Raw genomic sequence first — 137679 nt, forward strand, 5'->3', positions numbered from 1 at the left:
ACATTAGGGGTGAGTTAATTAAATGTTTGACCAAATATAGCAGGCTAATTTTTAAGTTGATAATTGTGTATGGCCCGCGAATGATGTTATAAATATCCAAATGGCCCTTGGCATAAAAAAGGTTCCCCACCCCTGTTCTACAGGAACACCTCTTCCGGCTTGAAACATTGCGGCTGGCCTACATACGATCCATCTGGTGTTTAACCATGCATGAACCTTTTATTTCCATCATCACAGTATGAAAACATATGTGACCAGTACATCTCTTCAGATTGATGGAGCATCTTGTAGCCAAGGGTGGGCGAGGCGTGAAGCGACACGCACACGTTGCAAACAAAGCAATGGCACGTATATATATACATACAAACACACATATTTAAGCATCTTCCACTCATGGGGGTGCGGTATACATTTTATATACGATACCAAAGACATGTATACAGTGTCAAGGACAGCAAGGAGGCGGCCTATGTAGTGCGAATTAACTTCAAGCCGCAGTGACACGTATAAACAGTGCACACCGCCCCTTCACGATGACCGTTCTCCGGCTGTAACGGATTTAATCAAAGATTTAAATAAGCGTCGAACTGGCGGGCACATTCGAGTGTGGCTCGAAGATGGGTCCATGTTAAAGGAGCTCTCTGTCTGAACGAGAGCATGTCTGTGCGGGTTCCACCAGAATATCTGGATGTCTTTCCCATCATGGAGCTCTTCCGGCAGGTCACAGGGTGCGTTGTTGGCTGGGTCACGTAGCGCCCGCATGCCCCAGCCAAGTAGCTACCGTTTGCCTGGGGGGGCTAAACGGGCGCGGCCCGGGCGAGAGAAAAGATGGGCTGATGTGGTAACAGGATGATGATGTGGAGCTGAGCAGACTTGCCGATGACTGGAACTAGCGGCGTCAAGATTGACCTCTTTGGGGGATGTTCGTGAAGGTCCGCCACGGGACATATGGAGGCAAGTTACCCTCCAGCAACAACGGAGGGCGGTAAAGTGACGCTCATAACGATCACGGCGCCGGGCGGATAAATAGGGGCTTGCCAGCCAGCTCAGTCACTTAATTCCTAACACCTGGGTCTGGCCCGTAATCCCCTGTCAGTAAGCCTTCATTATCTCGCGTGCACCTAGCCTGGCACAAGCTCATAGTGATACAACCTCCACTTTTGGTGGTGAATGGCGGTTGTTGTTGTTTTGTTGTGTGTGTGTGAGTGCACTTGCATTGTCGGAGCGTTTGTGTATGTGTTTTCGTGGGTGTGTAAGAGGTATATGTGCTCGCGTGCGTGTGAGTGGTACGGTGCATTTGTGTGTTGTGAGAGTGTGCGATTCCCGCACGCGGTCACCACCAGTGACGATTATCTGAATCGGTCCTGGGCCTCCCCTAGGTCGACTCAGCCTCAAATGAGTACCTGGTGCGGTCAGGATTTGAGTAGAGACGTGGATCATTAGAGCGGTGGTGTCGTGTTTAGCGCTACGGCTAACCCAGGTTCGATCCCCATTCACGGCCACCATCGGTGACGATTATCTGAATCGGTCCTGGGCTTCCCCTAGGTCGACTCAGCCTCAAATGAGCACCTGGTGCGGTGTGTAGTAAACATCGCCACTGGGGAGACAAAGGCGGCCGGGCGTGGTGTTGGCCACCCACCCCCTCGTGTGCCGTTCCGGCCTTCATGGGTGCTCGCTAACAGCACTTGCCCCAACAGTCTGCTCAAGCTATACGGGGGACCTTTGCATTTGTCTATATATATAAGTTTGTGTACACTGCCGTGAGTGAGAGTGTGGGCGTGAATAAATGTGACGCTTGTTTATGCGGCTCCGCATGCTCAAGCATTCGGCCAAATCCAGAGATTCCACATCCACACGCGCGCACGACGGACGGGGTGTCTGTGACGAGAACCACGCCCGGACGTCTTTGTCTCCCCAATGCTGATGTTTACACACCGCGACAGGTGCTCATTCATTATCAAGGGCCGAGTCGGCCTCCGTGAGGTCCAGGACCGGTTCAGAGATATTCGTTACTCAAGTGCGGTTCAGATATAAGTGAGCGGGAATCGAACTCAGGTGGACCGTTCCCCACGTAACAAAACCAACACACGCCGATACATCCACACACACACAACCACACGCTCCTAGGCATTGCTGTTGACCCAGGAACGCCTCACGCACACGGATTTACATCCAAAACACATGTGCACACGCGCCAGCATAAAACCACAAAAAACGCCAAGATCCACCGTATAGCCTTGAAACAGAACGTTGGGGGCAAGTGCTGTTAGCGAGTAGCAGAGGTGGGACAAAGTCATTGTTATGCAAGTCACAAGTAAGTCTCAAGTCTTTGCTCTCGAGTCCCGAGTCAAGTCGAGTCAAAGATGAGGCAAGTCCAAGTCGAGTCTGAAGTCATCAAAATCATGACTCGAGTCTGACTCGAGTCCAAGTCGCATGACTCGAGTCCACACCTCTGCCGAGTAGCACCTATGAAGGCAGAGTGGGTGGCCAGAACCACGCCCAGCCGCCTTTGTCTCCCCAGTGACGATGTTTACACACCGCACCAGATACTCATTTTGAGGCTGAGTCGACCTAGGGGAGGCCCAAGACCGGTTCAGGTAATCAATCAGAAGCAATCAAAACCAGTCTCGATTACCTGAACCCGTCCTGGGCATCCCTTAGGTCGACTCGGCCTCAAAATAAGTACCTGGTGCGGTATGTAAACATCGCCCCTGGGGAGACAAAGGCGGCCGGGCGTGGTTCTGGCCACACACCGCTTCTGTGTGCCGTGCCAGCCTTCATAGGTGCTACTCGCTAACAGCACTTGCCCCAACAGTCTGTTAAGGCTACACGGGGGGGGGTCTTTGTCCATTTGTGCGTCTTCGTGATTTTGTATTCAGGTTGTTATGAAACAACCAAAACAAACGGAAACCGTTTTCAGCACAGATTGCCGATTGCGACAGTCACGAAACCGGTAACCGTTTTAGTGAACGGGTAAAGTTGCGAGCCCTGCCACTGCTTGCTCGCTTTCTCACGACGCGACTTATATTTGGTCTACTTTTCCACACTCGCCAGACATCGCGAAAGAGACGGGCATTTCAACCCACGCTTTACCCCACCACACGCCACACCTGCCGATCAACCAACTGACCGTGGTGGTTACCCTTTAATATTCTCTCCTGTTTGGTGAACAAAGACGCAGGGGGAGGGGAGGGGGGGCACGGGTGGATGCATATGAAACTAACCCCTTTGTTTCAAATGCCGCGCCGGGAGATATTGAAATCGAACCGGCGATTGGATCTCTCCGTTGGATCGCAATCGTCGCTGTGCTCCAGCATGTCACCCAAGCTCATAGGGGCTCGTTAACGAGGCTTTCACCCCGCCAACAGCCTGAAAAAAGGGCTATCGGGGGGACCTTTGTCTTTGTGCGCGTTCAGCTCGTTACCATTTTACCATTACGCATTTTTGTCACGGCCATACGACCTCGAGGGGTGTTTGATTTTGACGCCTCGAAGTAAACCCAGATTTGTGATGCACGGTACACACACACACACACGTGCAAACGTGCACACACATGCACTTATGTGCACACACGCACGTGTACAAACATGCAAAGACGTGCACACACACGTGCGCGCATGTGCACACAAAATACAAAGATCCCCCCGTATAGCCTTAACAGACTGGAGGGGCAAGTGCTGTTAGCGAGCACCTATGAAGGCCGGCACGGCACACGAGGGGGTGGGTGGCCAACAACCACGCCCGGCGGCCTTTGTCTCCCCAGTGGCGATGTTTACACACCGCACCAGGTACCCATTTAAGGCTGAGTCGACCTAGGGGAGGCCCAGGACCGGTTCAGATAATCGTCACTGGTGTTGGCCGTGAGCGGGAATCGAACCCGGGTGCCAGGTTCGTAGCGCAGCGCGCTAACTATGCACTCGCATTCATGCACAAGGTACAAATACACACAACACGAATAACATGTTGTGTGTGCACTGTGATGTATACACATGTAGCATACCTGTTTAAATAGGTGTAGAGATATACATTCACGCGAACACACATCGCACATTCTATACAGCCACCCACGCAGACACACACACATTCCACACAAAATCACGTGTACATGCGTATGCATTCACAAATACCAAAACAAATATGCACACAATACATCCCGCAATACAATTACACAAACGCGCACACACCATTCTGCAGCGATACGTGCAAACACTCAATCTCTAAACATTCACGCACGTGCAAAGGCAAAGATGCCCCATCGTATAGCCTTCGCAGGCTGTTGGGGCAAGTGCTGTTTTCGCGAGCACCTGTGAAGGGCGGCACCGTGGCACACACGAGGAGGTGGGGGGCCAGCACCACCCCGGGCCGCGAGTTCTGACGTTTATAAAGCACCAGATGCTCGTTTTGAGGCTGAGTCGACCTAGGGCTGGCTCCGGACAGATTCAGATCATTCGTCACACATGTCAACAGTGATCGAGATTTGAACCCGGATAGCCGGCTGCTAACGCACACACATACGCGTGCGTACGTGCGATAACCACCGGACCACCGCTCCACGGACGGACACACGCACGCACATACACACACGCACATACACACACGCACATACACACACGCATACACGTGCCGAGCTGTCTCGTTAGTAATGAGTTGTATTTGTTGAAGCCGCGGAGGAATACCAACCCGCTCTGGCGCGCATACATAAGCGCGCGTGTGCGTTAGTGTGCTTGCCTGCGTGCAGAGTACACGTGTGTGTGTATGTGTTGCAATGTGTGTGTACGTGTGTGTTGCAATGTGTGTGTGTATACGTGGGGAGCGGTAGTGTAACGGTTAGCGCGCTGCGCTACGAACCTGGCGACCCGAGTTCGATTCCCGCTCACGGCCAACACCCGGTGACGATTGTCTTTACCGGTACCTTGGCCTCCCCTAGGACGACTCAGCCTCAAATGAGCACCCGGTGCGTTGCGTAAACATCAGCATTGGAGAGACAAATGTGGTCTGGCGTGGTGCTGGCTACCCACCACTTCGTGTGCCGTGCCGACCATCATAGGTACTCGCTAAGTCTATCCGGGGTCTATCCGGGGTGTGTACGGGCGTGTGTACCTGCTGCGTCTTTGCCAAAAGCAATATCCACGTCCAGATGTCGATTCCGTGGCGCGCTCGTTGTGAGCAACAGTGTCGTTGCGGAAAAGTCTGAAGCTACTTGACTAATTAACTCACTAATGCTATGCTCGCATCTATCACAGTGGCAAACGGGGGCTTTTGGCTTAGTGAAAGGGGCTTTTTGTTAATGCGTGTGGATTGCTCTCCAACATTGTTCAACAATTTTGCACGTTCTGTCCACGTGGCAACTTTATTAGTGAATTGGCTGTGTCGGGTGGAGGAGGGTTTACAAGACATTTCATCTCGGCGACCTGAACAAACAAACCAAAAACCATGTAAGAACCAGTGCAAGGGGCTGGTGAATCCGCCCCACTTCAAATTACCAAGGGATCGCCGATAATTCATCAAAAATAAGCATGTTGCCTGAGGCCCGCCGAGAAGACAGGCATCAATGGGCACCCTCGCCAAACCCCATCTGGGGGAACCAGCGGAGTGATACCCCCCCCCCACTTCCCCCGAGGAAGCCATCAGAAACTCCACGACAAATACTCCATCTGGTCACGTCGATGATTCTGACTGCCCGCTGCGGATGAAGACGGATCTATCTCTGTGAGGAGCTAGACGGTACCACCTGGACCGCTGTGGATTGCACAGGAGTTCCGAACAGTCCTCCTCGACAGGACCGTGGCGCTTCTTCTGAATAGAATGATGAACGGCGTGGCGATGATGAGGTTGTGGGTGTGTGTGTGTGTACCAGGGGAGCGGTGGTGTCGCGGTTAGCGCGCTGCGCTACGAACCTTGCGACCCGGGTTCGATTCCCTCTCACGGCTAACACCTGCAGTGACGATTATCTGAACCGGTCCTGGGCCTCCCCTAGGTCGACTCAGCCTCAAATGCGTACTTTGTGTGATGTGTGAGCATCGCCACTAGGGAGACAAATGTGGCCGGGCGTGGTATTGGCCACCCCCCCCCCCCGTGTGTCGTGCCGGCCTTCATAGGTGCTCGCTAACAGCACTTGCCCCTGCAGTCTGTTAAGGCTATACAGGGGATCTTTGTGTGTTTTTATTATGCATTCTGTATGTATCCGTGTATGTGTGTGTTGTGTAGGTAGTGTGTGTTGAGTGTCTGTTATGCATTTGGTGTGTATCTGTGTGATTATAATGTATTGTGTGTTACGTGTGTTGGGTGTGTGATGTGTGTATTGTCTGTGTGTTATGTGTGTTGGCCGTGTGTGTCGTGTGTGTTGGGTGCGTACTGTGTGTGTCATGTGTTGTGTGTGAGTGTTATATGTGTTGTGTGTGGTGGGTGTTAAGTATGTTGGGTGTGTGTTATGTATATGTTAAGTGTGTAGGGTGTGTGTGTTGAGTGTGTGTTGGGTGTGTATGTTGTGTGTGTTGTGTGTGGGGTGTCTGTGTGTGTGTTATGTGTGTGTTGTGTGTGTGTTGGGAGTGTGTGTTGTGTGTGTTATGTGTGTGGGGTGTCTGTGTGTGTATATGTTGTGTGTGTAGGGTTTGTATGTTATGTGTGTGTTATGTGTGTAGGGTGTCTGTGTGTGTGTTATGCGTGTGTTTAGTGTGTATGTTATGTGTGTGTTATGTGTGTAGGGTGTCTGTGTGTGTGTGTTGTGTGTGTATGTTGTGTATGTAGGGTGTGTATGTTATGTGTGTGTTATGCGTGTAGGGTGTACGTTGTGTGTGTAGGGTGTGTATGTTGTGTGTGTGTGCGGGGTGTCTGTGTGTGTGTATATGTTGTGTGTGTAGGGTTTGTATGTTATGTGTGTGTTATATGTGTAGGGTGTATGTGTGTGTTGGGTGTGTATGTTGTGTGTATGTTGTGTGTGTGTTATGTGTGTGTCTGGTGTATATGTTGTGTGTGTTATGTGTGTAGGGTGTCTGTGTGTGTGTTATGTGTGTGTTGGTGTGTATGTTATGTGTGTGTTATGCGTGTAGGGTGTACGTTGTGTGTGTAGGGTGTGTATGTTGTGTGTGTGTGTAGGGTGTGTATGTTGTGTGTGTGTGTGTGGGGTGTCTGTGTGTGTGTGTGTGTTGGTCCCAGGAGTGGATGTGGCACGACGCTTTGTTTGGACTCTTCCCACTTCTCTATTCCTAAGCGTTTCCATGGAGACGAGTGAACGGGGATGTGGAAACCAGGCGAGCACGAGACACGTGGCCACAGACGATCTGAGATACACGAGCACTCAGCGTGCAACAAAGACAAAGATCCCCCGTGTAGCCTCAACAGGCTGCTAGGGGCAAGTGCTGTTAGCGAGTAGGGATGTTTAACGCACCGTACCAGGTACTCGTTTGAGGCTGAGTCGACCTAGGGGGATCGAACCCGGGTGGCTGGATTCGTACGCTGCACGAAGCACACCGCACATACACAAATATGAAAACACCTACGTCAATAACACGGCCTTAACATAATTTAGTTTATATATAATGTGACGTTTCGGACAAATGCGTCACCTCCTAGATATATTTCCTTTTAAGGCCACGGTTGTATTGGCGAATGTGTTACAATTTTATTTTATTTTAGCTTGTGCACCAATGCTATCGCAGCAACAGCATCATTGTTTAATAAGAAAATGTGCATCCACGCACACAGCAGAAACACAACAGGGAACACACACACACAGATCATGCATACATACAATACAGACACACATGAACAATATACCAACACACACACACATGTGCATGGAAACACACAAACACAAAAATACACACAAAGATCATGCATACATACAATACAGACACACATGCACAATATTCCGACACACACACACATGTGCATGGACGCACAAACACAAAAACACACACACAGATCATGCATACATACAATACACACACATGCACAATATACCAACACACACACATGTGCATGGAAACACACAAACACACACACACATGTGCATGGAAACACACAAACGCACAAAAACACACACCGTAACACACGCACAGAAGAAGAAAAACACACGCACACAATGTAGAAACATACATACATGCAGACACCACATGTACACACACACCCCAAACATTGATAACATGCATGTGTTCCGGTCCTATATCGACTTGGATAAGTACCTGATGATTATTTGAACCATTCCTGGGTCTCCCGTAGGTCGACTCAGCTTCAAATGAGTATCTGGTGCGCTGTGTAAAGATCGTTATTGGGGAGACAAAGGCGGTCGGGCGTGGTGCTGGCCAGCCACCCGTTCATGTGCCGTCCCTGCATTCATAGGTGCTCGCTAACAGCACTTGCCCCAAGAGTCTGTCAAGGCTATACGGGGGATCTCTGTCTTTTTTTGTGCACGTGTATGTTAGCGCGTGTGGATGTGTGTGCATAGTGTGCAAGGTGTGTATGAGATGAAATCGTTATGCGAGGGAGAGGAGGAGGAGGGAGGGAAGAGACATGTGCTCTTGAGAGACAGATTGAGGGGAGAGCGAGTCAGGGTGGGGAATAGATAGAGATTTATGGGGAGATACATTGAGAGCGGGAGGGAGAGTTGTGTTTAAATATGGAGAGAGGTGTGTTTTTGTGTGCAGGGAGAAAAGGGAGAGTTCGAAGATAGGGATGAGATGAAGATCGATGGATAGAGAAAGGCATGGAGAGAGAGAGAGTCGTGTCCGAGAGAGGGTGGGGTGAGGGTGAGGGGGGAGAGATGTAATGAGAAAAGGGGAGGGAGAGAGAGAGAGAGGGTGCATTGGGAAATTGAAAGGAGAAAGATTCATAGAGGGGAGAGGGGAGATAAAGAGGGGAAGGGAGAATTAAGAGAAACCCCGATAGAGACGGGGAGAGAGAGAAGCGTGAGAGGAGAGACAAGAAGGCGACGGAGGATGAGGGGGGTGGGAGGTGCATGACAAGAACAGATACAAGCGGATGGAGAGAGATGGGGGGGGGATAAGATTGAGATTATACTCGTACAGCCCTTTAGTCAACCCATTGCTGGATGAGGAGCACGCCGTTCGGGTCGTGGTGGGGGGGTTTATTGACCATAAGAGTATCCGTCACCGCGCTGGTGAGGGCGGCGAGTGTGGATGTGGGGGGCATAGAGGCACAGTACAACAATGGGGTTTGCGGCAATGCACTCCGCTGACCACGTAGTACCGCAGCAGCAGCAGCCGTTAAAGCCCTGCGGCATGCGTGGTGGTCTCCAATCCGAACAATATCCAGGCTCAGCCTTGCTTAGATGTATCTATGTAAAACTTCTTTCGCACCATACATAGCCCACCATGCTAATCAGAAGTGCGGGCGAAGGACAACAAACTAAACCCAAAATCAGTTCTACAGAAATGAGTTTTTAATCTGGATGATTTAAAAGTGCACAACTCCCCAGTGGCTTAATATGGGAAGGAAGAGCGTTCCAGACGGCCGCAGAAGCGCATCTGGAAGCTGGCCAAAAGCCGCTGCTGGGAGTGTGACCGGAGTTCACCTTATGATGCATGCTCCTTGACGTTGCTATCGAGTGTGCAGGCGGTGCAATTGCACCGGAGCTCACTGGCCTGAGAGGCCGAGATGCAGGCCGACAGAGAGGAGGGGGGGGGATCAAACCAGGGGGTGGCCCCATTGCATTCCTTTGCACCACGACCCATGCATGTCAACAAAGCTACATCCCTCCTGGGCGATATAGAGGATATATATAAGGGAATATATTCACTGAGATGACACGCTTACTCTTTGGTCTTTTCGGTAAAGTCACGTAGGTAAAAATATTACAGTAAATTTGGCTGCAACGGTTCCACCTGAAGACGGAAGCTTGTGTTGCCTCCGAAGCGTCGTGATTTAATTTAGTAGCTTTATTTATTTATTTTCCCCTACGTGACTTTACCGAAAAAAACCAAAGAGTATGAATCCTTGCAGTCACGAAAACTTCAAATCTAGAATTAATGACACGCATATTCGTGAACAAGCAGACAGAGAGAGATAAAGAGACGGCAAGACGTGTAATGAGAGAGTCGTGAGATAGCGTAAATGGTTTGTAAGAGATGTACAGAGAGAATGACGGAGAGAGTGATGTGTTGAAAGGATAGAGACGGGTAACGAGATAAGGAGATAGGGAGATATATAAGAGTTTTAGAGATGTTTATAGAACTAGAGAGGTGCATGAATGTCATGATACTCAGAGATGTCATCATCATCAGCTTTTATCTATCCACTTCTGGATGAAGACCTCTCCAGAATCAGAATATTTATATTATCCTGGAGAAATCCGATGAGCTATGAAGTTCTATCTCACAGATGTCCAGTCCCTGTCTCGCACGGCCCCGCAATACCAGAGTCCGTCTCGCTGCTGGCCATGAGCCGATCTCATCGCGACATTTACGCAGCGGTGATCCTTTTGGGTGTTTTTCTGCGTTGACTGCCATTCCGCTACCAGTCTTGTCCGTTGGCCACCATCCCCTCTAGCCACGAGGGGTGTCTTGCCAAAGACCTGCACTGACCTTGCTTTATAATCCAAACGATGTCTCGGATATCCCTTCTTAATTCCACCCGTTGCCCTCCGCGTGTCTCATTGTAATTCTCGGCGTGCACCACTCCGCATGCTGCTGCTCCTCTCACTTTTCAGCGTTGGTTCAATTTCCTCCAGCAGCACACATGCTCCCAATCCGCACGGCTGAAAACTTTCTTCATTAGGCACATTGCAAGAACGTTTTTAGTCAGTGTATATTGCACATTACCTGCTATGAGTTATGGAGTGAAAAACATGGGACCGCACAGGATTGTGTTTGCGATATACTCGATATGCATTCAGGGAGTGATTAGCAAAATGCGATCCTGTCTGCAGAGGCATATAGTGGTGTGAGCGTTCGCTCCTCGTCTGTCCTTGGCTTTCTCAGGGAACACATCCAAGAGGACGTCCCCTACAGAGATGGAGCCGTGAAACCGGTTCGTGTACACGAGGTCGACCAGGGTACGGCAACCAAAATCAAAATCAAAGCCATATTTATTTTTTCAAATTCGTTAAAATAAAAAAAAACACCCCTCGATATTTCAAGAGCCGCCGATGTCCGTGAACACGAGGTGGTGGTGGTCTCCTTAGTAAGTAAACGTCACGAAGCAGTCCCCAAAGAGCCGCACGCGGCTGCGAAGCGGCAGGTTGCCGATCACTGAGCTCGACGCATTACTGCATTGCAAGACTGTGCGAGATGGCGACGGCTTTGGGAGACCTTCATCCAGCAGTGGAGAGATCGCCGATGAAAATGATGATTATTACGAGTTCAGTTTCCTCCTACACTTTGAAAGAAATGTGGACAAACACCCCAGTTTAGCATAACCCCCCCCACCCCACCTGAAAAAAATTAGTCTTAAGACTTACTCAGTTGTGTCTTCCCCTGGGTGAGAGACCTACCTTGTGTTGGGAGATGTGCAGAGATGTATGTGGGAAGACGCACAGGTCTGCGTGGATCACACGGCCCCGGGGCTCCCGGTCGTGTTTAATTAGAGAAGCGGCAATCAATGCCTTAATTGATAGGCAGTTTACGAGGGTCGTTACTACTCCCATTACACACACATACACCGCGAACACACGCCACGCTAAGATACACTACACGTCGTGCACTGTATACATTTTACATACGCATACACTCATATTCTGAAACAACATCTATATTCGTAATACATTCACACATTCAACGTACACTACACACATATACACTGTATGTACGTCTTGGAAAAAGAGCTTCATAGCTCATCGCATTTCTCCAGACAACGATGCCCATATATACAGTGAGGGAAAAAAGTATTTGATCCCTTGCTGATTTTGTACGTTTGCCCACTGACAAAGAAATTATCAGTCTATAATGTTAATGGTAGGTTTATTTGAACAGTGAGAGACAGAATAACAACAACAAAAATCCAGAAAAACGCATGTCAAAAATGTTATAAATTGAGTTGCATTTTAATGAGGGAAATAAGTATTTGACCCCTCTGCAAAACATGACTTAGTACTTGGTGGCAAAACCCATGTTGGCAATCACAGAGGTCAGACGTTTCTTGTAGTTGGCCATCAGGTTTGCACACATCTCAGGAGGGATTTTGTCCCACTCCTCTTTGCAGATCTTCTCCAAGTCATCAAGGTTACGAGGCTGACGTTTGGCAACTCGAACCTTCAGCTCCCTCCACAGATTTTCTATGGGATTAAGGTCTGGAGACTGGCTAGGCCACTCCAGGACCTTAATGTGCTTCTTCTTGAGCGACTCCTTTGTTGCCTTGGCCGTGTGTTTTGGGTCATTGTCATGCTGAAATACCCATCCACGACCCATTTTCAATGCCCTGGCTGAGGGAAGGAGGTTCTCACCCAAGATTTGACGATACATGGCCCCGTCCATCGTCCTTTTGATGCGGTGAAGTTGTCCTGTCCCCTTAGCAGAAAAACACCCCCAAAGCATAATGTTTCCACTTCCATGTTTGACGGTGGGGATGGTGTTCTTGGGGTCATAGGCAGCATTCCTCCTCCTCCAAACACGGCGAGTTGAGTTGATGCCAAAGAGCTCCATTTTGGTCTCATCTGACCACAACACTTTCACCCAGTTGTCCTTTGAATCATTCAGATGTTCATTTGCAAACTTCAGACGGGCATGTATATGCACTTTCTTGAGCAGGGGGATCTTGCGGGCGCTGTAGGATTTCAGTCCTTCACGGCGTAGTGTGTTTACCAACTGTTTTCTTGGTGACTATGGTCCCAGCTGCCTTGAGATCATTGACAAGATCCTAGGGAGATTGACAGTTTTTGTGTGCTTCTTCCATTTGCGAATAATCGCACCAACTGTTGTCACCTTCTCACCAAGCTGCTTGGAGCCCATTCCAGCCTTGTGTAGGTCTACAATCTTGTCCCTGACATCCTTGGAGAGCTCTTTGGTCTTGGCCATGGTGGAGAGTTTGGAATCTGATTGATTTATTGCTTCTGTGAACAGGTGTCTTTTATACAGGTAACAAGCTGAGGTAGGAGCACTCCCTTTAGGAGTGTGCTCCTAATCTCAGCTCGTTACCTGTATAAAAGATACCTGGGAGCCAGAAATCTTTCTGATTGAGAGGGGGTCAAATGCTTATTTCCCTCATTAAAATGCAAATCAATTTATAACATTTTTGACATGCGTTTTAATGGGTTTTTTTCTGTTGTTATTCTGTTACTCACTGTTCAAATAAACCTACCATTAAAATTATAGACTGATCATTTCTTTGTCAGTGGGCAAAACGTTCAAAATCAGCAGGGGATCAAATACTTTTTTCCCTCACTGTATATCCTTTACCAAACCTTTTCGGAAAGTAGTGTTAGCAAATGAAGGCCGAGGCAAGGGAGTTGGTGTGACCTTTACCATTTCCAGTCGCTTTTGTCTCCCCAGTGCTGAGATGCTTACGCCCCACACAAGGTAATCATTTCAGGCTCAGTCGACCTAGAGAAGCCCTGACCGGTTCAGATATTCAACACCGATGTTGGCCGTGGCCAGATAATCGAACACAAGATTTGCAACCACCACCATTCCTTGCCTCGTGTTTGATGGTGAGCCCACAACTGCCTGGGACTCATACCTCGATCATTTCATTCAGAATAAATGTCACTCCACATCGTTTGACGTTATCCCACCCAGAGTAGAAGGCTTGTCAATCTCTCGTTTTGGCAGGAGCCGGTACTAGTCCACTTGATCTCCTGTATAGGCCAAATTGCCACCAGAAGAATGGTAGCCTCTCTTCCCCCAAAAAGCATACATTATAGACATTTCACATGGCCAGCCATGGACATTGCCTGCTATTTCTGGAATTATCTCCAATAGTTGAGTTTGAGTCCCTCGACTCCGCCGAAAGGGGATAGCCCAGGCTACATCGTCTCCAGTCACGACGGGAACTGGTACATGACAACTTAGATTTCTTCATATGGTTCCTCGGTATGTGAATTTAAGGTGGATGGTTTACCAGATCACGGGTTCTGGCTAACAGCACATCACACTGTCAAAGATCCTCCGAATCTCGTTGAAAAGATTTTTGGAGAAAAATGCCGTTGGCGATCACCCATGAAGGGCCAGAATGGCACACGCTGGGGTGGGTGGACAGGACCACACCCGGTCGCATTCGTCTCCCCAGTGGTGATATTCACACACTGCATCAAGTGCGTGTACTCATGTAAGGCTGAGTCAACCTAGGGGAGGCTCAGGTCCGGTTCAAATATTCGCCGCTGATGTCCATGAGTGGGAACTGAACTCAGGTTCGTAGCTAACCAATGCACTCCCCACTCAGGCACACACAAAGACAATGATCCCCCGTATAGCCTGCAACAGACTGTTGGGGCAAGTGCTGTTAGCGAGCACCTATCAAGGCCGGAACGACACACGAGGGTGTGGGTGGCCAACGCCACGCCCGGCCGCCTTCATCTCCCTCGTGACGATGTTTACTACACACCGCACCAGGTACTCATTTGAGGCTGAGTCGACCTAGGGGAGGCCCATGACCGGTTCAGATAATCTGTAATTGGTGTTGGCCGTGAGCGGGAATCAACCTCGTAGCGCAGCGCGCTAACCACTACACCACCGCTCCCCACACACTTATGCACACACACGCACAGTGCACCCACTAAAGCACACAGCGTACACACACTAATGCACACACACACTGCACACACGAGATGTACTGAGATTTGTGATGTGTCTCACAAGCCCCGCCGCTTCTTCATTACACAGGAAAGCAGATTCACCTTCACCCCTACCACTCACTCTCACTCTCTCACCCCCTCATTTTCACTCTCCCTGTCTCCAACCATCTCCATCGCTCTTCATCTCTCACCATACCTCTCTCCCTTCCCTCCCTCCCTCTCTCTGTCTCACCCGAGACGTGGCGGTGTTGTTAAGAATACTTGTGTGATTGATTACGTGGCTGAGATGGTGATTATCGCTGTATGATTGTAGCTAAATAGAATTAAATCAGAAACAAACAACGATTAAGACAAATCAGTTAAAATTAGCCTTCTGCGGTGAAGGGAGAGGTGTGCTTATGAAACTACACCTGACCCATCTGTTAAGAAAATGACACGTGGCTTGAAGGTATGATAGCCGGTGGTCAAACTAACATCGGAGTGGCAGCAAAAGGCAGTAGCGGGCAAAGAGGCCGTTCTCTGTAGAAATGGAGCGGCTACATCAGTACAGAGGACAGTTCCTAGGCGGATCACTTCATCCCAGGACCATGAAAGATGGCAACACTTGTGGGAGGTCTTCATCCAACAATTAATTTGATCACGGCTGACAATTATGTTAGTTGTGATTGAAGTAATCATCAATATGCATACATGCCAGTGCATGTTGGGTTGTGATTGGTGTCATTATTTTCAGTGAAATTATTCCGCAATTGTAAAATTGGTGGTTGTAGTTTTTAATGCGGTTATGATTGTCATGCACGGATGCTTGATTGTGGCATTTGTGTTTGTTGTGTGCTTGCGATATAGCTTAGTTGTGATTGTGATGCGGTTGTGATGTGATTGTGAACATTTGCAACGCAATTATTTTCAGATTTTTAAAGGTCTGCAGTGGAGTAGGTGGTTAGTGAACTGAAAAATATTAACCTGGCAGGCTGTGATACATTCCTGGCCACGGCTAATATCAGCAACGAATGATCTCTAAACCGGTCTCCCACCCCACGCTTCACCCATCCATACTCATCAGCGTGGGAAAAGGATGGCCAAACAATACCCATGGAAAACGTGGCTTCAGGAGGCCTTCATCAAGCAGTGCATTGTATAACAGGCCTGTCAAAGAATAACATTACCCTACGAATGTTAGCATCACCTTGACAACAATACGACTGATATAAATTTTAAATTTATTTAAATTGACTTTTATGTTTTGTACATAAAAAAGAGTCCGTGTTTATTTCTCCCCATAGGGTACAATTTTGTGACAACTCATCCTTGAAAACGATATTTATTTTTGGTTTTAACGGACTGAGATCATCTCGAGGCCAAATAAAATCGGCATTGTTTTGTGAGAAATTAACAGCACCGGTCACATTTATCATTCTGACCCCCACTCCATCCGCCATGGGAATGTGGAGATTTCAACATATTTTTTTTGGCCACTTTGACTTTACATCTCAAATATAAGTGAAATACTCTTCAGGACACGAAAACAAACTATGAGAAGAGTCCCGCCAATACAAGCGTAGTGAATTCCACGTTCCCATGGCGGGACAAAGTATATCTATAAGGCCCAGCCGCTGGGACTCTTGTCGACTCGTGGCTGCCAAATGGGCGCGTTTAAGGGGGTCAGGGCGTGCAAATAACGCAGGTGATCATTATAATCAATTATGTGTAATTATAATAATTGGGTCGGAGATGAAATGGGGGGTGTGGGGGGGGACGGTGTGACGTTTTCACGCGCGATAACGTCACAGAGCGCGATGACGTCACAACGTGCGGTGACGTCACTCCGCAGGATTACATCACGCACATTTTAAACAGTCGCCTTATGCCCCCGCGCGCATGCGTAGTGGGGCGCCTGTGGCGAGGGGGGAGTGGGCGGGTGAGCGCCGCTGCTGAAATCTGTAGCGCGGATAGGTGTCGCGCAGCCTCGCGATTGGTTGACAGCCCTAAGGGGCGTGGCGCTGAGGTAGGGAGGGCGGAGCTTCTAATGGTGAATGGGGGGGCGTGGTCTGGTACAATGTGATTGACGTGTAACGGTCGGTCGGCATGGTGGTGTCGAGGGGCTCCAGAAGTTTTTAGTTTGTTTTGTTTAACTATTTGTAAAAGTGTCACGTGAGACACGCGAGTTATCGAACATCGACGGGCTGTAATATGGATTTAGTGGCCGTCCATAAATGACGTCACGCACCTGGGTGGGGGGGATCAGACATTTGTGACGAAGGGGGGGGGGGTTGAGAAATGTGACGTCACATCAAAATGCGCAACTTTAAATAAATATAGACAACACGTTCTACAATAGTTTAAAGCGATTTGAAGCATGTTTTATTTTTGGGGGGGGGGGGCAGAGTTTTGTGACGTCATATTTGAGGGGGGGAGGGTCTGATTTTTTGTGACGCCGTGTGACTAGGGGGGGGGGGGAGGTCAAAAATCGTCCAAAATCGCGTGACGTCATTTATGGACGGCCCCTTAGGCTCTCAATACATTGCCCATTTGCAACTCTTCTGTCAGTTCACTGCTGGATGATGGCCTCCCCATGCCATGTTTCTCATGGGGGTTGCTTCACCATTCCTATCCACACTGATCAGTACCGGTTGACGAGCACACATGGTGGAGCACAACAAAGGATTTGCTACACTGCCCACAACGTAACCCTGCAGCTGAAACAGCTGTGTGGTGGTCGCCCATCCAAGCACGATCCAAGCTCAACCCTGCTTCGTTTCTGAGATATATATAAAAAATTATATGTAAAAAAACCGCATTTTTTCTGACGATAACCCAAAAGCGCACGTGGAACAAGGAAGTTTAAAATGCATCTGACGTCACAACCACAATCAGATTGACGTATTGGTTGTATAAAACAACCGGAGTGACGTCACAACAATAAACAACACCGCTATGACTGGCATGCTGGCATGCTGGGATTAACGTCGCTCTCTCATAGGCTATGAAATAATAGTAATGACGTCACAAATAGAAATGTCCATTACACTGGAATGACTTCATAATCGCGTCGGTCCAAGTCACCGAAGACAATCACATTTCAGAGGCTAGTGCCGTCACAGCAGGGGTCGGCAACCAACCAACAAGAAGATACATGTTTTTCATGTGAATAACGTCACAAAGCACTCCTTAAAGAGCCGCATGTGGCCCCTGAGCAGCAGGTTGCCGACCCCTGAACTACACCACGTACCTTATTTAATAAAACAAATCCCAAATACTCGAATTCTATTGATGGAAATATAATTACTGCTATGGCATCCCAATCAGTGACATTTTTGTTATGCATACACTGCTTTGTTTTTACTAATTAGCACGTGTAAAGTTACAAACGGCACGGCGGCCTAAGTCACCGCATGGTATATTTGCCCTCGTTTCTAATTTAAATTGTAAGGGTACAGTCCTGCATTGCTTGCTCATGCTGCTGCTGACAGAACAGCCTCTACTAGAAAGAGCTCTAGAGAGTAGCTGGTCTACTCTCCCACTCTTGCCAGACGCTTTAGAAAAGATAATCGTACCCACAGGGTAGCCCACCACACGCGACGTTGCATGATACGCTGATGGATGTAAAAAACTTGCCCAATGATTGCAACTGCCACGCCTGGAAATCAAAACGAACCAGTAGCTTCTGTATTGCAAGTTCAGTGTGCTAACAATTACCTCACTGCAGCTCCCTTCATGTCTGAGTTAAAAATGTAAACATTAAATGTTGATTGCTAAAAAGAAAATACTGGGTTGTAACCCTTTTTGTCGTGATGTATCGGTAATACAAAAACCCCGATTTTTAAGAACCCTAGCCACTAACTTGATAAACTAGATGATTAGGTAATGTCAATTTCATATAACTGTATTTATACGTAAACATATTAAAGTATTTATTTTACAACCCAACTGCCTTCTGGGAGCACCATTGATTCTGAAAAAGCAAACTCTGAACCGGTTTCTGATAAGAATTACATTTAAAACACGTTCAACTCTCACACATAAATTATCTGTATGTGCTATTTAGGGCCAGTGCACGAAGCGTCATGTTATTCCCTTTTACAGCGTCAGTGTTATTGACGAATGCGTCGAGTTGTAAAAAGAGTGGTCTTAGCTCAATGAGCCTCACCAGCTGAATTAAAGTCTTGAGCAATATGTGCATCTCCAGATATACGGGGCGGACGCCTTTCTGAAAACAGTTGTCCGCAAAGCGAAAATCCGTATATCGAACCCGAAGTTCCAAAACAAACGAGATAAGATACGCTTGTGACGTCACCGCCGTAAACCACGCCCCGCTTTGCCCGTGGGGTCCCGCCCCTCCCCGCGCGCGAGCCCCGCTGTCCAATGGGAGCCGAGGACGCGCCGAAGTGAACTGCGATATAAAATGGCGGCGCGCGGCGGCTCCATTTCAGAAGCCGGTCCCCTCCCCTCGCCACAGGCGCGGTGGTGCCGGTGTAGCTGTGGCACGAACACAAAAATATTGTACATGAACATCCCACGACCACAGAGAGACCCAACTTAAGTTAAATATGTGAAACTGCGAGCCGGAGTTTCCATAAAATATGAGACAATTTTAGCAGAAATGCCTCAAAATATTCACGTATTAATGTGGCATCACCACCACACCCCTTATTACCTTATATAAGAGCTCTTTTTACACGGCCGACTCTGAAGTGAATGCCGAACGCGATTGGTTAATGTTTGAGAGAAAATAATGTAAATAACGTCTGCAGAGATTGTGTTTGCCTCCCACGAAAATAAACAATTTGCTGGTTGTCAAGAGAGGAGGGATGGTGAATTCACAGTGAGCATCTTGTTTATATAAAATGCAAAAAAAAAAATGTATACGTAGTAAATTGTTGTGGTTTAACGGTTCATCAGAATTGGTTCAAACAAGCTGAGAGCTGTGCTGATGAAGCCGGTCCAGTGTTTGCCTGCATTAAACCAATGCTGTTTTTTTTTTAAAGATCACTCCCCAGGAGGCCGTATAGCTGAAGAGATGTAAAAAAAACGATGTTCATATTTTATGTGGAGGGACAGATATGGCGATGAGGCTTCATATTTATTTTGTATTAATTTGCTGTAAAACAATTATTCCGTCGAAGCCTGAATAACAACGAACGTAGCAAACATATCGACATTTCAACCTTCATTTATGGACCTACAGCAGATTTTCAAACATACATGGGTCTAAATCTAATCACAATATCATTTTTTTTAAATCTTCAAGTCCACAAATTACAACCCTAATGCTCAAGTCTAAATGTCCGTAAATCGTATTAATCAATAAGATGAGCACATTTGGATTAATTATCGAATGTCAAACGATGGTAAAAGAATATGACTCTTGCATCACACATCAAAAATATTGATGCACAGATTTAAATCTTGAGCAATAATCAGCAAATAAATATATCCGCTAGTCAATAATAAACGCTTGATTAAGTGGCCACAACCCTGCTGATGAGACTTGCAGAAATCTAAACCAGTGCGAGATTTGCTGCTTAAGCAAACAATACCCCATGGGATGATGAAGCTAAAGTCTGTTTATTTTTTAATTTTGAATGTGGAGACGATACTCTTGCCTCTTCATTGATTGTATGTGTTACCCTGCCGACTCCTCTATGGTGGTGCATAATGTTCTTTACACGATTTAAATATCCGTTCGATAAAATAACTATCAATTATCCATTCCAAATCTCCTCTTGAGCTACGTGAATCTCACTTCAGTAATCCATTAGAAATGTTGACAAACTGATTTATACCTCGAGTCTCGAATCTAAATCTCAAATTTCCGGATCACACACTTAAAAAAAACCTCGGCCTACTCAGCTATTGGTATATTTGCTCCACAACACCTCACCAATCAGAACCTGAATTGTTAAATCCGAGTATCACCTCACCAAACTCAATCTCTCCCATCTTAAATCTTAATCTAGCCTCACTAATCGCAATCTTGTTTGACAATTACAATGCACCCCTTTCAACAATATAAAAATCACCTAACCAAATCACCCAAGCCTCAACCTATCTCAACATGACTTCACCTATTGCAAGATGGTCTAAAATCTCAATCTCCTCCTATCAAATTTCTTCTCGCCTCACTAATGTTTAAAATAAAAAATAAATAACCCCCCCCCATATATTTTAAATATGTTAGAATCGTTAAGTCATTTATACGAATGCGTTTCCACTTGGAAGTCAGCAGTCAGCAGTGCACCACCCTGTGTCATCATAGAACAACACTGAAGGCTGACGGCACACAACTACAAAATATTTCATTGAATTATTTTTCCACACTAGGGGAACGACTTTTATCTGCGCTGCTACTAGTTTTTCTTTGCTGTCAATCAAACTAAAACGTGTAAGGCTCCGAGTTGGAATGTATCCATACTAAGGGAAAAAAATAATACAATTCTTTTTCTTTGCAGTCACTGGTGAGCAGTGCAAGCTCAGTGCTCTGGTCCCTTTCACATCCTCACATCTCCAATTAAATTCTAACTCCAACAGTGCCAATCTCGCTTCATAAATTAATCTAAGTATTGCTTCACAAATCATAAACGTGATTTGTTAATCTCAATTTAGTGCAATCCAAGTCTCTCACTCATATAGATCTTCCCTCACACATTCCCAGCTCAAAACACATCAATAATAATTTTAATAAATCTAAAAATGCACTCACAAATCTGTAACTCTCATCACAAATGTCAATCTCACATCAACAATCAATCTTAATTCATGCATCTCAACCTCGTCTCACAATTCTAAATCTGGCTTTAGTAATCAAAACATATAATTTCACTAATCATAAATGTAATCATATAATCTCAATATCATCCCGATAATCATAAACCTAATCAGTAAATCTCAACCTCGCCTTACAAATCTCAATTACGCCTGACAAATCTCAATTTCATCACCAATCTAAAATCTCGTCTCACCAATCATAATCTTAATTATTAAATCTAAATGTCGCCTCACCATTCCAAGTCTCACCTCACCAGTCTCAATGTCACCTCACAATTATGAATATCACATCACCAATGACATTTTCGCCTCAACAACCATGATCTTAATGAGTACAATCTCGCCTCACCAATCTAAATCTCTTTTCACTAATCATACAAAAACATCTCGTCTTACTCCTCATGAACCGATATTTTTCGTCGAATCAATCATAAACCGAATCATAAAATCCCAATATTGCCTTACAAAATCTTCATCTCTCATCACCGAATCTCAATCTCGCCTCACCAATCCTCCCCTTACCACTCCCCCCACCCACCACTCTCATCACCCACCCACCACTCTCACCACTCCCCCACTCTCCCCCCCCCACTCTCACCACTCCGCCCACCTCACCACTCCCCACTCTCCCCCCCACTCTCACCACTCCCTCCCCACTATCCCCCCCACCACTTTCACCACTCCCCCACTTTCCCCTCCGCCCACCACTCTCATCACTCCCCCACTCTCCACCCCGACCACTCTCACCACTCCCCCCTCACCGCTCTCACCACTCCCCCCCCACCACTCTCACCACTCCCCCCACCACTCCCCCACGCTCCCCCACCACTCCCCCACACCCCCCCCCACCACTCCCCCCCCCCGACCACTCCCCCACTGCCCCCCATCACTCGCCCCCCACCACTCCCCCCCCACCACTCTCCCCCCCACCACTCCCCCCCCACCACGCCCCCCCCCCCCACCACTCTCCCCCCCCCACCACTCCCCCCCAACCACTCCCCCCACCACTCTCCCACGCCCCCCCCCCACCACCACTCCCCCCCCACCACTCTCCTCCCCCCCACCACTCTCCCACTGCCCCCCACCACTCGCCCCCCACCCCTCTCACCACCGTCTCTCCTCTCTCGCGAGGAAGCAGCAGCAGCAGCCATGGACCCCTCGCTCCGTGCGCCCGGGCGCGCGAGCTGAAGCGAAGATTCTCCCCCCTCCCCCGCTAAACCCCCTCTCCCGTCTGCGCAAAAATTAAATAATAGACATTTATATAGACCCCTCGTATTCCATCCAACATAAATGTTGCAACGTAAAGCGTCGAGCGAGGCGGTTGGTTAATATTTGGCGGTGTTCCCCCCTCTCGGTGTGGGTTTTTTGTTATTTTCACATTTTTTTGTTGCCTCTCTCTCTCCTCTCTCATTGCTACATTGTCGTTGTGGAGACGGGAGGAGCCGTGATTCAGGAGGAGGAGGAGGTGGTGGTGGTGGGGGACGCCGATGTCTCAGAGTCCATGACAACGACCAAGACGATGGTGATGAGGATGATGATGATGGAAACGATGAGGATGATGATGGGGATGGTGATGAGGAGGAGGGAGGGGGTGATGGCACCGGTGAGGATGGGCACGGGGCTGATGAGGAGGGAGATGACGATGGTGATGGGAAGACGGCCAGCGGTGATGGCGAAGGTGACAACGGCGCTGTGGTTGAAGGTGATGTTGGTGATGATGCTGGTGATGGCCAGAGCAACCGGCAGCGCTTTTCCATCCTATGTCCATATCGGTGAGTTCGTGGTGAAGGATCGAGTCCGGATGCGCGGTTCCTGTGATGGCTTTCAGAATCCGGATTGTGCGTTTTGGTGAATGGGATCGGATCCGAATTAGCCTTTGGAGATTTTCTTGTCCGGGGTTCTGATCCCTGGTTCATGTTGGGGCTTGGGTTCGAGTCCTGGTTGAGCGACCTCTGCCTGGTTTAAGAGCACAGGTTCGGGTCTAGGAAGGGGTTAGGATTTCAGTCAGGGTGAGGGTAAATGTAAGAAGATTCCTGATTCAAGGTTCTGTATGGGGACCGTTGTATGACTCGGGGTTGGGTTGAATTGTGGGAAGATCATAGTTCTCGGTTCGATTGAGTTTAAGGATCTGGAAATGATAATATCATGTAGGGTTAGAATCATCGGTAGGTTTCGGGGTTCGAGTGTGTGTCTGGGTTTGAGTAACTGGCAGGATCTGGGATAAGGTTCTGAGTCGTGGTCTGTTTAGAGTCCGGGTTGCGTTCTTAGTCTGATCTGCGTTGGGTTTAAAGATCTGGGAACCCCTGATCATCACTGTATGATGCGTTATTGGTTAGGGGTTCGGCTCGGGGCCCCCTAGTGGCTTTAAGTTCTAGGCCGGGTCATGGACACGGTTTTGAGTCTGGGTCTGGTTCGGCTTGCGTTCCCGGTCTGGTATGGTCTGTGTTGGGAGTTTAATGATCTGGGGAACCGCAGATTGTAAATAGGTTAAGATCCTCTGAGTCTGGTTCGAGATCGTTTTGCGGTCCTGGGTCTAGTCCAGGCTGGGTTGGGTTTTCGTTCGCGTTCGGGCCCACAGAATATTTGCATGTAACGAGCGTGAATTGTGATTTTTTTTTTTGAGCGTGTGCACGGTTGTATGCATTGCGGGGATGGAGCGGCGTGGAGCGACAGGAAATGAATATAAAGAGGGGCTGCAATAAGAAGGGGATGAATTAAAAATTGATGAAGAGAAAAAAAAACCTCACAATGCGACGAGCGGCACGGAACGTGCGCGGAATGCAGACGAGAAGACGCAGGCGTGCACACACACACAGGAAGAGAGCGACACACAGACCTACACAGATGATGCCCTCTCAGCACCCACCATGCCACCACCCGTATAGCCTTTAACAAGACTGCTGGAGAGCTATTTGCGAGCACATATGAAGGCCGGCATGGCACACGTGGGAGTTGGATGGCTAGCACCACGCCCGGCCGCCTTTGTCTCCCCAGTGCTGATGTTTACTCAACGCACTAGGTAGTCATTTAGGGCTGAGTCGACCTATAGGGGATGCTCAGGACCGGTATAGGTAATCGTCACCGATTGTTAGCCGTGAACAGGAATTTAACTCGGGTTGCCGGGTTCGTAGCGCATTGCGCTAACCACTGCGCCACCGCTCCCCATACACACCCGTACACACGGGCACATTCGTAAACACACGCACACGTAGAAATAGACACACGCAGACATTCACACGCATATACACTCATACACACTTTATATTTATAGAGCGCCTTCACTCAAGGCATGTACACATACATACACATATACTCAAATATATATACAGTACACGCATTTACCCATACAATCATATACATATTCACACAAGGACAAAGATCCTCCCCTAAAGCCTTAACATATTGGTGGGGCAAGTCCTGTGAGCAAGCACCTACCCAACGCTGTGATGGCGCACGAAATGTTGGTGTGGCTAGCTAGCACAACACCTGGCTGCCTTCGTCTCCCCAGTGCTAATGTGTACACATTGCTCCTGATACTAATTTAAGGCTGAGACGACCGACGGGATGTCGAGGGTCCGGTTTAGATTTCACTTGCCCACTTAGGTCAGCCGCGGCTGTGAATTGAACGCAGTACGCCGGTTATCCTCGCTGTTTCCCGAACCACAGTGACACATATACACGATTAAACACACACACATATCTACTCTATATTACTATGCTAGCCAATGCATGCAGTATATAATAAGGTGGTGACATCCATTTTATAATCTTGCTCCTTTGGGCATTTGAATCTGTTATTTAGATTTTGTCTAAAATCTACTCCCTGCTGACCTAGATTTTTGACGTTAACTATCTTGTTTGTTTGCTTGCAATTAGCTTTGCATTCATAGTGAGGGCCAATGATAATATTCAGGGAAGGAGCAGTCTGAAAACCACAATAGACACTCCGTGGAAGAAGGAGAGATATACCAAGAAACTGATAATAGCAGCACCAAACAATGAACACACAGAAGACATTGCAAACAATGGTAGCACGATAAGAGCAAAAAGGAGGTTGATGGTTGGCAATTGACAAAATGAAAGCCATTGGGGAGAAAGATGGAATCATAACACACGATAGCATCTTAAAGTCTATGGAATGATTGTATGCATATCTCTTTATCAAAATTATCGAATGGGAATCGAGCTGTTTTTTCGGATGAAGGGGAGGAAGTTTCAGATGTTATATTTGAAGAAGTGAACTCTGCCCTTCAATAACCAACAGAGGGAAAAAATCCCGGCCTTAAATTATTCAACTGTGGACAACATGGACACCAAAGAAGTACATCATAAATTATCAGACATTTGCTAAATGTTTACACAGTAATGAAATATCTGACTAATGGATGGATAAATTATTCTTATATTAAAAAAGGACGATCAACCCCCACTTATGTTTTTACATTTCCATCGGACTCATATTAACACGTGCAAATATTGCTCACAAAAATCACTGGGGAAATGAAGAAATACAATTTTTGAGACCAAGCTACAACATGAGCAAGACAGGCGTACGAAAGGTTTCTCTATCATGAATAACAATGCATACTATCAATCAGATTCTGTAAGAAAAAATACAAAAAGATGAAAATCAAATACCATAGTGCCTGGCTATTGTAAGACTTTAAAAAGGGCATTTGTCACAGTGGAAATGGTGCAAGTCTTCCAAGCTCTCACAAACCCGAGGAGTAAACGGAATATAATTTAGACATGCAACTTAAAAACATTTACATAAATGGAAGTGCTTCGCGGGGATTGTATGAAGAAATTAAGAAAATACATTTAAAATAAGCAGCAGACAAAGAAGACAAGTTTTCGGCAAGATATTCAGCTTGATAGTAGATTTCTTAGAAACATTGGAAGGGGATAAAACAAGTTATAAATATAGAATGGAAAGTATATTACCCCCCTCCCCATCTCAGATTGGCTGATGTCATGCCAAACGAGCTACAGGAATTTACTCAAAAACCTAGGTGGGAAGAGTGCAACGTTGGGTTCAATATAAACATTCTACGAGCAATTCAATGTCACAGACAATTGAATATATGTATGCACATGTGGTGGACACAATGTTTGTGATGACAAGGATATTGTGTCAAGTAAGCCGAGGGTTCTGCATTAAATAAGATAATATGATACAATGGTGGCGAGATGATAACTACCTCGCCTGGTATGCAGGAGATCGTGGGTTCGATCCCGACCCTGATGCCTGTAAATTTGGAGTTTGCATGTTATCCTCGTGGTTGCGTGGATTTTTCTCATTTATAAATATGCGTTTAGAGTATTTGACTGCTATAAATTTCCACATGATAAGCTACTTCGTTGAGCTATCATTTGTGGCCAGGTCGCTTCTGAAAAAGAGGTGGATGGCTCAGTGGGCCCTACCTGGTGAAATAAAAAAAAGTTTAATAGTATTGGAAGAGACAAGTGTTTTGTATCAGATGATGCAAGGCTTTAATGTAGGATGAGGCAAGGGTTCTTTTTGAGATGGCAAGTACGTGTCAGGGCAGATACATTTGACGAGACAAGGGATCTGTGACGTGCGAGTTGATCCTTGATATCCTCGTCTCATCCCATGTAGTAGATGCCTTGTGTCACATCACACCTCCACATACACATGGACACCTGTGTACGTGAACAGTCGTACACAGTGCTTCACTCCCACGCTGCTGCTGTAGTTAACGCATGTGGAGACATAAGCAGCACTTACAATGCAGTTGGGTCGGGTCTGAGATGGCAATTGATGGTCTGGTTTGTGTTCAGATCTGGCCTCGTTTAATCTCCAGTTCTGGTGTGGTTGGGTCCTCGGTTTGTGCTGGACGGATTCCAGGTCTGAGTTTGGGACTGGTTGAGTCCTGGTCTGGTCTGGGTCTCTGGTTTCCCTGCGTTTGGAACCGGCTGTGTAGTACACATAAACACCGAATTCCATACACCCTAAAGACACCCTGGATATATGTTCAACCTTTGTAGTCTATTCACAGCTGGTTTAAGTATTCACTACTCCGTGCGTGTCGTCTTGGTTATTTCAATACATTTTACCACAATGGTCAGTAATGCTTTGCGAAGGTAGGGAGCAAATAAGTGTGTAAATAGTAGAGTACAACAATGGATACATTTTCAGCCACGGTCTATCCACTGATGGATGACGAACTTCAGACATTGCTGTCATCCCTCACAATCCCGTGATACCACGATCCTTCTTACTCCTGCACATGAGTGGATCTCATCGCTCCATTTTAACAGTGGTTGGCCTCTCTTGGATTCCGACCATTGGCTGTCATTCTGTCACCAGTCTCGTCCATCTGCCCACCGAGCGATGTGTCTTGGCCAATCCCACTGGCTTTTCTTCGCGGTCAATATTCATCAGTGACTGCCAGTCTTGCCCAGTCACACGATGACTGCGCATGCTCGTAACAGTCCAGAATAGATAAGCAGATCATATCTCCTTCATCACATCTGTCCCTATACATAAACAAATAGTTACACAACCCATCGGCACCACAGCCTTCTGGGAGTGAATAATTTCAGCAGCATTGACCGTTTTTGACAAAGTGTCTCATCAGCAGTCAGTTTTATTTGAATCAATGCTGGTGAACTGCCAGATGTTATAGGACAAGGACCGTCTCTTGAATATATGGGTCCTAGAGCGAGCGCTTCAAGGTCGCGTTGCTAGGCAACGGGAGGTTGTTGTACCATCATACTCGACATCATCATCACCATCATCAATTAACAAACCGCATTTGTGAATGACTCAAATTAATGAACAACCCGCATATGTATGACACGTCCCAATATCAATCTTAATTAACTAACAACCCGCATCACCACCGCGGTCACCACCATCATGAACACAACTCTATTACAGTATTTACGATTTATACAAATAATATGCAAACGTAACCTTTATGAGTGCATGCTAATGGGATGAATGTGACAGAACGAGATGGAACAATGAGAGAGAGAACAGTTACAAACCAGTCAGAACCAGTCAGAACAACACGAGACAATCACAAACTAAATGGAGAACATACAAGAGGGACAGCACAACTAAGACAGAACATTTAAGACAATCACATCCAGACAGACAATGCAAACGAACCACAGAACTGGGCAGTGCAATATTAATGATGATGACGGTGGTGGTCATGATAATGAGTGATTAAACAAATTCGAGTTGTTAATTGATGATGATGATGGGGGCGGTGATGGGGACGTGTGGAATACAAATGCGGGTTATTAATTGATTCGAGTAAGCAAACATGTGGATTGTTGATGATGCAGAAGTAGAGTAGTTGAATGATGGTTGTAAATCATACGCTGTCATGTGCACAATCATTTAGAACATACTGGATTTGGCACAGATTTATATTAATTAAAGATGTCGAGTATTATTAACCGAGCGATACGTGCGTCGAATCGCGTGTGTAATAAGGGAATTCGAGACCTAGATGCTGCATGTAATGGGTTCACGTGGCCCCTTCAACCCACTGGAGGCGCCACACCATCGACGCAATGTGAAAAGAAAGTTAATTTATTCTTTTAAATTAATTGCACAGGACTATACATGCCCGGCCGCCTTTGTCTCTCCATTGCTGAACTTGGTAAACACACCATCACTGCACCAGTTGTGCAAATTTCTTTGGGCAGAGCCGACCGAGAGTAAGCCCGAGGCAGGGGCAGACACCACGTGCCCACTGATGGTGAATTGAATCGAAATATCGTCAGGAACCACTACAACACCCACCAGCACAGTGTGAGTGGTGATTGTCTGAAGGGGTGTCAGGTCAGTAGTATCTGATGAGTTGTGAGTGTCTTGTGAGTGTCAGGTGCTTTGTGTGGGTCTCCGGAGTGTTTGGTTAAACGATTAAAGTAAAAAAATAGGCACCACATGTGAGACAGATTGACCACAATCTCGTCACACACGAGCACATAGGGGATAGATCCCCGTGTATCCATATGGGCTATAGTGTCAGGTGCTGTTAAGGCCTGGCGCCACGCACGGAAGTGGTGTGGCCAGGACCATGCCCATCCGCCTGCCTCCCAAATGCTAATGTTTTTACAGACCGCACCAGGTATTCAGTTAAGGCCGAGTTGATCTTGGGAAGCCTTAGAAGCAGCTCAGATATCACTCATTCGGCCTACCTCTCTACCCTCTAATTGCCATTGTACTCTCCTCCATGTGCCCGCTTACCTCTCACTTCGAGTCCCCTCCCCATGTTTTCTTCCATCTCATCTCACGCTATCCCCCTCCCCGTGCTCTCCTACGTCTCATCTCTCATCTCGCTCTACTCCCCTCCCTGTGCTCTCCCACCTTTCCCCTTTCATCTCACTCTACTCCCTGCCACGAACTCTTCCCTCCTGCAACCAAAGCTTTCTGTTGAAGCCCCCCAGTCAATCTTAGCTCGGTGGAATGTCAATCATTCTCCCCTGATGTATCCATCTGCTGCATTCATAGTCTTAACGCCATTCCCCGAGCAATCGGTGCTGTCGACTCCCTGCCCTCGTTCAAGTCCGGGCCCAATACCTTCAATATTTCCTCTGCTTGACTGATTGCCTCTGTCTATAAAATAAACGTAAGTGTTTTCCGTACATCGTCTTGCAATACAGCCATATTTATACCCTACATAATTCCGCATTGTTTATTGCATTAAATATAGAGTAATATTAATCCAGTACGAATATATTTGACAGAAATGGGACAATTAAATTAAGCTGACATTTATTTAACTAACCCTTACCCATTGGTGGGGGAAATGCACTCGTGGATCTTTGTGGGCAAGGGTTGGCAGATCACATAGAGATGAGTAAACCTTCCAAACAAGCTGGGATACGAAGGGGACTATGCAGATTTGCAGAGGAGATGGCAATACTGCAAGAATGTGCATGATCCTGTCCATATAGCGCACCTTTTGAACGTTATGTAACGCGTACGCGAAGTGGGTTTTCTCTGACATGAAACCAAAAATGAATGGAAATGGTCGTGCATCCCCATGTTGCAGGACTCTCTTGTGAAAAAGTATCTTGACTCAGCGAGGCTTTCCTAGATATAATATATAAAATGGAAAATAATTTGCATCTCATTGGCAATCCATTGCGCTTTGAAAGAAAGTCTCCTTCCACCATGATGGCCATGGGAGTTGTTTGATCATAACTCACGCTTTTCAGTGTGAAATCGTGAAGAGTTTGGGGCCCAGTATCGGTTCAAAATGTACCTTATATGTGTGCACATGTAATGTATGCAGATAAAAGTAATTATACATATGCACATAAGTGCACGGCATACATACGTACAACACGCATGCTTAAAAGTCACAACACAAATGTGCATGTGTACATACACGCGTAGTTGTGTTGTGTCTATGTATGTCCGCGTGTGCATACATATGTGTATGAGTATCGGGGATGTCTTCGGAATGTTAAAGTAATCCTGAAAAATCCCAAAATGGGGCCTAGACATCAAATTTCAGGTGATCCGAAAATTTCCTATTTTGGAAATAAAAAATGGAAAGCGAATTCACTTTCATCGTGGCATGTCCACACTGTTCCCACAAAAATGTTTTGACATGGCATGACATCACTTTTGTTAGCACTAATACATTTACAATGCAAGTTATCTGAAATCCACCCCCACCTTCCCCCAAAAATAAGGCTGAGTCGAATTCTCCTTAAAAAGCAGAAAATTCTAAATCTGATTTTATTTTAAAAATTCGTCCCTAGTGTGTATTCAAGTCTGGAGAGTGTTTGCGTAGTGGTAAGTGTCCTGAAATCCAATTATAACGACCTGTTTTATTCCAGGCCCTAATCAACAAGTGGCAATTGATATCTGAACCGGTCCTGGACCACCCCTCGGTCAACTCAGCCTCAAATGAGTAGCTACTAGAGTGTAAACACGGGAGGAAAATGTGGCCAATGGTGATGCTGACCGCACCCACCAATTGTGTGTTGCATTGGTCTTAATAGGTGCTCGCTTACAACATTTCCACCAACACGCTGTATGGCTAAACCAGTGGACATTTGTCTTTTTTCCTGCTCATCGCCAACACTATTGACGATTATCTGAACCAATCTTTGGCCCCTCCTTGGTCGAATGAAGCCTCAAATGTGTACTTGGTGTGATGTGCAAACATTGCCACTAGGGAGACAAAGGCGTCTGGGCGTGGTCCTGGCCACTCACCCTCGTGTGCCATGCCGGCCTTCATAGGTGCTCACTAACGGCACTTGCTTCAACAGCCTTTTAAAGCTTAAACGGGGATATTTGTCTTTGTATGTAAATATGAGCACATGTATACATATCTCTATGTTTGAGCAGATCAGGTCTACGGTAGGTCATGATGTCAAGGACATAAACTCACATTTGCTGTTCCACCCCTTACATATTCCAGCAGATGTTCTCTCTTGGGCCTGGCATACATTAAATGTGTTGTGTGGATGTGCCGATGACAGAACAGCATGTCGGTAATTATAAGTCCATGAGCCGCACTGAAACCTAGTAGCCTCCTGCCGGTATCATTGAGCTTGTTTTACCTATGCTTCCTATTCCCTCCCACCCAGGTGCTAGCTTTATGACCCATTTGGGCATTTACTTTACCTATTAAGATGACTTTGTCTCACGGGGCCACTTTAACCAACACCTGGCGTCTGACTAATGAGCCTTGCCTTCATTCCTCTATGGATGTTCATTTTTTAGTGGGGGCATAGACAGCCACCACCACCATTCCTCATCTCTCGTTGGTGAGGAGGATAGGCTATCAGCCCCTCACACCAGACCAAAGTCAATGTTTTTTCCTATTATATTTTGGATTTTATAAAGCGCCTTTCACTAAGGTGCTTGACAATGCTTACCGACTACGGTACAAAATGGCAAGATTAGGGATGGGGATCGGGTAGTGACTAGGATGGAGGAAGCGAGGTGGAAGCCATGGTGGTGGAGGCATTAGGGGCGTTAGGTGGTGCTGGTGTGGATGTAGATGCCACACAACGATAATCAGCCAATAGCATTTTTCAAAACACACCACAGTTTCACCATTTAGCACCACGATGAGGTGGGGGCTGTTTGGACGAGCTGATCTGTCCGCTGACCATTAGCTTGTCATATTTAAGATGCTTGTGCTGTACAGCACTTCCACTGTGGGGGATAGGTGTCCACCTTGGACTTCATTTAAACCCACAATAGCCTGGTATCAGCTAGCTCTTGGAATTGAGAAGTTAAGGACTGTTTGCAGTAGGGATTGGCATCTTCCTTTCCTTACGATGTTGAGGGGAAATGGATGAGGTTGAGGACTCTGGCTGATGCAATTGATGTGGGTTGCCTTGGATGCCTAATAAGCCCTCCTCATAATAACTGACTGATGTGTTCCAGCTAGCTGAAAGTGGCAGGTGCATTCTCACCATGTACAATATCCCATGTCCAAGAATGAAGATGCTTACGTTCAGAAGTTTAGAGTCTTTTCTCACAAAAAAAACTGGTGGTTGCCGATTCCTGAGGAGATGGAAACTGCCTCAATGGCCCATAACCACAAATCATTCTTTGAAAACTAATTTCTTTAAAACTGCTTTTTGTACTTAGTCTGTTGTCCTTGCCCCACACCTCAGATTAGCATGGTTGGTTACGAACGGTGCAAAAGAAGTTCAACATACATACTCTTTAATATCATCTATAAAGTTATTTTCAACATCACCCCTATTACCATCCTGAAAGGAAACAATAACAATCTGATCAACTCCCAAGATCAGGTATGTAGATTTGCTGAACATTCCTGTGAGTTCTAGAGATATGGATAACTCCTCAAGCCATACAGCACCATGGGACAAATGGGGAGGAAGGAGGACTGATTCTTAGAGAGTTTTTGAGCATCAAATGTTGGAGAAAATAGTTACCCCTGGTGAGTGTCTGGCTTATGTGACATCTGCAATCCGAAGCCTGAGACCAGGTAAAGTGTTGGACAGGGATGACCTCCAAAGTGATCTTCTGAAGCAGGGTGGTGAATGTGTGCAAGATGCCTCACTTAAATCGTTCAATCTAATTGAACCACAGGACAGGTTCCACAGGATTGGAAGGATGCACTGGTTGCCCCCTTTTTTAAGAAAGGGGATCACATTCATTGTAAAAGCCACCAGGGCATTTCCCTCCTTAGTTTGCCAAGAATGGTCCTGGCAAGGCTTATTCATTGTGTTGCCAAGCACGCTGAGAAGCTTGCGAAGGCCCAATTTGATTACAGGTAGGGGTGCCCCAGCAGACGCCATATTCCCTGTCGATCTGTTACAGCAGAGGTGTAGGCAATTGCAATAGGTCCTATAGCTCTGCTTTATTTGACCTGGTCAAGGCTTATGATATCATCAATAAGCCAGTACTGTAGGGGTGTTCTATGTATAAGGTTGCATATAAAAGTAAATTATTTGTTTGTGACTGTGTGTATATATATGAGTGTGGGTATGAATGGAGAGCGATAGTGAGTGGGCAGCCGTAGTGTAGTGGTTAGCGCGCTGCGCTACGAACCTGACCACCCGAGTTAGATTCCCGCTCACGGTGGCCTCCAGTGACGATGATCTGAACCAGTTCTGGGCCTTCCCTAGATCGACTCGGGAAACAAAGGTGGCCAGACATGGTGCCGGCCACCCACCCCCTCATGTGTTGTGCCGGCCTTCATAGGTGCTCACTAACTGTACTTGCTCCTACAGTCTGTTAAAGCTATACGGAGGATTTTTGTCTTTGTTATGTATATGACTGTGTGTGTGTGTATGAGTGTGTGATTATCTAAAGCTGGGTCGATGGTTCAATTAAGCGATGGAGATGCCCCGGGGGCACAACCCCTCCTCTCACCCATTGACAGGGTGGGGGGAGGGGTGCTTCCTGTGGACAACGCATGCATGTCGCCGTGGGTCTGTCTCTGTGTTGTCTTCTTTCGTATGGCTGCTGATGTAGATGCAGAGCAACAACGACAATTTCACATTCAGGTGGTCAAGCCAGATAACCGTGTCAGGAGCAGCGGAGTGTATCGCTGTGATGTCTCCTTCGTATTTGTGGATCAGGCATTGCGTCGTTATATGTTGTACGGTCCGTTCTGGATGACCACAGCTGCACACTGGACAATTAAATATTTTCCGTATGTGCATCAGGTATCCACATCTGCCATGGTTTGTGCTCATGCGGTTTTGGGAGGACCATGAGCTTCGTGGAATATCCTTTTTTCTCCCCGTGTATCAATTTCTCCATGTCTTTATGTGTTTGCAATTTCTTCATGTATCCCGATTCTCCATGTCTCCATGTGTCCTCGTGTCTCTTTGTCTCTGTGTCCCAATGTCTCTGTTTCAATGTGCTCCTGTTATTTTTGGTGTCCCTGTGTTGCCACGTGTCCTTTATATGTCTCTCATGTGCTTCTATGTCTCCATGCGTTTGTGCCCATATCTATATTTGTCTCCGAGTGTCCTAACTAATTGGCTGTATCGGGTGGTGACGGGTTTAACGACACATTTATATTTACGTGATCTAATCCAAATAACCTCTATTATGGATACTATTGGTCGCGAAAGCCTACGTGTTAAACTGTCTACAAGTGTATTTGTGCATGTCTCCATGTCTGCCTTCTCCTCTTAACCACCAGCCATCATGCCTTTGAATTAGTTAGCACCGATTGAGATAAACATTTTAAAAAGCAAGAAATAGATTGCAACAAATGTATGCAATCGGAAAATATACGCATATGCATGGATTATGTAATGCATTCCAGCATGCGTTTGTTTTCGGTTGAATTTAATTAACAGTACTGAAGCCATATTTGCATGAGTCATGATGGATGCCTCACCCTTCCCCCACGTTACAAACAGGGTGAATGGCACTTGAAATACTGCAAAGGAGACCCTTTTATAACGCTTTCAACCTTAGTTGAAAGTGTAATTTTCCATCTGCATGGCATGTCGGAATAGCGCTTGACTTAAAGTCAGAAGGACAGCGGTTAATTCATCCCATCATCCCTCTGGGGTCATTAAAACGAGTACCAGTTTGTGGGGGAAGTCAACAGTGGTTGTCCTTTGGACATACAAGTCCTGGGCATAGAAGCGTGGAATTTACACTAGTGGTTGAGGGCTGTAAACATAAAATGACCACTGGCCTAATCTCAATTGAGGAGGAAACCATTTCGACTTTTCTGACCGTTTATTATAATTTTTTAAAATGTTGTGTACATAAATTTAAAATAATGTGTTTTTAAACGTTCCCATGGCTCCACTCTTTTTTGTTTTGTGGCTTTTATATTTTCACTATTTTGTCCTATTTGTTTTCAACCCCCAGTCTCCATTGAAATTTTTTTTTGCATCAATATGCCATCTCCCGGTTGTAAATTATTATTTTATTTACAACCGGGCAACAGCACATTGCCATTAATCAATCCAATATTGGATGAAGGCCTCTCCATGCTGTGTCGGGCATGGGGGCTGTTTGATTTTGCTTCACCACGCTGGTCAGTGCGGTTTGGCTCAGCAAGGGGCCTAAGACCGGAGAAGATGTCACTCGTCAAGGATCTTAGCCATAGCCAGGAATCCCACCGAGGAGGCTGGGTTTATAGCGCAGTGCGAATACCGCCACATCTTTGCTCCACACTGGTTGGGGAAGGAAAAAAAAGAAATGGTCAGCACTTTGATCAATCTAGTGCTGAATGAAGGCCTTTTTTGCTGATCATACAAAACGTTGGTTCTTTCATATCAGCATTTTCTTTATATGTTGCACCATTAAATATCCAAAATGTGATATCCAATTTGTCACTTAACAATAATATACCTCACTATATGAAATATTTACAGTGGAGGGGACAATGTTTTAGTCTAGGGACTAGAGTTAGGGTTTGAGTGAGAGTTCGGGTAGCTCAGAGGCTCAATGATTATTATTATAAGAGCCCCATTTTCTGTCACGGAGCACACAGCCTCCTCCTCTATTGCCTACTGCTCCAAGAAGGCGGCGTGACTCCTTTAGTTTACAGGAAGGAAGGGTGTGATGCCCATTAGCCTTCTTTATTCCTTTAACCATACTTCACCATGCAGGTTGGTAAAAGATTGTAAAGAAAACATTTAAATTGTGGCGGTGGTTACAAATCACCCACCTCAAAATTCATTGGATTGTCTCCCTCATGTTTCCATGTCCTCACATATCTACGTGTCCCATCATATTCCCTCTCATGTCCCCATGTGTCTGAACAGATATATAAATATAAGATAGACACTCTCACGTCCTCGTGTCTCCTATGTCTCCCTCAAATGTGTATGTCCCTGTGTCCCAGCATGTAATTGTATTTATTGTCTATGTCTTCCATGTCCTCTTGACGTCCTTTTATCCCATAGTGGACCTGTGTTTCTCCTGTCTTCAACTCGTATATTATGTTCTTGTTGCTCAAGTATCTCCCTCTAATCTCTGTCTCACTGTGTGACCCTGTAACTATGCGTGTGAGTCATTGCATTTTTTTGTTTCACCGTGTTCCTCTCGTATGCCCTGCATATCCCTGTCTTTGTGTCCCTAATGGATCTGTCATATGTCCCCTTCATTTCCGAGTCAGTGCATTTGTTATCACTTCGTGTCCCCTTGTCTGTGTTGTCTTTTGTATCGATGTGTGAATCTCAACACTTGTTATCTCCCCATGTGTCTCAATGTATCCTCACAAACCTGTGAGTCTCTCATTATGTATCCGTGTCTCCCGAACCTCACTCAACGATCCTATATTCGTCTCCATGTCCCTACTAATTTCTGTGTTTCCCCTGTCTCTCGATGTGTCCATCTACATCCTCGCATATCTCTAATGATGTCCTCACGTGTTACCCAGATCTCACTATCGGATGTACCTCTGTTCATGTTTCCCTTGTCCCCTTCTTGTCTAAATGTATCCCATGTATCTGTGCGTCCCTGTCTCAGTTTGTCATGTGTCTGGGCATTCCCCCACGTGTCTCTGCGTGTTACCTATCTCAGCGTGTCCTGATGTCCCATTCACCACGCCCCCGTGTGTCCTCGCGTGTCTCCAGGAGCCCTCTTCATCCCGCACATGGAACAGGAGTACGAGGCGTTCCGCTTCGGGATTTATCTGCACAACAGCGACCCCAACATGACCATGGCGCCCTTCCAGCTGCAGTCTCGCGTCGACCACCTGCATTCGGCCAACAGCTTCGACATCACCAATGCATGTAGGCCTCATCATCACTTGCATCACGAACATCAATATCATCAATAACATATCATCGTAAACATCATAAAAAAACATGATACTGACAATACTGTCATAGCATTCCCCAATATTATGTAGGCGACATTACCCACATCAGCATCATCATCAATAAAATAATGATTTAAAAAACATTAATGTGGCAATATCACCAACATCAAGAATAATATAACAGACTCTTAATATCATTAGCATTAGCAAAATACCACTGATATAGCCATCACCAACAGTCTTGGGTGACATTGATAATATCATCACCAATATCATCATTAATAACGTCATAATGAACAACATTGTAAACAATAACATCAATATTATAGCCATTGCCAACCCTGTAGGCCATTATTGTCATCATCAATAGCATCAATATGAATAACATCTACAGAATAGTGCATGACACCACCAATATCACTATAAACACAGCCACCACCACTAACACCATCAAACATTTCTCTAACCATCACTGCCACTGTCACCTCACAACATTGTGTGTGTGTAACCATGTGTACGTGTGTGAACGCATTATGTGTCTGTGTGTGCGTCTATGCTGTGGTCAGGTGCGAGCGGTTGGTAACCTTTCCACCTCTTAAATTTCATTACCGGAGAACCACATGAGAAAATCTAAAATAAGTATACACTTGAGGTCCCCTGGGGGCAGACATCTATTCTAGCATATCCTCTGGCCAAATCACTTTTGGCAATGCCTAGGGATTAAAACCCATAAACTACTACTACTTGGACGTCTGTGGAATACAGGAGGCCCAGTTGACTGGGTTCTGTCTCCAGTCATCGTGAGTGGTGGACATTCATCTCAGGCCAGAGTAACAGCAAACGAAAGGGAGTGTGGTTCTTTCTATTGAACAAAAAAACATTAAGGGTGTGTGGCAGCGTGCCGGTGATGTGTGTGAGGTTATACTCAAGTCTGTTATAGGAGTATCCCTCCATCAACAGAAGGCAAACAATGATGGTGGTGGGGTTGCCTACACTCCCACTGAAGGTGAACATCTGTGGATGGATGCAGGCAAAGCTGTCAAGATGCTTTCTAAAACCTTCTGTCTGAGTTGTTGGCTAAAGTGCCCTCTTGGGGCAGACATCTTTTTTGGGGTGACTTTAATAGTCGAGTGGGTTGTGGACGCCTAGCGCTTGGGTGGAAGTGATTATAAGGCATGATCAGTTCAATAAAAACAGGGGAAGGCTGTGGAATCCACAACAAAAAACATCTTGGGTGCTTGCTGGGTAAATCGTGAATTTCTGTTGGACTATACGGTGGCAGAACAGTTAGAGTAAGTGCATACCGTTGAAACTGATCAGTCCGCTAATCAGTCCACTGATCATTGGCTTGCCATCTGTAAGATGTGCCTACTGTTTTTCCACCATGGGGGGGGCGGGGGGGTCGAGAGCAATCAACTCGGACCCCATTCAACCCAACAGTAGCCTGGTCTCATCCAACTGCATTACATCTCAAGTGAGAATTTGATCAACGATTGCATACTGCCTTATTGATCCCAATCCCCCTAACGCAGAGCAGAAAGGGGTGAGGTTTAGAACTTTGGCTTATGCAGCCGCTATGGCTGCACTGGATACTGAATCCAGACCTCCCCAGAAACGCCGGTTGGTGGAGGAGGTGGCAGGCCTATGTTCACCATATACAACATCTCATACCCAGGGAATGAGGAGACATCACAACCTTCATTCGGAGGTTTAAAGAGTCATTTGGTGCTGTAAGGATGAATGGTGGTCAAGGAATGCTGAGCTGGAATCTGTCTCAGCAGTTCATGATCACAAAGAATTTGTTAATGCCATCTATACATAAGTTCACAGCACTACCCCAATTACCATCCTTAAATGAGAAAATGGTAATTATATATCTGAACCCGACGACCAAGTCTGTAGATTTTCTTAGAATATTTGTGAGGTTTGGGAGGCACGGACTCCCACAGCCCAAGAAAAAATTACTCTGCAAAGGATGTGAAGCCCCAAAGGTTGGAGGAATAAAATGTTTCATGTGAGCGGCTGGCTGGTATCCCTTCTGCTGTGGATGTGCACAGAGCAATCCGTAGCCTGAGACCAGGTAAAGGGTCAAGCAGGGATAACCACTTAAGCGAATTTCCAAGGGAGGGTGCCGATTGTGTGGAGGCTGCCTTATATGACATCGTAAAAACCGTTTAGACCACTGAATGTTTTTTGCAGAATTGTAAGGAAGCCACGGTGTCCCTCTTTGGAAGAAGGGAGATGGGCATTGGTTGTAACAACTACTGGAGCATCTCCCTTAGCTTGAAAAAAAAGGTCCTGGCAAGGATAATTCATTGTTTTGCCAGGCATCCTGACAAGCTTGTGGAGCCGCAATGTGGGTTCAGTTATAGTCGATCCTGCACTGATGCCATACCCTTCGTCCGTCTGCTCCAGCAGAGGGGTAGGGAATTTAAAAAAGGACCTATGTATATGTTTATTAAAATGGTCAAAGCTACGATACAACAACGATAATTTGAATGCTTACAAATTTGAAATACAACATCTCAAGACGCTTTACAAAACGAAAGAGGGAAAAAACCCCCATCAAGATCTCAGAGCTTTGGGTTGCTATTCTTGCTTTTGGGGTCCACCAGCTTCTGCTCAAGATTATTGGCAATGAGCAAAATGTTTTTACCATCTCATTTTCATTAATTGTTTTGTCTCATTTGTACAATTATATTTACTCCCTTAGCCTGTATATAACAGCATAACATTGGCATGTCAATTGCGCAAAGAATAATCAATTATTGCAGGCCATGCGCATTTCCGTGCATGCATCGTGAACTCAGGAATGGATTTTAATTGATGAACCGACTCATCATTATTTTGCCCTATGTGTGTACGGTACTTGTGCAGCCCTTTTGTCAATCCACTGCTTAACGAGCGTTTTCCCATACAGTGCGAGGTGTGGAGGAAATTTGACCATACCTCACGACGTTGGTCAGTGCGGGGCGGTGAGGTCAGTTAGCAAAGACGTGGAAACATAGTACAAGCATGGATTTTGCTGCACTGCCCTCTGCAGTCCATATTGAGGCCCCACAGCCTATAACACCTTGTCTGTGTGGTGATTACCAATCTAAGCACTACCCAGGCTCAATGCTTCATAATCTGGATGATTTGGTCATTGGCTTAGTGTAAATGTATGTATCTATACATCAGGAGTAGGGAAGCTATTGTAGGTTGATCGTATCTGGGCTGTGACTTAATTGCATACGGCCTACCAATATTTATCCATAACATCAAGAATCTTAGCCGGACTATTCTTGCATATGGCAACATGTTCAGGAGCTTAATACCGATGTCGAGGTCTGCTTGCCACGAGAGGGCTTCAGGACAGAGTTTATGTAGATTTACTGTTCCTCTGTTGAAGGAGTGCAGACTACGTTGGTTTACAATATGATCCATAGTTGTAGTTTCACAACAAACCTAGCTGCACTAATAAGGTACTGGATGGGAATGTTTGATGCCTGTACCACTGTTTCTAATTTTAGCTCGCTCCGTCACTTGCCACTGCAAGGGCCTCTTTTATTTGAGCAATGTGTGCTAACATGTGGCCTACCATTGATATTTGAAAGTCTTAATTCTAGATTTGAAGCTTTCGTGACTGCAAGGATTCATATTCTTAGGTTTTTTCGGTAAAGTCACGTAGGTAAAACATTATATTTATTATATTATTTTAATTTATTATATTATTTTATTTTACTTTCATTAATTTTAATGTTTTACCTACGTGACTTTACCGAAAAAACCTAAGAATTTGAAAGTCTTGTTGACCCCTTAGCAAGGAAAATGTGTCCACCACTCCTATTTGTACGTACACATTGCCATGTGTTTCCTGCACGTGTTCACGCATGTTAGAGTTGCCTCTTCTGAGGTACAAACGGATTTTATCATGGGAAGAATATCTCCCAATACTGCATGTAAATCCATGGTGTTGAGGGATATATTATTATTGTTTCACAACTGACAAAAACCGCTACGTTTAATATCCCGGGAAGAGTTACAAACTTCCCAAGATGGCTACTCCAACAAGTGGCTGACCTTGGGAAAACCAGGACAGGTCGAAACCCAAGTGCATATGCACTAGGTTGACTCAGCCTTAAATACATACCTGGCAAGGTGTGTAAACATCCCTGCTTGGGAGACAAAGGCGGACGAACGTGGTGTTAGCACACCATCTCCTCGTGCGTCGTTCCAGCCTTAATAGGTGCTTGCTAACAGCACTTACTCCAGCAGCTGGTATAGGCTACACGGGAGACATTTGTGTACGGTGCCTGCAGTCTGCTCACAGTTCACGCGCGGCGTGTACGCTATCTTCGGCTTCTACGACAAGCACTCGGTGCACACGCTGACGTCATTCTGCGGGGCACTTCACGTCTCCTTGCTGACGCCGTCGCATCCGGCCGATGGCCCCATGCAATTCGTGCTGCAGCTGAGACCACCGGTCAGCGGGGCACTGCTCGGGGTGCTGGGCCGCGCCAACGCCTCCCGCCTCCTCTACTTCTTCGACACGCACAGAGGCGAGGGCCGCTACCGCCGCGATAACCGCATTGTTCATCATTGTCAACGTTGGCCCTGGTCAATCCACTGCTGGATGACGGCCTTCCCGAGCTGTCACTATCTCTCACGTTCTTGCGATGTAATAAAACATTTGGCTCCTGCACACGTGGTCCATCTCAATGGACATATTGATGGTCATGATGATGTTGATAGTGTTGATAGTGCTGATGATGTTGATGGGTGGTGCTGATGGTGGTTATGTGTGTGCAGGTCTCTCTGTCCTACAGACGGTGTTGGAAGCCGCTGCTCATAACGGCTGGCAGGTACGCACACACGTGTATGTACACAAGTCTGCGTGCACATGCACTTGTCCACATGAACGCATGCAAGTGTACGTTTATGTCCATGCATGTACGTATTTACCTGTGTATGTAATTTTTCTCAATAACCTCCTGCATCAGTGTGTCCTGCCACATCTTCCAAGATGTACCTGTCCCTTGCTCCCTTTTCGTAATCTGGATCCTCAGGTCTCTCCCATTTGTCACTGTGTTTCCCCATGTCCCCATGTCCCCGGCTGTCAGCTGAGCATGGTGGAGGCACGTGCACCAATTGTGTCTCTGTGCGTCCCGGATGTCTTTGTGTGTCCCCGTGTCTCTTACGAACATCAAGGAGGCTTGTTGTGTGTGTTTCCCAGTCCCATGCACCCCTGTGTGTCTGGGTGTGTCCCACTGTGTCCACGTGGTCTCGTGTTGTCCCAGGTGACACTGTAAACACGGAGGATCGCGAGTGTGTGCATCTCTGGCCTGTATCCGCGCGGTCCCTTGTTCGTGTCCCAGGTGAGCGCGGTGAACGTGGAGGAGAATGGCGCCGAGGAAGCTCTCCGTACGGCCTTCACGTCGATCGACTCGGCGCACGACCCCCGCTATGTGGTGCTGGATTGCGAGCCAGCCGTCACGCAGAAGACCATCACCCAGATTATCAATATCGGCAAGAATGTCAAGGGATATCACTACATCCTCGCCAATCTGGTGAGTAGCAAGGCCACGGGGCAATACATCTCCCCATTCTGTGTTCCATATGTCATCTCCTCCCATACCCACTACAATTAAGTGTTCTTACATCCCCCTGTCATTCCCTGCTCCGAATGCCTCCCTGTATCCCTGTCTCTCCCCACGTCTCCTCTGTTTCTCTTTGTGTCTATCCCTTTTCCTCACGTCCCCGTGTCATCCTAATGTATCCACGTCCACGTCCACCCCCATGTCCTCATGTCTCCTTGCATCCCTATATCCCCTCGTGTCTCCCGCTATGCCCTGAATGCCGATGTCTCTCTCATCTCCCCACAGGGTTTCTCGGACATGAGTCTCGAGACCCTGCAGCGCGGCGGCGCAAATGTCACCGGCTTCCAGATCGTCGACTACAATGAGCCCATGGTCCAGAAATTCATGCAGCGCTGGAAACAGTTGGATGGGAGAGAGTTCCGAGGATCACATGATGGCCCCTTCAAGGTATCCACGGGATCATGATGGGACACATGGAGATATCACAGGGCCTTTATGGGGGATGGAGGGACAGGAGGGGACATGCAGTGATACGCAAGTTTTTTTGTGTGTCTCCATTTAATCTGTGAGTGTCCCCACGTCCCTTGTCTTTGCATGTCCCCTTATCCCCTTATTCTTGGCCGCCTCATCTCTGTGCATTTCTCCTTGTGTGTGCTGTCTCCTTTATCGCAAGTCCTATATCTCCCAGTTCCGTCCCCTTATCTCTTTATCCCCATGTGTGGCTCCAAATCCTCTTCTCCCTGTGCATGTCCCCCACATGACCACACGTGTTCCTGCACTTGTCCGTGTGTGTCCCTGTGCGCGTGCAGTACACATCTGCTCTGTCATACGACGCAGTGCTGGTGCTGGCCGAAGCGTTCCGTTACCTGCGGACGCAGCGCACGGACATCCTGAGGCGCGGCGTGGCCGGGGACTGCCTCGCCAATCCAGCCGTGCCCTGGAACCAGGGCATCGAGATCGAGCGAGCTCTCAAACATGTGACAGGGGGACACAGGGGCACACATGGGTACACATGGGACGAGGAGATGAGGGGACACATGGACATGTGTGTATATATATGTTAGCAGTAGTTTGCAACCTATGCTAATAACCCGGCAACTGGAGTTCGATACCCGGCCATGGCAAACATCAACGTTTCTCAATATTTGAAGCAGTCCTAGGCCTCCCTCATCCTCTCTCTCATGTGGCCTCAAAAGTACACCGCACTGGCACTATGGGGAGGCCTTCATCTAGCAGTGGATTGACAAGTGGTTGTAAACTATTATATTTTCGTATGTATTTATGAATGCATGCATGTATATGTGCGCGTGTACGCACACACACACCTGTGCAGGTGCGTGTGTCAGGACTCACGCAGAACATTCAGTTTGATGACTTTGGGAGACGGACGAACTACTCCATCCTGGTCATGGAGATGAAGGAGACTGGCCCAAAGCAGGTGAGGTCACGTGTGCTGCATGAGCAACTGTGTGTGTAAGGGAGCATGCACGTGCGAGCACGTGTATTCGTGTGGATGTTTGTGTGTGTGTAACAGCCTGCTCACCGCCATTGCCCTTACAGTCTGGTAAAGGCTACCTACGGTTTATTTGTCTTAGCATGTGGACATGTGTACGAACGTGTGAGCGATGTGGAAGTTTACAGTGGCCATCCTCCAACAATAGAATCAGAGACACAACAATGAGCTGAATGCCGGCCATGGCACAGTGGGAAGCGTAGATGGTGCATTTGCCAGTCATCTCAGTCAGTCAACCCTTAACACCTGAGTTTGTTATATGAACTGCCAGCGAACCTCCAACACTTCACATAACCCAAAGTGAACCTAGGTGATGTCACCGCAATATATTGAGGAGTGGTGGTGTAGTTGACTGTGAGTGCTCTTTTGTTATAATCCCAGAGACCTGCGTTTTTGCATCATCATCATCATCATTGTTACTCGTGGCAAGGTACCCTAGCCTGGCTTGGGCCTTCCCTAGATCAACACAGTCTAAAATAAAATCATAAATATTGCTGCAGTGGTGTGGTATCAGCACTGGAAGACAAAAGCGGCCAGGTGTGAGGCTTTTCCCAATTCACCCTTACTTGGTATTTGCTAACAACACTCGCCCCATCAGCCAATAAGAATAAAGAGGCCATAATTGTCTCATGCACTGATACAGTATATAGAGAGAGACCTACATTTGTCCACATCTCACCGTAATCTCCATGTTTTCTTCCTATCTCCTCCATGTCCCCATGTGTCTCCGTGTATCGCCGTGTTCACCTTTCTGCCCTACATCCTTGTATCACCCCCATCTTTGAGCCTCTCTTGTCCTTCAATTTTATTCACATCCTATGGCTTCCCAATGTCCTTCCATTTGTCTGCATGCGTCTGTTCTTGTCCTTATACATTCCTGCGCGTACCTGATTTTGTCGTATGCTGCATGCTTCTTCACATGTTCTTTGGCATCCCTGCATCCTCTCTCCAAGTATTTGCATTCCCGTGTTTGCACATATTCCCACGTGCTGCCCCGTGTCCTCATCTCGTTCACGTGTTCTCATGAATCCCTATGTCCCCTTGTGTCACCGTGTGCTCGTGTCCCAGACCGGGTTTTACACTGAGTCCATGGGGCTGAAGATGCCAACGGACAACGTCGTGGAGAAGGAGTTGACTGAATCCAACAATCACACGTATGTGGTGTCGACCATCATGGTACGAGGGCGTGCGCACCTGTGTCTGTTCTGTCAGTGCGTCTTGGGGAGGGGGGGGGGAACAGGACATTGATCCAGGACCAAAAACTCTAGAGGCCCACAAAGAATAAACTACATTAAACCCTTGCTATGCGTGAATTTTGGATTTTCGAGTTTCACACATTTGCGAGTTACTAAATGTATACTAATTTCCTATTCGCGACCTGCCGGACAGCAGTGGATTGACCAGTGTACGTCGTGCCAGGCCACCGACACCGGAGAGGCGCGCGCAGAATTTTACATTTGAAACGGTCTGCGAAGATTAGGCATGCCCCCTCGGCTGCCCGCTTAGTCCTCAGTCTCGCAGTAATCCCACTCTGAACTTGCTATTGTGCCCTTTTACGTTGACACATTTGGGTATAAACGAGTTAACTGAGGTCCATTCTAAAGGAAGCGAATGCGGTTAGTGCTCCCCAGAGTGCCAAAAGGATAACAACTGTGCGTTGTTGATCAAACACGTGCATCTCGCGAGGAGTCATCCTCCTGAATCCCTCACCATCAGCCCCACCTCCGTCGTCATCAAATCATCATCAGTAATTAAAAAAACACATTGTTCTGTATTATTTACTATTTATTGAAGTTACTGTTTTCAAAAATGTACCATTTCCCCCCTTAGTTCACTCGTACCAGGAATGTAACCCCATTTTTCTGAAAGACAAAGATCCCCCGTATAGCAGCACCAAGCATGGTGCTGTTTCATTCAGATGCTGTCGCCTCGACATACCTGGTTTTCACCTGAGGACGGCTGCTTGCGTTGTGGCCGAAACGTCGTGAGAATTATTTTATTATGTTTTATTTTTATTATTTTATTACTTCCCTTCTAAGTGACTTTACCGAAAGAACCAAGAAGATGAATCTCTGCAGTCACAAAAGCTTTAAATCGAAATTCAAGTGATGTTAGCGAGCACCTATGAAGGCCGGCACAGCACATGAGGGGGTGGGTGGTCAACACCACGCCCGGCCGTTTTTGTCTAACTTATGGCGAAATTTTACACATTGCACCAGGAACTCATTTGAGGCTGAGTCGACCAAGGGGAGGCCCAGCACCGATTCAGATAATCATCACTGGTGTTGGCCGTGAGCGGGAATCAAACCTGGGTCGCCAGGATCGTAGCACAGTGCACTAACCGCTACACTACCGCTCTCCACACTATCGCTCCCCACACTCAAATACGCACACAAACAAACCCACATTCTCACCCCATCTTGCCCATCAACTCCGGTAGGAGGCGCTGTACGTGATGATGCACAAGAACTCGGACTCGCACCGACTCGCGCTCACTCACGCAGCGATGTCCTCACCCATCTCCCTGAACCTCACCTCTCCCTACCACCCCCCCGGCCCTCTTCCCTCCCCCACCACCGACAGGAGGCCCCGTACGTGATGTTGCGCAAGAACTCGGAATTACTGGAGGGGAACGAGCGCTACGAGGGCTACTGTGTGGACTTGGCATTGGAGATCGCGCGCCACGTGAACATCAAATACCACCTCGCCATCGTGCCCGATTCCAAGTACGGCGAGAAGAACTCCGAGTCAGGCACCTGGAACGGCATCGTGGGGGAACTCATCTATGGGGTGAGATGCAAACCGCCGTCGGTTGCACCGTCCCCAGCGCATGTACGACGCATTGGTCTCTGATCCCTCCCACGCTGCCTCTGTATGATATGAATATCTGTGCGAGCCGCAACTGCCTGGTGTAGTGGAAATCATTGTCGGCCTGCGACTGATAAAAGTCGCGATGTCTTTTTTTTCCGACCGCACCGCTTGATACAGTAAAAAGTGTCTGGTCACGGCACGCCACCTGGTATGGTATAAATGGACTGTTATAAGTGATCGAACTGAGACTATCATCTCACTACACTTGAGAAAACGCGGATTAATCATGGACCGGCTGAACCCCGGATTAAAGCCCTACATTCGGCGCAGTGCTCTGATCCCTGAGCCACCCGGCCATCTTTGAAAACCAAAACCTTAACCCAAACGTGACCCATAACCCTCGTGGTGTTATGTGGTGTGTACAGTCCCTGATGCATGGAATGCAACGGGGTCCCCCTGTCCCATTTCTGCTGCTCTCCGGTGTGCCGCATACCCGATAGCTACACCACTGCCTGACTTGACCCCTGACTCCTGACCCTCCTGTGTTTGTGGCAACGTAGAAAGCCGACCTGGCCGTGGCTCCGCTGACGATCACGCTGGTGCGCGAGGAGGTCATCGACTTCTCCAAGCCATTCATGAGTCTGGGCATCTCCATCATGATCAAAAAGCCGCAGAAGTCCAAACCTGGGGTATTTTCGTTCCTCGACCCGCTCGCCTATGAGATCTGGATGTGCATCGTGTTTGCCTACATCGGCGTGAGCGTCGTGCTCTTCCTTGTCAGCCGCTTCAGCCCCTACGAGTGGCGACCCGACGACAGTGCCGCCACCTTTGACGACGGAGGAGGTGAGAGTCCTGCAGTACTGCCTCCTGTTCATCATCATCATCACCGTCATCATTGTCATCCATGTCCTCCATCACCATATCACCAACACCAATGGGTGGATGCCAGTTTTTCACAAGTTAGGGGGATGATTTACTCTCCATTCCCTCTTCCTCTTTGATCTCCTACTCCACCTCCTCTGTCTCCTCATTCACCTCCTTAGCTGTATATCTGTGTACTCAAGTACTCGTTTACTCATGCAACCATGTATCTAAAAACCTCGATACCCGTACAATCACATCCTCTACCCATGTATCCACATAACATACATCACATACCCATGAACCCACAATACCCACATATTTGTGTACCCATATACCCAAATACCTGTGTACCTGTTTGCCGACAAGCCCACACAACCGGCATACCCGTGTGCCCCCAGGTCTCGGGGGAAGGGACCTGGGCGCCAGCATCGCCAACGGAGGTGGCCTCAGCCTGGTGGGCTCGGTGTACGGTGGGGGCGGCGGTGCCGGTATGGCTGGAACCGCCCTCGTGGGAACCGTCTCCACCGAGCAGCCCAACGAGTTCGGCATTTTCAACAGTCTCTGGTTCTCCCTGGGTGCCTTCATGCGCCAGGGCTGCGACATCTCCCCTAGGTGCGTTGCATGCGCTTTCCTATAGTGCGCCCAGAAATACTGGGAGGTGAGATGAGGGGGTGGGGGGTGCATGGTTATTCCCGAATTCATCATAACCTTGAATCGTGACAATTCATCCAATTGTAGGGGAGTGAGATTAACCATTTTATGCCTCACATATTCCAGCACTTCGACTCCTGTGTTCGTGCGTATGTCTATTTTGTATACGCGCGTTTGTGCGGTACTAGGTCCCTGTCTGGCCGTATCGTTGGCGGGGTCTGGTGGTTCTTCACCCTCATCATCATCTCGTCCTACACGGCCAACCTGGCTGCTTTCCTCACGGTCGAGCGCATGGTGTCGCCCATCGAGAGCGCCGAGGACCTGGCTAAGCAGACAGAGATTGCGTACGGAACCCTTGAAGCTGGCTCCACCAAGGAGTTCTTCCGGGTGAGACCCAGGGGTCGTGGGGGGGGTGGAGACATGGGGAGACGGCGAGATGTAGATTGAAACAGGAAGAAATGGAGAGATGAGAGGACTAACAGGGAAACATGGAGAGACGCAAGAGATGTGGGGGGAAACAGAAAAAACCAGAGAGAAGCGGGGAGGCATGTGGAGATATGGAGAGACATATGGAGTTGTGGGGAGACAAGATAGCATGGGCTTGGTTACTCAAATTGAGGCAGAGGTTTTGGTATTTTGGTGACCCTCTTAGTTCTAGTCCTTGGCCTGGTCATCTGTCTCTATATTTGGGCTCATAATAGTAATACTAGAGCTGCTGATATCCTGTATTAAATCTGGGTTAGAGCAACCCACGATTATCCATTCCATTTTATGTACTCTGTAAAATTAAGGCATTGCTTTAAATGTTATATAAATACACGCTGTATTGTACTGTATTGGGGTGGGGTGATGGCACAGCGGTTCGCACGCTGCGTTATAAACCCAGCCACCAGAGTTTGATTCCTGGCCGCCGTTAACATCGGTGGCGAGTGATGTCTGAACTGGCCCTGGGCCCCACTTCACCAACCCACGCAGACCAGTGTAATGAAGAATTGCCAAACGACCTCGAACCCTGCATGGGGATGATGCCTTCATCCAACAGTAGACTGACATAAGGGCTGTAAGTTGCATTATACTATATTTCAATTTAAACTGTTTCAACAAAATTGGGTAAAAATCACAAGACAAAGGTCAAATGTATGAGTATCTCCCAATGACATGGATAGCAGTGGAAGTGCCACATTCCTATGACAGGAGCCAGTGAACTGAGTAAAGTATAGAACGATAGGATTAGTGTGAACAGTTGTGGTTTATTTCTTGGCCGGGTGTTGTTTTGGCCACGTTCTCAGAAGCTCACAGGTTCAAATATCGTTCAGGGATTGACTTTAGCCCATCATTATCATTCCTCCAGGATCAATTAAATGGGTACCATTTTGTAGGATTTCAAGAGGTGTTGCCCCAATGGTTAACTAGTTCCCACCATAGGAATGTAGAATTTCCACCACTGGGTCATGGCCACAAGCAGAGATGAGTGCAGCCCCATGCTCGTTTGAACAGGGATATACCTAACTTTTTTCATGTCCAACTTTCACTCAATAACAATCTCCTTTCTCTCCCTGTAACCCCTGCGACCTCTTTATAACCATCTTGACCTCTCAAGCGCTCCAAGATTGCGGTGTATGACAAGATGTGGTCGTACATGAAGTCAGCGGAGCCATCTGTGTTCGTTAAGACAACGGCGGAGGGGGTGGCGCGCGTGCGCAAGTCCAAGGGCAAGTACGCGTACCTGCTCGAGTCCACGATGAACGAGTACATCGAGCAGCGCAAGCCATGTGACACCATGAAAGTCGGCGGCAACCTCGACTCCAAGGGCTACGGCATCGCAACACCCAAGGGCTCCAGTTTTAGGTGCGTGGGTCCCCGCGGCTGAGATCACCCCACCACAACCCCAGTTGCATCCCAGAAGCCTCCTGCCGCTAACCCCGCTTCCCGTTTTGAAAGGGGGCCCACTCAGACCCCCACAGGTTGCCACAAGCCTCCGTGAGTCTTCATAGGCCTTGTAAAAAAGAAAGCCTCAAACCTCCGTAGGCTTCATGTGACATTATCTAAAATGTCTTGCCAGTAGCGTGGTGTGGTTGGCATGGATACAGGTTGCAATAAATGAAATGGAGCCCCTTATCCGAATTCCCCCCTCTTCATAGTTGCATTACTTGCATGCTCGATAACTGTTAATTAGTCATAATGGGCACCCGTAGGCTTTCATGAGTCTCTTATGAGCATTATAGTTACAGAGGTTATTTGAACATATCACCATGTCAGTCAATGTGGGTTGGTAAAGGAGGTTCCCAAAGCTTGTTCAGATGTTAGCCATGGCCAACAATCAAACTCAGATGAGCAGGTTGGTGCGATATACCACTGCGTCACTGCTCCACCCCCAGTGTGCTTTCACAAGCCTCCTCAAAACTCTACAAGGCTTCACGACCCCTCGTTAGCCTCAAGAGGCTTTTCGCGTATTTATAATCCTTAAAGACCCCCTGTGGCCCATCTCAATGCACCTTCCTGAGCACCTACATGCATTCAGGAGCCTCAGTGAACTTTCCCAAACCTCTATGCACCTCATTTACTTCCCTGTAGGCTTTGAGGAGCCCCATTAGAGTTCTAAAAAATGTTCAAACCAAAGTGCTTAATCTGTTGTAAAGCAGAGTTCAAAGACCGTTGTGATGAAGCGCACAAACGTAGACTGTTGGGAGCCTCTGGCATAATGCACACATTTTCTAAGTTTAAACGTTCCCTGCAAGTAATTGAAAAGCATGACATCTACTTAACGACAGGCTGTGAGATCTTAAAAGCAAAACAGACAGGGAACTACAGTGGATGCCCATTGTAATTTGTATGCACCTCCCTTTGGCCTTCGCACCTGATTGGCTCACAAGTGACGACATCATATGTATCCCTATATTTAAGGACGAAACAGGAGTATTTCTCCACAAATCTGGCTGTTGCCTGATGGTGCTAGCTGTAATTACTGGCAAAAATGTCATGCGCGAATTGTAAATGTTGTGGAATTACTCTCCAACACACCAGTGTGCAATACTAGTAACGCATTGGCATGTTCTGTTTACGTGACAAACCTTACTAATTGGCTGTCGGGTGGTGGTGGGTTAAACGACGCATTTCTATTTACGCAATCTCACTCAAAAACCTCTGTTATAGGTTTCTCAGGTGGTTAAATAAAAGACACCAAATTGATTACTTGAAATAGTTTAAAAGCCAATTAATTTGTCCGCCAAAACGAATGTTAGGCATACTCTTTGGTTCTTTCGGTAAAGTCACGTAGGTATAAAATAAAATAAATTCAATCACGACGTTTCGGGCGAAACACAAGCGTCCGTCATCAGGTGGGACAAACACAGCACTTCAACAATTATTTCTTGCTGTGGTTGTCCCACCTGATGACGAACGCTTGTGTTGCGCCCGAAACGTCGTGATTTAATTTATTTTATACCCACGTGACTTTACCGAAAGAACCAAAGAGTATGGATCCCTGCAGTCACGAAAACTTCCAATCTAGAATGTTAGGCAGCATTAACGTATGATCATGGCCTTGAGCCGGTAAACAGGGGACAGTCTGTTCACATGGCAACCACTTCTAACTGATTGCAGAATGGGACACTTCATTTGATAACCTAGTTGACCCCTGTACCCACAGTGCCATTCGACCATTTATACATTATGAAATTGGGATGTAATGGAAGCCGGGAGTTTTTCAACACATAGTTTGAACCCGTGTCCATGAAGTGAAAGTGAAATTGAGGCCAATGTGAGTTGAAGATAAATGCAGTGGAGGAGGCTCGAGGGAGGAGGTGGCACCTGTGAGGCTGTGTTGGGCTTGGGGTTTTCGGGCTGGAGGTGTGGGGTTGTGGTGGGGTCTTCGTGTGGCCTTGGGAAGGGCAGGAGGAACGGTCACATTCTAACACTCATGCACATGCACACCAATACAGCCGCACGCAAATACAAATACAAACATGCACACCAACACAAACACCCATGAATGTACACATGCATGCATATACAGAAGAATAAATACATGCACACAAAGGTGCAATATATATTCACACCAATACAAATGCTTCTGCAGATACTTCACATACCAATACATACACACACAAATGCAAATACACAACAATACACCAATACCAAGATCAATATACACTGTGATGCAGCAATATACACATACATACAAACAATGAATTGGAATACACAGCAATACTAATACACAGCAATATATAGACACGCACAAATACAAATAATATATACACGCATACCATTATTCTGCAATATACACTCACACTCCAAGAAAGACAATACACACGCCAATACTCAGCAATATACACCAATGTAAATGGAGACCAATACACCGCAATACCCACACACAAAACCAATAAAGACCAATGCACAATACACACACCAATACATAACAACTGCCATTTTCCACTAAGTGGTGGTGACGTCACCATGGTGCTTGCGCCAGGCTAGATGCACCTTGAGGCCACGTGAAGTTAGGAAGCCTCGCTGAGTGGAGGTAACGGGACAGACCCATGTGTTATGAGTTGGTTGGTTGATTGAATGAGATGCGCCATCTGTGCCCCCCACTGCGAACTTGCTGCATTTTAGCTGCCCAGTGTTCCACACGCTGTTAGCTTACCTGCTTTGTCCTTCATTATTGCTGGAGAGCACCTGTCTGCAACTTCCCAGTAGCATCTTTCATAAGCTTCCTCCACAGAGACCGATCTTTACATAGCTGGTACCAGTCATGAGCAAGTCCAATTAGCTCCAGATCCTTTTGTACCACATAAGTCCGTCTCTCCTCTAGTCCGTGCTGCACCCGTTTAGCCCCCTCTATCTGGCCTAACAGAAGCTGATTAGGCGTGTGGTGGCTGGGCATGTGGGCCACCTGCTGGAGGTCACTGATGGGACTGTGTCCATATCTTTCAAGGATCTGGGAGCTCACACAAATGCAGTTTAGTTATATCCAGGAAGGATCACAGAGACGTCAGCCTGAATGTTTCAATCTGGCACAAATGCTCCTTCAAAGGGGTCTGTATTTCACAAGCATAAAGGGAGGGCACGACTGTGGTCGAGAAGACCCAAAACTTCGTATGGAGTGATAGTTCAGGTAGCTTCCACACAGCGTTACACAGCTGATGATAAGATCCCATTCAACTGATTTGGAGTGAAACCTCTGGTGCGAAACTGGAGCGAGTCCTAAGCATGCTGCCCAGGAGCAGAAACCTTTACACTCACTCCACAACTGCCCGATCACTCGTGGGGAGTTGAGACAGTGGAGTATTTGATGACATAAACTACCCAGGAAATTGTTTTGTTTTTGTAGGGCTAATGCTAAGGTCCCGTCTCTTAGTACCACGTTTCATCAGCAGTTGTCTCCAACTCCTCAGAGTGAGCAGCCATTACCAGATCAGCAGCATAGGTAATATGGTTAACCAATAGTTGGTCATCCCTTGACCACACCCGAGCATCAATCAGCCTCTCATTGAATCTGTACCAAATGGAAATTATTCCAATAGAGTTATGGAAAGCATTTTGCACTTTGTGGTCAAAAAAGATGTGAAATAGTGTAGGCTACCAGAAGACATCCCTGTTGCACCCCAAGGTGAACAGACATATACACAAGACAGGTGTGTTAGCTAACTACTAACTAATGCACGTTAACAAAACGCGCACCAAAACAATCGCAAAAAAAATAAACACGCATGCCCACCAAGAGTCCAATACATACATGTGCACCAACATAGACCAACAACACACTACTAAACATGCACATGTGCACACGCACGCAAAGATACAAACGAACACACATCCTTACACACGCACAAACACACGTACACGAACCCACACACTCGCTCCTCCGTGCCCATCCCGCCTCCGGCCGTGGGGTCTCCCCCACCTTGGACTTGAGTCAATTTAGACAGGTAGCGGGGGGGGCATCTTTAAAGGGGTGGCGTAGGAGTTTGCCAGCAAGTCCCGGTCTCGCCTAGACAAATAAATGACAGTACAGGAGAGTAAAACAAAAAAAGCATCAGTTTATTAATCGCATAATCAGTCTGTAAATAAGTATCCGATTCTCCGGATTGCAAAGACGTTCTGGAAAGTACAAACCAACCCAAAAGTTGTGCCCAGTGTTAACCAAGTTATACAGATCTGGTCTCTCACACACATGCACCTACTGGATTATAAGACATCTTCATAACTTATGCTCTAAAATACAGGGGGAGGAAGTGCCTCTTATAATCCAGAGAACAAATAGCATCAAGCCAACAACTAGCTTCGTCATATGTGGCTACGTGTTGCTCATGAGACTCGGTAAAGTTTGAGATTCCGGTCTTGAACATTAAAACAGGATTATGAGGCAAAACCTTGTTGATGAGTCTTAGTAAAGGTGGCACAACTTTAGGGCCACAGTTTCATAACATGAGGAAAACTCAGTGGCATAACTTATGAGGCACTACCCTTCTAATGAGCCGAAGTGAAACGGAAACTAATCCGTTTGTGGCACAAGTGGATAAATAAACCGCCACTGCGAAATGTTCATCCTGAGGAAAGCCTGAAGGACGATGATTCATTGCGGCTTTCAATCAAGAGATTGAGGCAAACTCCCTTTAACGATGAAAAACACAGGCACATTTTGCAGTTAAAAATGCTTTTCCTGTCACTGAGGGAAAAAGTATTTGCAAATGTTTACTCGCAGCTCCTTTTTTCAATGACTTAAAATGTTTTCTCAAAAGTTGTCGTTATATTGCACGCAAACTATCATAGTCATTACTGTCTTATTCTCATTGGTGATCTTCAATATCTGCATTGACCCATGCCTTTTATATTCTCAATGCATATTTTCTAACCCGAGTAGAGCACTGGTAGATTGCAGAAAACCGTCTAAACGCTTCATTTACATAATGTTGCGTAGATTCATATCCACAATTTATGTGAATTAAGATCTGATTTAAAAAAATGTTGTTTAATAGCTTTGAGGAGGCTTCTTCATGAGCCACTAGGCATGACCGGGCTATCTTTAGAGGCAAAGTCATACGCTACCCTTTTAAACATGGACCCTCGACGAATCCAGGCCCCCCAGACTGTCCCTTCTCAAGGTAAGACCCCCCCCCCCCCTCATCCCCCTTGCCACACCTGTCGACACTGTATCACACGTCCTATGCTTGTGGACTACCAACTGCAATGGGACTCTGCTAATAACCACCCTGATATGTAACGAACGTCGAAATGCCTTAATTTGCACGCTCATCAGAAGTGTGAATCTAATGGCCCTTGCTTGGGGTCGTTAATGCGAACCCTTATTTGGCCTGTGCCTCTGAGCACTGTGAAGTCTACCGTGAGGTGCTTATTCAAACAAGGAGTTCCAATGCAATCGTGGTAAATTTACAATCGAGGCAATCCATTGAGTGAGCATCTCGCCTCACGTACATCCACACGAACGCGCATCTTATAAATGTACACACCGTTTTGCTAAGAGCTAGCAAGGTAACCAGACGGCTTTACAGAGGAACAGCGAACAAAATGTATGGAAAACCAGGCAGTAAAAAAGAACAGGTCATGAGATAACTAACTGATCAGATAACTAATAACAGTCAAGCCAACTGTTCAGATAACATATAAGATACGTAGATAATGAGACAGATAATACATCATATATAGTGGCAAAGCAGGCAGTTAACCAGATATCTAACCATTGGACATGGGATAGCTATACTCGATATGTAGCCAACCACACAAATAATTCACAGATACCCATACAGCAACTAATCAGACAGCCAGATATCTAATCAATCAGATAACTAACCAGATATCCAGATTGCTTACCAGCGAGTTAAATCACTTTAAAACCAGTGGTACATTTAACCAACCAGACAACTTACCAGATATACGATTGAGCAGCCAATCACAGATGAAATAGCCATTTAAGTTTAACACGTAGGCTTTCGCGACCAATATCCAAAATACAGGTTTTTTTGGGTTAGATCGCATAAATATATAAATGTGTCGTTAAAGCTTCCACCACCCGACACAGCCAACTATTAAGGTTTTTCACGTAAACAGAACATGCCAATTCATTACTAGTACAGCACACCGGTGTGTCGGAGAGCAAAGCTACAACATTTACAATCTACGTCGTACTCAGATTGTCAGTAATTACAACTATCTTCATCAGGCGACAGCCAGATTTGTGGAGAAATCCTCCTATTTCGTTCCTCCACATATCTGGCTGTCGCCTGATGAAGCTAGTTGTAATTACTGGTGAAACGTCGTACTCAGATTGTTAATGTTGTGGCTTTGCTCTCCAACATACCAGTGTGCTGTACTAGTGACGAATTGGCATGTTCTGTTTACGTGACAGACCTTACTAAATAGCTGTTGGGTGGTGGCAGGTTTAACAACACATTTAATATTTACGCGATCTAACCCAAAAAAAAATCTATATTATGAAATAACCATTGTCAAATAGATGTCTACAGAGATAAACCATGACAACACGTAGAAATATATGCATCCTTCTAACACGCTAACCCTCCAGATAACAATGACATATCTTGTCAACCATCCACGCATGAAGCCAGATAACTAAATACCATCACCACCTAGGGAAGCATCCTGTGAGCACGGGAGTGTGGGTGAGAGTGAAAAGATGTGAGAGAGGGTGTGAGAGTGAATGTAAGAGAGAATATTGAGAATATGACAGTGAAATCAAAAGAATGTGTATGTAATCATGTGTGTGAGTGTGAAAGTGTGATTTAGTGCAGTGTGACCGTGGGGATGAAAATGTTCGATTCCCGCTAACAAAGAATAATGATGGCAAATGTATGAACCAGTCCAGCTTCTGAACCTTCTGGAGGTCGACTCAGCCCCAGATGAGTACCTGATGCAGTGTGTAAATATCAGCACTGGGGAGACAAAAGTGGCCGGGCATGGTGTGGGCCACCCGCCTCCTCGTGGGCCGTGCCGGCCTTCATGGGTGCTCGCTAATAGCACTTGCCCCCAAATTCGTGAAAGCTATTCGGGGGATCTTTGTGTTTGTGTGAACTAATGCGAGTGAGCGTGGCAGTGAGCGTGCATCACTCTGAAATCAGGGAGAACGTGAGTGAATGCCTTCCCACCGGGAAGTGTGCAGGGCACATCCAGTCACTTACAACCCACACACTGACTTGTCCACCGTAACGCGTCAATTTGACAAATACGGAATTACGATCGGTGATCGATTCAGCCAATCTCCATCATCTTTCCTTTTCGGGTCGTTAAAGTTAATACAAATTTGTGGGAAGTCAAACAGTCGTCATTCTGAGGACGCACAGCTTCCCCCTGCTGTGGAAGTGTGTGGAATTTAGCACCGCTGGCCCAAGGCCGATTCAGATGTCGCTTGTCAAGCTGTGGGGGCCGGGAATCAAACTCCGATCACTGCATTCATCATCAGTGCAATTCGTGAACCACTGCAGCACTTATCCATCCCCTATTCCAATAGAGATTTAAATTGTTTTAACACAACCGATTTGATGCATGTCTCATGAGCATAAGATGAAATTGATATTCATCTGTGTTAACTGGCGCGTTGTTCCACCCCGATCCATAACCAAAATCATCATCGTAGCCGCTATCATTGTGCCACTGCGGTGCTGTGAATGATGCTGGTGTTGTGATGAGGAGCCGAGTGATGTTGCTGTGAGTGATGCTGGTGTGGTGATGGGGTGCGGAGTGATGTTACTGTGAGTGATGCTGATGTGGTGATGGGGAGCGGAGTGATGTTACTGTGAGTGATGCTGGTGTAGTGATGGGGAACAGAGTGATGTTGCTGTGAGTGATGCTGGTGTGGTGATGGGGAGCCGAGTGATGTTACTGTGAGTGATGCTGGTGTGGTGATGGGGAGCGGAGTGATGTTGCTGTGAGTGATGCTGGTGTGGTGATGGGGAGCGGAGTGATGTTGCTGTGAGTGATGCTGGTGTGGTGATGGGGAGCGGAGTGATGTTGCTGTGAGTGATGCTGGTGTGGTGATGGGGAGCGGAGTGATGTTGCTGTGAGTGATGCTGGTGTGGTGATGGGGAGCGGAGTGATGTTACTGTGAGTGATGCTGGTGTGGTGATGGGGAGCGGAGTGATGTTGCTGTGAGTGATGCTGGTGTGGTGATGGGGAGCCGAGTGATGTTGCTGTGAGTGATGCTGGTGTGGTGATGGAGAGCGGAGTGATGTTACTGTGAGTGATGCTGGTGTGGTGATGGGGAGCGGAGTGATGTTGCTGTGAGTGATGCTGGTGTGGTGATGGGGAGCGGAGTGATGTTACTGTGAGTGATGCTGGTGTGGTGATGGGGAGCGGAGTGATGTTGCTGTGAGTGATGCTGGTGTGGTGATGGGGAGCGGAGTGATGTTGCTGTGAGTGATGCTGGTGTGGTGATGGGGAGCGGAGTGATGTTACTGTGAGTGATGCTGGTGTGGTGATGGGGAGCGGAGTGATGTTGCTGTGAGTGATGCTGGTGTGGTGATGAGGAGCCGAGTGATGTTGCTGTGAGTGATGCTGGTGTGGTGATGGGGAGCGGAGTGATGTTGCTGTGAGTGATGCTGGTGTGGTGATGGGGAGCGGAGTGATGTTACTGTGAGTGATGCTGGTGTGGTGATGGGGAGCGGAGTGATGTTGCTGTGAGTGATGCTGGTGTGGTGATGGGGAGCCGAGTGATGTTGCTGTGAGTGATGCTGGTGTGGTGATGGGGAGCGGAGTGATGTTACTGTGAGTGATGCTGGTGTGGTGATGGGGAGCGGAGTGATGTTGCTGTGAGTGATGCTGGTGTGGTGATGGGGAGCCGAGTGACGCCAGTGTGCGGTGATGTCGTCGGCGGTGCTGTGGCGATGGCGAGCCAAATTGCGTTAACCGCGTGTGTGTTGCTGTTGTTGTGCCGCGCCTGCCCTCGCTGTGAAGAAACTCCGTAAACCTGGCCGTTCTTAAGCTCAACGAGCAGGGGCTGTTAGACAAGCTCAAAAATAAGTGGTGGTATGACAAGGGGGAGTGCGGCAGCAACACGGGAGACTCAAAGGTAGTGGCGCCACTACCACTTTCCCTACCCCGAACCATCAACCCTCCCCCATCTTACCCCTAAACCCTAATCAATTACCCCCAGTCCTAACCCCTAACCCTATTTGGCTCCAGCGCATAACCCGTGCAGACACCCACTCTCTCTGTCAGTCTTGGGAAGCTATTTCTGTCTCTCTGTCTTGTGTAGCCACTGATGTTTACATCTGTCTGTCTCTCTCGTTGTCTTCTCTCGGTGTCTGTCTCACATTCTGACTCTCTCTCCAAGTCAGCCTGGCTGTGTTTTTTAGTTTCTGTCTTCGAATATTTGCTGATCTCAGTCCCAAGGTTGGATTGTCTCTCTGTCTGTCTCGCTTTCTGTCTGTCTTTCTCACCTTCTATCTCAATGTCTGTATGTCAGTTATTGTCCACAAATCAGTCCCGTTTGTCTCAAACGCTATCTCTCTGTCCTGTCTACTGCTGGCTTTATCTCCACAGGTGTCTCTCTGCCGTTGACTCTTTGCGTTTCTATCCAAGTCTTTTTTCATGCATCTATCTGTCTCAGAGTGTCGTTGTCTATGTGCCTATCTCTCTCTCGGACTCCGTCAATTTGTTTAGCGCAGTGCTGGATAATTATTTAGTCCATGTATGTTTCACTTGCTCACCACCATCATCACGAATGTCACATTCGTCTGTGGCCCCTGATGGTGCGTGATCCAGACTTGAGTGGGAGCCAATAGTGTGTAGCTGCTCATTGAATTGACAGTGAAACTCACAGCCACTGCGTGAAAAAAACTCGGCAGACATCCAAACGGACTCATGTACACGTTCAGTCACAGAGAGACAGGCTGATAGGTGGACAAGTTGACGAGAGTCAGGTACGCTGACGTACAGACAAAGTGATAAGTGGTGGGACCCACTGATTAACATACAGGCAGGCAGACAGGCAGACAGCCGACCAGATTGACAACTTGACAGACAGAGAGACAGAGAAACAGACAGGCAGACATATTGATAGACAGATACACAAGTAGATTGACAAACAGAAATACGGAGAGACAGAGAGAGCTAAAACAGACAAAGAGGCTGACAAAGAGAATTCTGCACGGGTTCCGCGCTGAGCCCTGTGGCTTCATGCGCCGGGTCACTGCGACCTGGCTTGATGTCCCTCGCGAGAATCGCACACCCAGAGAAGTTACCTAGACAGACAGGGCGAGAGAGTGAAGCGAGTGAAGCGAGTGTGCCCGAGTGTGTTAGTACGTGTGCTGGAGTAGCCGTGCGAGTCTGTGTGCCCCCCCCCCATGTCAGTGCGTATCCGTGTTGTGTGCGAGTGTGCCCGTCTCCGTGAGTGTCCGTCCATCCGCGTGACCGTCCCGTGTGAGTGAGTGGCGTCTGTCTGCCTGTCTGTCCACGTGCGTCTGTGTCCATGTCTGTATGCGTGTATGTCCGTCTGTCCCCGTATGTGTCTGTCAGGGTATGTCTGTCCACGTGAGGGCATGTCTGTCTGTCAGTTTCGTCCGTGTGTCCCAGGTTGGGTCATAGATGACAGATGTTTTAAAAATCGTTTTGTCTCCCCAGTCCCCAGTTCCCCCAACAGTAATCGGCACGACTCTTAAAACCTAATGTATAATGTCACCGCTGATCATAAATTACCATCATCATCATCACTGTTATCAATTTTGACTAACGTTAGGCAACAAATCAGAGAAACGCATTTCTAACAATTCCAAAACACACTTGGTTCAGCCATGTTCGTTTCACAACAACAACAATTTCGACATCTTGAAGGGCGCTTGACGCTGTGCATTTTCATATGTATACGCGATTCTCTTCTAATCCGCTACATTGTGGACGAGAGGAGTTTTGACTTAAGGCAAGTGATAAGATTATATTACTCGGTTTACAACTTGACCCTCTTGCGCGTCTCTCCGCTGCCGATTACTGAAAGCGATACTGCGAACGCAAATAAAGGTAACAAACGGAAGACCGTGGAAAATCAAACATTTACAATTTGTTTGAGGAGGGAAATTTGTTTTTGCAATGTTGCATTTTTTTCCCCTTGAAAAAAAATTGCATTGAAATTTTATTTAAGGCGGCGTGGATATCGCTTTCGTATAAAGTCGTTTTTGAGAAATCATAACATAATATAACCAAGAAATGTGATATTATTTATGAAATTTCTCTGTGTGTGTATTTGTGTGTGCGCGTGTGCGTGTCTATGTGCGTGTGTGTGTACACGTGTGTGCGTGCCTTGTCTCCTCACCCCTATGCAAACGCTGAACACGGAATAATGACGTCACATTGGGTGTTAAGGGTGGCACGTCATCATCACCAACATCAATATCACCACCATCGTCATCACCATTGCAAAATATCACCATCGTCATCGTCACTACATACATTGATAATTTTTTCTTGTTTGATTTCTTTTATATATTACAAAAATATTGACAATTTGTATAACAATGTTTGCAAATTACTCTTAGCACCATCATTCTATAACTACTATGACTCCACATTTCTCACAATCGCTAAATATGGGTTGCTATCAATGCAATGACTACTGTACAATTAATATGCATGTCAATGTTATTTTAATTATTACTAAGATATATCCCAAATCACCACGGACCATTGCTAATTTATTAACTTAAAATTCCTCTCATATAAATTCTCTACCACTATTAATTCACCATCATCACCACCGTGATGACCGTCAACACCACCACCTGCATCTCCACCACTATCACCACCGTTATCATCACCACCACCACCACCTCGTTCACACGCGTGCTGCTTCCGCCAATTGTGGTACCGTCTCCGCCACCCCCCCTACCCCCACCCCCCGGGCCACGGCAACCACTAAACCTCTTGTCTCCATGTACCCATCGTTTCGTGTCTCCGTGGCCACGTGTCCATGTTTCCCATGTGTTTGGTGTGTGTCCATGATGTCTTTCCCAATGTGCTCCCCCCGATCCTTTATTTCTCCATGGGTCCTACATTCCTGGTGCAATCATTTTAATTTACAAAAAGTGTATTGTCTTCTGTTTGTCTTGCGTGTGCTCCTGTGTGTGTGTCCCACCTATCCCCTTCTGTGCTTGCGTCTCGTGTGAGCCCCATGTCTCCCACGTGTATTCCACATTTCGTATGCTTCTGTGCATCTCCAATGTGTCCCATATATATATCGGTATCCTATGTCTGCGCCATGAAATCTTTGTGTCTTGTTGTCCATTTGCTCATGTGTCATTTTGTCCTGTTATCCCTGTGTCTGGTAGTGTTATTGTCTATATATTTTTTTCTCTGGTTGTGCTTTCATGTCGTCTTGCTTTTGTTTGGTTGTCCTTTTGTCCATATGTCATTCTATCTGGTTTTTCATTTGTCCGCTTGACCCTTTGTCTGGTCATCTGATCGTTCGGGTGTCCTTTTGTCCTGTCCGATTGTTCATTTGTCCATTCGTCCCTTTATCCATTCGTCCTTTGGTTGTCCGGTTGTCCGGGTGGCGGAATGGGTGGGTGGGTGGCGGGCGGCCCTGGGGCGAGGGCAGCCCGCAGGTGAACCTGGCCGTGCTAAAGCTCAGCGAGCAGGGCATTCTAGACAAACTCAAAAATAAGTGGTGGTACGACAAGGGGGAGTGTGGCAGCAAGGAGTCGGGCAGCAAGGTCAGTGCGTGCCCCCCTGCGCGTGCTCCTCTGTGCCCCCCGCGTGCCCCCCCCCCCCCACACGCGCACATGCCCAACCACCGACTGGGGTTGCCAACTTTCCCATTTTCAAGGAACGGACAGAGGGGCGTGTTCATGGTTCATTGGTTTGGAGAGAGTAGGGGACAGGAGCAGTTGGAGGAGGGGGCGGCGACCTCTTGATGGAATGTTGGTCTACGATTTGTAGATAACTCATTATGCACCGTTGTATAGGATCATGGGTAGAACTTCATTTTTGGTGCTTAATTTTGATGACCCGGCACAACCACATCCAGGAAACCTCTTGCTGTGGCTCTGGATGTGGCTACTCATAACAACACATTCAGTAAAAAAATAAACCCTGATCATGACTAAAACATCAATAAATGACCAAACATTGGACAGACAAAGTTTCCATTTCTCACCTCAAAAACATTTGAGGTGAGAAATGGAAATGGCCTTCAGGACCAATGTTTAACGGGATTGTTGTATTACCATAGTCAGGCTCTCGACCCAGTGGGTTCCACCAAGCGCGCTCCATGCCATATTGGGGTGGAGGTGAGCTTGTCTTGCACGGCGCACGCCTCCCACGGGCAGACGGACTTCACGTCCGTCGGGTTGGAGGCATGGAACGGCAAGGTCGAGGGGGATAAAAAAATAACTGGACAGTCCGGTCGAAAAGCAGACGGTTGGCAACCCCAGCAGCAGTGCACCCCTATTGTATAGCGACTGCACGTTATTCATATACCGACACAAGACCACGGGCCCAATTCATGCGTTGGCAGAAAAGCAGTTTCCGCCAACATTCAATGAGATGGTGGAGAAATGACGCATTCGCTCACCATTATTTTGTTGGGGTCCCCCCACCCGCTGCTAGAAAATTGGTGAAAAATGCCTTTCAGCCAAGATGTGACTTGGGTCCATAGTGTAGTAGAGTGTGTGTATGTATGTTTGTACACTGTGTGTGCACACTAGTGTTTCTGAAAGGTAGTTTTTTGTCTACACGTATTTGTGCGTGTGTTCGTATTGCTTGTCTATGTGTACTTGTACACTTCGTATCTCTGTGTGTGTACACTATTATATTTTTCCCGAGAAAAACATCTCCTTGGGAAAGCGAGACAAGATAACACAGTATATGTGTGTTAGGAAACTAATTTCTTTAGAGCTGCTTTTTGTGTTTAGTTTGTTGTCCTTCCCTCGCACCTCCGATTAGCACGGTTGGCTACGTACGGTGTGAAAGAAGTTCAACATACAGTACATGCATCGATTGGTACATGAACATAGATTGGGACTCTCCTAGGTTAACTTGGAATGTCACCTGCCGATGCACATGGGTACCGAGACCGATAAAGGTGGCTGGGCGTGGTGCTAGCCGGGGCGTGTCGAACAGATATGCCCCGTCGTCCATAATAGGTGCTCGCAAACAGCCCTTGACCCGACTCGTTAAGTTAATTTGGTTATATTTGCGTTGTATACATTCATCTGCATACAATATATGGGCTTAACTTAAGAAATCTTCCAATTGATGAAAACAATTAGGTAAGCGACTGTCTTAAGAGATTATACGAAATGGTTAGTATCAAGAGAAATATTTGTATTTAATGTAATGTACATCCAGTTTGAATAGTGTTTACAGTAACCTTATATACGATACACTGTAATGTATGTGTACATACTGTATGTCATATGTACTCTAAGATCATTTGTAAATATTAGACCAGTTTATAGTGACCAAAAAGTAGAATTCAATGAAAATGTGGAATCATAATTTATTCTTTTTTTTAACATACAGTAATTTTCATGTCACCAAGTCTCAAGACTCGTTATTACGAGGTCCTGCTATATTAGGATTGTTGAGCCAATGCAGTTTAAGTTTCCCATTATATTGGTGGGTGTCGTGTCTTTTGCTCTTGTTTTTAAATGAACTTCACGCATTTGGCCTAGTAATTATACATCGTCACGGAAGATATTTGGATTTTCCTTGAACGTTTAGTTATTTGTGAGCCATAACTCGGTCATAACTACCTAAGACATGGGGCCACACGATTTGCCCATGGGATGGCAGTGCTGAGGGTTATCCCCTTCTTATGTGTGACGGATTTTCTCCGGATTCTCTGGTTTCTTCCATCATGGATCCAAACATTAATTAACCGTAATTAACCAAACATCCCAATGCAGCACAACCCTCTTGAAAAAGTCTTGAGATTCAATAATAATTAATAACACTTGCATTATTATAATTGCAATTAAAGTCAGAATAATGTTACTAAATAAATTGCAAAGTCTGATGCGTATATTTTATGTTTACACGTGTATTATGCAGATGTTTATTTGTATGCAAAGTATTGTACATGCAATATAGATGTTCTTTATATATGTGTGTATGTATGAGTGTGCGCGTTACACATGCATACGTGCACGTACGTGTGCACGCCTGCGTGTACAATCCCCGTGCTCGCACGCGTGCAAGAGACACATACGTGCGTGCGTGCCCGTACATACATGTACACGCGTGCGCAACGTTCCCGTGTGTGCGCGCGCGTGTACGTGTGCATATGTGCACACGAGGCACCAATGTGTGTGTATGCATGTTCCTGTGTCAGGTTAGTGCTCATTTACGTGTTTAATATATATGCGGCTGTGTGTGTGTGTGTCCATGTCTCAATGTGCTTTACGTGTGCGCGCGTCTACGTGTGCACGAGAATCTATGTGTATGCGTGCGTTGTGTGTGCGCACGTATGTTTGTGTGTGTGTGCGTGCGTGCGTGTATTAGTGTTCTATGTGGATGTATGTGTTTACGTCTTCGTGTACACACGGTGCGTGGGTGGGTGCACCTGGGAATATGTGTGCGCGTGTGAAGGAGCGAGCGACACACGCACTCTCGCAATCACTTGCGCACTCACCTGTCCACGCCACCTGCCGTGCGTCTTCACTGTGCTGGTCCGTCATTGGGAGAACGAGGCGTGGGTCTTTAACATCACCTTTACACTGGCGCGTGGGTCCAGCATTTGTACCTAAAATCAGTGAATGCATCAAATAAATGTAAATGTCAAAAATTACCATTACCAACAAGTGACGCCACCATGACCATCACCGGCAACATCAACACCTTGCTGTAAGCACCGAGGACGATGGTGATGATGTTGGTGGTGATGTGATGATGATGGTGATGATGATGCTATGTAAACCGTGCTTGATCCATGACCCAGTGAAATGTGAGGTTCTGTGCAGGTCATCACTGCAGACAACAACATCAAACAATTCATTTAGGACAACGGTTGTGATCTCGTATCATTGGCGACAGAAAGATCCGAGGCTCTATTATTCAAGAGATGGGGCCCGTCAAAGAACATTAAATTGTCTGCTGTGATGGGGTCACATTGCAGTGGTCTTGATGTCACCTCTGTGTGAAATGTGAAATGATAAATCCTGAGTGCACAGTGGCTCGTTATACCCACCCCGCACAGTGTAGTGAAACGGTCCAAATGAGGCTGGGTTGTTGGCCATTCCCATCAATGTTACCATTACCATATCGTTAACACCACCACCAGCCACCAACTATTGCTGCAATTACCATCATCATTGTCATAACCCCTACAATTACGCCCATCACTAACATCGCCACCATACTCGCCATGACTTATTTATTTACCATCACAAGCACTGCTGCCTTCACTACATTTGGCAACATCGTTACCACTATCGTCAACATTTCCACCGAGACTTGCAACGTTACCATTGGTGACCATTATCACCTCCAGCATTATCACACATTCCCCAATGTTACATAACCAGCAATATCATCATTACTACCACCACCATAAAAATCGTCACCATTACCACCTCAATCATTACCATCAACACCACCACTACTGCTGTCACCATCACCGTAATCTTCACCGCCATCACCACCACCACAGTACCCACCTGATATATTTGGTACAGCCCAAGCTGCACCAATGAAAAGAACGAGGATTACCCAATAAGGATTGGCGATAGTGGGGAGGGGGGGCAGTGAGGAGTGGTGATGGGAAAGGTGACCTCAGCACCAGACCTAAAGTAACAGCGACCGTTTCAGTTACATATTTGGGAATACAGTGCTGTCTGCTGCAACTTGCGTTACTGACAATACACGCATTTGTCATTGGCGGTAGAGCGGTCAGCACTGTAGACAAGCGGGATTTGAACCCAGCAAACTGAACTGAGGGGCGTTGAGTAGAGCCAGGGACCCACGCCAAAGTTCTGTACGCTCGTTTGAGAAAACGAGATAAGATATTTTGAGAGGTTAATTTCGTAACTTGCCATCTCACAATAACTATTCAACGTGTATTGTACAATTATACTTTAAATTGTGTAATAATGCGGATTGACGGTGACATTGTAAAAAGATACAATTTATATCGATACAAGTACGAAATTGACTTCTCATTCAAGTGTTGGGAGAAACTGCTTTTCTACCGATGTTTGGTGGAAAAGCAAGAGCCAAATCGGTAGAAACTGCCTTTCCACCAACAAAATATTTTAACGTTGTTTTAAATGTCAGTAACTGAAATGTTAACGATCACTGCTACCTCTTGGTATAATGAGGTCGATATATTTTTTCAAAATTTTGACAATACATTACTTTAAAAAACACATTAAGCCAAACATATCACCATTTGGTAAAATCAATTTGTGATATCACCATTATAGGATCGTACCATTCTGACATGGAGGGGGCGGATGTTGCTGCGTATTGGATGGAACCCACTGCTTTCCCCCGTCATAGTGTCGCTGTTTGCATGACCTGTCTTCCCTACACTGGATAATTTGATCACCTGTCCCTCCCCCACTCTGCAGCTTCCCATGATCTTAATGTAGTACAGTCTCTCATATCCCACTCCCCTCCGTGCATGAGTGGTACGGTCCGTTCAACGTGTGGTGACCTCTCACCTCGGTAGCAGATGATCTCATACCGCGACTGCCACGCCTTCCTGGGGTCACAAGGTCATAAGGTCATGGCCAAACACCTGTTAACCACGACGCCATTGAGAAAGGCAACATTTTACCCAGCTGCCTGACGACTTAAAAGGTTACACCTTGTTAAGAGGACTGTTAATTGCCAAAGAAGGTTTGGTAGTCGCAGGTTTCTTTTTTATTCATTTAAAACGGATTACCTGTTATGATGTTCCATTGGCAAAACCTCTTCAAGTTCAACACCTGTTATCACAATGCCGGTCATAAGTAAAACAGACTATTTATTACAGAACCTAATATCAAAATAACAAAATGGCCAAACAGGTGCTTTTTGAAGCATGGTTTTAAGAAATTTTAGCAGTCATTCTATCCACATTGGCCCCCACCAAAGAAATGTGGAATTTTTACCTCTGGCTCAGGGCTGTCAACAGTTATCACTTTGCAATGTTAATTTTAAGCATAGAAGCACTGTGACTTTTAACATTTGGTTTGTCTAACTGCTGGTAATCCAATTACCGGGTGATTTTGTGAACAACTTTAAACTTAAATTAAGTTTACACGATCACGGTGAACGAGTGCAACCAGGAACTGAAACCGAATCTGGAGATGCTGATCCAGACTTCCATCCTTTGACCCCTGACCGCATTGTCTCCTATGGGTGTTGGACGCTGGAGGTTTAGCTTCGCCGTGAGTATGGGGACGCACAGAGGGATCTGGTCCAGCCTCAGTCGAGTCCCCCCTAGAATCCCAGTGGGAGTGAGTAGGACTCCAAAAGTGGGCCCCTGTGAGGGGGGTTATGGACCCCTGAAGGATGCTCCCTTGCCAGATTCCCCCGGGTCACCCTGGCTCAGTCAGCACAGCCTCCGCTCCACTCAGTCAATTAAAGAAGAAGAATGCACTGTCGACAAATGCATCGCAGATCTCCTCTTGTCTCATCAACACATTGGCTTGGGTTGCTGACCTCTAGGTGGCCAATGTGGTGCTGTGAGCAGGGCACTTGACTCACAAGCACAAGTTTGTGAGTTTAACTTCAGGTTCATGGTCGGATGAGCCCGTCTTCATCAACTCTGCAGGGCTGATAAAATAGCTACCACTTTGTGGGAAACATTGGTTCTCCTATGGAGAGATTGGCCATTTCATTTAAATGTGGTACTTCCACTGACACTTCGGAATTGCCATAGGAGATGGGCACTGCTGAAACATTTGACTCTATTTGTAGCGTTATTTAATGCTTGTAAACCACCCAATGATGTTCCAATTGTGCTATAGTTATAATATAATGAGGCAAGAAAATGTCCATTCAGAACTCTTCAGCGAGCAGTGGATCACCCTGCGTCAGAAAATTGCCCCATAAGATAATGTCACAGGAACTACTTCGGAAGTCACTGCAGTGATTTTATCCACACTGGGGGCATACTTTTTACACGCCCTGCAAAGAGAATGAATTGCATATCAATGCAATTTGAGTTTCTCCTTACCAACGCTAGAATAAGGAAAATAAAGTTACAGTATTTTTTTACACAATCTTTGGTCACTGGGCCGAGTGCCATCTTGCTATACTTGGAGACCCAGTTAAATCGCGGGCAGCAGAAATCCTGATTCAACTCAGAATCTCTGTTGTGGCTCAGTGTCTCTGACCCCTGAGCCACCGTTGAGATTTTGAGTTGAATCAAGCTTTCACCAGGCCACCTCTCACTTTGACACTTGACCGGGTTTTGGACGTTTGGCTACTTCAACATTGTCAACGTAGTTTAGCGTTGCCGGAGGAAACCAGAGTTCCCAGAGAAAAGCCACGCACGTAAAAGGGAGGACACTCCATTGTACGGACAACATGTGAGGAGCTCACTCGCTGTACTATCTATCCTCTTATCACAGTTAACTTCTGGGTGGGTCAGACGCCGACCATCTTCCACTGCCTCCTACCCACCTGCTTGCTGTACTGAATTCTGTCAGAATTAGCCTTATATTGAGTGAGGAATCTTATTTCTGTACTATCCACCACAGAAAACAAGACAACCTCCAAAGGGGATATTTGTAACAATTAGCAAGACCGAAGAGGGCACGTTTTAAAGTTTTAAATTCTCAGGATGAAATCAGAAACGAAGACACGGCCTGGATGAGATGCAATGGCTTCGAATCAGACAGAATCCGGTGGCTTCTGTTTAACCCCTCATTACAGGCGACAAAAATGCTGCGATCCTATCCCAGGCCGTGAATTACGCCACCACCATCATTACCTGCAAATAAAAAAAACTACAGCTCAGGACAACAACAGCAACAATCCCAAATACAGCACGTATTGATATTGACGCCTGGATGAGTCGCGGTGCCTTGAGACTGAGCCAAGGGAGACCTGGGACACGTCTGGAAAGTGGAGACCCAGACCGCCACCCCCCTCCTCTCCCATAACTCGAGAGAGGTAGACCTGCTATGGGGTTCGCTGGAGGATAAATGGTTCGGCGGTTTGAAAATCATCGTTTAAACAGCGCCGCTGCCTCTTGAGGGGATGGCGACAGCCAAAGGTTCCTGTGACAACGTTCGCAAAAGTGGTCGTGTGCCCAAATTCGACTCGGGTTATGAAGGAAACGTACATAGTGCTGCTTGGCCGCTTGGTGCTTTGGGCCTGGGTTCAACAACAACACATGTTCATATTTAAACAGCCTTTAAAACAAATCTATCCACTGCTTGAGGAGGACCTCCACAAGCCGTGCGAGTTACGGGTTATGTGACGATTCAGGATTATATTACACTGGTGTTATTGATGCAAGAAAGCCTCACCGAGTCGCAAGAATATTTTTTTCAGCGTTCAGCGAGGCCCTTACTTGAGATGCTGAGTCAATGTCTTAATCGCCGAGTGTGTTTACACATGGAGGGAATGAAACCAGAGTGCCCGGAGGAACCCCTTGCGTGTGGAAAAGGGGCGACACTCATCGTGCTGCGTCCTGCCGTGTTCCTCGCCAACCTCAAAACCCCGGGGGGTTGGGGCGCATCTCGCGCAGTTCGTCGTCTCCGTAATGACCACCGTTAAATAACCTTCTTCCCGTGACCGACCAATCCCACATCCAAGCTCACTGAGATTACAGCCTCAAATAAGCACCAGCAACCTCCGGCGGCATCGTAGTTTGCAATGTTGTCGATTCCCTCACGGGCCTAAGTAGGGCTTGGGGGGCACACTGCGTATAGACGTTTTTAATTGGCTTCAGCATGTGGTTCTCTGCCTTGGGATACGCTTGCTTGGGAATATCTCAAGGGACATCAATACACAGTGAAGGGTGGATGAAAAATGTGAAACCTCATGACAAATTGGACCGTAAGCAGCCCTTTTTAAAAAATATATATTTAACGAGGGAGACGTGTCGAGTTCAGCAAAGAGATCGTAGTCACCATCAGTCTGATATTTCCCCATCGTAGCCATGGGGTTGAGTTTGCAGAGAGCGCATTGAGACGAGGTGGTGGTGAGACTGGCACAGAGTGGATAGTGTATACGGCTCAATGGGTCAGATGATACATTGTTATATATGCAGTACTGTACATAACTGTGCAGTGCGCTAACCACTACGCCACCGCTCCATGCCCTCGGTGCGGGCCAAAAATGGCGAGTGATATCCAAACCAGTCCTGGGCATCTCCTTCACCGACCCGCACGAACCAGTGCTGTTAAGTAGAATCTAACAACCCCAATGAACAACAACATGGGGAGGCCTTCATCCAGCAGTGGATTGACAAAGGGTCGATTATCACGTATTAATAGTACGTAAGTGTCCAGGTGCTGTGACCACTGGTGAAGACATTTAAGACTACTGACTACAATCTCCTTGCTGCAGTCACAGCATGTCGGACAAAGGGCCGGTGTGCCCACAATTACTGAGAACTTAGGGGACATGCTCCCAGCAGGAGCACGACGACATTTTGGGCCTCGGGATAAGTTTCCAGTACCGCCCCACCAAACGCCACTGCTTTGTTTCTTTTTTAATGTGGGGGGCGGGGGGGGAGGCGACGGCTGTGGAAGGGATGACGGGATGATGGCTGTGGTTGAGACAATGACAGAGTGGGAGCCAAAAGAGGGAACGTGCCCGAGAGGACGTCCACCGTAGATATGCAACAATGAATTCACCGCGAGTGCAGAAGCTAGATGGAGCTGGTTGCATTGCGAGACCATAATGACGATGGCTTGAGGTGGCTTTCATCCAGCAGTGGATAGATCATGGCTGATAATAATGATGATTGTGATGTTACTGGCATAGCTCCTCAATTATCCCAGTTGCTTAAGTTGCACCATAATTCAAGTAACTTGGACTTAAACCAGTGCAGAGGTCAACATTTTTGGGCCAGGATTTCAGGCACACTATGGCTTACCCTTTGCAAGCAGTGTCACAGGCTCTTGGATGTTAACATCCTCTCCGCAACAGCCCACGCGCTTCTTCTGATGATGGTAACAATGCCCTGTTGCCTCCAGCGGCTCTGAAGTAGAGGAGGTAACGGCCTCCATCTCGCTTCTCCCAGCCGTAGGTGACGCGTGCAGGCAATGCTTAACTAGAATGCGGAAGCAGCGTGTTGTAATTATAATTTCACAGTGGGTATTTTCTCACTTGCGATTTTTTTTTGTGTGTGTCGGATTTACTCGTGCCAGTGCAGTTTAAGTCGGCAGGTAAATCAATCTCCACCTCTTGGAGGTGGCAACTTTAGTTGACGCCGTACCACTTCAAATGGAGCTTAAATTGACTTAACTCGTGTCGACACGACTAAGTCGGCGTAAATCCCACTCACGTGAAAAGGCCCTCTGTGGGGCTCTCACCTGGTCAGGTTAAGCACTTGACTCAAAACCAGAAGGTTGCAAATTCTAATTAAGGTTGAGGTTGACTCAACCCATTATCATCATACTCTGGTTGTAGATAATTATAGGACACAATTGTTGTGGAATCTCAACAGTTGTTTCTGTAGAGACTGGCCCCACGCCAAGTGAATTTGTAATTTTCGCCACCGACCCAGGACCGCCAACATACCGCCCATCGCTAAGTTGATAACGAAGACGCCGACCTTTTTAATTCATCTCCCAAACTGGCCAGGTCTCTTGGGAAACCATCCGATGAGTAACCTCTAATGAAGCCACTTCATCTGATCTTCATCGCATTTCCAATTCTTTACATTCGAATTCTCCAATCTTTGCATTTCGATTTTTCGACAACTAAAAAACCTGCACGCGTCAACCGAGGCTGCGAAATCCGAGTTGGAATTTGGCACCTCGCTCAAACTGGAGCCACCAGCCGCCACTGTTTCAACTCCCACTCGTCCGCTCACCTGCCCGCCCCATTAGTGCTGCTACACAAGGGTATGTGAGCAGGCTGAAACCCACGACCCTGCTGCTGGATCCCTGAGAGTGTCCCCATGCGAGCGTCCTTGTTGGGTCTGGGGGTCGGGGAGGTGCGCCAACTGGTAGAGCGATCCGTGGTGGGTGGTGACGTGCGTGCGTGCCCGTGCGAGCAGGATAAGACGAGCGCTCTGAGCCTCAGTAATGTGGCCGGCGTCTTCTACATCCTCGTGGGTGGACTCGGTCTCGCCATGCTCGTGGCGCTCGTGGAGTTCTGCTGCAAATCCCGCGCCGAAGCCAAGCGCCTCAAGGTGGGGTGCCTGTGTATGTTTGTGTGCGCGCGCACCTGTGTGTGTGTGCGCACCTGTGTGTCTATGTGTGTGCGCACCTGTGTGCGAGCGGTAGTGTTACGGCTAGCGCGCTGCGCTATGAACCCCGGCCACCCGAGTTCGATTTCCGATCATGGCCAACATCGGTGACGAATATCTGGGCTTCCCCTCGGTCGACTCGGCCTCCTCAAATGAGTGCCTAGTGCGGTGTGTAAACATCGCCATTGGGGATACAAAGGCGGTCGAGCGTGGTGCTGGCCACCCAACCCCATGCCTATCGTTTAGGCCTTCATAGGTGCTTGCTAACAGCACTTGCCCCAACAGTCTGTTAAAGGCTAAACAGGAGATGTTTTATTTTGTGTACCTGTGAGGTATGGTAGTGTAGTGGTTAGTGCGCTACGCTATGAACCTGGCGACCCGAGTTCAATTCCCGCTCACAACTAATAACAGTGGCGAATATTTGAACTGGTCCTGGGCCTCCCTTAGGTCGACTTAGCCTCAAATTGGCACCTAGTGCCATATGTAAACATCACTACTAGGAGACAAAGGCAGCCGGGCGTGGTGCTGGCACACCCCACCCCCTTGTGCGATCCCGGCCCATTATAGGCGCTAACAGCACTTGCCCCAAAGGGGTCTGTTAAAAGCTATATGGGGGATCTTTGTCTTTGTACCTGTGTGTTTCTGAGTCCAGCTGTTTTGCAGGCGCGCAACAACTTTGCAACAGAGCAAACACCTGCATTGTTGCACCATAATCTCGTTCAACATGGCAGCCTCTGAACAATCATTATGTCCTTACTATATCTGGGTCATATATCTTTACCAAATCTGCCTTCAAGTTTGCCTATTGGCACATGTGTATTCATAACTTGGAAAATACAGATATACAAATACAACTATTTTGGTCAGTTAGGTATAATGTTACACTGACGTAATTCGAGTCCGATCATGAAGTTTATATTTTAAGATTTTTTTTCCCAATCACAAAGCGAGTCTAGAATGGGTCATACATGCAACCTAGGTGAGTTTTGACAGGATGAGATATCCATAATACGGGGTTTTTTTTTGGGTTAGATCGCGTAAATATACATTTGACGTTAAACCCGCCACCACCCGACACAGCCAATTAGAATGGTTTGTCACGTAAACAGAACATGCCAATTCGTTACTCGTACAGCACACCAGTGTTGGAGAGTAAATTCACAACATTTACAATCTGTTTAAAAAACTGTATTATGAATATTGGTCTCAAAAGCCTACGTGTTAAACTGAGGATGAGATATATATTGTTTAAACCATTAACAGGTACCTGTCAGCAACACTTGCTCACTATGGGCTACAGCAAGCGTGGCCTGCAGGCCACATCTGACCGTGGAAGGCTCTTGGAGTGGCCCATTGAGCTATTGCCCGCGGGGACATCGATACAGATTAGTGAAATGAAAGTGAGATAAACGAGAGTTAAAAACGACTCAAAATCGTCATATCTGGAACATTTCCACGGATCATTTCCCACAACCTCGCAGACCACCAGTGGCCTGCGAACGTCTAGGAGACCCTCCCCCTGCACCTCCAATTATCATGGGTGGCTACGTACGGTGCCAAAGAAGTTCAAGCGTGGGAACCACACTTCTTCAGTATAAGGCTAAGTTGAGTTAATCGCTGGTGCTGTGCCCGCGTGTGTGCCCGCGTACAGCTGGCGTTTGGCGAGGCGCTGCGTAGTGAGGGGCGGCTGTCTCTGACGGGCAGCCTGGGCGAGAATGGGCGGATGTTGGGCGCCGACTTCCCCCGCGCGCTTCACGCGCTGCCCGTCATGCGGCACGGGCACAGCGTCACCGACCTCTCCTAGGCCCCCACCGCTGGTACTGCCACAGACCACCGTGAAAGACGATGGGCACACGCGCAACACGATGGTCGCCGCCGCTGAAGTATGAACAAAAAAACGTATCTTGGGAAGAAGGGCACAACTGCATGTAAACGGCAAATTAACTTTTCATGTTTAGGCTTCCAGAAAGACTTCGATTTCACAGGATGGTTATCTCAAAAAAGAGAACGGGTCCTGAGAAACCAAAACAGGTCGTAACCCTAACGTACACAGTCGTAATGTCCCACTATGCAGGGCCTTGTTGAATAGCCACAGTGGCGCACACCTATAACCTAGCACCGTGGAGCCGTAGATTTATGGATTGCGCAGGTTTGATCGTGTGTCTGAGAGCCAGTGGTTTAGCTATTGGATTTACAGGCGGTGAAACTGTACCAAGGCCCGCAGGCTGAAGAGTCCCAGCCGCCGGGCTACGGATAGGGTGGAAAATGGACAGGTGGGGACCCATTTTAATATTTGCAACAGGGCCCATGACAACCATGCTTCATAGTTGATGAGAACTTACAACTTGACACGATATGGCAGTAAAGCAAGTGGGTTCCTTAAATGTTGTGTGTGAAATGTTTCAATGTTATCCCCATGTATGTGTGGGTTTTCTATTGGTAGTCTGGATTCTTTCGACATTGACTTGATCCCTCTTCACTTTCTAAAGGGTGGTCCAGATGTCTTACGACCCCCATTTAATTCTCTAAACCATAATATTTTTAAAGTATGGTCTATTTAAAACAAAAATGAATATGCAAAGGAAAGAAAATGTTCAGGGTCGATTAATTGGCGGGTCACAAGATATCTGGACTACCCTGGAGAATAGCAGTGGCTGTCCTACAGACATCGGCATGTGGAATTCCCCCATTGGGCCCTCACTGCATTGCCACCTAATACCCATGCCATTTGAGCGTGTGGAGAAAACATGACCTGAGAAAATGGATACATTTGTGCATAATGAACCCAGCGATCCGACTCATTCCCGGCCATGGCTAACATTAGTGGTGGGTGACACTGGTTTTTCACACTCCCTTCATCAACCCGTACAAACCAGTGTGGTAAAGTATGGTCAAACAACCCCACGACTGATATGGCATGGGGAGGCCTCCACGAATAACGGATTGATAAACGATGGAAAATTGTTATAATTTGTTAATGCTGATTGCTCGGTGTGCTTCTCCGCAGGTTTCGACACTGCCTGGCCGCCTGAAAGGATCGCGAGCCTGCACACTGCACCACCGTTAAAAGACCAACCCGGGGAAAGGCTTCAAAGACAAACACTACAACTAAAAAGAAACACCTTTTTTCATGCCTTCGATAGTCCTCACAAAAGCGTCCGCCTTTGAAAACAAATGTGCATCGAGAAAACAAAACACGATTGTACAAAAATGTGCTCGCCTTGAGAGACAAAAGTGTGGCAGATTCGTGAATTTGTTTGGATGGGTGAGTGGGGCGGTTAGCGGCTGTGGGACGGTTATCTTATTTAGGTTGGGTCTTTGAGGCGAGGGTCAGGAGATCCGGGGAATGTCCCCTTTAGCATGGACAAAAAATCTATCCCAAGTTTACCTAGCATCATCGTCTCAAGAGGCCCTTCTAGTAACATCGGTTAATTCATAGGACCTCATGGTTATGGCACCGCAAGTTACTTTAGGGGGTGTTGAACAGCCCAAACGGTAATATCTATTGTATGAGAATAGTGAACGATCACATTAATCCACTGTGGGATGTTCATACGCACCCTTGCGGTTGCACCACACTGGCCTCAAACACAGGTACAGGAATTGTGCCTCTGTACCATTAACATTTTGAAAATGGCAAATATCACACTCGTGATAAGCCTAGTGAAATGTGTGTGTGTCACTAAAGTACAAAACAGTAACTGGTCCAGCGTTTTTGAAACGGGCCTGAACATCTGCTAATTAAAAAAAAATGCTTTTCTAGGCCAGTCGAAGAGCAAGGTTGCACCGTCAAAACTAACAAAACCTGGGCGAAGCCTGCGACAGGTCTTGGTGATATTGAGAGGGTACCTTTAAAAAAGGTGGACATGGGACCCACTGCTAAGGGATGCCTTTCTGGGGCAGGAGTAATAACAATATACTGTACATTTTTTTAAAACTTTAAAAAAAAAGAAAACTAACAAAAAAATATAGAACATTATTTCCAAAAATACTAGTTAAAAGTGTTTAGTTTTTGGAATAATTATATAAAGGTACCGACACGAACGCACTCTCACACCCATCTCACACTCCCATTTACGATGCTTGCATGAACTTTTACTTGGAAGTTTTAAATGGGCAAACGTTTACCACGTTAAAGCACTCTCGTGGCTTTCATTACTTTGGAACAAAATTATAACTATGAAATGGATATTTGTTCTATTTTCGTTGTTTGAATTTTGTCGACTGTACAGCAAAAAGAGCCCATGGGATTATTTAACGGGTCACCTACTAAAGTTTGTAACTTCACGAAGGTGACTGCTGTCCAGTGATCTAACAACAAAGAATATTTAGCATTTGCCGTTTACCATTGAAGTTCTGGTGTTTCTGGGCCCCACATTGTGTGTGGCTGCTCCTGCACATGCATTGGGAGCTGTGCATGGGTATGTTCTGAGCTGTTTGGTGTCCTCCCATAAGTACAAAAAAAGGAATTTGCCAAACATCCTAAAATACAGCACTCTTAAAATAGTAATGAGACCCAGTGAGGCTTTCTGGGTAACTAAAACAATATTAATATATTACAGGATGTTGCTCAATATCCTATGGCACTCTTTTTTCAGTCTCCTTAGGACAAACGGGAGGGGGTGATCATGATTAACCCTGGCCTGAAGGCCTGAGAAAAAGCCAGAACGATATTTGTGGATCCCCAAACCCATGTTGTGTGGCTCCTGAATCCCTGGGCTCGCCTCATTCCCGATCCCCCTGGTTCCATGGCCTGCGTATCCAGTCTAGTCTGGCCAACTGGTCCCTGACAAACAGGGCTCGCTTTACAGACCTTACAGACTAGGAGCTACGTTCATAATGGCCAGTGATGGGGTGGGGTAATCATGAGGGGTGAGAATTGTGGTGCAGTCAGTCTTCTTTGCTCTTTTATCTGCTTTATTGGTGCTTTTGTGACTTGTAAAATTTATAACAATGGTGAAAAAGGCTTCTTAGGATTCGTTGCGGGTGATTCTTTTGTTGAGTTATTGGAGGTAAAAGGTATCATTTGAGACTAATTTTCTTTCAAAATAATTATACTACTGATAGCTATTACTGTGAAGAAAACTTAAGTGTTAAGTTTAAGCATCCATCTCACACCCCAAGATGTGCATTATTTGAGAGAGAAATGTTTAACAAGCATTATAACGGTGTTATCAATAACAGTATTGTTATGATTATTGCTGCGATTCCGTATTGAGATGACTCCACTCTTCAGATCTCACAGTGCTTGTAAGTGGTGCTTGGATTTCGTAATGCTGATTGGACACTCGCACCCTCACTCTGGCTGGACCCCCCCCCCTCAGCTGCCATGCGTTTGAAGGTTTTAACACTCACGATATGACTTTATTTTTCGTCTCTCGGGTGACGCGAGTGTTCGGATCCCTGCGCTGCCGAGTCTCGTGTGACCACAGCCTTGGAGGTGGTGACTGAACTGACTCAAGCGGGTGACTGCAGACTTATATCTCTAGGTGTCTAGAAGTCCCTAATGTAAAGATCTCCAGGCATCTAGGTTCCTACACATCTGAAACCACAGGACTCTCTGCATTTAGATCTGCACGGACCTTGGGATTTGTATTGATGACCACGTCTATATATATATATGTCTAGGGCCTCTTGGCTCTTCCATGTCTTGACCTCCAGGCATCTATGTTCCTAAATATTTAGATCTCCAAGCCTCTAGACCCCACCAGAGGCCTTCTTAAGGCTTATCGGCCCTTCCACATCGAGATTTCTATGCCCCCACCTTCCTCTAAATCAAGACCTCCAGTTCTCTAGGTTAATACACACCTAAACTTCCAGGTCTCTTGCCCCCCTGAGTCTAGTCCTCCAGGCCTCACTTCCATACCTCTAGGATCCAAGACATCCAGACCCATAACCAAATGTCTCGATATTCAGCCCTCCAGACCTACAGGCCCTGGCATCAGGCCTCACAATTAGCCTCTAGATTCCCACAATTAAAGAGCTCCACATTTGCCGAAGGCCCCAGAGCTTGGCTTCTGCACCAGCAGGCATCTTTTAGATTTTGCTGCCATCACCATCCAGGTTTGCAGACACCCCCTTACGATAAAAAAATATATATTTTACGAAAGTAACTAAAAACATATACTTTGTTTATAAATTCATACTCTGCATGGGTATTCATACTGTACTTACAAATCTAGTATGGCCCTCGTGCCTTCTGCCACTCGTGGTGGTGCTGCTCCTGCCATGCAAACTCTTCCCCCAGGTTCCGTGGAATCTCCAAGTGCTGACTCGTATGAGGGCAAAGCGCCTTTTGGGCGCTGTAACGATTTCCTCTGAGAAAATAAACCCGAGTGACTCAAACAAACCGACCATTGGTGGATTGAGATGCAGAGCAAAAGTTACCTGGCATTTGGGTTTAGTACGGTCTCGTTTGGAGTGTAGTGATTTAACCCGGATTCTAACCCCTAATCCTGATCCTAACTGAAGGGAAAATACTGTTGCAGTATGAATCCCCTTGCAGAGTATTACTTTTATGACACATTTCAAAGCCGACACCAGGTAATTCCATACAAGTCTGCATCCATCCTATGCAAGATAAGGTTTCAGACCAATACTAGTCTGAGTTTGAATCCCGTACCACTCTGAATAGTATTATTAGGGTTATGGGAAAGCGAGTTCTTTGGTTGCATTACAGCACTTCCCATTGATGGGGGAGGGGTGGGGGTCAAGGTTAAGGGGGTGGGGGGGGCACACATTCCCCACCCCTCACACAGAAGGGCAAATAGCTGACACAATTAATCAATACACTGTATAATCCACAATTCATATCCATTTAAACTCTCAGTTTTATTAAATAGCGACAATAAAAAAAAACTACTTGGATAATTAAATCCACCATGTAGAATTTTAACTTGATATATTTTCTCAATTAAATTAACTAAAGCTAATAATACTAATTGAGCTAAATTGTATTTAACATTTTGGAACCCGAGGTTGCAGCGCTAGTCAGGAGTACGGGAGGCCGGGATACGTGAAGGGTGTGCAGTCGTAGTCCTTGCTGTAAATAATCTGCCTCACGCTGACATCACCACCATCACTGACATCATCATCACCATTGATTATCGTTATTATTAATTAACAATGACGTTAACATGAATTATTAACTGGAATAAAGTATTGCTTTCTTAAAGCACGTGTTGTGTTTATTTATTTGTTGCACATTTACACAAAGGACTTGGGGACCGTGGTGATTTTGAACCCAGTTACCCGAGTTCAATTGGCACCCATTCTAATGTCAGTGATGATATATTTCACCGCTCCTGAGCCCTTCATCTCACCAACCTGCACAGCTGAACCGGCGTGGTGAAGTATGATCAAGTAACCCCCCATGACCAACACTGGCATGGGGAGGCCTTCATCCATGGTGACAAGGAAAGCGGTGACCTGGCATGAAAATCAGTACCAATGAGGCCTTTGTCCTACCGATGCTATTGTGTTTGATCAGAAATCACGGGCGATACTGAGGAGACTGGAACAATTCTACATGGGTTGTCAATGAACTCCGATTAGCACGGTTGGCTATGTACGAAGTTCAACGTACACGTTCGCTTGGTAGAAAGTGGATCGACTTTTTAAGCAACATGGACGTCATTCACGACGCGATTGGACATCACCAACTCGCGTTCATCGCACGCGTCACAACGTTTTGCTCATAAAACCATCATGCTCACCATTGACATCATAAAGACTTAAGGCTCACCACTGAGGTCAGATCGGGCAGATTGTCCTCACCGACCTGGTGGAGGACTCGTGGTTACCCTTGCATACCCTGGGATCCATCAAATAGCCAATTACTCCGGAGCCTGCTGCTGCTGTAAGAGGCTTGGGATGTGGTCATAGGCAGAGGTCATCGCGGATCAATACAACAAACCCAGCTGTCCAAGACTCAATTTACTGATTGCTGGCAACCATAGAGCACTCGGCTCTCAACCAGAATATCGCAAACTCAAATGCCAGTCGTGGGTCACCGCACCCTATCAGCCCGTTAGGGTCGATAATATGAGCGCCACTTTTTTGGGATACCGACAGTGATTGTTTTCCTACGGCTATACTGGCAGATGCCACGGGAATGTGACATTTGTCCCCAATGGCCCCGGAATTGAGCACTGCCCCACGTGAACTTGAACAGGCACAACGTCGGCCCACCGAGAAGTCCGTTGTGCCGTGTACACGGAGCGATGGCAAATATCAGTAAAACTTTTAGGCAATCAAATTTTCAAAAGACAATGAGCAGCAGCGTTGGGAGAAACGGATACATTTGGCTCTCGCAGGAGCTCATTAGTGAACCATGCCTGGCTACAGACCGTCAATTAAAACCCAGAGTATCGCTGCACGCTTGCAGCCCTTAGTCATTAATCAAATAACCAGGGCAAAAAAGCCTCCCCCAGCGATGGGGGTTGTTTGAACATACTTCACCAAGCTGGTCAGTCCGGGTTGATGAAGGGACGTGTCTAGGAGCGGTTCGGATATCACTTGCCACTAATGTTAGCCGTGACCACGACGCCATGTCTGCCGCCCCCTCCCCCCCCTCTTCTGGATATCGTTGCTCTAATGGGCTCATCAGGGAACTGTGCCCCAGCCGTACCGACATAGAGAACGGTCATACATTGTCAATGTTCCTTCAGCTCGGGTAGTAATAAGGCACCGTAATGCCTTACCGAAGCAGCATTAAGGTTATTTAAAGTACACAGTGTTCTATGTATAGACGCATCTATACTACAGGGGCATCTAATCGATGGAAGCCTGATGCAATGAATCTATATGTGGGTTTACTCTGGGTACTCCAGCTCCATCCGTATGCACAGCTCAATGAAAAATGAGTTTGGGTGCTTCGATAGACGCTGCTGGATAGTGTTAGCGCGCAAGGCCGCCGGGCTCATGGACCATTTCTGTTCATCTGACAATGAGGGCTTGAAGTTGTTTCGTTATTCATTACCCATCATGCTCCACTATCGACGACCAGCCTCCCTGAGTGTGCACAACCTCACCAGGTCTCAGAAGGTGAGCATGGTTGTTCATCCTGGATAGTGCCTGGATGGGCGATTGCCATGCATAGCAGGTGCAATAGGCTCCAGAGTTATGAAGTAGGCAGCAGAGTGCGGCGTCGAAAAAAATAAATTGTTGTACTTTACTTTTATGGTGCCACATATGTGATCCAGCAGTGTGGCCGAGGGCCTTCCTGCACGAGTGGAGTAACAAGGCCGTGCACGTACAATGGTCCACAACAGCACGTAAATGTTATTTTATTGACGCAGCACAGGATTGTTTGTGTTGTTGTTTACAGGGAGTGCTCTTGCCAATAAAGTTTAAACGAAGAGTGCTTGTTTCGCAAGCCTGACTGCTGCTAGTTGAGACCCAGAAGCTCTAAATCGGTCCAGTTTGCTGAAACACATGCTTCTGGATGAAAACATGTTTAACGTGGATAGAGAATTGTGTTCATTCGCGGTCCTTTGTCAATCCACTGCTGGATGAAGGCCTCCTCCCCACGCCGTGTTCATCGTCCAGATTGTTTGGTCATATTTCACCACATTGGTCAGTGCGAGCTGATGAAGGGAGGGGGAGACCAGGAGCGGGTCAGATATTACCCCCCACCGATGCTTAAGCATGGCTGAGAATTAAACCCAGGTTGCCGCCGGGGTCATAGCAGTAGCTCGTCAATCACTGTGTCACCGCTCCACCCCGGAGATACAAAAGAAAGGTCAATGTATTTTATAATACCCATAATTATCCCCGTACGTTTATAGGCTTGGGCTCTAAGGAGGAGCGTGGAGGATCTGGGGAGTGAAGAGGCGCAGGGAGGAAGGTGCGGAGTTAACGTTATCTGTTACACACACTTAGCGACACCACGGACACATGGGGAGGATGCCAAGGATGGTGATGATGGTGGAGGTGGTGGCGAATGATTTATTGTGATTTTTCAGCAATTTTGGTTGTTTTGTCGGTGATGACGCTGGTGATGTTTGTAATGTTAATGATGATGATGTGGATACTGGTGGCTAAGGTGATATTGGTGCTGACAGAGCTAGATCGAGGTACCTTTGCTCTTGGGACACCAGAGTAAAAAAATCTACCGCCTACCCCCTCGCACCCTACCCTTACAATGGTGAATCTAGGTCAAATGGGGTGAATTTAGGTCAGATGGAGAAAACTGAAGGTAGAAAAAAATATTAAGCACAGCAATTAATTCATTTCATATTCTTCATTTTAATTCAAATAACATGATAATGTGAGTAAGCTGTCCTACTTTCTTAATGATAACATTAATGGGTTTTTTTGCGTGTGTGGACCACTCTTGAGTTTTGGGCCCTGGGCAAATGTCCAAAATTCACCCCCATCCCTGAATCCAGCCCTGGATGCTGGTGCTTAAGCAGTTGAATTTGTAGGAGATGAGATGATTATGACGATGATGATTATGCCACCAATTATGTTTGTGATGTTGTTGCTGATATCATTGATGCCGGATATATTTGTCACGTTCCTTATTAAATGCTAACGGCGATACTCCTAGAGATGTTGCCGATGATAGCACTTATAATTTCACGAGCGACGATGCTAATTGTGATGTTAGTGATATTGACAATGATATAGGTGAAGTTGCCGGTATTTTTGGTGATGTTTGTGATGTCGCACTTTCATTTGCTAGTGCTGCTACTGCTGATGCTGCTGCCGATGCTTGCTGGTGATGCTGGTGATGTCAGATGTTGCCGGCCATTCTGCCGTGATGCCGCTTGCTGATGACGTTGCCTCTGATGTTGATAGTAATGCTTCAACTGGTGATGCTGCCGTCCGTGATGTTGCACGCGCTAATGATGTTGCTGTTACTGACGCTCCTGCCGCCGCTGCCGCCGTTGCCACCGTCCCTGCCACCACTGAGGATAATTCGTCGACATCGCCGCCCGGGATAAGGTCGGCGACTCCGATGGCGAGGTCCGTCACTCCTCGGGCGGTGCGGTGATGGTGAGGATCGTGGGAGTCGCGCTGCCCAGGGAGGAGACGATCCCGTACACGGCCGTCTCCAGCGAGGTGAGGCGGGCGCGCGTCGATGCCACACTCGAGCCCTGCTGCGCCAGGAGGCGTGCCAGTCGCGTGTGCACCCCGTCCAGCAGCGTCTCCAGGCGGGACACCTGTCACGAGACATGCGATGGGGGGACAGACAGGACAGGGGACACACATGCGAGGGAGGGACGAGCGGGAGACACACGAGGAGACACACAGAGACGCACTGTCCAGGACCGGCTGCACGGTGTCCTCATCCTATGTTCTCCATTTCCTCTCTATGGTACCTCGGTTTGCTTTTCCCGTTTCTCCTTTCATCATGATGTCCTTGTGTCCCTCTCCACCCTACCATAGCCCACCGTGTGCTCCCCGTGTTCCACGTCCCCCAAACGCGCCCGATCCTGTACCTTCTGGTCAAGTGTCTTGGGGTCGGGCCCCACATTGGTGCACTCCTCGTCGATTAGGCCGTCCTTCATGAGGATGGCTTTGCCCTTCTCCTCCAGGGCCTGCACGGGACACACAGACAGGACACGGTTCATTCTGCGGTGCACTAATTACACAGTCGATATACGAAGTACACGCACAGTACATATGTAGCGAGTCCAACTGAGTCGCAGACGTTGTCTTGGGAGCAACACTATTTATTTCACCAACTCAACATAACATAACACAACCTACACTTAAGAACGAGACACATTTCGCTATCCCGGTCCGGACCACAAACTGGGTCCCGGACCGCGTGGCTAGAGGTTTCTTCAACCCGACGTGGATCTTCATCACTAGCAACCCGAAGAACCCCGTGCCCATAACGGGGCCTCCGTTATATCGGCCTGGGCTGGGGCTGGCTCCGCCCCTCGCCCCGCCCACCTTCTAGATCTCTCGAGCTCTTTCCCAAGGCTCCCGAGAGCTCTTTTATACCACGTGACCGCCCAGCGGCCCCCGTCCACCGGTGGCCCCCCTCCAATATAATCCGGTCACGTGTCGGCAGGTCAACCAGCGCATCATGCCCCAACGTAACGGGAGCCCGCGCCGCACACTGCTTGCGGTGCTGACCAGCGCTCACCCAAGCCCCGCTAGGGCTGGTACTACGCCCAGTAACCGGGCTACACACAATGCCAACACATTATCCGCTGTGGCTTCGTAAGCCCGGCACCACACAGTGACAATCACAGTCACTACACATGTGTATTTTTAACTTTTTTCGCACTGTATGTTGCCAACCGTGCGAATTAAAGGTGTACATACACACCACCAGACATACATACACACGCAGTGCAATCATGACATACACAGAACGTACATGGGAGCACAAAGACAAAGATCCCCCGTATAGCCTAAACAGATTGTTTGGGCAAGTGCTGTAAGCGAGCATTTTAGAATGCCAACACGGCACACGAAGGGGTGGGTGGCCAGCGCCACGCCCAGCCGCCTTTGTCTCCCCAGTGGCGATTTTTACACACCGAACCAGGTACTTTATTGAGGCTGAGTCGACAAGAAAGTACTCGCACACACTCGCATGCAATAGACGCACACGGAACGCACGGTACTTGCACAAAGTACACACTGACACAGTACACACACACACACGGCACAGGGTACCTGGTAGCATCACTGTGAGAGTAGCTGTGTAAATACCTGTAAGGGGACGTCCATAAATGACGTCACGCGAGTTTGGACGCTTTTTGACCCCCCCCCCCTAGTCACACGGTGTCACAAAAAGTCAGACCCCCCCTCAAATATGACGTCACAAAGCTCTGCCCCCCCCCCCCCCAAAAAAACATGCTTCAAATCGCTTTAAACTATTGTCATTGTAGTGCGTATTTAATGTGGCGCTGCACTCTGACGTTGTAGGAGAAACCATTTATTAAAAAGTCTATTTAATAAAGCAAAACGTGTTGTCTATATTTATTTAAAGTTGCGCATTTTGATGTGACGTCACATTTTTCACCCCCCCCCCCTCGTCACACATCGTCACAAATGTCTGACCCCCCCCCTAGGTGCGTGACGTCATTTATGGCCGGCCCCTGAGTGTGAGTGTGTGAGTACCTGCTTGGCGTCTGGGTACTCTGTGAGCACCTCCATGAGGTCGTCCTTGGACAGGCAGTAGAGGTCCGAGTACCCAATGCTCACGATGTTTGCTGTGCGCCGGTTACCAGACTTACTCCCTACAAAGACAAAGATCCCCCAGAGAGACTGAGCTGACTGTTGGGGGCAAGTGCTGTTAGCGAGCACCTATGAAGGCCGGCACGGCACACGAGGGGGTGGGTGGCCAGCACCACGCCCGGGCAGCCTTTGTCTCCCCAGTGGCGATGTTCTTACACACCACATCAGGTACTCATTTGAGGCTGAGTCGACCTAGGGGAGGCCCAGGACCGGTTCAGATAATCGTCACCGGTGTTGTTGGCCGTGAGCAGGAATCAAACTCGGGTCGCCGGTTCCGTAGCGCAGCGCGCGAACCATTGCACTACCGCTCCCCAGAAACACACACACACGCACACACACACACACGCATGCACACACACATTCACACACGCACACACACACGCACACACACATTCACACACGCACACACGCATGCACACACACACGCACACACACACGCACACACACACATGCACACACAAATTCACACACACGCGCACACACACACGCACGCACACACACACATTCACACACGCACACACACGCATCCAGTGACTCAATTGGAACACGCAGCAGCAATCATCGACCCCCCTCTTCCCCAACCGCGAACACGTGACAGGGCCCTCCTGAGAAAGAGTTGCGAGACTCAGCGAGGCTTTCCCGGGTAAACAGGGATAATAATAACATAACATTGATACATCTACAGAGACATAGATCTCCCTAAAAGCCTCAGTCTCAATATATACATACATACAAAGACAAAGACCACCCGTATAGCTTTAATATACTGTTGGGACAAGTGCTGTTTGTGAGCAACTGTGAAGGCCGGAACGGCTGTGTGGCCAGCCCCACACCCAGTCACCTGTATCTCCCTGTTGTGTACGCACTGCACAAAGTAATCATTTAAGGCTGAGTTGACCAAGAGGAGGCCCAGGGCCGGTTAGATATAATCACCACTGATATTAGCCATGGTTGAGAATCGAACTCTGGTGACGGGGGTTCGTAGCGAGGTGCACTAATCACCGCTCCACCACTCGTACTTACACAAACATACACAAGTTGGTAGCACACAAACCCGGTGAGAATGATTTGTTTCATAGTGTGCAATCATAAAATAAGCTGCATTGTTTGAGTGATGTGAAGCCTTCATAGACGTTGCCCTCCACCACCCTGCCACTGTTGACCTCATCAGGAGTTCCAAATAAATGAAGACTGCATTGCAAATGCACATGGGTGACCTTGGCTTGAACATTCCCACCCTGCAATGTTGTCCTGTAACCAGAGGTCGCAATCGGGTACCCAATACCCGTACCCTACCCGATACCCGGCTACCCGTACCCGGCCGAGTACGGGTACTCGTTTGCGACCCTGGTGCGGCCGGGTACGGGTAGACCGTGAGTCACTGGTGAATAACTGTTTGTCACTCATTTCCCAACGTCTTGTCTCTTCTCACAATTCAAGTTCCTAGAATCAACCCACCCGCGCCTGCAACATGGCTTCATGGCTTCATCCCAGAGGTCGCAATCAGGTACCCAATACCCGTACCCTACCCGTTTGCGACCATGGTGCGGCTGGGTACGGGTACGGGTAAGGAATCAAAACCCGTTTGCGACCTCTGCCTGTAACTGCTGCCACTACTGACGGTCTCGGGATGTGGTCGTCCTGGCAAAAGGGCAGTTTGAGCTCAATGCGCTCACCAGCTGAGCCTGTTCGTGTCGGATTTACCCACTCATGCCCGGTCACTGCTGCTCTCTGGTGGCGGTATGATTAATTAAAACAATGATTCGTAAATCCACTGCCGGATGTCAAAGCCTCTCCGTGCCATGTCGCTCATGGCGGTTGTGTGACCATACTTCAACATGCTTGTCCATGTGCGTTGGTGAATGGGGTGGATAGACAAAGAACCGATTCAGATATCAGTCGCCATTGATGTTAGCTGTGGCAAGACTCGGGTAATCGTGTTCTTAGCGCAGCATCTCAGCTGTTTTTTTTAAACGAGCACAGATCGCACAGGTCATGCATAGTTCATCATCATCATCACCACAGTTCCTTGGTTTCCTCCGGCAAGAATGAGCCCTAATTTGACCCTGTAAGATGAAATATATGCAAATGTTATGCCTGACATGTTGTTAGACATAGGAGGATACATTGATACGTATAAACAAAATAGACAAAGGTCCCCGCATAGCCAGTATAGGCCGTTGGGGCAAGTTCTGTTCGCGAGCACATATTAAGGCTGACACGACAATTAAAGGGGGATGGCTTAGCCAGCACCACACACGAGTTGCATTTGCGTCCCCCCATTGCTGATGGTGATGGTGGTAGCGATGGTCCCTGAGGGCGATAACAGTGGTAGTGACCTGCTGGTGGTGATGTGATGCTGGCGCTGCTCATGGCGATGTTAGTGATTGTTGGTAGTGATGGTAGCGGTGTGACAGTAGTGATGGTGTTGGCGATGATGGTATTGATGCTATGATGGCAGTGATAGATCCACCCTTGATGTTGAGGATGCTGATTTCTCCAAAGTAGCTTCCTGAAGACAGAACCACGAACTGCTTGAGCCCATCATCTGATACCACAGCCAGACGGCCGTCTGTGCACACACACATACACACAAACGTGCACATAGTGTGTCTGTGCATTATACTTGTGTAGTAGGTTCAACTGAGTCGCCTCTTGGAGGCAACACATTTAATTAACACCAACACACGGGGTAACTGTCCCTTAACAGAATAACAACCTATGGTGGTGACCACCAGGCTAACTACACTAATTACACCGTAACGAGCTACTACGGATCGGACCAGAGCTCGGGTCCAGGTCCACGTGTTGCAGACTCGGTAGAACGTAGACGAAGGTTCCTTCAGGATGAACAACAACGCCGTCCCCTCTGGGGGACCCGGCTTATATCCTCTGCGGCGTGGCCGGCTCCACCCTTAGCCACGACCACCTTCCAGAACCCTCGAGCAGGATCTCGACCCGGACCACGTGACCACCCCTAGCTCCCACTTGGGGCCCCTGTGTAGACTTTACTGGTCACGTGCCCTCTCGGATCAACCAGAGTGCCATGGCCTTTCGTAACCCCTTTCTTACGGCCGGCACTTCCACACCCTATCCTGTAGGGCTGGCACTGCACGCCAAGCGTGGTGCCACTCAGCGCTATCAATCAGTGCTCACCGAGCCCCTCTAGAGCCGGTACTACACCCAAGTTAAAGTGGTGGAGTGACATCCTGCGATGTCACTACACTTGTGTACTGATGTGCACGCACACACAAACGCGTACACATACTAAACGCACACTCGTGCACATGTACATGAGCACATACATATCAGGTAACCCTTGCAAATTAGACTGTCCTGGTCTCTCGAGTACCCACCTGGTTAAACAAATAAAATGTAAACAAACATGCCTACAAAGATGAAGGTCTCCTTGTAGCCTGTATAGCTGACTGTTGGGGCAAACATTGTTCGTGTGCCCCCATTCAGGCCGGCATGGGGCATGCGGTGACAGTGCGGCCAGCTCCACACCTGGCCGCCAGGTACTCATTCAAGACTGAGTCGACCCAGGGGACGACCAGTTCAGATTTCACTCACCATTGACGTGAGCCATGGCCAGGAATCGAACTCTGGCCCGTAGCGCAGTGCGCCAACCACTTCCCCACCGCCACAGACGTGTATACACACAAGGCACGTGTGAACACACACGTGATAATGGACCACCCCCGTCAGCCAGCCCCCACCTTTGACGATGTACATCTCTCGCCCCACGTCTCCCTTGCGACAGATGTACTCCCCGGGGCCAAACACCTGCGGCTTCAGCTTTAGAACGAGTTCAATGAGCAGCCCTGCCTCGCAGTCCGCAAATATTCGCACCTACGGACACGCGGAGGCACGAAGGGGAGAGACGGGGGAACGAGCGGGTTGACACACCCATGGGGACATGCGAAGATGCACCACTTGGGGCGTGTTGACAGAGATACACGTGAAAATAAGTGTGGGCATGCTAAGGTGGACACCTGCCCCCCCCCCTTCCCACCTTCTTGATGGTCTCCATGTGCACGTTTGAGGCCACCTCCGCGCGGAGCCGAACGGGCAGAGAGGCGAGCACGGCCGCCTCGTCGCCCGCCTTGCCGTACGCCCACACGTGGTCGAAGTAAGCGACGACGCGCTCCTGCAGGGACCGCGTCACCCCCCGCAGACGCATGTAGCGCTTCACCCCGTCCACGCGGGTCTGATGAACAGACCGGTGGGGCACACGTCGGGGGAGACACAACGGCACACGGGAAGATACAGCGCTTCACCCCATCGACGTGGGTCTAATGTCGCACACTGAGGTGGACTTTGCAGCCTCCTCAACCATGGAGCCATGAACCGCGACTGCTCCATGTGTCTCTGCCCATCTGCACATGTCTGTACTTCACTGCGTGTCTTTTGTGTATCCGTATGTTTACGTGACTCCACGCGTGCCTATTTGTGTCCCACGTCTCTGTGTGTGTGCGTGTGTCCGTCTCTGTGAGTGTCTCCGTGCGTCTTTCAATCCGAGGCGGACTTCCGTAGCCTCGTCAACCCCGTGGCCAGCAACCACCTCCACCGCCGCTTGACCGAGGAACAACCACGCGGGGGGGTGGGAACCCTGACCTGGAAATCTGCGCGTGCCGCGTTCATGTTGGAGATCATGGCGCCCACGTTGCCGACGATGGTGGCGAAGATGAGGACCCCGACGAGGAAGTCGCACACCACAAACACAAACTCCTCGTCGCGCGCCGGCGGCGGGGTCTCCCCGATCGTCGTCAGCGTTAGCGTCGACCAGTACAGGCTGAACACGTACCTGCGCCATGGCAACGAGGTTACTGTGGTGATAAGGTAACCATGGGTAACATGTGTAACCCTGCTACTGGCTGAATACGTACCTGCGCCATGGCAACGGGGTAACCGTGGTGAAGGGGTAACCATGGGAAACACGTACTTTTTATCCACATTGTCCTGTCTCCAGCGCATTGCTTTCCTCCCTGTGCCGTACCAGTTCGGGAACTGACACAACAGTCCAATATTATTGGCTTTAGCATGAATTACGCATGCTAAATAATCAATTATTTGGTCAGCAAATCTATGCACGTATGGTTTGGTTCAATTATATCAATCGATGCATCGTTGTGACTCTAGTTGCCATAACCCAGGTAAATATTCAATCTGCGCTGATAATACCTGTGTAGTGACATCGTGGATGTCACTGTGTAATGCCGGCCCGAGAGGGGCACGGCGTGCGGTGTATTGACATCGCGGACACCCCGTATATGTGGGTGTAGTACCGGCCCTAGAGGGGCTCGGTGAGCGCTGAATGATAGTGCTGAGTGGCACCACGCTCAGCATGTAGTGCCGACCCCTACAGGATCGGGTGTGAGGGTGCCGGTCACGGAATGGGGTTACTAAAGGCCGTGGCACTCTGGTTGACCCCAGAGGACACGTGACTGGTAAAGTCTACACAGGGGCCTCAAGTGGGGGCTAGGGGTGGTCACGTGTCGGGTCGAGATCCTGCTCGAGGATTCTGGAAGGTGGTCGTGGCCAAGGGCGGAGCCAGCCACGGCCAGAGCGGATATAAGCCGAGTCCCCAGAGGGACCGGGGTTCGGCGTTGCTGTTGTTATCCTGAAGAAGTCTACGTTCTACGTCCTGAAGAGTCACCAACACGTGGACCCGGACCCATGCTGTGGTCCGGTCCGTTGTAGCTAGTTACAGAGTAATTAGCGCAATTAGCCTGGTGGTTCACCACCATAGGTTGTTATCATGTTAACCCCGTGTGTTGGTATAATAAATGTTTAACACGTGTTGCCTCCAAGAAGTGCGTATGCGACTCAGTTGAACTCACTATACCTGCATTCCTGTCTTAACTGAATGATGTGTAAGTATAAGGTTGCATGTACGTGTGTAAACTATCTGCATTTGTGTGCTGTGTACGTACTTGCGCATGAGATGAGAGTACTCAGGGATGTTGACATCTGGATAAACCCACTGATCAGAGCCAAACCCGATAACCTGCACACGAGAGATGACAACATCATCATCAACATCCCCGTCATCATCGGTGTCAATAATATCATATTCATCATTATCATTGATAACATCGCTATAATGGTCATCATCGTCATTGACGAGTGTCCTGGAGTGGACAGTCTACGTAGAAGAGGCTTAGCTTCAGGTTCCCTTGTTCCAAATGCTGCCTCACTCCCCAGGTCTCCGAGCGGCACAGATATCCAGGTAACCCTGCCTCTCAGAGCACCATATTTTCTAAATCCCCTCACTAACCTCGTAGGTCAACTTGTCCTCGAGTCTCTTGTCCCCTGGTCTCCCACATCCCCTCAATCTCAGATCCCTTTCTCTCTCAATTCTGCAGGGACACCCAGACCTTCAAGTCTCCCCAAGATCCCCATGTATTTCCTAGGTTCCCCTCTTCTGAAATCCCGTTATCTCCCACGTTCCGTCATCTCTCCCAGGCGCCCTCATCTGTAAAAGGTGCCCCTGTCTCTCCAGTTCCAGGGCTGCAGGGACCAACGGAGTAGCGTGGTTGGTGTGTGGCCTGGTGTAAGGAATTAAATGGGGCCCCCTGTTGCAATTTCCCACCCCACTCTCTTGATAGCTCAGCACCGAAGCCCCTCCAGCCAGTGGGGCCCCAGTGCAGTTGCACTGCCTGCACACCAATCATTCGACAGCTACACCGCCACCGCGGAGAGACCTTGGAGATGGCGAAGTAGATGCACGCGTTCCAGTGGATGATCACCACGATGTAGAGCACGAGGTTGGAAATGCGGAAGAGGTTGGGGAAGTTGGTGCGCGTCTCCGTGCGCTGGAAGAACTCGGACATGCGGTAGATGCGAACCACGCGGTTATAGCGCAGCTCCGGGAAGTTGGGGCCGAGCTGGGACAGCACAGATTTTCACGGGCACTCTCCAGAACTCTCCAACACTCTCAAGTACTCTACATTCTCTCCAGTGCCCTCAAAAAACTATCAAACTCTCGAGAACTATACAGCACCCTCCATAAATCGACACACTTTCCAGTGCTCTGGACACTTTCATGGACCTCTCCAGAAATCTACGAACTTTTAGCAACTCTCCAGAATTGTACATCACTCTCAGTCAGTCACACTCCACATTACGAACACCCCATCAGTCACTATCATCCCACATGCCCTTTGTCACTCAAAGCTCTGCATCCTCCCTCCCAGCACTCAACTCACACGCTCCACTGCTCCTACGCTCCCCGTTGAGTACCCATATATAAGCGATGTCGGTGGGAAGGATGGAGATAATATCGAGTTTGAAGAGCCGCGTCTTCATGTAGTTTTGTCGAAGGCGCTTCAAGTCGTGCACGAGGAGACCTTGGTCCAGGAACCCTGCACAACACCACACCTCTCCATCACCGCCACACCTCGTCATGATCTCACTTGTGTGTGTGTGTAGTTTGTTCTCCTTCCCTTGCACGTCCGTACATACATACCGTATCTCCATCATCACATCTCGCCACCACCACCACCACCACTGCCATGTATCAGTCAGGAGGTACAATGGGGTTTGAATGTGTCGGTGGGTCGTGAATGAGGTGTTAGGAGGTGTGAGGTGTTTAGTGTCATTCGTGTAGTTATATATGTCAGCGTGGTGGTTGTTGCGATTGTTCGAGTAGTTGTTCCTTTTAGTGGTAGTCATTGTAAATGTAGAATTTATAGTGCAGTCATTTACGAGCATAACGTTGGCAAAAGTGTGTCTCCTTGAGTGACTCCACTCCTAATAAGTATGCCAGTACCTCGTGTAATGCGTTATTTTTATATATTATTTAAATGTTTTTTTATTATTATTGAGGCCTTCTTTTTGTGTTACAGCAACACTGGCCGGTGTTTTCTGATAACTGGATCGAAGAAACAAAGGCATAATATATAAATGAAGGAAACATTCAACTCACAGTTGGCGATCACAAAGTCATCGTCATGGTCAACAGGAATGAGCAACTGTACAGAAAGTGTAAGAAAAACTTAATGAAAAAAAAGGCTGCTGCAACGTTGGGCTCAAGATAAGTACGCGTAAAACAAAAGTCACGTGTGAGGTGTGAACGGGTATGAGGTGGTGTGAGGAGGTGCAATGAGTTGAGGGTAACAATGCGGTGTGATCAGGAATGATGAGGTGTGGTGTAAAGCAGTGTGATGGATGCGTTGAGGGTAACAATGCACAATGAGATAAGAGATGCGTTGCTGAGGAAGTGTGAGGAGGCGTGATGAGGCATCTATAACCTGTGCGGATGCGAACCCAGGTGTCGAGGAGGTACACCAGGTCTGACAGCAGATCCAGGGTCATCCAGGTGTAGGTGTGTTCAGTCTGCATCTCATCGAAACATGCCCTGCACCACCAACAGCAACCAACACGGTAATGGATAAATACACTTTTAATGATTCCCTATGTCAGTGCGATTATTTTAACAGCTGCATAGTCATTGAGGCATGACCCCTGGTACTGGGTTGACATTTTTTCTCTCTCCAGATTTTGCTTGCAAGATGGCAGGCATTTTACCGTAGAAACGTGTGGGTTGGAACGGCTGCAGTGAATACGCGAGCGTGTTTGTGACTACAGCAGCATGGTGCCAGTGGGCACTTTAACTTCCAAACAATGTTGTTTGGAGGTTGACAGGTGGAGTAGGAATCAAGCACACATTGGCGGTCACAGGGATAAGTGTGGGAACACTTCATTCAATAATTCAAAGCAAAGTTGAATTTCTAAAGTGTGCACCCATGCGTTGTGGACAACCATAAAGCAAACAGGCTTTGCATTTGTCACATCGTATTGGTTGAGATTCCCACGTTAAACCTGAAACGGCGATGAAACTGGAATCCATTATGAGCCAGGGAGTGTCAGACCACTGAACGGACACAGCCAGTTTCTCCAGTCAAGAAAAAAATATATCAACCCTTTGCTAGAAAGGTTATGATGACGATGTTTGTGATATGCAGGGTCCAATAACAACTGCATTACAGGACAATGGACACTGTCACCAGTGCTTCCGATTGTAACAAGTTGGATAACAAATTAAAGACTGATATTCATCAGAAACGCCATGGACCCTTGAAAAAGGGAGTGGTGTTTCGGCACAGAAAATGCAATCTTACAATGCTGTGTGTGCAAATGATGGAATTGGTGGGAAACTTAAATGGGTTGATCCAGCACACAGTCCAGACCAAGGCCCCTTCTGACTTCCCATCTGTGCGGGCCTTTGAAATAAGTGCTACGCCGAAGTTGGTTCTACAGTCATGAGGCCGTAAGAGCGGTGGTGCAGTCATGGCTTAAGCAACAACCGGTGACTTTTATGGTGCTGGAACGAAGAAGCATGTGCGCCATTGGGACGAGCGCGTTGTAGTCGAAGATAATTGTATGGAGATGTTGTCTGTCATGTTGATGCCAACACATATTCTGTGAAACATATATTCAGCTCTTCATTGAAACCCCATACTGACAAAACACAGCATGCACCGCTACTATAACTACCAGCATCATCACCTCCAATGGTCACCACTGACAAATACATCATCACCACTTTTACCGCCATGACCACCACCAGCATCACCACCACCAAAACCACAAACATAACCACAATCAACACAACAACCACCATCTTCAACCTTTGCAAATACAACCACCACCTTGACTACCACCACCGTCCAATACAACAAAAACACCAAGACCACCACCAACAGTCGTCATTATTATCGTTACCACCACCACCACCAACCCTACCGGCACACGAGCATGAGGAGGTTGTACATGATCGGCACGGAGACTACGCACAGCCAGTGGTAGTAGAGGGTGCTCGAGGGGTCCAGCACAAACGCCTCCTTCGGGGGACTAGGGTAGAGGGGCGCACAAGGGACCCCCGCAGGGGCAATGAGGGGGGGGGGTCACATTAAGTGCACATGGAATCATGATAATTTGTTCGGCAATATACATGAGCGCGTGGGGAGGGGGGGAGGGTCACGCGATGTCGTATGGGGGGCACTGATGATGACACACTAATGATGACACATCACGTGGGCATGTGATGTGTCATCGTCAGCCATGAACAATCCACTGCTGGATGAAGAGCTGCCCAAAACCGTCGCCCATTCATTTTACGGTCCCTTGCGATGTTAAATCGACCGAGCGCCAGAACAGGAGCTTATTGTATCTCCCCATCTTCGTGGTGGACGCCCTCTCGGGTGCATTCCCTCATTTGGCTGCCACTCCGTAGTCTCGACCTCCGATCATCGCTCCTTCTAATCGACGCGTCCTGCCTGAGCCCACAATGGGCTCACGTGAAATTACGTGGCGTCTTATGGGGGGGGGGGGGTCACATGGTTGACACATGATGTGTCACGTGGGGGCAAATAGATTCGCATGGGGTTAACACGGGAGGGCACGGGGGACACACTTGGGATCATGATGGGGGTCACTTGGGATTCATGGGGCCATACGCATGAACACATTTCCATTAGTGTTCAAGGGAGGGATGAACACGTGACACATATAAATACTTGCGCACCACACCACACATACACTCGAATATACAAAGACAAAGACCCATCCCAATATCCTGCATAGACAAACAGTAGCTGGGAAAAATGTTTTTAGCGATCACCTATTGAATCCGGAAAGGGATACGAGGGGGTGGTGTGGATAGCACCGCGCCCGGCCGCCTTTGTCTCCACAGTTCTGAGGTATATACAGCATACAGCACTAGCTACTCTACTCACTTAAGGCTGAGTCTACTTATGGGAGGCCCAGTACCATTTCAGATAATCGTCACTGGCCATGCTGGCCCTGAGCGGGAACCGAACTCGGGACTCCGGGTTTGCAGCGCTGCGCGCTAACCACTGCACCACACACGAACGTATGTGAATACAAAACAACACGGACATATCAAGACCATCAACCCTTACAGCCTTCACAGACTATTGGGGGCAAGTGCTGTTCGCGAGCACCTACGAAGGCCGGCACAGTACACGAGGGAATGGTTGGCCAGCACCACACTCGGCCGCCTTTGTCTTCCTGGTGGTAATGATGACACATAGCACCAGGTACAAGTAGTCAGCTGAGGTTTAGTCACATCTGCACACACACGCGTACGTGCACTCACCTGGGGGTCTCTTTGGGGGGCGGAGGTGGCGGAGGGGGCGGTGGAGGTGGGGGTTTGGGTTCCTCCTCTTTCTCCGGAGCCCTGAGTGTGGCGTGGGCACCGCACATCATCATCATCATAAGCAGTGGTCAGTCGTGGGCTAGAGTCAACTTGGGCTAGAAAAACCTGGATTCACAGCTGATATCACACATCCACGCTTTAACACCTGAGTCTACGTGTGTGTATATATATTATGACATAGACGCACATCTGAGCTCTTGAACCTGGCCATAAGAGTAGGCACAAAGCAAATATCAACAGATATCCTTGGGACAAGTGCTGTCAGCGAACTCCGATCAAGGTCAGACACACAACTACATCTGGGCTCACGTGGACGAGCCGATATCTGGATTCTCAAATCTGATCATTTGTAGACACTTGTGGACACCTGTAAGCTCACACCTGAGACACACAACTGTGTACAAGTGTAGTAACATCGCAGGATGTCAACATGCAGTGCCGCCCTAGAGAGGCACGGCGTTTGGTGTAATGACATCGCGGACACCACTAGGATGTGGGTGTAGTACCGGCCCTAGAGGGGCCCGGTGAGCGCTGATCGATAGCGCTGGATGGCACCACGCTTGGCGTGCAGTGCCAGCCCCTACAGGACAGAATGTGGGCGTGCCGGCCGTGGATGAGGTTACTAAAGGCCATGGCACTCTGGTTGACCCGAGAGGACACGTGACCGGTTAAGTCTGCAAAGGGTCCCCAAGAGGGGCTTGGGGGGTCACGTGGTTGGGATCCAGATCCTTCCCGAGGATTCTGGAAGGTGGTGGTGGCCAAGCGCGGAGCCAGCCACGCCGCAGAGAATATAAACTGGGTCCCGAGAGGGGCCAGGGTGGTTGTTTATTCTGGAAGATACCTTCGTCTACGTTCTCCGTTCAACGAGTCTCCAACACGTGGACCTGGACCAGAGCTGTTGGTCCCGCTCCGTAGTAGCTCGTTACGTTGTAATTAGTGCAGTTAGCCTGGTGGTCACCACCATAGGTTGTTATTTTGTTAAGGAGAAGTTACCCCGTGTGTTGGAGTTAAATAAATGTGTTGCCTCCAAGTCTACGTCTACGACTCAGGTGAACTCACTAAACAGAGATATCTGTTGCACACGCAACACTGACGTTCGCTACTAAGTGGCGGTGAAGTCACTGCGGAGCGTGTGCCAGGCTATGTGCGCTTTTACACCACGTCGAACGCCCAATGACAGGTCACGGGACAGACCCAGGTGCTATGGGTTTGACTGAAATGACTGACAGATACAAGACAAAGATCGAATACCCCCACACCCACCCATAGCCACAACAGACGTGGGACAAGTGTCGTTAGCAAGCGCCTATGAAGGCCGGTACGGCACACGAGCAGGTGTCTTCCCCCAGTGGGGATGTTTGAACTCCGCAACATGTATTCATTTGAGGCTGAGTCGACCCAGGGGAGGCCCGGGACCGATTCAGAAAATCTTCACTGGTGTGTTGGCCGTGACCAGGAATCGAACTCGGGTCGTAGGGGTTTGTAGCGCAGCGCGCTAACCACTACACCCACCGCTCCCCACACCTGAGCACACGCGCGTGCGCACACACACACGCGCACCTGGCCACACCTGGGAAGAGACACCTTTGTACTGAGACTGCCCAGCCACGCCCCCACATCAGACTCACCCATCCTTGTTGACCTTGTCGTTGTCGTCGCCGCCTTTGTTGTTGTTGTTATTGTTGTTGCTGCTGCTGTCACCTATATGTTTGTTGTTGCTGCTGCGTCCCATGTCCCTGTTGTCCCACGCATGCGTCGTGAGTGGGGGATACACAGAGGGACATGTTTTAGAGTTCGCTGAGGATTTCTCATAAGGGGCCAGGTCTGGTCAAGGTCAGGTAAGGTTAGGGTTGATTTAGGCTGGGTCAGAATGAAGGCAGGTGAGGTCACAGTGGGGGTCAATTGAGGTCAGGTCCGGTTGAGCGAAATCTGGTCACGTCATGGGATCACGTTAGCTCAGGCCAATATGGAACGGGTCAAGATAAATTCAGGTTATTCTTGTTTTAGATCAGATGAAGTCGGGTCATTGAGTTAAGACCTGGAGAGGTCCGATTGAAGGTCGGTTTTGGGTCAAGTAAAAGTCAGGGCAGAATGTCAGCTCAAGTCGAGCTCGGGCAAGTCAAGCTGGAATCTGTGCTACGTGCATCCATCTCCTGGCCACCTTGTAACAGTGAACTAAAATAACAAGTGCTTGTGAAATATATAGGCAGATAAACAAACCATTCCTCCTTTAAAAATGTACCCCAAAATAAGCACACATTAAAACAATTTGAATGCATGTACAGTAGTACTCAGTAGGTGATATACATTATTATTCTCAACTGGTAGTGGGATTATCTTGATACGTATTGCTTTGAGCGTCACGCTCCACAAAAGGCAACTTACTTGGTTAATTGATGATCAGCATAATAAAGTAACGCATCATTTTTGGGCAAACTTGCCCTATGAGTCAACACGATCAATCCCCGGATCATACTTTTTCCATCAATGCAAAATATTAGATTTGTAATTTCCCTAGATATAAGCAGATATTCGACTTTGCTAGGCCTTCTAGAATTACAGTATTTAGGATTTGCCTCAAGTCACACGGCCAGACAAATACATAAATTATGAATCAGTCACTTTATGTATTAGAAATGGATTACAGAAATGTAATTTCATTTGGAAACCCAGTGAATATATCTGAAGGCCCGTTGGGCAAAATATACCCTTCCTTTCACAGGCAGTGAGAAAAAATGCTGTTATTTTAAATTAACATGTTATTCATCGTACGCATTTTTCAGGCGTAAGTGCTACTTATGATTATTATTGGTCAAATATTCAAATGCAGATCCCTCCAAAAAAATGTCGAGACCCAGCGAGGCTTACCTTGATAAGGTTCACGGCACAGTTCGCTGTGTTGTGAACCGGACCACCCAAGTTCGACTCCTGGCTACGGCTAATATCAGTAGGGAGTGATATATGGATCCAATCCCCACGTCTTAACCAAGCTGCACTGACCCAACGTGGTGAAGTATGGTCGAAACAATCGTCACGACTGACACGGTGTGGCCAACGCCAACACCCACCAAAGGGCTGTGATTTTAAATAATTGCTATATATTAACCCATGCAGCGACTTCGTAACACACCGATGACAATGAACATAGCCTGGCAGTACTAACGATGCTAATGATGATTCAAGAAAAAAGACAGGGTGCAAACACTCACCTCTCTTCCCTGCCTGTCGCTGCCACCTGCACGGGGCATGCGAGGAGTGTCTGTGAGTGGAGGGATTAATCCCAGAAAAGCTGGATTAGAGGCAAGGCGGTCTAATCCGCTGAGATCAGCACTTTCTGTTTAAACCTGTCACCACTCGGCCCCTTCTCCATGTCAGCTCGAAGTGTTATTTACAAAGATGGAGAGGACGTCAATATACTTTGACACGATTGATAGCTGCGACTAAAGTTAGCGTTAATTTAGATGACAGTCACGTTCACACGAGACTCGGACCAATTCATGAACACCCCCCCCCCCCGCAAACGCGACGTTCCATCTCAGTGTATTATCCAGGCAACAATATTGTAATAACATAAAAATCACTCGGATCTCACCCCCCGATCTGAAAAGTCAAGCAGGGTTTGAGCCACGATAATACAAAAGTAGAGTGACATTCCGGTTTACGTCGGGGATGCGTTCCTGAAAGGCGCGACGAATATCGAAACAACGTGAATCAAAGCACTTTGCAGGCAAACCCGGGTTATATAGTTTGACTGTGGGACTACGTGGCGGGCAGCAGAGGGCAGTGCGGCCAAACATGCAAGTAGAGCAGTACTTCTATGCTTCCACACAGCCGCTCCGCGACTTCACCCACCCGCACTCAGCAGCGTGAAGATCGAGACAAAGGTGGCCCGGGCGCGGTTCTGGCCACACCACCGCTGCGTGTGGCTTTCCGGCCTTAATAGGTAGTCACTAACAGCGCGGTGTGCTGTATATAGCCCTCATCCAACAGTGGATTGACAAGGGCTATACATCTATAACAATACAACGTGCCCCCCCCCACCCCGCTCGTTGGACAGTGATCATCCCCATTGGTCGTTTGGTGGAAATTCCACATTCCTCCGGCGGGGTTCATAGCACAACCACTAGGGTAACGACACATCAGTTAATTAAAATGTATTTTAATACTCACGGATACGTGCATCGAAGTGTAGGCGTGGGGTTATTTACGATTTATACGCGTTACATTCAGGCGCAAGGAGCGGACGAAACAAGGAACGATACAGAACGGGTGAGAAATAATCCAAAAAAACGTCAGACGAACACACACACATTCGGCTAAATTGCTAAAAGCATCCTGACCACGAATCATGACCAATCCATGGAGTCCCTGGGGGTTGCATCGTAACTCGTCTAACAACCGCTATTAGCACCATTGCACAAACTCCAACACATGTACTGTACAATAATTGCCCCTTTAACCTTACATCATGCGCACGTGATCCATGTACAGATACTTCACATATTAAACATGATTACCCTCGTCCTCGATCGGTGAATGAATATCGTGGAAGTGATGGCTCTATTTTTAGAGAAGTGTTGACATATTTGATGTGATATTGAGATTGGTGGGGGACAGGTTAAAGCTTTGAAATACTATGAAGTTCTCCGTAATTTTTCCATGGTTTTTTAGTGGGATATCTATGGGGCCGTCCATAAATGACGTCACGCACCTAGGGGGGGGGGGGGGGTCAGACATTTGTGACGATGTGTGACGAGGGGGGGGGTTTGAGAAATGTGATGTTCACATCAAAATGCGCAACTTTAAATAAATATACACAACACGGTCTACTTAATTAAATAGACGTTTTAATAAATGTTTTCTCCTACAAAATCAGAGTGCAGCGCCACATTAAATACGCACTACAGTGACAATAGTTTAAAGCGATTTGAAACATTGTTTGCCTATTCCCCCAATTTTATTTCCGGTGCACCGTCGGCATCATTCAAGACAAACCATTTGGAAAATCGCAGCGATGCGACACCACGTGGTCTATCAAGACTGAGCAAGGATATTTTCACTGAACTGTTTTTAAAAACCCCTTCCAAGTGGTTTATCCACAATACTACAGGTTTTTTTTTTACACTTGTGATTTATAAAGTGAAAAACTACATTTAACATGGTGCATGTTTGTGTCGTCATGAATGATTGAGCAAAGATCATAAACTCCTTACACTGGAGAAGCCGGTTTGGTGATGGGTGGCTGCCCAGATTCGAACCCAGTATCTGTTCAGCGCTCTGACCTGAACCATCTGCCCAGCTCCACAAAATAATTGAATGATAAACAAACCCAATATCAACATTTCACACGCAACATTGTCACTGTATGGTGCCGGCCCGGGAGGGCCGTGGCGTGCGATGTTCCTACGTCGCGGACAGCACTGGGTGGGTTGCTGTGTGAGGCCGGCTCTAGCACAGCACGGCGTGCAATGCACCGTCATCGCGTACACCCCGTAGGCAGGTGTAGAACCAGCCCTAGCGGGGCTTGATGAGCGCTGGGATAACGTGGGTACCACGCATGGCGTGCAGTGCGGGCTCCCACAGGAGGGAGCGGGAGAGTGTCAGCCCAGGGACAGGGTTGCTCCGGGCCATGTCACTCTGGTTGACGCCGTAGACACGTGATCTGGAGTGTCCACAGAGAAGGCCCCAGGTGGGGGGGGGGGGCTAGGGAGTGATCACGTGTCCAGGGAGAGCTCTCGAGGGGGGTCGAGAGGGAGCTAGAATGCTCGAGAAGGCGGGTGGGGCCGAGGGCGGAGCGGCCCCGACCCGGGAGGATATAAGGTGGGTCCCTGAGAGGGACCGGGGTTCTTCGTCCGACAGCTGGAAGCTCTACGTCTACAAGCTGGAAGCTCTACGTCCTACGAGCCATCAACACGTGGTCGGGGACCCGAGTGAGGGTCTGACCCTTCGTAGCAATAACTCCTACGTATAGTGTAGTTAGTTGGGTGGTCACCACCCTAGGCTGTATCTGGTGAAGGGGCAGTTTCCCGTTTGTGTTAACTTGTTGATGTTGCAATAAATGTGTTGCATCTAAAGAGAAACGTCTGCGACTCAGTTGGACTCACTACAACTGGTGTCAGAAGTGGCCAACACACTAGTCTATGCAGCTAGCAGTAGACTATGTCTACACGAAGAACAGTGAGGACGAGGACCTTGTGCCGCCTACAGCTTCGGAGGATGCGGTAGAGACGCTGCTGGCGGAGCAGGGTGCCAGGCGGCCGCGCAACACTTCGCCGTCGGCGGAGGCATCCCTCCGGGAGGCGCACGGTCGCCTCGCAGAGCTCCTCCTCGCTGCGGCTTCGCTCCTCGCGGAGATCAGTCCAGTGGTCTCCCCGGTGAAGGAAGGAGCGCCGATGCCGCCATTTCGCAGCAGGCAGGAAACTTGCCGGCGCAGCCCGCGCTTTCGGCCACCATTTTGTCGCCGGCGCGGAGCTCGCAGCCCGCCAAAATTGAAGACGTGCCGTCGGCGCCGATGGACATCCCGGCTCTTCGACATCGGCTTCCCTTCATTAAGGAGTTCACGGCTACCAGTGGTGACTGGGTGGCTTTCAAGTAGTGATTCCTCACGACTGCCGACTTGGCAGGATGGACGGAGGCGGAGGTGCTGCGGGCGTTGCCTGCCGCCCTCGACGACGACGCCCTTGCAGCATTTCTCACCATCCCGCCGCCGCAAAGGTCCACCCTCACGCAGGCTTTCGTCTATGTGCTGTCTTTCTCAAAATGCGTGCGGCTAACCTTAAATTTAAACCTCAGAAATGTCACCTTTTCAAGAAATCGGTTCGGTATCTTGGCCACATTGTTAATGAATTGGGTATTGCGAACGACTCAGAGAAGACTGCGTGCATTCGAACTTGGCCGACCCCCACCTCGGTGACTGAGGTGCGCAGTTTCATCGGCTTTGCGTCCTACTATCGCCGTTTTGTTTCCGGGTTCACGTCAATTGCAAAACCTCTCCACGCATTAATGGCTAAGGGTCATACGTTTCATTGGGGGGAGGAGGAGGCGGCATTTCATGCCATCCGCGATGGATTGGTGAACGCCCCTCCCCTGCGTTATCCGGATTTTTCATTGCTAGAAATACCGGTATTGGTGCCGTCTTGTCGCAGGTTGTTGACGGGGTGGAGAGAGTTGTTGCGTACGGCAGTAGGCTGCTGTCTCCGGCCGAACAGCGTTACTGCGTTATGCGCCGTGAATTGCTAGCCATTGTGGTTTTCGTGCAGCAATATCGCCCCTACTTGTACGGTAGACGATTTGAGGTGCGCTCCGATCATGCAGCGCTCCAATATGTGCTGCATGTGGATCAGCCGTCAGGCCAATTATCACGCTGGCTGGAGATCCTGCAGGACTTCTCGTTCCACGTTACGTACCGCAAGGGTTCTTGCCATATGAACACCGATGCCCTGTTGCATGTTTTTTGGGTTCCGGGCGATGTAAACCAACCGATATGACCTTGCCCCCTCCTCTCCCAACATCTGCCGATGCGGCGACAGGTGGGACGGGCGCCGGTCCGGGCGCACGGGATGCGATCCTCGGTCTGGATTACGTGGAATGGGGACGCCTTCAGGCGGAAGACGCTTCGCTACTCAAATTGCGGCGTCGTGTGAGGGAAGCTGGTGGGGGCAATGATCGACAGGGCATCGCCTCGGTGGTTCTGCGGGGTGGCTTACTCATGCTTGTCCCCACTACCCTGCGAGGCGAGGTTGTTTGGGCGGTGCCTGAACGCCTCTTGCACCTGGGCGTGCAGAAGATGCTGGCCACGCTCAAACGGGATTTCTATTGACCGACCACGTCTGCAGATGTGTGTGTGCAGTGTGCTCGGCGGAAGCCACCATCGAAACCCTGCCGACCCCCCTTGCAATCGAGTCAGGTATCGCGTGTCAACGAACTTGTTGCTCTGGACATACTTGGCCCGTTTCCCACTACCGCTCGAGGGAACAAATACCTGCTTGTGGGGGTTGAGTATTTTACTTGATGGCCTGTTGCTTGGCCGCTCCCTAACCAATCGGCTGTGACTATTACGGAGGCATCCCTTAATGGTTATGTTATGGACAAAGGCGCTCCTAGACACTTTTTGACCGATCAGGGCAAGAATTTTTCTTCTAAATTGTTGCATGAGGTCTGCACGTTGTTGGGAACAAAGAAGGTGTGCACGTCTCCGTACCACCCGCAGACGGATGGCATGGTCGAACGGCTACATAGGACTCTGACCTCCATGTTGAGCCACCAGGTCAATGAGTCACAACTCGATTGGGATTTGCATATCCCTGCGTTCCTCACCGCTTACAGGATGGCTCTGCATGCGTCCACCGGCTAATCACCGTTTTTTTAATGTATGGAAGGGAATACGACCCCTCCATCAATGTACAGTTACAGGCCACGCCGACAAAGTATAAATCCAAGATTTCTGACTCCGTTCGTTTCACTCTTCAGAAGATTTCCGAGGCACGGGAAGCCTCCAGCGTTAATTCAGAGTCGCGACAATTGGCCAATGAACGGCTTAAGGGAGTGCGTGTTTCTCTGTATAGACACCTGGGGACAAGGCCTGGTTGCAATGTCCGCAGGTGCCGGTGGGTACATCGCATAAGTTACTCCAAACCTGGCGGGGGCCGGTTTATGTTGTTCCGGTTGTTCGACCACAGTGTGTCCAGATCAACTTGGGCCGGCGGAGTTGGTTCGTGCATCCCTCTCGCCTGAAACCGTTTATCGCACCAGCGAATTCATTTTATCTCCACATCACAGGGGCCAAGTGCCGAATGTGTCCGACGAGCCGAGGTATATGCCCGCTGAGGTTGGTCCTCAGCGGAACGATTCTGTTCAGCCCCCAGGTGCTGCACGACTAATGTCCCTGCACGGCCGCGCATGCTGGCTTCGCAGGCTTCAAGCGCGGAGGATCCGTCGACCTGGCCTACTGCTCTCCGTGAGGAGCTGGGTTCGGTGGAACATTTATACATTCCCCCCGGGACCTCCAGGGTGAGCGAGCCCGCCTCCCCTGGGGGCCCGGCATCACGCACTCGGCCAAAGACTCGTTTTTCGTGATCCCGCTGTCAGTTGCTTGTCGCACTCGCTGAGGCGTGGCGGTTATTGGCTGATCCTGCCCGCCACTGAGCCCACGAGAGTTGTTACACGGTAAAGGTGATGGAAGGGGGGGATCCCAAGGGTTTGTGCGTTTTTTACACGCTTTTTGTTAACTCCGTCTGTTGTTGTATCCTCAAATCTTGTAACTCAATTTTTACCCACTTCTTAATGTGGTATCGACTGCAAACTTGGTATACTTATGGCATACTGATGAAAATACACCCTTCTCACTGTGGTTTGTACATTTGTGGATAGTGTAATTTTTGTACAGACGGGTTAGGGTATTTATTTATGTTGTTTATGTCGAGGCACACTATGTTTTTCTTGCATTTCAATAATTCGTTCGTTTGGAGGGGGAGTTGACAGCCGGGACGGATGAATGCTACGAAGGGGGGGGGGGGGTGATGTAGTGACATTTCTTCTCTCCGCCTGATGAAGACCGCTTGTGTTACAATCGAAACATCGTGAGTTTTTTGCTTTTTTTTAGATCTACATGACTTTACCGAAAGAACCAAGAATATGTATGTTTTTTTAAATTTGTGTGTATGTGTCTACATGTGCGGGAAACAGTGGTGCCGAGTTATGAACCTGGCCACCTGGGTTCAAGTTCCGGCTATGACTCACATAAGTGGCACTCGATTTCCAAACCGTTATTGGTGCTATCCTAAAATCAACCAACCCTTGAGAAGCTGATGCCGTGTGTCAACCTTAGCACTGGGGAGACATGTTGGCCATACCACCCCTCGTGTACAATACTGGCCTTAATTAGGTGCCTGCTAAAAGCATTTGCCCCACATCTGTTAAAGTCAGAGGAATCTGAATCTTTCTATGTTTAGTGTTCGGTTTAGATATCTATTGTATTTGTGCTTGCGTATGAGTTTATGTGCTGGTTAAAAAATATATAATTATACCCACAAAATCAAGGGACCATTGCAAGGAGGACCTTAATGCTGGACTGTTAGAAAAAAATGTATAAAAAAAACAGCATGGCACCAATTATATTCAAATTAGTGCAAAATTCAGTCAAGTAACGAGGCAGAGACGTCCCTCCAGATCTCCCCCGGGGAAGCAAAGCCTTGCATCATCACAAGTCACGATTTCCCGGGGCTTTTCATTTTGGCGACCACCCATAGGCGGTCACACGTTTTGCGATGGTATTGGACCATACTATACTCTGGGTTTTTTAAACCATATTTCACCATGCTGGTCAGTCTGGGTTGTTGAAGGCAAGGGAGCAGATATGGGAAACAGTACAGTAGTGTACAATGGATTGTTCTGCACTGCCCTTGCAGCAGCTGACAATACCTGTTACATGCATGGGGGGGGGGGGTACGCAGATCCAAGCACCATCCAGTCTCAAACTCCGAGCTTCCGAGATCTGATGTATTCAGGCCGATTGGTCATTTGATCGACGCTTGTACCTGGCCAAAGAGCCCTAAAAAGCAGCACACATGGCCAGCCAGGTCTAAAAACAATTAATCGTTTTTTATTTTATTCAAACCGCATCCATTCCATTTTCATTTTGAACATGACAAAAAAAACCTCGCTCTCGAACACTCACTCGCACCGTAAAAAGAAAACATTTACAACGTATATTTTAAAATTAGCAAAGCGGCGCCTTTGTACTTGGAAGCGAAGCGCAGATTTCCCGGCCGTAGGGACAGTGAGTGTCCCTCGGCGACGCGTGTCGCTCACTCAAACCGACGCCGGTAACCTGCGTCAAAAAAGACTTGAGGGACTGCGCGTTGGCAGTGGTGCGCCCACACAGATATCGTCACACACTTGCGATGCCATGTGGCATTTTATTAGTTTCTCATTATTAATCACATTTTGCAGTTTTGGATTCGTGCATTACCGTAACTCAAAACTCCATTTTATTATTTATACTACAGTTTTCCCATTAAAGGGTCTCATAAACTTGTAATTGTTTTGCCATTAAAGTGTTTGCCACACTATCTGTTCATATAAACCCTTTCTTAAATAGTCTCCACATTAATACTACTACATTCCCAATGTCTGAATGTTTACAAGGCACCATACTGCAGAATATATGAGGGTCATTTCCAGTTAACCTGCACTCTCTGCTTTACATAAATTGTGACAAATCGCTTCTCAAATTCGGTGGAGCTGGTCGTGGCAGTATCTAGCAACTCCTGTGTGAAGCTACATCATATGGCTGCGCAAATCAGTCTTGGCATTTCCATACGGTGGCAAACGGTGCGTTATGTACTGCGTGACGGTGTTGTGTTAAGTTCATCATGAAGGAAGATGCCAAAACAGCTTAAATTAAAGTTTGGTAATACGCGTCTCTGACACAGTAGTATAGTTCAGTGTTTCAGGAGAGAGTCTAAAACTGATGAGGATGTGAAATCATGTCCTGACTTTGCTGCATAATTGCCCGAGAGAAATATACACTTTTATCATGAAGGCATGACAACAATGGGAGCAAATCATGTGTAAGAGTGGAATACCTAAAAAAATCAGGCAAGTTTGATTTGGTTTTTTAAAAACTACAGTGCAGGTTAACCATTAACAACCTTTGTATGCTCCAACTCTAAGTCACAACGGTCAGGCTGCTCCCTCTTTTTCTCAGAGGGTAATTGGTCAAAATTGTCTTACGGTTTCTAGATTTGAAGCTTTCGTGACTGCAAGGATTCATACTCTTTGGTTTTTTAGGTAAAGTCACGTAGGTAAAACAATCAATAAAATAAAATTAATGATTCAATTTAGTTCATTTATTTTCTTTTATTGATTGTTTTACCTACGTGACTTTACCAAAAAAACCAAAGAGTTTGTCCTATTGTGTTGGCTTTTTATACTTTCAAGGCAATAATAATTACAAATGTAGTGACGAGACGTCCGTTTGACAACTTGCTGTTGTAACCAAGCAGCTATCAAGGATGATGATGATATCAAACTATTACACGCTATTAATGATGCCAGCGTAAGCAAAATGGACGATCACCGCCCAGTACAGCGGCATCCTCGCAACAGACATAGCGATGTTTTAACAAAAACTTCAAGTCAATATTGTCTATGGACGAAGCGTTTCACTCGCAAACTAATATTACACACACATCCTGTCATGACAACAATCCGCAAATGGTTGCACAAAACCCCCAAGCGGAAACTATTTCCATCTTGTTTGTCTTTGAAAGCTGTAATAAGGGAAGCAAAATAAAATCACCTAATTTGTTTTGTGCAAGTGAACGCCGATCGACACTTGTAATGACGCCACCTCGCACACATCCTTTCCTGGCATTGGCGAGATATTAAATATAAAACAAATTTATTTTAAAAAATACCGTAAGCAATTATCTATTTGCACGTTAACAAAAATAAACATCATAACACCGTCTTTACAAAAATGAAATCACAATCGCACCTCACTTGTAAAACCGTTATCTGCAGAGATGGCCCTCGGATAAAGTTGGATTGGGTTACAGAGTTAGGTAACCCCGTGTAAGGGCTCCCATTGCCAAGGCTAGCCTGGGTTACCAAGGTTATCTTGGGTTAATTAGCTCTTGCTAACGGAGGTTAGTGCAGGTTAATGAAAGCCCGCAAATGTAATTATGCCTGGCATAACAAGTTCTTGTTGACAAGGCTGACGTGTCAGTTACTTCATCCCACGTTAACAAGATCTGGTTAGCACTCAGGTACACGCTCAACTTGATACATTTTAGCCCAAGATAATAAGGTTCAGTTCAGTTTGAAGGTGTGTTAATCTTGAGTTAATGAGCTTTTATTCACAAAGTTAACATGTTTATCCCAGGTTATGAATATCTGTAATTGAGATTTTCAAACGCCGGTAGACAACGTAACACCACCCCCATCACTGAACCCAACATTTTGAATGTCCCCGTTTTAAAGTGCCTAAAGACCCAGACGCATTTTTTTTTTACAAACGAGATGCACGAGCACACAGACCATCACCCCAATTACTCTATGACTAACGTTAATGTCACCATAGCAACAAGCAGTTAGTTAGCGAAATGGCTTATTCTTATTTTTAATCTCCTTAATTAATTTGACATGACACCGCATACCACGCGCGTGTGTGTGGGGTGGGGGTTGATTCATGGGAAGCGGTAGTGTAGCGGTTAGTGCGCTGCAACACCAGTGACGAGTATCTGAACCGGTCATGGGCCTCTCGTAGGTCAACTCAGCCTCAAATGAGTACCTGGTGTGGTGTGTAACATCACCACTGGGGAGACAAAGGTGGCCGGGCATGGTGTTGGCCACGCACCCCCTCACGTGCCATGGTGGCCTTAATAGGCGATCGCCAACAGAATTTTCGCCACCAGTCTGCTCAGGCTATACACGGGATGTTTGTGGGAGGGTTCACGTACATGAATGCTGCATATGGTTGTGTTTGCAAGTGTACGTTCTTGAACGTGTATATGTGTACTATGTGTGTACGCATATGTGTACATGCGCGTGCGTACATTCACACGTATGTGTCTGTATGCACGATGTGAATTTTTGCTTGAATGTGACATACAAGATCAACTTTATATACAATTTGTATGCACACACAGGTACACAACTGTGTGTATATACAGGTGGTCAGATACACAGGTGTAAACAAATTCATTGTGTTAATACGCATGTACACTGTGTGCTTGTAGGTAAGTGTACACACCCATGAGCCCACCCACACGCATATACAGGCACAGGTGTACATGGTAGTTGTACGGATGTACACGCACGCGTATGGTACACGTGCAAGATTGCGCACCTGGCATGCACTAATGTACATGTGAAGTGCACACATGCATACCTGCAGGTACATGATCGCAAGCTTACAACTCGATGGTGTGCTTAACCATGCTGTGCGTGTACACATGGCCGTGTGTATACACACAAACACGTACATACCCACAGACATGTACATGTGCGCGAGTGTGTGTGTGTGCATGCACGTGCATACGCCCGCAAGCACATGCGCACACACACACTCGCTCGTGTACAAGCTCACAACTCGGTGGTGGGCACATGCCTCGCCGTGCGTTCGTGTGGCCGGTCGTAATCCGGATAGCCGTACGCTTCCTGCTCGTAGTCACGGTCTGGGTTACTGTACAGCTGCTCGCCATAGTGTTGGTGCCCCTGGTTGTCGTAGTTGTGCTGGTTGTTGAAGTCGGGTGGGTCGCTGTAGTCGTGCTGGTTGATGTAGTCGTGCTGGTCATCATAGTCCTGGCTGTAGTCATGGGGGTCGAAGCCGCGTGGGTCGTAGACGACATCGGCATCCACCGGGTCTGCGTAGTCTTGGAATTGAGGAGGAGGGTAGCGTGCAATGTCAGGCAGGCGGCCTGTAGCACGAGACAGGGAGGGGAAGTGGTGAGAGCAGTGTGTATAAATGGTGTGTCGGGTGTGGGTTTTGGGATTGGTGGAGAGCATAGTGTGCGTGGAGATTGTGCAGTGTGGGGGTTACGGATGTGGTGTAGATTGCACGCATCGAGTATGTGCAAGTGTGGGGTGTAGTGTGCGGGATGTAGATGCAGTATGGGGTGTAGGTGAAAGAGGAACGTGATGAGCGGCGTCACTCGCAAACGTAATCTCACACCCCAAGGGAATGGACGTAAGAGCTGGACTTTATAGCCCTCCATTAAATTTGATAGAGCTGTAGTAATAAAAGTGATCAACATTTGCTATCATAGAGACCTATTAGATATTTTAAATATAATTTAGATCACATTAAAAGATGCTTCAGAGACCTGTTAAAAAAACACAATTTCATTCACCCAGGAAAGCATTACCGAGTCTCAAAACACTTGTTGAAAGCTTCTGTATACAGATGTTTGCCCAAAAGCATTCATGTATAGTTTGTTACATATTCTGTCACTATGAACTAATGTCAAATTCAACCTCAAGTCCTCGGTCATGGTCCCCCAATCTCTTGTAAGTGACATCACAGACTCTGTAAACTTTGTTTCAGTCAATGGCACATGTTTGGTAATAATTACACTTATAGGTTATACCCATGTGTCAGTCAACTGCTGGATTAAAGCCTATGTACACCGTCAGTCTTGTGGGTTATCTGACCATATTCAACCAGCCTGGTCAGTGCTAAACGGTGAATTTGGGGCAGGTGGGCAGGGCACGACCGATTCAGACATCACTCGCCACGGAGCATAGCCAATTCTGGAATTTAACTGTGGTTGTAGGATTCGTGCGATTATAATTATAAATCCTCCAATTTATCACGTTTTCTCGTCATCCAAAAATCCATATAGCTCCTGCACATGGGCCGATTTCATCGCCCACGGTGGATATGCTTTCGGGCGAGTTCCCTGCCTTTGGCTGCTACTCCACTATTATTCAAGACCATTTGGCCATCATCCCTTCTAGCAACAGGTCTTGCAAAAGACCAATTTGCTTTTTTTAACAACCAATGCAATTGATCGAACTTGGGCACGTTTTCTAATTCATGCATTGCTTTTCCAATCTCTCGGCAGTGTATGAGGATACCCCGTGAGTGGTTGGGAGAGAGTGTCGGTCGCCCGAGTGGTAATAATTCTATATATAACGATGAATATTAATTAGCAGGCATCTGCGTAGACTCGAAAACCTCCAGTTCCGAGAGCGGACGCACGGCCCACGCCGCAGCCAAATATAACTCCCAAGTCGCGAGTGACACCAATTAATGATTAATTATCACGTGGAGCTGCACTGCCGAAGGCGAGATCCCTAACGAACCACCCTATGATGAGATAAAACATCACAAATTGAGGATTTTTTTAAGGCAGGGGAGGGAGGAGAAAAAGTGGCGTAGTGCAATTGAACATTTCGCCATCATTTGTGAGTAACGTCTCTTTATTTGTTGGCGTCTTTTCCTCAAACTTTAATCTGATTGTGCTATTGGCATCACGTCATGAGATGAAGAAACCATTGGAAGTCTCGCAGAACAATGCAACCCTTCACGTTTGTGTTCGAGTAGAGCTCATAGAAGTGGTTATCAGAGCTATCTCTGAAATACATTCAAGTGACCTATGTTCCACGCAGTAGGGGGCAGAAGTTTCCTACCCTGCCAGTGCAATGTTCTTCATGTAATGGCCAAACTGATGGTTTTAATTTCGGAGAGCTGGAAGTTAGCCAAATTAAGTGCAGAATCTCATTTAATAGTATGTGTGCATTCATTCAATAAGGCAAGTCCTGTTGTTAGCAACCAATGCTACCTCATTACAAAACCTGGTTTCACAATTAACGAGCAAAGTTCATTCATCATTAATTAGTACATTTTCTCCATTAGTCTGTCCTCTCAATGGCCAACATTCGGGTGTCATTAACAAACTCCAACCCCTCGGTTAAAAGAACCACAGGATTCCACCTCACCTCATCAGGTTCATGGGGTCACTGGTTGAGGGTCAAAGGTGAGGAGGTTATGCTTCAGGAAAGGTCACATTTTATACATGTTACAGGTGAGCGAGGTCGAAATCGTAGGGTTATTTCAGAGAGTAACAGTTCCAACAGGTGAAGAAATCACACAGAAAAGGCAAAAGGATGATTAAAAATCAGAGGTTAACGGGTAAAGGTCAGGTCAGACGGGGACAGGTTAGAGGTGATTACCGCCAGTCTCGGGGTCGTCGCGCCCACCAACGCTGCCCTCGGGGGTGCTGCGGTCGTGGGTACGGTTCAGGTGATGCGTTGTGGGCAAAGGGGGGCGGCCGCTCATGTGATGCTCGTAGCCGTCATCATATCGGTCTGGTCCCCCATGCTGCACAAAAATAAAATTCCTTTGTAAATTTCCGACATACATGTTACACACAAAGCAACATAACACACGCAACACAATTTACATCATGACACAAGGAGCGTAAAGCAGCCTATGAAACACACAGCACACAAAACCATAAACAGACATGACAACAGAATGTACGCCACAAACTCTAGTACACATCACGTACAGCACATGCAGCATATATAACAGAACATAAAGGACATACACGTGTACACAAGAGCACACAAACAATTGAGACTTTACACACCAGAGCAAGAAAGGCATATATAATACATACAGTATACAATCACCGGAAACATTCTGTATAATGCGGCAACCATGATGAAAAACAAACATCCACTGTACAGCCCTTAACATACCGTTTGGGCAAATGCTGTTGGACTCGGACAGATTTATCAATATGCTACTAACAACCGAATTGGCCTCTCGCATTTGTAACCTTTGTTATGTTCTTATTTGGCAACCACGATGAAGGCTAGCAAAGTGCACAAGGCGTGCAACCAGCACCACACCTGGCCACCTCTGTCTCTCCAGTGCTGATGTTTACACACCACATCAACTGATCATTTAAAGATGTCTCGATTTATAGGAGGCTCAGGATGGGTTCAGGATATCACTCGCCACTGATGTTATCCATGGTAGGGAATCAAACTCAGGTGGCCAGGTTCCCAGCAGACTGCGCTTACCACTGGACCCCCACGGCTCCATTATTAGACAGGGTGATCTCTTTACAGATATGTCACTAAAATAAGAGAAGTTAGGAGAAAACTCAATTTTTATTCCATGCCTCTCTAGATCCGAGGAATCTAAATACAAATGTTAAATCGTTTAATGTCCCTGTGTAAGATAGGGAGTCACAATAATCAATAACCTATTTCAAAAGTAAAGGATCTTTGGAAATTGGTGAGCTATCTATTAACAAATCACCCTGAATTACGCAACACACTCAACACGCCACAAGTGGCGTTAATGCCGGCGGTGCCGGTGCACTGTAGAAAACTCGTCACCGCACAGTGTGGTGGCCCCATGTCCCCGCCGTCACCTGTCTGTGGTTGCTCCGAGGGGCGTCGTTGGCATAACTGCCTCTGCTAGAACCACCACCACCACGGCCCCCAGATCCCGTGACCCGGCCGACTGGCGCCTCCACGAAGGTGCTGAACGATGGAGTATCCGGCTTGAATGTTGACGCTGGCGGGGGGCTTGGATCCCCGTCTGGCCCTGCAATGAGAAGAGGGCATTAACGAGCAACCATCAGGGAGCCGGCATCATCAGACGGGCCAGGAGGCCATCGGTGTCTTTGATAGTTTCGTTGGTCGGTTGGTTGAGTATTTTGTTTGGTTGTTGGTGCGTGAATGGACCGGACCTCTAATTTGAAGCCCTGGGTGCTAATTGGCACTGCCTAAGCTGGCCCGGCTGTTAATGGGGCTTGTTATTATTGGTGCCGCTTCCTACCGGGCTGTCGCAGTGTTGCCGTCTCAGCTCTCCCATATTTCCCTGCCCATACAAATTTGTTGTTGGTTGGTTAATTGGTTGCACAACTGCTTGGTTAGTTGGCCGATAAGTAGGTAATTGGCCGTTTGGTTTGTATTTTGGTTGTAATCACACCTCATTTAATAAGTATCTATTTTGAGTTTTGCTGCAACAATTATTAAACTACGTAGGTTTTTGCCCTGAAAAAAAGGCTCTCAAGTAGCACTGTGGACGACACGCAATGGCACGTAAATAATGACGACACATGGGCAACAGACAACTATGGGGAACAAATGGAGAAATATGGGCACACTTTGAGGGACATGTGAAGAACACATGGAGATGGGACACATTTGGCAGACGCAAGACGACACTTGGACACATGGTGAATGTGGACATAAGTAGGGAACACAAAATGAGCGCAGAAACCCACACGTGACAGAGACATGCAGTCAGATTTTGGTGAACATTACACACGTTGAGACACAGAAACAGGCGAGAGATACACAGAGGGACACATTGGGGACACAAGCAGGTGAGCGGGGGCAGGTGCGTCTCACCAGCGAGAAAGGCTGGGCGGTAGACGCTGGTGCCCCCACCGTGCGATGAGGAAGAGCTGAAGCGGAACCTCTTCATGAACGGCTGAGACTCGGGGCTCCCGGCCAGACGCTCACCCACAGAGCCTGAATAGAAGGGAACAGGCGGACACAGACACATACAGGTAAAACTTTGGCTGGCATAAAAAGTGAGAGCCAATCAAGCGAGCAGATGGACAAGGCAGCAGGTGAAAGAGCGAAGAGAGCAGGTGGCAAAATGAGCGAACGGATGAGTGAGCGAACAATAATGTGGGCTAAAAACAGGAAACTCGTAGTCATGCAAGCAGGTAAATACATGGAAGCAAAGCCACTGCTTGGATGATTTAAGTGTGCAGGTAGATGGGCAGGCATACAGGAAAAATGCTCAGTGAACAATAAAACAAAAGAATGCGAGAGCGGTAGGCACTAGAGTGATTTTAGCAATCGCATAAATGGGCGCCATAAGCAAGATAGTGAAGCGATGAAATAGCATAGGCGAGTGATCCTGCACGTTACCAAATGTGCTCATGCAAACCAGTTAAGACAGCGAGCAAGTAGATGACTGGGGGAGTGAAAGAGCGAGCATCTCACCGCGTGACTGCATCTGGATCCCAGCAACGGCGCCCTTGTTCGTCCTCTGCTTCCTGCGCCCCTTTTTGCTGCCCGCGATGAGGAAATCGCCCGCCTGCTGTGACTGCAAGTGCTGCCCGGATGACGATGATGACGACGACATTATAATGCCTGCACCGCCACTGGACGCGCCCTTCTTTCCGCCCCTCCCCCCACTCTGCCTTCGGCGGCGCCGGCAAAAGAAGGCAATAAGTCCGATGGTGACAGCGAGGAGGATAACGCCCACGGCCGCCACCAGTGCAACGATGGCCCACGTGGGCAGATCGGACCCCGTGCGCCGGCCCAAATTCACCACATCCTCACTCAGCGGTCGCATCAGGCTCTCAGCCACGAGTTGCTCGATGAGCGTCACGTTCTCCACCGTTTCATTCACAAACACATGGAGCAGCACCGGCGCCGCTGCTTCCAGCAACCCGGAGACCGCCCGGACTCGTCGTGACCCACTACCTCCACGATCACGCACACGTACCACTAGCCGGTGCAGCCCCTCGTCCGAGCCGCTGACCGTGCGTGCCAGCGACAGGGCACCCGAGTCGGCGTTCAGCAGGAAGATACCTTTGGGGTTTCCTCCGGCGATCTCGTACAGCAGTCGCCCATTGTCGCCAGCATCGATGTCGTTCGCCGTCACGCTAACCCCTACCAGCATGCCGGCCGGCGAGAAGGTGCGCACGTGTTTCCAAGTGTCGTTGGTATTGGGTGACGTGATCACCGGCGCATTGTCATTGGTGTCGCTGACTGTGATGCTTACACGGCATGACGCTGACAGGGCGGGGCGGCCCGAGTCGACAGCCCTCACGCTAAGTTCATACTGAACGCGAACCTCGCGGTCCAGCACCACGAGTGTGCGCACCACCCCACCCGGTGTCATCGAGAAGTACCGGTTATTCCCACCCGCATCGCCTGCGCCACCAATCCAGTCAGGCCCAGCCTCCCGTACGAGGTTGAGGGCAACGCGGGCGTTGTCGCCCTCGTCCAGGTCGCTCGTTGAGACGGTGCCTACATACGTGCCTACCGACGTCTCTTCCTCCACGAAGAACTGGTACATGCAGTTGGTGGAATTGGAGACGCCCACGAACGTGGGGGCATTGTCATTTTCGTCGAGCACGGTGATGCGCACCATGGCACGGGCCTTGCGCTGGGGCGAGCCCCCGTCAGACGCCTCCACCGACAGCTCGTAGAGCATGCGCGTCTCGCGGTCCAGCGGCGTCGCCAACGTCAGCTGTCCCGTGCGCTTGTTCAGCGAGAACGGCTCTGCCCCAGAACCCCCACCCGCCAACTCGCTTAGCGTGAATGTGATGGCCCCGTTCGCGCCGCTGTCAGCGTCTGTAGCCAAGAGGTTCAGTACGACAGTGCCAGCTGGACCATTCTCACGCAACGACACCTCGTACACGGCCACATCGCCCTCGATCGATGCGGGGTTCATGAAGACCGGCGTATTGTCATTGACGTCCACCACGGAGATGACGAGGTTCAATAGTTTGGAGAGCTTGGGGGTACCCCTGTCCGCTGCCAACACGCTCACATTGTACTGTTGCGCCTCCTCGTAATCCAGAAGACGCGTCGTCTTCAGCAGGAACTGCACCTTGTTGGGGCTGCCGAGCTCTGCTCCCGTCGACGAAGTCGATCCGGCTCCACCGCCCCCGCCAGACCCGCCCACACTGGTGAGCTCGAAGGCGGCGCTGGGACCAGAGGGAAACTCGAGGCGCACATCGACAGTGCCGCTGGACCCCAGGTCTGGGTCAGACACGGAAATGAGCACCACAGGCGTGCCCGATGGCAGGTTCTCGACGATCTTTACACCGCCATCCGGGAGGTACTCGCCTTGCAGCGCGATCACCTCAAATACCGGCGCGTTGTCGTTGTCATCATTTAGTTCCACTGTCACGGTGACCGAGGCGGAACGAGAAAAGTGCCCACCATCACGCGCCACCACAACTAGCCGGTGTACGGGCATCGTCTCACGATCCAGCTTTTCCGCATTCCCCACCGTGACGAGGCCCGTCGTGCCGTCCACAAGCAATGCCGCCTGCGTCGCCAGCGACGTGAGCTTCGTGTGGAAGGAGTAGGTGATGGCACCATTGGGGCCAGCGTCAGCGTCGGCCGCACGTAGCTGCACAACACTTGTGCCGACCTTTGAGTGCTCGGTGATGCGGACGGGCCGCGTCGGCGGGTCAACGAACACTGGCGCATTGTCATTGGCATCGACGACAACAATGGTAAGCAGCACCGAGCCCGAGAGCTTTGGGCTGCCGCCATCCTCGCCCCACAGCAGCAACTCGTACGAGGGCACCGCTTCGCGGTCCAACTGCTCGCGCAGCTCCAGCAGGGCCCGATGGCCCGTGCCACCATCCCCATCAACACCAACCCCGCCGCCATCATCATCATCATCGCTTTCGTAGAGGCTGAAGGGCCCGAGCTGGAGCCCATCTCCGCTGGCCGCCGAGATTCGGTAACGCTGTATGCCGTTGTCGCCATCGTCGGGGTCAATGGCACGGGGCAGCGGCACGCGGCGCCCTACGGCCTCGCTCTCAGAGATGGAGACATTGAGATGCGGCGCACGGAAGGCTGGTGCGTGGTCGTTGATGTCGCGCACCAGAAGCTGCACGTCGAGGAGACGGAGATTACTGGAGCCTTCGCCCTTGGCCATGGCGGCAACCTGCACGGTGTGCATGAAGCCGGTGCTCCTGCACGCGTCGGGCTCCTCCATGCACAGAGCCTCACGGTCAAGGCGTAAGGCCACGGAAAGCTCGCCCGACAATTCGTTCACTACACACGGGGAGGGGGTGCAGAGGGGGAGAGAAGACACATGGGGTGCAGGGTGTAAGAAACACACGCAGAGGAGACAAAAAGAAAAAAGGCACAGGGTTAGGACAAGAGACACGGGGATGGGGCACAGGAGGACCAAAGACATGGAAGGGAAAAAACACATGGGGATGAGACAGAAAAGAAACACGGGCAAATGAGAAATGGGGACAGGACCCATGAGGGCAGCGAATGTCACTTGCAACAGTGTTGACAAGGGGCTGTGAATTATTGATATTATTAAAAACTAGCAACTCAATCCACTGAGGGAGGCTGCATATTGTCAGGGATTTTACCATGGAAAGAAGTTTTTGCATAAAAACACAAGTAGACGTACAAGTAGGGCATAGGCTTTAACAAACGTGCATGCTCATCGTGCTGGTACACAAAAATATTTGCATTTAAAAATAATGCATTTTGTTGTTGCCAATATTTTTCAAATGCTACGTGAATCTGACCAATGTTATCGAGTGGTGGAGTACATTTTGCAGAGATTGGTTTCGGGGGTGTTGTAGTCTTCATGAAAATATATTAAATGTCACATTGACAGAGACAACGTATTATTTCCAAGGCACAGATAAAAGTAGGTGTGTAGTGGTTGTGCAGTGTGGTTTATGCCGGTATCGGGAGGCCTTTCATCCAGCAATGGATCGACATAGGGCTGTAAATGATAAGAATCAGAATATATTTATACTGGAAAAATCCAATGAGCTATAAAGCTCTGTTCAAGATGTCCAGTCGGGGCGGGTAAGAACGTTATAACAACAAACAATACAAAAACATGATCAGAGTGCAAGGTACAAGAAATGTAAACAAATAACCCAAACACATACAAATAATCCATCCCCATCCTACCAAGCAAAGCCCACCGAGGTATTAAGTTATTTTTCACAAGCGACCTGGTTACAAATACAAGTTCAATAAAGTGGCCCATTATTTGGACATTTATAGCAGCAAAATAATGTAAATAATCACAACTTAAAATACAATATCTTAGCTACCCCGATCTGAATCAGTGTCAGTAAAGAGAGATTTTCACTTAGAAAGCGTTATGCAATTGGTCATAGAACTTAAACCCGTGTAGAGTGCTTACCTTTAATGAGATGCTTGGCCTCTGCCGAATACATGACCTTAAACTCCAGGTTAGGTCCCATATCAGCTACTTCCTTGCTTTGCCTGAGATCCCCGATGAGGTATCCCACTTGAACCTCCTCGTCCACCTCATACAGCAGGGCCCCCTGCACCAGCGGTGTCGTGGAGACCAGTAGCAGCAGGAAAAGTGATGCCATTGGCAACCCCATCACCGCAGGAGGCATGGCACACCACGACGGCGCTGCCAGAGCCGCCTGGACAGAAAAAAACAAGTATTGTTAGCGCCTTTCCACGTTTACCAATCTTCTCGGTTAAAATGCCAATTTAAGTGGTTATGTGTCAAATACAATCAGATTGGTGAAGACAAAAACCGAAATGAAGAGACATAGCGAGGGGAGCATATTTAATTTGAGACCAAAATCAAGTTAGGAAATAGCAGAAATCATCTAAGCAAACAAGGAGATGATTTAAGACCAACTCTTAACAAGATGCAAAGCCCTAAAGGGGCAAAAAATTATCAAATGGATGTCAATTGACACAATTAATTATATTAAATAACGGAGCGTGCAATTAAAATATGGGGAAATGTAAAAATTATAAAAACACATTGTGTGAAACCACCAGTTAGATCAGGGGTCGTCAAGGACCACCATCTTGTATTCACATGCTGTTGAAATATTGAGTGTTTTACAGAATAAAAAAATGTCTCTTCGTGTTATTTCAGTTGCTGATCCCTGAGAAAGATGGATCAGTGGCTGTTATTTATAACCAGCAGTCTTGTAACAATGTCACCCTGCTCTCCTATAGGAACCAATGAATCTCCACAATTCAGGGTGCACGTTTGATTCACGAATAAATTCTTATTTTTGCTGCTGCGGTGTGTATAGCACCTCTAGCGGGTGAAAAATCATTTGACTGTGGAAAATGTAGCAGTTATCCAAGCTCTCACAACCCAAAGTATAAATATTTGTTTAAATAGTAAAAAGCATTTACAAAAATATTACGTTTCACCGGTATGACGATGTATATGCAAAATATACCAGATGAAAATAACCGAGGGTTAACAATGTATTTTTGTACATTTGAATAGATGTTCACACGTTTACAGTTTTGTTTTATAGGGGCCAGGGTATCCCTTGAAAAAAAAGTGAGTTATAATCAATCCATTTCTTGTCTGGTACCCGTGGGATGGGGCCGAGGCGCAGTGGTTAGCACATTTCGCTATGAGCCCGGCGACCTGAGTTTGATTCCTTGCCCTGGGTTAACATCAGTGGTGAGTGCTATCCAGATCAGTCTTGGACACCCTTTTCACCAACCTGCATTGACCAGCGTGGTCAATTATGGTCAAACAACCCCCATGAAAAGTGTGGGCGGATCTTCATCCAAAAATAGGATATTTAAAGGGCTGTAAATGATTGTCGTATAAAGTGTAGGATTTAATGAGTATGCAATTAGCTGTTGCATCACTGGACACCTAATAATCGGATAAGAGTCAATTGTAGATAACTGATCATTGTTTTAACGCTGTGGACACACGAATTTGATTTTGCCAAGACGAAAGTACTCTGCAAACCCACTGGCTATCAGCAAAGATTCGTTCATGAAGCCATCCAGATATATAAACAGACAATTTCAACCGAGAAGATGGGTACAAGTTGAGCAATCATTGTTGGAAGGACGTTAATAACCAGTTTAGGTCATAACTGGCTGTGATGTTCTCTTCATACCTGCCTATGTTAGCAGTTATTTTCGACTCCGAGTTACATTCACTAACACAGCCACCATTGCTCGTTTTCCTCGATGTGGTGGTGGCTTTTGCCGAGCGCTCTCCGATTTTACATTTGCATGCAAATTTCTTACATTGACATGCTAATCTCTCACAATACAATGGCCTCCCCCACAGCTTCATTGTCGTGGGTATGGCTCAGCTCGCCGATCTTACATTTACATGCAAATTTCATCTCTAGCCCCACCCATTCACCCTTGGGCTAAATGCATCTCAAACCTACATGCATCTCAAACCTTTATAACATCCTGCCTTAGCAGCTCTCCCACCATATATTTTTCCTGCCTCAGCAGCTCTCCCGCTATAGTTTTCACCTGATGACGATTGCTTGTGTTGCGATCGAAACGTCGTGATATTGTTATTTGTATTATTATTACTTTTCTATCTACGTGGCTTTACCGAAAGACCCAAAGAATATGACATTGACACTTTGTTGTCTTCTTCTTGGTTCTTTCGGTAAAGTCACGTAGAAGGGAAGTAATAAAATAATAAAAATAAAACATAATATTATTTTATTACTTCCCTTCTACGTGACTTTACCGAAAGAACCAAGAAGATGAATCCCTGCAGTCACGAAAGCTTTAAATCAAAACTTTGTTGTCTGATCGAAACAGAGACAGAAGTGAGTCGCTCAGTAACTGTCATTGACTGAGATAACATTAGAGCAGACATTTTTATGTTTAATCGCTGCACGTACCAGGACTGAGTTTCCCACGATTGCGACCTCTCAAACGGAAGGTGAAACTTTAAGTCTGAGATCACTGCTGTGTCATCAGATCACCTCATTACACAGCGTTGCTTCACTGATGTGGAAACACATTTTTCTAGACTTTAGCTCCACAAAACAATACAGCAATAACCAGAGGTGTGGACTCGAGTCATGTGACTTGGACTCGAGTCAGACTCGAGTCATGAATTTGATGACTTGCGACTCGACTTGGACTTGCATAACAATGACTTTGTCCCACCTATGAGATGTGGACTCGAGTCATGTGACTTGGACTCGAGTCAGACTCGAGTCATGAATTTGATGACTTGCGACTCGACTTGGACTTGCATAACAATGACTTTGTCCCACCTATGAGATGTGGACTCGAGTCATGTGACTTGGACTCGAGTCAGACTCGAGTCATGAATTTGATGACTTGCGACTCGACTTGGACTTGCATAACAATGACTTTGTCCCACCTATGAGATGTGGACTCGAGTCATGTGACTTGGACTCGAGTCAGACTCGAGTCATGAATTTGATGACTTGCGACTCGACTTGGACTTGCATAACAATGACTTTGTCCCACCTATGAGATGTGGACTCGAGTCATGTGACTTGGACTCGAGTCAGACTCGAGTCATGAATTTGACGACTTGCGACTCGACTTGGACTTGCATAACAATGACTTTGTCCCACCTATGAGATGTGGACTCGAGTCATGTGACTTGGAGTCGAGTCAGACTCGAGTCATGAATTTGATGACTTGCGACTCGACTTGGACAACAATGACTTTGTCCCACCTCTGAGATGTGGACTCGAGTCATGTGACTTGGACTCGAGTCAGACTCGAGTCATGAATTTGATGACTTGCGACTCGACTTGGACTTGCATAACAATGACTTTGTCCCACCTATGAGATGTGGACTCGAGTCATGTGACTTGGACTCGAGTCAGACTCGAGTCATGAATTTGATGACTTGCGACTCGACTTGGACTTGCATAACAATGACTTTGTCCCACCTCTGGCAATAACCCATGGGATTTGTCTTATCGCTCGTGGGAATTTATGAGATTTCTTAATTAAAAAACTATTCTTGAAAAAAAATGCAGACCTGCCGGATTTGAGTAGCTTGACAGGTCTTGGTAGGCACAGCACGGAGATGTGGAGATTTTATCTGGCCCTCTGGAATCCTGAGACAGACATACAAGGGATGACAGAATGCGGGTTCGTGTTAGAGGCATGGGGGTGTGTGCGTGTGTGAATGTACCAAGTGCTATCATCTCTATTGGGGCAAGGCATTCGGCTCAGTGGAAATTGTTGCAGTTATCAAAGCTCTCACAAATAAAAGGTATAAATAAAATATATTTTGAAGTTGTAAAAAAAAAATGTTTAAAAAATGTTACAGTTACACCGAGATGTGAAAACAGTACCCCAATAGAAGAATCAGAATCTTTATTTATCCTGGAGAAATCCGATGAGCTATGAAGATACTTTTCACAGATGTCCATTAGAAGGGGAGCCCATACTAGGTAACATGCTTTCAAAGTTATTCCAGGGACATTAGCAGATGTTTTCTCAACAGTGGATTTAAAACAAATGGTACTCAAGCGTATATCCACACACAGGCCAGCAGGTTTAAGGCTAAGGCAATCTTGTGGAGATGCAGGCCAGGTTAGAGTCAAATTGGTTTATTTGAGGATGTTGTGCCTGACTAGCCAGGTCGCTGGGATGGAAGCACAAGAGTAAAAGAAATGTACGACATGACAAACAGGGCACACTTACAAAGTAATAGGTACGTGAATAACCACCTCTCATACACAAAAACACTCATATACAATAACTCACACACAATTTCGATTTGAAGCTTTCGTGACTGCAGGGATTCATCTTCTTGGTTCTTTCGGTAAAGTCACGTAGAATGGAAATAATAAAATAATAAAAATAAAACACAACGCTGCTTGCGTTGTGGCCGAAACGTCGTGAGAAGTATTTTATTATTTCCATTCTACGTGACTTTACCGAAAGAACCAAGAAGACTCACACACACTCATACAAATACAAATAACCAGAATCACACGCGCGCATAAGACAAATATCTCTTGTGAAACCTTACACAAACTGGGGTACGTGCCGTTAGCAAGAACCTATTAAGACTTTTATAAAAGACATTCCCGGCACAATGCCCTGCCGCGTGTCTCCGGAGTAGTCATGTTTAGACATAACAGGGATGTTTTTTTTTTTATAAGTCACTGGTTTTGGCCTGAGTTTAAATAGGAAATGCCCAGGCCCAGTTCAGATAACAGTCACTGGTGTTGGCCGTGAACAGGAATCGAACTCGGGTAGCCATGTTCGTAGAGCAGCGTTAACCGCTATGCCACCACTCTCCACACACACACATTAACACACGGTCACACACACATTAACATACACACGTCACACCGAGTTTGGCGAAAAACAGTTGTTTGGGCGTCGCAAGCTCAGACCTGTTGGGACTCGCGAGTGAACACGAGTCTCGGAGTGACACTCGCACATCCACACACGAATGCTTTCCAACAAAGACAAAAGATCCCCCGTATAGCCTTTACCAGACTGTTGGGGTAAGTGGCTGTTAGAGAGCTCCTACCAGTTACATACACACACATGCTTCCACAGCAGTTAGATAAATACACAACCGCATGCTTTCACAACAGTTACACACACATGCATGCACCCTCACGCATACCCATGCTTACACACCAGCAACACACACTTACACATGTGATGATACATACGATCAGGCTTACATATTCGCTCAAACACTACCTGAGAATCAGAATATGTATTTATACTGAAGGAATCCGATGAACTATAAAGCTCTTTTTCATAGATTTCCAGTCGGGGCGGGTAAGAACGTTACAACAAACAATACAAAAACATGATCAGAGTACAAAGTACAAGAAATGTAAACAAATCACCCAAACCTACAAATAAAACTAAACCATCCCCATCCTACCAGAGAAAACCCCACTGAAGTATTAACTTCTTTTTTAAAAGCAGCCTGGCCACAAATGATAGCTCAACAAAATGGCTTATCATTTTGACACTGATAGCAGAAAAACATATCTAAATAGTCAAAACGCATGTTTTCTAAATGTGGAGGGAAAAACAGGACGACCCAAATAAAAAATCTAAGCGACCACAGGCACCATATGCAAACTCCAAATATACAACAGGCGTCAGGGTCGGGATCGAACCCGCGAACCTCCTACATACTAAACACACACACACAGATGCCAACACACTAGTGACCCCTCGCTTACATTTAAACCCACCTCGCATAGTACACTACCACCCGCACACATCCTCACCAGCTACACACATGCACCATAATTACACCAGTTCATACACACCCTCAAAATCGATCTCACCTCACACCCACTCAGACATGCACCCATGTTCACGGACAGTCACACCATCTCACACAGGTTCATGTGTATGCAAAAAAGACAAAAAACCTTATTATATCCATTAACACGGTTGGGGCAAGTGCTGTTAGCGAGCACCTATGAAGGCTGACAGCAAACAAGGAGGGGGTGTGTGGCCAGCACCACGCCCAACCGCCTTTGTCTCCCCAGTGGCTATGTCTACACACCGCACCAGGTACTCATTTAAGGTAGAGTCGACCTAGGAGAATTCCAGGACCGGTTCAGATAATTGTCACTGGTGTTGGTTGCCGTGAGTGGAAATCGAAACCCGTGTCGCAGTGCGCTAACCTGCTACACTACCGCTCCCCACATTACGCACACATGTACTCACACACACACAACAAGTCTCTTCTTACACACTACACAAGCACACCTATGTACTCCTTTTCGCACACACGCAGTCACCCAATAATGGGATTGGATGCTTGGAATGCGGCGGGATGCTGAATAATGATGTTCGCACACATTTTAATGGTGTGAAACACAAACAATTATAGTGTACAAGCACGGGTGTGAATACACACGCTGTCGTGAACACACAAACGGCAGCTTTGATTATCACGGTCGGCTACGTACGGTGGGAAAGAAGTTCAACACCGATGCCCACACACATTAACGTCTAGCCACACTCAGGAAAAACGGTGTACACATTCACAAACACTAATATGCACATTTACATTGTACACACATACCCTATAACGCTAACACACCTAAACCTTATATGTTCATACGTACACACACCCTTACAAGTAAACACGCACACACCATGTACACATACACACACCCAATACACGCACCCCTTACACAATGAATATAAAACACACACGTCCTGCGCACTCAACACCAAACCTGTACACACACATCTATAGAACGTAAATAAAAAGCATCCCCTACAGCCTGTACACACACACCCTGCACATCCACCCTCTCCATATCTTGTACACAACAACCCCCTATACATACACCCTGTAAATAAAAACACATCACTCCACCTGTAAATACAAATACCCGACATACACACTAGTGCGCCATGTACTTGCACAAACATCCTGCAAACTCTGTTCATGGACCACTCTGTAGTAGATAAAATAAACCCCTAGACCCTGTACATAAAGACACACCCTGCATGCACCTCCACACCCTGTAAATGAAATATAGCCCTCGAACCTGGACAGTAGATACACACCTAGACCCTGTACACAGGCTACAAGGTGCACATACTGTCCATACGAAGACATGCAAACACCCTATTACTGTACACAACACTGCATTTTCTTAGCTGTTACTTGGACTTTTACCTGGCAGAGAGAGAGAGTGGAGGCGAGACGCAAAATGTGAAGGGGATATGTAGAGTGTGCAATGGAGAGAGTTCGAGTGTGTGAGAGATGGTCAGAGATGGTGAGAGAGAGGGCCAGAGATGGTGAGAGAGAGAGATGGAGAGTGGCAGTCTCTTGAGCGACTGATCTATTATCCAAGTCTCATGAGTCAGGGCACCTCCGATTAGCACGGTTGGCTACGTACGGTGCGCGAAAGAAGTTCACGAGATGAACATGAGAGGAGACGAACAAACAGAGACACGCAGAAAGGTACACAACAGTAAATAGCAGAGAGAAATACACGATTGCGCAAAGACAAAACAAACGTTCACGGTATTAAATTGAGGCGAGACAGATGAAGCGAGACATGCAGAGTATGTATAGCAGACACTGCAGCATGTGAATAAGACACATACACGTGTTCATACACTACCGTAGATGTCGGAGACACATTGATAGACAGAAGTGTAAGGGAAAGACGCACACATACATGTAGTGTCGGTAAATTGAGACAAACTGACAGAAGCAGACAGCAAACCAGATACAAAACTCCCAGACACTGTCGTACACGTGTATGGGAGGCACAACATACCAGTTTAGTCCTCCGGTGTAGGTTATCGGGGCAGAAACTGTCAGACAGTCGGAGTCCGAGACGGCAACGAAGACGAACTCCGGAAGGACGAGAGAACGTCGAGGGGCAAGAGAGAAGAGGTGGCGACAAAACAGAGAAATCGGAGCGTGGAGATTAGCGGCAGAGTCAGGATCCTCATTAGGGACGCGAGAGGCGGGCTCTCACGTGGACGTGTGTGTAATTACGTGGGCATGCGTGCGCTTTTGTCATTACTGTGTGTGCGCGATGACTCGTGTGTGTGTGCGTGAGAGTCAAAATTGTCGTGTACCACAATGTGTGTGAATAAAGGTGTGTGGGGAGCGGTGGCGCAGCGGTTAGCGCACTGCGCTACGGACCCGGCGTGACCCGAGTTCGATTCCAGCTCACGGCCAACGCTAGTGACGATTATCTGCACCGGTCCTGGGCCTCCCCCAGGTCGACTCAGCCTCAAATGAGTACCTGGTGCGATGTGTGAACATCGCCACTGGGGAGACAAAGGCGGTCCGGCGTGGTGCTGGCCACCCACCCCCTTGTGTGCCGTGCCGGCCTTCATAGGTGCTCGCTAACAGCACTTGGCCCTACAGTCTATACGGGGGATCTTTTTCTTTGCGGTAGTTTACACCTCCACACCCGTGTGCGTGTGTGTACAGAAACCTGTGTACAGGTTTCCGTGTCTTTATAGTAGCGTGTGTGCAGGTCAGCATATTTGTAGAGATGTTTGTGAATTAAGTATGTAGATTGATGTATGTTTGTGCGGAGGTGAGCGCGTGAAGTGCGTCTACAATTATATAGGCGTAAAGATAACTCGCTTATTGACTCAAAAACACACAAGAGATTTCCCGTATAGCCTTTAACAAATTGTTGGGGAAGCACCTACGAAGTCATTCCACACAGCCACGTGCGTTATATTACGCACGATTACTCACAAAGGTGCATGACACGTTACAGTACCACACTGAATCACTCACCCATACTGTGCCCTGCACATGTGCGAACGCAATGCCAGTGTACGTACTGGACTGCGTTTGCAAGCACACGTGTGTGTGTGTGCACGCCCTAAACTGTAGTGGTATAGACAGTACTCTATATGTATATGTACTTATGTATGAACTGCACTACACGTGTCTACACAGTGCAAGTATGATGCACTGCACTAGACACACACACACACGTGTATGCATGTACAACAGCATGTGTGTACTGTATAATTATACACGTGTGTGTACGGACATAATGTTGAGTATCATTAGACCCGGCAATGTTCCCATCAATACCAGTCAAAACATCGACCTCAAAAGATGCTACGAGTGTTGTTAAATGTTTGTTTTCCGGTCTGTAGAAATGTTTCTGTTGCGATGTGGTGTCTCGTCATTTACAGATTTGAACATCAACACTACACGCTGTAGTAAGTGACATAAACAACTACGACTCTGCGTGTACATCCACTTGTGACCAGGAGCGGCCAATTATTTGGTTTATCCATTAATCTAATTGGCATGAGACTAAATGCAATAAACAAGACTGTGCAACTTTTAGACTGATCCTGAACAAAGAGTGAAACCCAATCAAAATCTGCGCAGTAATGTGTGTAGCCCAAATACCTGTACAATACCTGTACAGGTATTTGGGCTGTTCAGACTTTTACAGCTATGGGTAGTAGAGGAGAGACTCTGCGTTCTAACCTTTTTATAATATCATTACATATTCGATTAGTGTAAAATATACAGTACTGCATACATCAAGTTAAATATGTTAACTAGTGCAGGGCCTGGGAAATTAACTCGGGTTACCAGCCTCAAAGTCAGCCGAGGTCTATCAAAACTGTGCAGTAGTAGCGCAATAAAGTTTCAACACATTAACCATGAGATCTCGGCACAGTACTAAACACCTGGACAGGTGGCAATCCTATAATTACCATAGATCTATATCCGACAGCTGAGACAACGCACCTGGGTCTCTCACACCCCGATTTAGCCATTAGGAGCAGCTAGGGGAGAGAGGGGGGTGGTGAGTAACCATCATGGCAGGGCTGCCCATGAAAGGGAAAAGGGACGATTAGCTCCAGGCATAGCACAAAAGAGGGAGCCTCCACATGGGGCCTGGGTTTTTTCCCTCTCCTTTCTCTCTCTCTCTTGTTGTCGCTAATGAATAATGGGGGCCCTTCGTGGAAATCTGCCCCGGGCCCCCCTGAAACCTATGGGCCGCCCTGCCACCGCCACATCTTCCTCTACTTTGCTCGTCCATCACCCCTAAATCGGGCAGGAGGAAACAGCGCGCATGTGCGTTTATGGGCGATAACGGACTTCGTTTTGTGGTGAGGTTTTACAGAGGTTGTTGCTATGGTGGTGGTGGAGGTGTGGTGGTGATCACGGTTAATACACGAGGTTGTTGCGGTCTTTAGTGGTTGTGAAGCCGATGGAAGCGGGGATCGTGATGGTGGCAGATGTGGGTTGATAGTGGAGGTTTGGTAGAAGGAAGTGGTAGAAATGGTTGAAAACCTGTGATGGGGGAGGTATGTGAAGGTGGTTGCGAGAGTGAATGGTTTCGTGGTGGAAACGGTGGAGGTGACGGTGGTAGTGGTGCTCATCGTGAAGGCGACTGTGAATGGTATCAATGGAAGTGGTGATGCCAAAGTTTGTGGCAGCGATGTTGAATATTAAAAAACTCAACCCATTCGCCCAGTCTCCCGACAACAACAACAGCACAGGCCAGATGGTATTTCCAAACGTGAAGGCAAAGTCCTCAATGATCGATCATCTAAGCGAATAGAGCACGTTTATACGAAGAAGGGCAAGACTCCAAACTTCTCCACTCAGGCAGGGCAAAGCAAGTCAACTAACCCCGTTGACCACCACACAATCCACCTCTCTCACCTCCGCCACCGGCCGGTGTGTCCTTTGCTTTATTGAGACAAGCGGTCGGGTGGGTGTAGTCAAGAACCAGGTGAGCTGCAGGTGATAACCAAGATGATGCTCTTACCACCACCACCCCCTCCTCTCTCTCTCTCGGCGCCACCCTGATCGCTCTCACAATCCTACCCACGTCTGCACAGGTAGCCCCCCGAACGAACCCCTCCATTATCCACCTCTAAACCCACCCGCGTCTTCAGTCAACACACCTGGACAGGCGACCCACCAACCCCCACCACCCCAACTCACCTTGGCGGTCACGGAGGCCCATGCGGGTCCACGCTAATGCTGTGATGCAGGAGTTGGTGCTGTAGTTGGTGCTGTAGTTGGTGCTGTAGTTGTTGCTGTAGTTGTTGACGATCGCGGTGATGGTGTTGATGGTGTTGATGGCGCTGCCGATAATCTAAGGGGCCTTCGTCTTCTCCGCTTTACCTGCCGACGCCCAGGTGACGTCACCTCGTCGATTGAATAACGGACGTGACGTCACTTCCGTGGGGGCTGGGGGGAGAACTCGTACGGGCGGCAGGAAGTGGAGGGGGGGGTCACGCACCTGTGTGGGGCGGGGGGGGACTCACAGAGCCGACCGCACTGAGGCTCCCCTGGTGCCCCTCGATGATTCACAGGCTGCAGAGCTCGTGACTGAGGCTCAGAGCCACACTGAGGCTCTCCCATCTCGATAATTCACAGCCTTCAGAGCTCGTGACTGAGGCTCAGAGCCACACTGAGGCTCTCCCATCTCGATAATTCACAGGCTTCAGAGTTCGTGGCTGAGACTCAGAGTCACACTGAGGCTCCCCCCCCACCCCCTCGATAATTCACAGGCTTCAGAGTTCTTGACTGAGACTCAGAGCCACACTGAGGCTCTCCCATCTCGATAATTCACAGCCTTCAGAGCTCGTGACTGAGACTCAGAGTCACACTGAGGCTCTCCCCCCTCGATAATTCACAGGCTTCAGAGTTCGTGGCTGAGGCTCAGAGCCACACTGAGGCTCTCCCATCTCGATAATTCACAGGCTTCAGAGTTCGTGGCTGAGACTCAGAGTCACACTGAGGCTCCCCCCCCCCCTCGATAATTCACAGGCTTTAGAGCTCGTGACTGAGACTCAGAGTCACACTGAGGCTCTCCCCCCTCGATAATTCACAGGCTTCAGAGTTCGTGGCTGAGGCTCAGAGCCACACTGAGGCTCTCCCATCTCGATAATTCACAGAGCTCGTGACTGAGACTCACACTGAGGCTCTCCCATCTCGGGATTCACAGGCTTCAGTATTTATGACTGAAGCTCATTAAGCCGGACTAAGGCTTTTTTAAGAGTATACTCCAGTGTTAATATTTGAGGCTCAAAGAGACTAAGTGGTGCTTCTATTGGGTTCTTAAGCTTTGGTGTTCATATCAGAGGCTCTCTGAGCTAGACTTAGGTACCTTGGGGTTTTAAGCTTCAGTGATAACGTATTATCTAAAATGCGGCTGTCAGACCACTTGCCCTCACCTTCAGAGCTCGTGACTGAGACTCAGAGTCACACTGAGGCTCTCCCCCATCGATAATTCACAGGCTTCAGAGTTCGTGGCTGAGGCTCAGAGCCACACTGAGGCTCTCCCATCTCGATAATTCACAGGCTTCAGAGTTCGTGGCTGAGGCTCAGAGCCACACTGAGGCTCTCCCATCTCGATAATTCACAGGCTTCAGAGTTCGTGGCTGAGACTCAGAGTCACACTGAGGCTCCCCCCCCCCACCCCCTCGATAATTCACAGGCTTCAGAGTTCTTGACTGAGACTCAGAGCCACACTGAGGCTCTCCCATCTCGATAATTCACAGCCTTCAGAGCTCGTGACTGAGACTCAGAGTCACACTGAGGCTCTCCCCCTCTATAATTCACAGGCTTCAGAGTTCGTGGCTGAGGCTCAGAGCCACACTGAGGCTCTCCCATCTCGATAATTCACAGGCTTCAGAGTTCGTAGCTGAGGCTCAGAGCCACACTGAGGCTCTCCCATCTCGATAATTCACAAGCTTCAGAGTTCGTGGCTGAGACTCAGAGTCACACTGAGGCTCCCCCCCCCCTCGATAATTCACAGGCTTTAGAGCTCGTGACTGAGACTCAGAGTCACACTGAGGCTCTCCCCCCTCGATAATTCACAGGCTTCAGAGTTCGTGGCTGAGGCTCAGAGCCACACTGAGGCTCTCCCATCTCGATAATTCACAGAGCTCGTGACTGAGACTCACACTGAGGCTCTCCCATCTCGGGATTCACAGGCTTCAGTATTTATGACTGAAGCTCATTAAGCCGGACTAAGGCTTTTTTAAGAGTATACTCCAGTGTTAATATTTGAGGCTCAAAGAGACTAAGTGGTGCTTCTATAGGGTTCTTAAGCTTTGGTGTTCATATCAGAGGCTCTCTGAGCTAGACTTAGGTACCTTGGGGTTTTAAGCTTCAGTGATAACGTATTATCTAAAATGCGGCTGTCAGACCACTTGCCCTCACCTGTACTGCCCTCTGCTGACCACAATATTATCCCACCGTAGCCTGTATCACCTTCCATGGCATGCTGGACCTCCAACCAAGCAATACCCTGCTGCTTAGCTGCCCAGATCAGACGAGATCAGGCACATTCCCCGTGACCTAGTCATCGGCAAATTTAATATCCCTGTATCGCCCCATAAATCCACAATGCATTTCAGCATATCCATCCATATGTTGGCCTTGAACCATTTCTGATATCACTCGCCACTGATGTCAGCGGTATATCCACAGGCGAAGTTTATATTTGGAGGGGTTTGCTTTGTTCCTTACATTAGGAATCGCGAGTGCATATAATTAATTTATTTTATCTTAATCGTAAACTACTGAAAATAAATGTATAAATGTGCCCAGCACCAATGTTAAAACTACTGGAGAACAATAATATGTACATTGGCATCCATGTAAAGATACCCCACTGATTTATAATGAATCAATCTTCTCAATAGGTGATTGAACACGATGAAAACGATGGATCCATATCTTAAGGACAGTATTGCTTATTTTCAAAGCGTATTGAGCTCGATGGGAGACATGCAGAAGCGTTGAAATCAATGTAGGGTTCGCTATAATTCGCATGATTTCAGTGGGGCATCTATACATTGCTCAACCTATATAAAATATAAATATTCTTAGGTTTTTTCGGTAAAGTCACGTAGGTAAAACATCAAAATTAATGAAAATAAAATAAAATAAAAACAAAAATCACGACGTTTCGGAGGCAACACAAGTCTCCGTCATCAGGTGGGACCGTCACAGCCGAATTGATGCAGCTAATTCGGCTGTGACGGTCCCACCTGATGACGGAGACTTGTGTTGCCTCCGAAACGTCGTGATTTTTGTTTTTATTTTATTTTCATTAATTTTGATGTTTTACCTACGTGACTTTACCGAAAAAACCTAAGAATATGATTCCTTGCAGTCACGAAAGCTTCAAATCTAAAATATAAATACTCCCGTACTTGTTACCACAATAATAACTGGGTAGCGGATGTTGCCCTCTCACGCTTGGCTTTGGTGTCTTGCTCGTCCGATGTGGACTGCACTTTACCATCCACTAAAAAAGGAGTCGTTGGCAATGTGATGTCATATTTGTATCTAGCACTCTTTTAAACCTACAGAATACACATTTTCCCAAAGCATAGGTTTTAAAAACAAAAGTTGAATTAACCTGTCCACTTCAAAATGTTGGGCGGGGGAATGGGTGCCCAAAAATTAGAAATTGAGATTTTTGTCCCTTATTGGACATTAAGTCTAATCCAATTATTTAATTATGGTGTACAATTATACCCATTGTACCGACAACTAGCTGAATTTAAACCGGGTTTTTGCGATATGCGACTCATGAAGCAACCAAATAGCGGCTATACAGCAAAGCGACCCTGTGTTACAGGAAGCGTGGTGGTGAGTGGGTTGCGTGGTGAGTGGGTTGGGTGGTGAGTGGGGTGGATTGGTGGTCGGTGGGGTGACGAGTGGTTAGGTTGAGAGGTGAATGGGGTGGATGATGAATATGAAGCGGGGAAGACCAGAGCCACGTGAGTGGGTGGTGCATAGCGTAGAACGTGAAGCAGGTGGTGGGTGGCTGGGTGGTGAGCCAGGTGGATGGCAATGTAGGGTGTGGAGTATGGCAGGGAAGTGGTGTGGATGGTGAGTAGCATAGGGAATGGGGTTGAGTGAAGTGGGAGGTGAATGATAGGTGATGATTAGGCGATGAGCGGGATAGGTGGTGATAGTACAAAAGATGAGAAAGGTATAATGACGATTATAGTAGGAAAGGTAATGATGGACAGTTGAGAAAATTATGGTGGCGATTATGTATAGCGGACATTGTGATAATTATGGATATCGATTATAGATAATGGTTATTCGATATCATGACAGATAACGATGATGAACATTAAAATGATTGATATTACAGCTGGCAATGATTTGGATGAATGACAAATATAACAGATTTTGATCATTGCGAAAGTTTTGATGGCGATTACAAATAAAGATTCTGATGATTATTATCATGAAAGCCGTTGTGTGGGCGTGCCGCAACCCCTTCCCCTGTGAGTCAGGGCCGTTAATTGTCTGTCCCTAATTAACGCTTGGACGCTCTCAATTATCACGTGCAAGGGAGATGGGCGGGTG

The 137679-nt window shown here is 47.7% G+C and overlaps 3 protein-coding genes across 6 annotated transcripts; 1 reads left to right on the top strand and 2 right to left on the bottom strand.

Moving 5' to 3' along the window:
- The first annotated feature begins 657 nt into the window (after positions 1-657).
- Positions 658-81590, top strand: LOC144718569 (glutamate receptor 4-like). Its single transcript, XM_078593941.1, has 20 exons — positions 658-728; positions 10938-10986; positions 22881-23220; positions 37490-37648; positions 41979-42218; positions 42469-42521; positions 43035-43226; positions 43542-43703; positions 44066-44233; positions 44590-44694; positions 45838-45945; positions 47353-47559; positions 48141-48423; positions 48843-49056; positions 49284-49482; positions 50696-50943; positions 60025-60139; positions 74231-74365; positions 76074-76239; positions 77430-81590. The coding sequence occupies exons 1-19, from the start codon at positions 658-660 to the stop codon at positions 76224-76226; spliced, it is 3201 nt and encodes a 1066-aa protein (XP_078450067.1). The 3' UTR covers positions 76227-76239; positions 77430-81590.
- A 2103-nt stretch (positions 81591-83693) lies between these two features.
- On the bottom strand, positions 83694-98863 carry LOC144718570 (cyclic nucleotide-gated channel cone photoreceptor subunit alpha-like). The gene is made up of 13 exons (XM_078593942.1): positions 98751-98863; positions 97376-97483; positions 95881-95987; positions 94871-94992; positions 94333-94515; positions 93562-93635; positions 92243-92432; positions 91641-91835; positions 91345-91477; positions 90099-90197; positions 87509-87627; positions 85870-85968; positions 83694-85590 (listed from the first exon to the last, which is right to left on the bottom strand). Exons 1-13 carry the CDS (start codon positions 98861-98863, stop codon positions 85399-85401), a joined length of 1734 nt encoding a protein of 577 aa, XP_078450068.1. The 3' UTR covers positions 83694-85398.
- A 10527-nt stretch (positions 98864-109390) lies between these two features.
- Positions 109391-133500, bottom strand: LOC144718810 (protocadherin-1-like). 4 transcript variants are annotated; one of them, XM_078594360.1, is made up of 9 exons: positions 133279-133500; positions 130103-130139; positions 125842-125920; positions 122233-122485; positions 118299-121103; positions 117693-117815; positions 116705-116880; positions 115491-115638; positions 109391-113233 (listed from the first exon to the last, which is right to left on the bottom strand). In XM_078594360.1, exons 1-9 carry the CDS (start codon positions 133298-133300, stop codon positions 112899-112901), a joined length of 3978 nt encoding a protein of 1325 aa, XP_078450486.1. In that variant the 5' UTR covers positions 133301-133500; the 3' UTR covers positions 109391-112898. The 4 variants fall into 4 exon arrangements, with proteins under 4 accessions (XP_078450486.1, XP_078450485.1, XP_078450488.1 ...); XM_078594359.1 differs by having other exon boundaries at positions 125846-125920; positions 130103-130179; XM_078594362.1 differs by lacking the exon at positions 130103-130139 and having other exon boundaries at positions 125846-125920.
- Between the last annotated feature and the right edge of the window lie 4179 nt (positions 133501-137679).

Source organism: Lampetra planeri, chromosome 5, assembly GCF_965212315.1.
Source record: "Lampetra planeri chromosome 5, kcLamPlan1.2.h2, whole genome shotgun sequence".
Lineage (NCBI taxonomy): Eukaryota > Metazoa > Chordata > Hyperoartia > Petromyzontiformes > Petromyzontidae > Lampetra > Lampetra planeri.

Excerpts from the sequence above, each read along its gene's own strand:
- LOC144718810 (XM_078594359.1), bottom strand. The coding sequence starts at position 133,300 with ATGGGCCTCCGTGACCGCCAAG. Across the intron at positions 125,921-130,102 it reads TACACCGGAGGACTAAACTG|GATTCCAGAGGGCCAGATAA; the intron begins GTATGTTGTGCC and ends TGTCTGTCTCAG. Across the intron at positions 122,486-125,845 it reads TGTCAAGCTACTCAAATCCG|GCGGCTCTGGCAGCGCCGTC; the intron begins GCAGGTCTGCAT and ends TTTTCTGTCCAG.
- LOC144718570 (XM_078593942.1), bottom strand. The coding sequence starts at position 98,863 with ATGATGATGTGCGGTGCCCACGCCACACTCAGGGCTCCGGAGAAAGAG. Across the intron at positions 93,636-94,332 it reads TCTACTTCGCCATCTCCAAG|GTTATCGGGTTTGGCTCTGA; the intron begins GTCTCTCCGCGG and ends TCTCGTGTGCAG. Across the intron at positions 91,478-91,640 it reads ACATGGAGACCATCAAGAAG|GTGCGAATATTTGCGGACTG; the intron begins GTGGGAAGGGGG and ends GCGTGTCCGTAG.
- LOC144718569 (XM_078593941.1), top strand. The coding sequence starts at position 658 with ATGTCTGTGCGGGTTCCACCAGAATATCTGGATGTCTTTCCCATCATG. Across the intron at positions 42,219-42,468 it reads CTTCTTCGACACGCACAGAG|GTCTCTCTGTCCTACAGACG; the intron begins GCGAGGGCCGCT and ends ATGTGTGTGCAG. Across the intron at positions 60,140-74,230 it reads GCAACACGGGAGACTCAAAG|GATAAGACGAGCGCTCTGAG; the intron begins GTAGTGGCGCCA and ends CCGTGCGAGCAG.